Source organism: Barbus barbus, assembly GCF_936440315.1.
Source record: "Barbus barbus genome assembly, chromosome: 5".
Classification (NCBI taxonomy): domain Eukaryota; kingdom Metazoa; phylum Chordata; class Actinopteri; order Cypriniformes; family Cyprinidae; genus Barbus; species Barbus barbus.
The window spans coordinates 29,184,361-29,304,776 of NC_136733.1; the positions used below are offsets into that span (position 1 = coordinate 29,184,361).

At 37.8% G+C, this 120,416-nt stretch overlaps 2 protein-coding genes across 4 annotated transcripts; both read right to left on the reverse strand.

The window, feature by feature from the left end:
• Positions 1-240: 240 nt before the first annotated feature.
• Positions 241-67,337, reverse strand: LOC306869918 (sialate:O-sulfotransferase 2-like). Of its 3 annotated transcripts, XM_079416866.1 has the most exons (12): positions 66,706-67,166; positions 56,590-56,677; positions 52,200-52,285; positions 35,980-36,078; positions 31,061-31,946; positions 25,393-25,507; positions 11,431-11,615; positions 7,988-8,109; positions 7,731-7,905; positions 4,493-4,657; positions 4,203-4,403; positions 241-2,433 (listed from the first exon to the last, which is right to left on the reverse strand). In XM_079416866.1, exons 5-12 carry the CDS (start codon positions 31,485-31,487, stop codon positions 2,081-2,083), a joined length of 1,743 nt encoding a protein of 580 aa, XP_079272992.1. In that variant the 5' UTR covers positions 31,488-31,946; positions 35,980-36,078; positions 52,200-52,285; positions 56,590-56,677; positions 66,706-67,166; the 3' UTR covers positions 241-2,080. The 3 variants fall into 3 exon arrangements, with proteins under 3 accessions (XP_079272992.1, XP_079272990.1, XP_079272991.1); XM_079416864.1 differs by lacking the exon at positions 52,200-52,285 and having other exon boundaries at positions 66,706-67,337; XM_079416865.1 differs by lacking the exons at positions 35,980-36,078; positions 52,200-52,285 and having other exon boundaries at positions 66,706-67,236.
• A 22,069-nt stretch (positions 67,338-89,406) lies between these two features.
• LOC306869397 (sodium- and chloride-dependent GABA transporter ine-like) lies at positions 89,407-113,621 on the reverse strand. The gene is made up of 13 exons (XM_079416162.1): positions 113,008-113,621; positions 105,215-105,349; positions 98,593-98,803; positions 98,097-98,229; positions 97,635-97,769; positions 96,939-97,042; positions 96,614-96,738; positions 93,991-94,103; positions 93,066-93,206; positions 92,220-92,319; positions 91,982-92,082; positions 90,964-91,134; positions 89,407-90,870 (listed from the first exon to the last, which is right to left on the reverse strand). Exons 1-13 carry the CDS (start codon positions 113,240-113,242, stop codon positions 90,778-90,780), a joined length of 1,797 nt encoding a protein of 598 aa, XP_079272288.1. The 5' UTR covers positions 113,243-113,621; the 3' UTR covers positions 89,407-90,777.
• Between the last annotated feature and the right edge of the window lie 6,795 nt (positions 113,622-120,416).

The window sequence follows — 120,416 nt, forward strand, 5'->3', positions numbered from 1 at the left end:
GCCATTTCCTGAAACAGCGATAAAACCTATTAACTCTGACACTAGGAAGTAGCAACACAACCAGCATTTAAAATACAATGTAAATAGAGCTGTAAAGAGAGATTTAAAAGTAAAGTGCAATTTTTTGCTGCATTAGAAACCAACGAAATTGCATAAATAATGTTTGTTTGTTTCTTCAGCCTTTCACCAAATGCACACAGAAATCATAAATAAGCAAGCATGCAACTACATACATAAATTAATGTTGGGTCTCTGAGAAGTTGGGGCTTTGGAATTTATTGATCAGGACATCTGATGCACCATCCAAACAAGTTCAAATCCTTACCTCATATTCACACACTTCCCTCAGCTTACAATTATAATAAAAATCTTGTTGCAATCATTTAATTTCCTTTGCATTGCTGGCAATTGCTCTCGGATTTCCATAATTGTTTGGTAGAAATTCCTTACATTCACTCCATACAAAATACATTCAGAAAGACACTTCAGATCCTTTCTGAAATGAAAATCATGTAATGCTCAAATTTAAAAGCCTTTTCAAAAATATAGGTGACGCTTTGTCTTTTAGTCATTCTCCTTGTGAGCATTACAAAAATATATATGTGTATTTACATATATTGAATGTTATTTGTTAGGTCTTCAGCTGACAAGCAGAAATTTACCTGCGAGGTGCTTTTCGTCTCTTAAGAACATTGCTTCATACTTGCTTTCACCCCTTCAAGATTACTTTATAAAGCTGATTTGCTGTTTTAAATAAAAACAAACAAAACAAAAATCAGAATTCTGAAAATTTCTACATGGAATACGTTTATAATTGCATCCAAAACCTGACAACTAATGATATTTTGGGAGGAATTATTTGATTTTGTGGGGAGGTTATTCAATGCACCTCACACAGTACGAAGTGCAACTACTCTCACAGTCTAACCTGGGACATAAATTGAAGAAATGTTTTTTGCATAAAGGGGATAGTTCATCCAAAAATGAAAATTCTGTCATGATTTACTCATCTTCATCCGATTCCAAGTATTCACACAAGAGTAAGTTCTAATGTAAGACCCATGTTTATAGTGACCACGTCTGTCAAAAACATTAACTATGCATTTTCATTTTGGGGGAAACTACAGAAGATTAAAATAATAAAGGGGTAAAAGGTCAGTCAATGTCATTTTAAGCAATTTACAAGAAGCCCCCATTTCTTTAACTTTGTGAACACAAGATGAAATGTTTTTTTGACCGCCCACTGCAAATACATCTTAAAACCTCAGTGAGAAAAAAAGAAAGTTAAATCAATTAACTCAATGGAACAATCTCAACGTAGAAGTGTTCTAAACACAAAACAGAAGAACTTGGTTGTGTTCATCTAAATCGATAGCTCAATAAGGGTTGCAATTTGCCTGCAAATCACTGAAGGCAAGTACCAGACAACGTGTTTTCGAGTCGCCCATGCATTTATCTAATACACGTGGTATAGCTTGAGGATTTTTGTTGTCCATATTAGTTTTAACTATGATCAGTTTTAAGAAGCATCAAAACATCTGAAGGAAATTTCCAGATATTTGTGGTAACAGGAAGCTGGGGTTCAAATGTTAAAAATGAACTAGCTGTCCAGATATTCCCAATGAGACTGAAGTGCTTGAGGGATCATAGTGTAGTCCAGTAGTTGAAGGAAAAGCCAATTTAATGAAAGACAGATATCATGGGTTTATCTAAATAGCTGTCCCGGATGTCTATGTGGCAACAGACGCTTTTATAAAAAGTGTGAACAGTCATTTCCCATAATGACAGAACTGAATTTGTACACACTTGTAATGGCCTAAGGAAGATGGATCCATGGTGATTAAACTCAAAGCAAATTGTTGCACAAGCCCATGTCTTACTATGTAGTGTAGATTATTAATGAAAGGGCAAACAGTTTTTCAGCAGTTCATTTGTGCAATGCATACTGTAGCATTCTTAAAACTGAAAGCAATCAAACAGAACGATGATAAACAATTTCATATTCTAGGGGGAAAAATGGGTATAGCTGGGGGGAAAAAAGTGTTGTGAACAAAAAAAAGCACAAGTGAAGAGATGAGTATCATCTGGGCTTGTACTCCTCAGGTACACCAGATAGGTTTCTCTTTCTGAGAGCCGTGTCCACGGTCTTAATAAGCCCGTCAATAGTGGCACGCATCTCTGGCGTATAAGGGTCATATTCCAGCTTCCTCAGCCCGGAGCGTTTGAAGTTCCCATCCTTCTGTCCTTCCACACACAGCAGGCGGTCCTCTGACACTTCTAGGCTCAGAAAGATGACTATGCCTTTTAACTCAGAGAAAAGGTTCCGTTTTAAATCCTCAAAGTGTACCACTTGAACTTTCTTCCCATATTTCAGCCAGTCTAGTGTGTGGGATGCCCACCACGGAGCGTAGTTCTTCACAAACTCTGGCCACTCTGATTGAGAGAGAATGAGAGAGTTGAACTTCTTGAACAATGACATCTTGCAGTAACATGGCGCCTAAGATTTAGTGCGTTAGAAAAACTTTGTAGACGTGTGACAGCACTGAACAAATGTACCAGACATCACCAAACACAACTTGATTCAATAGCAGAACTGCTTAAGTATATTGTTAATCAATGATCAAAACACTTTTCTGAAAAAAACAACAACAAATTAAGCAGAAGTCAATCATACTCTGAATTGATGAACTTGTTAGTATTTAAGTAACAGAATATAATTTTTTGCTGAGAAATAAAATATAATCTTTTTTTCACAAACCAAATAAAATGATCAGATGATAGAGGATGTAAAAAGAATGGAATACAAAAGGAAGAAGCAAAAAATGCTGATTTGTTTAGATGCTTCTGCGTTTTGGTCAGTATGACACATCAGAAATAATTAATAAGCTTGTTGGCACAGCAACAAGAACAGTGAAACAATAACTGAGGAACATGCAGTGTTAAATATTCAAATGTGTTAAAAACACACACAGGCATCTTCATAAAACTGTTAAAAAATGTAACAAAAACAGAAAGATGCTCATTTGGAAAATCAAGACAAAAATGTCACAAGTATCTGCTTCTCCGTGGGAAAAAAAAATATTGTTAAGAAGCAGAACAAGAGAGAAAAATTGCTTAAAAAAGGACTTCATTGGGGTAAGGACAACTTTGCACAATAAACTGACCACTACCATAGTTCACACACTTTTTTTTAAATGCAACAAAACATTTTAGTAAAATTCCATTAACTGCAAGTTAAATGTGTTTTGGTTTAATGGTTATAACCATTCAAATTTAAACACCAGAAACATGTATTTGGTGCCCAATAATAGAATCCTGTACCTAAACATAAGCATCATTAGTCTTAAGCAAGTTGCTCTGAAGAAGCACCTTAAACACAGTCATGGCTTCTTGTGTCTGCTAAGCACACACTCTCGACCGCAGTATAGCAGCTTAGTTTAACCCTCAGACTAATGACAACGTAAAGAACAAAACAAGTTCTTTCAAACATTTAGCCTGATTATAAACATTGGTCTACCAAACTGGCCTAAGATACAGATAATGCCAGCAAATAATGTGATGAGCTCAGTGAAGACAAAAATGTGTCAAAAGACATCTGTATATGGAAAAGAAGCTGCACAAATTGTGATGGGAAAATTTTTGTAAATTATAGCAGCAGTATAAAGTTAAAGGAACAGTTCACCCAAAAATGAAAATTTGCCCTAACTCGTTTATCACATTTATTTAAATACGATAATCTTAAACAAATCCAGATTACATGTAATCAGTTACTATCCAGAACTGATCATTATTCTGCATTATCATGGATCGACTGGTATATTGGCTGGAAGCCATGATTTAAATCTAAAACACCTTAATGATAGATTTGTTTCCTACAAACTGACAGCTTTTCAGTAGACGTTAATTGACAGACTGGTGTCGTGTGGATTACTGTGGTGTTTTTATCGGATGTTTTATCGGATGCTTAGGATTCATTGGTGAGCAAGTGATATAACGCTACATTTCTCCACATCTGTTTCAATGAAGAAACAAATTCACCTGCATCTTGGATGGCCTGAGTACATTTCCAGCAAATTTTCCTTTTTAGGTGAACTATTTCTTTAACACAGATATTTAACATGCACGGTTTTTATATGCGTTATGCAAGTACTGCTGTTTGTATTGTGCATCGCTAGGCTTTAGAACAAGCTTTCATCTCTCACCTTTCCCCCTCCAATGAGCTTGAGAGGCAAATCCAATATGGCCGCCATACTTTCGGTTAAATTCTGCCATGAGGGCTTTGTAAGGGTTCCGGATCATAATAATGCTGGTATCAAAGGCCTCGATCTCCTTCTTGCCGCTCTCATGGGTCTTTATACATATGGTTCTACCACTGCGCCAGTGATCTCTCTCCCCTTTGAAACCTGCAGACAGAGAGAGAGCAAAGAGAGAGGAGACCATCAGCAAGCAAGAGGATGGCCTTCTCAAAAAGGAAACAAAATGTTAAGTTAACCTTTGTTGTACAGTGAGCCATCAAAATAATAGCTCCCGGTGTAGTAACCAGTGGCCAGCTCAATTAGGTGACGGGCCCACGTATTCCCTGCGCCTGGGAAACTAGCTAGTGCCACTAGGTGTTTGGAACGAGTGGGTAAAAAGCGCCGGTCCATACAACGATTATCTGTCGACATAAAGGAGAACACATATCAGGGCAAATGTAAAATATTGAAGTGAAAAAATCCTTAAAAAGTCTCAAAGTCTCCATGAAATTGCTTGAAAAGCAAGTATATTAGCACATATATTTATGACCTAGAGGTAACATACGTGTACTAAAAAAAATTGTAGTTTTGAAATCACAGAACCTTTGCACTCTGTAAACACCAACAGGAATGCACACACCACCATGAAAATATGCTGCTATTTTGATTAAATGAGAAAAGTTTATCTTAGAAACTCTCTCTTGAGAACAGTCTGATTCAGTCTTTTCAAATGTTAGATTGCTTGCAAATTTGGTTTGAAGCTGTACATGATGACCATCCAATTTTCACCACAGAGTGGATGACTATCAGACTGAAGAGGAAACGAGACAAAGCTTGTTAACATAGTTACAGTGTGATGAATTTGCTAACCTTATCTGTGTAAAGCTGAAACTAACCTTATCTTTGTTGTCCTTGTGCCTTAGTGGTCATAACTTTGCACAGATAACGTTAGTCAAAATAAATGACAGAATTCTAAGTCAAAATGTTGTCTTTTTAAAAAAATAATCATTAGGCTCCAAATGCTTAACCCAAAAACATTTATTCAAAAGGTCCTGAAACCATAAACTACAAATTATCTTCTGTCTCCGACAGGCAATCCATCCACACCATGAGTGTAACCGGTCTTTCCAGATGTAAGCAATCAAACAGCTTATATAAATGTCACAAAATAAACTACAAAAGTTATTTAAGATGCAACAGTGCACAAAATATTCTTATATATTTTCCATGCAGAGTGCAAGTGCAAACGGCTGTGCATTTATTTGTGCATTAAATTAAAGCTTTCACAGGATGTGTGAATTTGTGTAATGTAAGGTGAGCTAACAAAACCATGAGTAATATACAACCCCAATTCCAAAAAAGTTGACACATTTTATAAAATGCAGTGAAATTAAGAATCTGTGATTTACTAATTCCCCTTAATTGACAAAAGTACAAAGAATAGATTTGTTCACACTCCAAAAAAGTTGGAACAGAGGCAAAATAAAAGTTAAACTGTTTTGAAACAGACTTTTGAGCCCTCAGATAATGCATAAGAAACCACCATGCTGCAGTGTCAAATATAGCCACGTTCTCAGGATTACATCAGAAAACCACAGTTATTTACCACAGTATTCCGCTGCAACTTGAATCTGTTGCGCAAAGAGAAAGACCTACATCAATACTATGCAGTGATGCTGCCTGGGTTCTCTGGACCAGAGCTCATCTCAGACAGTCAGAAAGACAGTGGAAATGTCAGATGAGTCCAAGTTTCAGCTTGTTCTTGGGAAAAACGGACCTTCTCGGTCCCAAAGACCAAAGGGATCATCCAGACTTTCATGGTATGGGGGTGAAGCAGAGCAAATGACGTAAGTGTATGCTGATTGGCCAAACCAAGCACCGTCTACCCAGCATTTTTAAAAAGCCATGTAAACATATTCACGAACAAAGACGCTGTCAGCCGCTTTAGAGTTCATGCCGCCATTCACTTAAATGGCCCGAGGGGGAAATTGCTGCTCTAGGAACCACCATGCTAGCTAGTTTCTAGAACTATGTGGTGCAAAAGCCCCTAATTATACAGAGCTGCAGAGAGACATACACTGCGATCAAGATGCAGTCTATCATGGGAAGTCCATGGTTATTAGATCAAGACAATCCCAGCTCTCATTCTGCATGTGTTACAACAGCATGGTTTGACTGGCCAGTGGATCTGTCTTCTATTGAAAATGTATGGAGGAGAATCAGACAATAACGACTTCGGACTGATGAGCAGCTGAAGTCTTGTATCAAGCAAGTCCGGATAAAAATTTTTGCATGCAAAACTTTAACAGTTAGCATCCTCAATTCTCATACAATTTAACACTGTTAATTAATTAAAAGGAAAGATGATGTTACAGAGTGTTAAACATGCCTCTGTCCCAACTTTTTTGGAGCGTGTTGCAGCCATCAAAATCAAAATATGATATAAAATCTGTTTATATTTACAAAATACATTTAAGTTGGCCAGTGAAAACATTGGAAACCTTTTCTTTGTATTTCTGTCAATAAAATAAAGGTTAACGAGAATTAACAAACCACAGCTTCTTGATTTTTGTTGTTTTATGTAATAGCTAGCGTAGATTTGAGGGAAACTTTGATGCTTTTAACTCTTTGATGTGTCACCCCCAACCCTTCACTCCACAGCACACCACACACACTTGTGCAGCATATTTAAAAACTGCGGAGAGAACTAACCAGTGCTTATAAACAGGCAATTCTCTCACCCTCAAAGTCAACAAAGTGACTCTATGTGGTTTTGTGGCCAAGTGCATGTGCGTGTTTCGGAAAAAGGCTCTGCTTGCACAGCAGGACGTTTGCACCATTTAAGTTTTACAAGCATGCATTTAGAGTTAAAGCTCATTTAGAGTTCGTCACATGTTTGAAACACAGCCACAGCCATATCACCCTGCAGCCCAAGACCGGCTGCCCACTGAAGCGAAGCAGGGTTGAGCCTGGTCAGTACCTGGATGGGAGACCTCCGGTGAAAACTAGGTTGCTGTTGGAAGAGGTGTTAGTGAGGCCAGCAGGGTGTGCTCACCCTGTGGTCTGTGTGGGTCCTAATGCCCCAGTGTAGTGACGGGGACACTATACTGTCAAAAAGCACTGTCTTTCGGATGAGACGTTAAACCGAGGTCCTGACTCTCTGTGGTCATTAAAACCACCTCTGTGGCTGCCGTCGCATCATCCAAGTGGATGCTGCACACTGGTGGTGGTAGAGGAGAGACCCCCCCACATGATTGTAAAGCGCTTTGGTTGTACAGCAATACACAATAAAGCGCTATATAAATAAATCATTCATTCATTCATTCATTCAGTGAAGACTGAATGTGCTGAAGCAGCACAACCTGGGCTATATTTTGTGCTTCTATAGTGACCTGACATGTTTGTTCTTGTCCTAAATCAGGAAAATACTGTGCATGTGGGCTGCCTGTGCGCTCAGCTGAGCTCATTGTTTGGGTCCAAACAAACTAATGCTACCTTGTACTTGGGTCTGGTACACTACAAAGAAGTCATTGTTTCCACAGCTCTCAAAGTCTTCTCCGGCACAGTGCTGGAGACACATTTCCTCATCCTCACGCTCATGCAGGGTGAAGAGTGGAGTAGGAAATCCACAGTGACATTTTTCACCAGCCAAGGCTGCCAGAGAGAATTCCTATGACAGAAAAAGAAAGAGATTATATAGGACAGTCTATAAACACAGTACTGTAAGTATGAGAGAGACCCGACATACTCACTTTCTCTGTGCACATGTCAACACACTTGTCCACTGACATGTTTTTAATAACCGCACTAGCAGGAAGCGCCAGGATCACATTGTCTGGCCTCTTGAAACAGCCCTTGAATATGGCACTCCCATCTGAAAAGCAAAATAAAAATGAATTTTTAAAATGTAAAACCAACACAAACAACCTCATATATACCATTTTCTGAAGAAAATGTGAGTGTTGCTTGTCTGTGAAAACCTCACCAGCTACTGTCTTGTAAATGTTTTTAAATTGACTCGTTAAAACAAAAAGCAATACATTGAAGTTCAAATAGTATCTGACACTATTTGCACGGAGTGTAAATAGCATCTATCACTATTTGTACAAGTGGACATGGTCTTTTATCAATTCATTTAAGCATGGTTTCATCAAAGGCTAAGTTGTTCCTGCACAACTATTGTATTCACTTGCAGTGTTTATCAGATAACTTCTCATACGCAAACAGACATCCTGTCACATGAGAAAAGTGCTTATTCAGGACACACGGGGTAGAATGTCACAAGTTTCTGCCTGTGCTATGTTTTGATCAATAAAGGAAACATGAGGCATAAGGAAAAGGGTGAGGGACGTGCCTTAAAGGTCTGGAAATGGATATTAATTTTATTTTATTCATAGTTTATTGTAAAAATGGATGCTGTGAGAAGGATCTAAACAATACTGGCTACAATAAATAAACACAAAATGAATGAGATGGGAAAAACAAACATTCAGGCTTCCCACTCTTTTTCAGTGATCATTTTCCAAGACTTTAAGGACTTTTATGAGGGGAATAAAAGATAAGGATGACGCCCTAAAGTAATATATTCTTCTCTTGAAAAGTCTTTAAAAACATACAGTAGTTTATGGCCATGACTTAACTATAAAATCAGCTCTTTAATATGAGCTCTTAATAATACATAACAACAAATGAGTTTCGGAACCAATTTCAGTACCATAGCCAAAAAATCTAAGTATTAAATTTTTTATTTACCTATTTTGAAATACTAATAAATTAAATCAGTTCATTATTAATGCTAATAATAATAATAATAATATTAAAGAAAAAATCTTTTAAAATATTATTTTATAAGTATTGCTTTAAAAGGGTCAAGTAAAAAATAAGTGTATTCTGAGGCGCGTCAACGTGCTCTGGCATAGTAGACGCATGCGCGGAAGCGATCTAAACAATGGGTGATGTATATGCACAACAAATCGCTTCCGCGCATGTGTCTACTATGCCAGATCACATTGATTCATCGTGCCAGCTGTTGTGATTGTGATTCAGAGTAGTACTGATTCAATTGAAGTCTTGAGACACGAAACAGTCGGTCTGTGCAAGAAACTGAACAGCATTTATATAATTTTTTACCCCTGATCCACCACAATGTCCAACTGTATAAATACTGTTCAGTTTCTTGCACAGACCGATTGTTTCGTGTCTCAAGACTTCAATTGAATCTGTACTACTACCAGCGCTGCAGAAAGGCTATTGTTAGGTTTTTAAAATTTCAGTATTGAAATGGTACAGAAGTACTAATATCCTACTTTTGAATTACTGAAACACTTCTCTTAAAGTTGACCACTGGATAGAAGGCTGGGAAACACATCAATGTACAAACTGTCAAGAGTCAGTAGTGATGCACTGATCTTGATTTTTCATGGCCGATTCCAATTTCTTACAAGCAAATGGGCTGATTCTAATTGATTGATTGATTTTTATTTATTTTAAATAAGAGATAAGATATGAGTTGTAATATGAGTACAAAAATATGTTTTTTGCTCTTTTACAGGCCAAACTCTGTAGCCATTTAAATTTAGAGGCAATAACTGCATTTTAATCACAATCCAAAGAAGGATTCTACATGAACAGTTTATGATTTACATTAAATTAAATTAGATGTAATTTCAAACTCTGAAGCAAAGACAGAATGCTCTGTCCTAATCTTTGAATTTATGCTACATATAACATATCTGTATGACACAAAAACAGAAGACGGGCTGAATAAGAATGCAGATTCACTCTCTGACAGCAGCAATATAGCGTTTCTTTGTTTACTGATGTAAACAAAGCAGAGCTGCACCTACAAATACCACTTTAGTATGCATAATACACTGGCAACATGAAAAGAAAATGCCATCTAGACTTCTGAAGACAGTCAGTTCCCCTCAGAGATACATGAGAAGCCCCCCACCCCCAATTCATTCTAAAGGATTTTCTTCCAATATTTTGAGCGTCATGACAGTAAGCTTGCTCTGCCAGTATTTTCGGTAACACTTTTTTTTTACGGTGTCCATGTTACATAGTAATAGCAATAAATTATGCATAATTACATGCAACTAACCCTAATCCAAACCCTCATCCTAACCCTAACCATTTAGTAAGTGCATCTAGTTAATTAATATTACTCAGTACTTAAAGGTATAAATACACTGTAACAAGGGCACCTTAAAATAAAGCGTAACCTCTTTGATTCTCCTCTTTGTGTTCATCTACAGCATCTCTTGTCTGTTAAAGGCCCGTTTACAGACTTCGTAATATTTCCACACAAATTGTATTTTGAAAGATGGTTGTAATACAGTTTGTGTGCAAGTCTGGAACAGAGATCGGACAAAATAAAACAAACGAGGCGATTGCGATCGTGCGTTTGGATGAACAACTAGCCAGTTTCCGATTTATGGACAATTACTAAAATGAATTGTTTCAGGCCAGAGATGAACTGTTCGTTCTTGGCTAAAAGAAAACACAATTAAATTTTTTCTCTCATTTTCCATGTGTTTTTCATGATTGGAAAATTAGTCATCAATCTCCCAGGTTTTCCAGGATGTGTGGGAACCCTGAAACAAAGTGATATAATTTTTCTGCAATCACTAGAAAACAAAGAGTAGAAATCACTCCCCCATGGAGCTCGCTGGCGAGCCATTTGCCCTGTGCTACGCTCTTGCTATTATGCTTTGATTATCAAAATAGCGTAAATACAAACAAGCCAATTTCTGTTAGCAAAAAATATTAAGGTCTCATTGGGTTAACATTAGGACAATATATTTTTACAGCATTTCTTAACCTTTGTTAATTATATTACAATTACAACTAATACATTTTTGTTCATGTTAGTTCACACTGCATTAACCAAATGTAACCTTTTAAATTTTAAAAAGTATGAGTGCTGAAATTAACATGAAGATGAATAAATACTGTAGAAGCATAGTTTATTGTTAGTTGTCAACAAAAGTAGTTGATTTTAGCAAATTAAACCTTAGGTAAAGTCTTACCCAATTTGATGTAAGAAATAATTTGGTCTTATTTATAAAAGTCACACGCTCCTTTCTGCTTTTGAGATTGATATCAGTGATGAGTCACATCCGTGTCCATATACATGTGAGCATGAGCTTGCAGATGCGTGTGTGTAAGTGTATGTGTGTGTCAGGGTGCTCACATCTGCGGGCCGACTCCTGGCTCAGCTCCAGTCTATATATGGACAGTCGATTAGGTCCTCCACAGAGGTTACTCTTCTCCCCTTTACACTCCATATTACATTCGCTCTCTGACACGTTGGGGGCCTGGATCTTATGGCCACAGTAGCACTCGGCTCCAAACTCTAGACCCGCATAGAGATAACCCCTAATAACACAGGACAGAGAGAAAACATCATTATTCATTCAATTCATTGCAATGTCTGGGCCAGTTAGTGTTCCGACATGCTGAGCTATGAAGAAATGCGATATGAAGTCCTGCTCATTATCCTGTACCCAACGCTGATTCTTCTCTTCTCTAAAATGTTCAAAAATAAATACGTGAGTGAGTGAAGTGACATACTGCCAAGTATGGTGACCCATACTCGGAATTCGTGCTCTGCATTTAACCCATCCAACGTGCACACACACAGCAGTGAACACACACACACCGTGAACACACACCCGGAGCAGTGGGCAGCCATTTATGCTGCGGCGCCCGGGGAGCAGTTGGGGGTTCGGTGCCTTGCTCAAGGGCACCTCAGTCATGGTATTGAGAGCGCTGGACATTCACTCCCCCCACCTACAATCCCTGCCGGCCCGAGACTCGAACCCGCAACCTTTGGATTACGAGTCCGACTCTCTAACCATTAGGCCACGAACTCGAGCAGCGTTGAAAACGCTAGGGGAACGCCTCCAGCGTGACCGCGCTCTGAATTACATGTGTAATCTGTCCAATGGAAGGGCGAGACGTCACGGGCGGGTGACGTAATTGACCAGGAAGCATAAAAGCACATGCGGCGGAGCCGGCATCAGCTTTTTGTCATTCAGCAACCGCTACTCTGTATGTGTGTCTTATTTAGTGTTGTTTGTCCCTAAGCACAATCACTTGAAATAAGCTCCACAATGTGTGCAAGCACTTGGGCGAGAGCAGATCGCATTACAGGCTGTATGTTCCTCCCTGCAAACGTTATATCACTGCAGGGGTACACAGTCCGTGTGTGGTCTGCTTGAGAGCAGAGCACGCATAGTCAGCTCTCAAGTCAGCTGTCCGCTTTGTGAGCGTTTGCCACTGCGTCTGCCCTAGCGTTCCTCGCAGTGCCGGTCCCGCTTTTGCCGAAGAAAAAGAAAAAAAGGCGGAGCGGCGGCTGCTCTCGTGGGAATCGCACATGGATCAGGTGGAGGGAATGAAGACGGGCGAGCCCCTATCTTCTTCCTTTCCCATCAGATCCAGCGCCCGCTCTCTGTGTTCGGAAGCCCGCCCCGTGGTTTCTTCCCCCCCACAGAGAGGGCTTGACGCTCCACCTGTCTTCCTCTGAGGAGGTGGACGTGTAGGACGTCGATGACCTTTGTAAAGCTGCAGTGTTTGCACAAGCATATTATGAATGACGACATCATTATATTCGCGCTGTCAGCTCTAAAGATAAAGGGCTGATTGTGCTTCTCCCCGCCTTAAGATCTCGCGGTTCCAGTCCGCCACTGCTGAGGCATGGCTGCGAATGAGATCGCGGGGATCGCAACATGGATCTGGCGGACGGGTTGGAGACGGGTTCGCCCCATCTCCATCTGCATTCCCCAGATCTAGCACTCTGGCAAGTGCCCGCGGTGCGGTTCTTCCCCCTTTGAGTGAGAGCTCGCGGTTGCAGCGCGCGTTGCCGAGGCGACGTTGTCTGGTTGTCTTTCTGCATTTAATTTTGAGGAATTAAATTATGTATTTCATCTAACTATGAGAAGTTAGATGAAGTGAAGTGAAGTGAAGTGAAGTGACATTCAGCCAAGTATGGTGACCCATACTCGGAATTCGTGCTCTGCATTTAACCCATCCAACGTGCACACACACAGCAGTGAACACACACACACCGTGAACATACACCCGGAGCAGTGGGCAGCCATTTTATGCTGCAGCGCCCGGGGAGCAGTTGGGGGTTCGGTGTCTTGCTCAAGGGCACCTCAGTCGTGGTATTGAGGGTGGAGAGAGCGCTGTACATTCACTCCCCCCACCTACAATTCCTGCCGGCCGGAGACTCGAACCCGCAACCTTTGGATCACGAGTCCAAATCTCTAACCATTAGGCCACGACATATATATAGATGTGTATATATGTATACATATACATATACATATACATATATGTGTGCATAGGAGCCTCTTGGGACTTTTCTCGAGTGAGAGCACGATGCTTTACCTTTCTTCCTCTGAGGAGGTTGAGGTGATCAGCAGGGGCTGCTGGGCGGAGCAGCCCCAACCGTGTTCCAGCTCCTCATTAGGGAGCATCACTTCTCGTACTCCCCATAATATTTGTCAGAGTCAGAGTTGCGCTCCCGGCCCAAAGGCTTCTAGAAGAAAGCGGATCTGCGGACCGTCATTCTCGCTGGATAGTCTTTGGCTAAAACGTCCTGCTGCCTGTGACCCAGGACTTCTGAGGGCCAGCCCCTCTGGGGAAGAGCGGCGCACATCGCATTACACGGTGCCCGTCTCTCCTCAGTGCCCTCAGGAGATCGGTCTGCCAACCCTGCCAGTGTTCCAGGGTGCAGCGGTCTCCAGCGAGCACTTCTCTCAGTTACTTCTGCCCGGAAACGTAGCGGAACTGACAGGTTCGCCGCCCCTTTGGGGGTCCTTAGAGCAGCTAGAGCGGCCGTCCCCTGCCGGTCTTCCGCTTCAGGGCACCAAGCTAGCAGCTCTAAGCACACCAGAGGCCAGTCTAGAGAGACTGGTTCCCTCAGTAGGCACCTGGCGGTGAGGGAGCCCCTGCTAAGCGTGTCTCATTGGGTCCTGCCTGAGCAGGCTCTGGTTCTATCAGTCTAGTCTTCCTATAAATGATGCGGGTCTGAGGACCGTCATTTCAATAGCAGACTTCAGCTGAGGCAGTCCTGATGCTATGGTCCAGGACTCATGAGGGCAGGCCCCTCTGGGGAAGATCGGTGTACACCGCGGTACATGGTGCCCGTCTCTCCTCAGTGCCCTCGGGAGATCGGTCTGCCAACCCTGCCACATACGGTGTTCCAGGGCGCATCGATCTCCAGCGAGCACACATCTCAGTTTCTTCCGACCAGAAAGCAGAGCTGAGATGCTTGCCACCCCTTCGGGGGTCTCTAGAGCAGCTAGTTCGGCCGTCTCCTGCCGGTGTGCCATTCCAGGACACCGAGCTAGCCGCTCTGGGTACACCAGAGGCCAGTCTCAAGAGACTGGTTCCCTTAGTAGACTATTTGGCTGCGTGGAATCTACTGCCAAATGTGTTTCCATGGGTCCTGCATACTGTAGAGAGAGGCTACAGAATCCAGTTTGGTTCTCCTCCGCCTCAATTCAACGGGGTGAATCCCACTCTGGTGGGCCCTGAGCAGGCTCAGGTAATGGAACGAGAAGTAGAGTACTCTCTTGAGGAAGGAGGCCATCGAGGTGGTCCCTCCTCATGAAAGAGAGTCCGGGTTCTACAGCCAGTACCTCATAGTTCCCAAGAAGGATGGAGGGTTGCGTCCCATTTTAGACCTGCGTCAGCTGAACCACTCAGTCATGCGACTGAAGTTCAAGATGCTCACAATCAAACATGTCGTGTCTCAAATCAGGTCAGAGGACTGGTTTGTCACGATAGATCTAAAGGACGCGTACTTCCATGTCTCCATCCTTCCCAGTCACAGGAAGTTCCTGAGGTTTGCTTTCGGGGGCGAAGCTTACCAATATAGAGTTCTTCCCTTTGGCCTAGCACTCTCACCCCGTACAGTATGCGGATGCTTCAGGGCATCTGCATACTGAATTATATCGACAATTGGTTGATCCTAGCTCAATCAGAGCAAACGGCGGCTCTACATCGAGATGACATTCTCGCCCACATGAAAGACCTGGGGTTAAGACTAAACGCCAAGAAAAGTGTGCTTTCTCCATTACGGAGGACCACTTATCTGGGCGTGGTGTGGGATTCGACCACGATTCAAGCACGCCTGTCCCCTGCTCGTATTGAGTCGATCCTCACAGTCAAGAGAGTGAAAGAAGGCCTTTCAGAGACTGCTGGGTCTGAGGGCAGCTGCGTCCAACATGATACCTTTTGGCCTGCTGTACATGAGACCCCTACAGTGTTGGCTCAAGACCAAGGGGTTCTCCCCGAGGGGAAAACCACTCCGCACTTTCAAGGTCACGAGACGATGTATACGTGCCTTAGACATGTGGAGGAAACCTTGGTTCTTGTCCCAGGGCCCAGTGTTGGTTGCTCCTTGTCGCCATGTAACACAAGCGACGGACGCATCCCTCACCGGTTGGGGAGCGGTCATGAGTGGCCACCCTGCCCGTGGTCTGTGGAGTGGCCGCATTTGACATGGCATATCAATTGGTTGGAGAAGCTGGCCGTGTTTCGAGCACTCAAACACTTCCTCCCAGACCTAAGAGACCACCACGTGTTGGTGCGCACTGACAGCACATCGATGGTCTCGTACATAAACCACCAGGGAGGTCTGCGGTCACGACCCTTGTACAAGCTGGCGCACCAGATCCTTGTGTGGTCCCAGGGCAAACTCCTCTCATTAAGAGCAGTGCACATTCCTGGGCATCTCAATGTGGGAGCAGACGTTCTGTCGAGATAGGGGCCGAGGCCTGGGGAATGGATGCTTCACCCCGAGGTGGTGTATCAGATATGGAGAGTGTTTGACCAGGCACAGGTGGACCTGTTTGCGACTATAGAGTCAGTTCAATGTACCCTCTGGTTCTCTCTGACTTCTCCAGCTCCTCTGGGACTGGATGCTATGGTGCAGACTTGGCCGAGGCTTCGTCTGTACGCTTTTCCCCCTATCGTTCTGCTCCCGGGAGTTCTGGCGAGAGTGCTGTCTGGACGAGGTCAGTCTACTACTGGTAGCGCCGTTCTGGCCGGGCCGAGTATGGTTCTCGGATCTGATTTCTCTCCTCGACGGCACTTCAAGGGAGATTCCCGTCAGGAGAGATTTCCTCTCACAGGCGTGGGGCACTATCGTCCACCCTCACCCAGAGTTGTGGAAGCTGTGGGTGTGGCCTCTGAGGAGGCACAGCTCCTAGCTACCGGGCTCTCAACCGAGGTTGCTGAGAAACAAAGGTTGCTGAAAAAACAAACAAAAAAACAGTAGAACCCCTCCCAAAACACAATAGAAAATTTTATGGATTTAAGGGTTATAATGGGAATTGTATTGGTTTTAATGTAAACTATAATGGTGTCTACTGGTATTTGATGCATTCTATTGGTGGGATGTAATCTAGCAGATGGCAAACAATAGAAAAACAGTAATTACTATTGGAATAATGCCCAAAACAAAAAGGAATTTTGTAATGGTTTTTATGGAAACTGTAAGAATTTCTGTGATGGTTTCTATTGTTTTTTTTGTATACTCATACTGTGCTGCACATTATTGGCAATATTGAGCTGAAGCTTGACTTTGCGAGTTATCCCTCACGGTACGCAGTCCGACTCGCCCACTGTCACAGTTCACAGAAGCGTGGCAGGCACTGCCAGGGGTATCAGAGTGTTTTCTGAAATCAATAAAGAGTGGCTACACACTTCAGTTCTTCCGCAGATCGCCCCGTTTCAACGGTGTGTTAATGTCCACTGTACAGGATCAGAGTGCCTCAGCTCTGCGAGAGGAAATACACAATCTTCTCGCAAAGCGTGCTGTAGAGACAGTGCCCCTCACAGACCGCGAGAGCAGCTTATACAGTTGTTATTTTCTGGTGCCAAAGAAAGACGGCGGACTCTGCCCAATCTTGGACCTGAGACCCCTGAATTGCGCGCTTTCAAAGCGTTCGTTCAAAATGATTACGCGGAGACAAAACCTCTCACTTTCCAGACCGGGAGATTGGTTTATCTCCGTGGATTTAAAGGATGCTTATTTTTCACATTCAGCTAGCCCTCCGCCACAGGCGCTTCCTGATATTTGCATTCGAGGGGATAGCGTACCAATTCACGGTCCTGCCCTTTGGCTTATGTCTGGCCCCTCGCACGTTTACGAAATGCATGGCCGCTGCTCTCTCTCCTCTAAAGCAGAGCGGAATGCGCATCCTGAACTATCTCAATGACTGGCTAGTCTTAGCCCAATCAAAGAGCGCGCTGCTCAGCGACAAACTCAGGCTCCTCGCTCATATGCAGAGCTTAGTGCTGATTGTAAATATGCAAAAGAGCATGCTGGTACAGAGTCAGAACATCTCCTTTTTAGGAGTGGAACTGAACTCAATCAATATGCGAGCGCGTCTGTCGGAGGAGCGCTCATAAAAACTGATCAGCTCTCTTGCAGTCTTCAAGGTCGTTCTTCCCCGCTAAAATGCTTTCAGAGGACGCTCGGCCAGATGGCTGCTGCCTCGACAGTGTGCAGTCTAAGGCTCCTACATATGCGACCGCTTCAGCTCTGGCTAAAGAGCCGGGTGCCACAGAATGCATGGCGCACGGACACCTTGCGAGTGCTTCCATACGCTGATCCCTTGGCGCAATATGACTCTGTATCGCCGGGGTGTTCGTATTGGCCAAATGATCAGGAGAAAGAATGTTACGACAGATGCATCGAGCAGGGGCTGGGGAGCCATATGCGATGGCAGACCAGCCTTCGGGACATGGTCAGAAATGGAGAAATCATGGCACATAATCTGTCTGGAACTCCTAGCGCTCGAGTGCTTTCTCCCAGACATTCTTCAACGTCACGTTCTCATCAGGACGGACAGCATGACAGTGGTAGCGTTTATAAATCACCAAGGCGGTGTGAACTCGCGACCACTGCTGCAGCTGAGAGAGAGACCTCCTTCTGTGGGCAGATCGACACCTCCTCTCCATCCGGGCAGTAAATGTCCCTGGACGCCTGAACTATGGCATGGATTTACTGTCGAGGGGCGGGGTAATCCACAGGGAGTGGAGATTACAGTGAAACTCCAGTGAAACGTCTGCCTCGCGTGCTTTGCAAAATCAGAGAGGAAAAGTAATCTGTTCTGTTAGTGGCACCGAAATGGCCTAATCAGCCATGGTTCCCAGAACTGTCGGAGATGCTGGTAGCCCCCCCGTGGACTATCCCACTGAAAAGAGACCTCCTCTCTCAAGCACAAGGAACGATATGGCACCCAAATCCAGAGTCATGGAGCCTTCATGTCTGGCCGCTCGACAGAGCTTGCCAGTAACAGATGCACTTCCTCAGCGCATGTTGAACACTATCTCTGAGGCTAGGGATAGCGAATCGGAGACCTGCAGGCCGTGTATTTAATTTGGGCCAGGTGATTGCAGACTCACCTTGAAGCCTAGAAAAGGTTATGTGCCTAAAGTGCTTTCGACTCCATTTAAAGCGCAGGTCATAACAATATTTGATTTCCTCCCCGAAACACCGACCGGGATGGAGCCGCTTAATACACTCCTGCTTTGCCCTGTACGTGCGATGCACACTTATATCGAGCGCTCTAGACAGTTCAGACTCTCGGAGCAGCTATTTGTATGTTTTGGTGGACGCACAAAAGTACTGCCTGTGTCCAAGCAAAGGCTGTTACACTGGATCGTCGGGGTTCGGGCCCACTCAACCCGCGGACTCACGTCATCCTGGGCCTGGGCAAATGGCATGTCTATTCAGGACATTTGTATGGCGGCAGGCTGGTCGTCACCCAGCACTTTTGCAAGGTTTTATAGCCTAGATGTGTCGTCGCTTGTCTCGCATGTGCTGTCAGTGCGAGCAGTGCACGCGCCTACTCAGCCTCAGCTATGGCAATGGCAAATTTATTTATATAGCACTATTAATTACAACCCATGGTTGTCCAATGTGCTTTAAAGCAAAGGAAAAATATAAAACTAAAAAACATAATAAAAACACAAAAACATACACAACGTGCAATAACGTGATGTGGTCCCGTTTTCGAGTACCTGTGAGCAGTCTGGCTGCTGCATTTTGAACTAACTGTAATCGGGAAAGAGCTGACTGGCTAATCCCAACATATAGAGAATTACAGTAATCCAGGCTGGAAGATATAGGCATGGATTACTTTTTCAAAGTTTTTGAAGGAGAGAAATTACTTTACTTTTGATAGCATTCGCAACTGAAAAAAGCATGATTTCACGACCAAGTTTATATGCTTATCAAATTTCAAAGACTCAAAGACACCCACCAAGATTTGTTTTGGGATTATGAATTGAATCTGAAGAACCAAAAAATATTATTTCCGTTTTACTTTCATTAAAATTCAGGAAGTTTAGAGACAACCAGGACTTTACACCTGACAAGCAAGCCATGGGAGTGTCCAAATCATCTGAATTACGTTTTAAGGGCAAATAAACTTGGCTGTCATCCGCGTAGCAATGGAATGACAGCCCCATACTTCCTGAAAATAGAACCAAGTGGGAGCATGCATATTGAAAAAAAAAAATGGGAGCCAAAATGGATCCCTGCGGAACCGCACATGATAAAAATGCTTCACTAGAAAAGAAATCTCCACAATTTACTGAAAACCTTCGATTAGAAAAATAAGATTTAAACCAATTTAAAGCAGTACCCTTTATACCTGCGCATTGCTCCAACCGAGCAATAAGAACTTTGTGATCGACCGTATCAAATGCAGCGGTCAAGTCTAGGAGCACAAGCACAGCATAGTTACCACAATCAGAGGTTACTAAAATATAATTTAAGACTTTCAACAATGCAGTCTCAGTAGAGTGATGTTTTTTAAAACCAGATTGAAATATTTAAAAAATCATATTGTCATCTAGAAAACCCTGCAATTGCTGTAGGACAATTTTCTCCAAGAATTTAGCGATAACTGAAAAATTTGAGACAGGTCTAAAGTTGGCTAACACTGTGAGGTCTAAGTTCTGTTTTTTAAGCAGGGGGTGGACTGTTTCATGTTTTAACAAGTCAGGTACAATACCAGTTTCTAAGCAGCGATTAATCATAATCAAGATATAAGGCCCAGCTACATCAAAAACTTGTTTAAGAAAGTATGGAGGAATAATATCAATACAAGAGCCTGAAGGCTTAAGCTGATCCACTATTTCTTGAAGATGAGTGCCAGAAATGGGTTTAAAATGACTAAAAACAGCACTACAAACGGGGAAGAGAGGAATCGAAGGAAGAGGCGGTTATCCCCAGTCTAAGATCTCTTATCTTATTGACAAAAAAATTAAAAGCTTCACATATAGATGGAGACACTTCAGGAAACAAACACACAGAGGGGTTCATAGTAGAACTGATGATAGTGAAAAGTGTTTTCGGCCTGTGACAGTTTTTAGTAATGATTTCTAAAAAATATCTTGATTTTGCTGCTTTGACTGCTTTCTGGTATTGCAATAGCGAATCACTTAATATTTCAAAAGAGACCTGGAGTTTGTCTTTTTTCCATTTACACTCTGCTCTTCTACAACACTTCCTGAGCGAGCGTATGGTCTCATCTATCCAGGGCTCTGACCTAGGTTTTTGTTGTGAGGTTTTTAAAGGTGCCACAGAGTCTAAGACATTAGCAGAGATAGAATTAAACCTGGATAGGAGCTCCTCAGCACTCAAATCTGTTTGAGAATCATCCAGGGATGGAGTGGCTTCACAGAAAGCTAGGGAAAAAGCATTTTTGGACTGGCGAGCAGATGAAATACGATTAGAAACATTTAAAACACAAGGAATCATAAACATGACAGTCTTGTGGTCAGAGAAACCATTTTCACACACCTCAAGGTCACTGACAGAAAAGCCATGCGATAATACTAAGTCAAGTGTATGTCCATGCTGATGGGTAGGGACATAACCTCGGTTCCCCGAAATGAGGTAACGAGACATTGCTCTTAATGCCATGTCACCCAGCTCAAGATCTTAGAATGCAAGTTGCTTCAGTCAAAAATTCTGAATGGATGACGTACAAGCATTGCCTTATATAGAGTGGGATTCCCGCTCATATTTCGTGCACTTGAACACCATTGGCCAGTTTCACTAGCGTGATTCAATAAGGCTTCAGCAGTATTCGAGGAAAATGTATTTCCCATAGCAATGTCTCGTTCTCTCATTTCGGGGAACCGAGGTTACATAAGTAACTGAGAGCGTTTTTCTCCGTTCACAGCAGCGTTTCTAGACATTCTAATCTTACTGGTTAAGGATCGAATAATGAGCTTTGGCTGTCAACCAGGTAAATTATCTAAATTAACAAAATGCTTTCATTATACAATTCATGCTGCACAGAAACTCAGGGTAATTCAAAAACTTACATGAGCTGAGACGTGATGTGAGATTTAATAGTAGCTACCGCTCATGTCCATACTGATAAATTCCAAGTTTTGCGTAGAAACGACTGTACGCCACTTTATGTATGTCGTATGTGCGTTACGTAAATGAGACCCAACCAGTTTTATTCTTAATAGGATAACATTAACTATCATTTTCACGAAAAAAATCCTCTCCAGGTCAAAATGACTGGAAACAATATGGGGTGGGGGGCAAAAAAAGAAAGAAACAAACAAACATATGGCCAGATGAATTGTTCACATCAAGATTGATAACATACATTTTGCAAACAGATAAAGTGAATTTTCATACCACTTTAAACACACCAAGAGAAATGCACTTATTCCACAATACACCCTTTATACAATGACAAAGAACAAATAAGCCTTAAAACAATGGGTCAGGGATAAATTAGTATAGGCATTGTTTTTACAAAAATAATTATTTACTCAAACATATGGATTATTGCATATATGTTGTTCGCAGTTTCATGATGTAGCCTAGTAGTTAAGTATCTGGGGTGGTAACTGAAAGGTTCAACAAGGGATGTTTAATGAACTGTCACATTTGTGCTCTTGGGAAAGTTACTTAATAACCGGTTGTTCGAGGAGGAGTGTAATAATTGTACTACAGTTTCTTATGCTTGGTGCACATGGGCATGCATGTAGATAAAGATCTTGTAAGAACAGAAAACATGTGGTTAATGTTCTGACACTTGACCAGCAACGTTCCTTTCCTCAAATTCAGAACTGAGTGTAAGTAACACTGTTTTGCTTAAGAAATTAGTTTTGTTTCAGCTGATGCAGTAGGTGAAAAGTTTAGTTCCAAAGCACTCTTGGAAAAAAGGTTTTGCCTGGCCTTTAACATAGCACAGTTTCACAAAACAGCGTAAAATATGTCAGTGCATTTTGTTACGTGCAAATGTGAATTTCACCGTGCCTTGGAGGTTTTGCTGTTAAGTCTAAAATATCTGACTGGACTGTAGAGAGTTACTGCGCACTCCACTCCTCAATGCCCCCTTTCCTCCACAGTTGTTGTCAGATTGATAAAAAAATGGTTCCAAAGAACAATTGTCCATAATACAGAGCTATCCTTTTGAAACATGATGCATGAGGTCAATTTTACATGCATGATTTTTGATCAAAGGAGGACAGTAAAAGGATTCCTCCTTCAGCTTCTGGCTGATCCCTATGCAGGCTGCGTCTGCTCCTAAGGGCGGCAGGATTCTTGAACGTTGCAAGTGGGAGCACAGCACTGAGAACAAACAGATGTGTTGTTCTCTCTCTCTCTCTCAAATACGTAACTCACATAACTCCCTTTAAAGCAGTCCTGACGCCAGAATCCCACAACCTCTTTTCCTCCCTCTCTCTTTGTGGCTTTTCCAAAACACAGATTGATGTTAAGAATCAACATGAAGCACACAGAGATGAGGAACAAAAATTAAGAGGAAGTAAACAAGAATGCTAACAGGAATGAAAGTGAAATGCAACATTATTAGGACACTCAAACATGAAACCCTAATGGTGTCTTTTTTTTAACTGTGGAAAAACAAGTTGGTTGTCATTTTCATGAAATAATAATGAATGGTGATGCAACAACGATGTAAAAGCAGGATAAAATGAAACCATTAAAGTAAACCAGAGTTTCTGCAGGATTTTTTAAGACCTGCACAAATAAAATGAATACCATATGAGTGGGGTAGGGAAATGTCATACATTAAACTGTAAAATGAATGTAAAAAGCATGATTTACAGTTCAGTTACAGGTTTTCACAAAAACAAGAAGTTTTATCAAATGATTAACTTCACATTTCAAACAGTTTTTAAGAAAATGGATGAGTCAAAATTAACAATTATTATATTAATTTAAACAATTATTACCAATCAGTTATCTTAAATAACAAATTTATTTTACTGTTTTAATTGTTTAGATTTTTATAATAGCTAGCAAAGCTTTCAAATGCCTTAATAAAACTTTGAATCGAACTTGCTAGCTTTACTCTCATGTAGTTTATATTCTAATACACTCTTTTTCAACTGTGTTATCCCACAGAAACGTTCAAGTTCAAGTTTATTTGTATAGCGCTTTTTACGATACAAATCGTTGCAAAGCAGCTCTACAGGAAATTAAGTTTCCACAATATATTTATATATTGCAGAACCTTAATATATTTAACTTGTGGCAAAATTAGGTAATTCTGTATGTTGTCTGAGGATTGGCATCCTCTGAGGGGTTAGCATTATCTTTTCTCAGGTGTTCGGTCATCTCAGATCATTTAAGGGTTGCATCCAGACTGAAGCTTCTGTAATTAATTGGGATGTTAATCCCGTGACAGAAACAGAGAAACAAATAGAGACATAATTAGCGTAGCTGCTGTTAAATCTAAGCAAAAATGATTTGTTCAACCCAAGCTAAAGAATAATAATAATGTACATTTGATCAGATATAACTGCAGTACAAGATTATAAGATGCATTATGTGTATGCTTGGCTAAAGAGATGTGTCTTTAATCTAGATTTAAACAGAGAGAGTGTGTCTGAACCCCGAACGTTATCAGGAAGGCTATTCCAGAGTTTGGGAGCCAAATGTGAAAAAGCTCTACCTCCTTTAGTGGACTTTGCTATCCTAGGTACTACCAAAAGTCCAGAGTTTTGTGACCTTAGGGAGCGGGTTGGATTGTAGCGTGGTAGAAGACGAGTTAGGTGCGCAGGAGCTAAACCATTTAGGGCCTTATAGGCAAGTAATAATATTTTGTAAATGATACGGAACTTAATAGGTAGCCAGTGCAGAGACTGTAAAATTGGGGTAATATGATCATATTTTCTAGACCTGGTAAGAACTCTAGCCGCTGCATTTTGTAGCTTGTTTATTGAAGATGCAGGACAACCAGCAAGCAGTGCATTACAATAGTCCAGTCTAGAGGTCATGAATGCATGAACTAGCTTTTCTGCATCAGAAACAGGTAGCATGTTTCGAAGCTTGGCAATGGTTATAAGATGGAAGAATGCTGTTTTTGTAACATGGGAAATATGATTCTCAAAGGACAAGTTGCTGTCTAATATAACGCCCAGATTTTTGACTGTAGAGGACAATCAGGGTCTTCAGTTTCTCCCCTTGTGTATTCCACGGAAAACTACACTCATTACATACTTGGAAAGACATGTGGGTGAGTTAATGTTTTTAATTTATGGATGAACTATCCCTTTTAGTTGAAAACAAAAGTAAACTTTTTTTTTTTTTTACATTTGTGAACAACACACATCCTGAAAACGAAAGTTCATGTTAAAGCACAAATCTTTGTGACATGAAACATCAGAGGACTATCAGAGCAAACAGCATATCTGATAACCCTCCCCTCTCAGTTAATAAAGGGTCAAGGGAATTAGTTTAGTGTAAAGAGTGTTAAATTACTCATGTTTGTCAGTTAAGGGTCATTAACTCCAGGGTGAAAGCAATTACATGTTTATGATGACTGAATTATGTACGTGTATCTGTACATGATAACATGAGCGTTTGTGTGAATGTGTAAGTCAGGTTTTTACCAACATTGTGGGGATGAAATGTCATCTTAAAAGGATAGTAAAACTTTGGATTTGTGAGGAACAGTTATCTGCTAATCGCCACAAAGAAAGTTTTATTAAACTTGTGGTTTGTGGTTAGGGCACAGAAAACATTAGCAGAGCATATAAACAATACAAGTGAAAAGAAAGTCCTTATCGTGACACAAACGTGTGTGTTCTTGAACACAAGGATAAAAAGTTTCAACTGCTGTACCTCTCAGCGCAGTTGTCCTGGCAACGGAAGACAGTCATTTTCTTGTAGTCAAAAAAGGAAACCCCTCTAAGAGCCCGTCTCTGTGTTTCATCAACATAACAGCCGACGTACTTTGCTAAAAAGAGAAAGATGTTAAAAACATCACTGCTAATTCCAGTAACAACAATTTGAGCAAAATAAAAGTACTGATTTAATATCGCTTTTTGATTTGATATCTCTTGACAAATATTTCCATTTTTAAATATTGAAACTCAGCACCATCTAGTGGCCAAACTGTAAAATCACAACCAGATATATATGACTTTGCCATGGATGAGGAGTTTACATTTATTTGTTCAATTCAAATAATCACATTTTAAAGACGCAAAACATCAGATTAAGGTATTTTAAACATTCTGAAAGCATAATTCATTAATATAGGCTTAAATATTATACATCTTAAATATTGTGATGTGAATAAGTAGAAGTATAATACTTAAGAGAGTTTTTTTATATTTATATATAATATACACACACACACAGTATATAATACAGTATACACAGCAATCATTTTTGTGTATTTTAATATTTATTCAGGTGCAATGCTTTTCCCCATCGATTTCGGTTGTAACTGCATTATGCAAACACAATTTTGAGTTAATGAAATGTGATAATCAACATTCTTTTGTAAAGAGCTTAATTTGTATAGAACCTGGAACATTACAAGTGCTAACAGTCTGGCATCACATTGTGATTTCATATATATATATCATATATAAACAGCCTGTGACATAAGACATTCTAAAACATCTACTGTTTGGATACGGTCACATTGTTCTGGGCAGTTTGTTCTCGAAAATATTCACAGTCTGATGCACAAATGCATCATCTGCTTCATCAATCTCATCGTTTGTGACATACATACACAAATATGACCCAAAATGCCCTGTTGCATGACATCCGTTCTTCCTCTGTAATCTCATCGCACCCCATTAGGATTTCATGTATTTTCGAATAGCTGAGATGGACTGGTTCTGTCCCATATACACACTAACCAGTACAACATTACAGTAATTGCAATTGTATAAAAAGCAGCCAGCAGGATCACGAGCTGCAAGTTAATCGTATTCCAGGCACAGAAGGCAAGCTCGGTAATCTGCTTTATCTACAAGTCAAGCTCTATTCACTCATCACTGGATTGCCATTCTGTGAAGCAGCTAAGTGCACGGATGAAACTCTCACTAGCAGCACCACTACAGAGACAATGATGCTCTGCTGTACTGCTCACATGATGGGGTCTCTGCATGAACCGTTTGCTCTGGACATATGAAATATAATGAAGAGGGGAACAGAGATGAATTATAACAGCTTCACAAGGTATAAGGAAAACATAAAGCTGCTTGGTTTATATTTTTGTGCATGTAATTATAGGCCTATATAATACATATATGAAAATTGTATTCTATACCTGCTGCTGCCATAATAATTGCAAATTTCAAATGTTTACATGATTTTCTTCTCTTTCTTTTTTGTTCTTAACAGCTCCAACTCGCTGTGGTGGAGCAACTGTGAAATATTGTCCTTGCAAATACATTATAGCATTTCATAATTTTTTTTTATAATACATATGCATGCAAATTACAGCATGCATATTTACAGTGAACTGCAACAGTTCGGCAGTGGTCGAAAGAATTTAAACACGGAATTTCACATTGATTTCTTCTTATGAACTCAGAGGTGTGGATTCAGATGACAATTAAATTACCACACAACCTTGGTGTTTGCCAAAATGAGAAAAGCTGTGCCAGGGAGAAAAACACCAGGATTCTGGACTCAGACGGCAAACAAATCATAAATGTTCAAAACTACTTACATCCCCATGAGAAACAAGTACCGTCCAAATCTGTCTTATATTTTATTTTGTCTTTTTCTTTGCTTTTGTGTCTGATATTTGTCCATTATAATAATAATATTTAATAATTTTATTAGAGTGTCTATTATTTAAGTGTTTGGTAACACCAAAAGCCTTTATGTATAATGCATTATAAAGGGTTATTAAAGGGTATAATGCATTAGAATTACTCATAATGTGCACTGTAATACATTGTATCTTGTAGTAAATTATTATAACTGAATATAAAATGCATTGCGTAACAATGAATTGATAGGTCTTATAATGTATAATTATTCATGAGAGTGTATAATGCATTATAAGGTGCATTACAAGGCATAACTAATGCATTAAAACTACTTTTATAATGCATTATTCATAAAGGCTTTAGGTAAAGTGTTATCAAGTGTTCTATACATTTAAAATAATAATAATAATACAGATAAATAGCATAGGCAAAACCAGGGGTAGTTGTCACAAAATATTTTCTGGAATAAAATGGTTGTGAGCTCTAGCCCCAGCCTCCCCTAAAACAATAACAACAATAATAACTTATTATTGACATGAGAATTGTAGTGATAAAAGTGTCCTGAAGGAGGCAGATTGGAGACAGGGATGGCAAATGGGAGAGAAAAAGGAACATTGTATGCCAACATGACCTCAAAATTGATTCCCCTATGCTTTTATACATGTCCATGTTCTTCATGATTCAACAGTGCAGGTTGTTTTGAAAATCTACATATGATCTAATTACAAATAAATGTACTATAGAAATGTTAAACAAATAACTTTCTGTGCAATTATTATATCATCCGTTTTGGTAAATCAAGTTCCGCATTATTTCAACTCATTCTATATCCTGTTTCACCCAAAAATACATCAGATTACGAAATTAAAAAGGATTGAACGTCCACACATCTTACATATTTTAAAGACACTACTTTGTAAACTGATACTTTTTTCCTTTCTTTTCCTCGTGCTGTGGTAAAGTGTGTCTCTATGTACTTCTAAGCACTTTTCTATTGCTGAGTTTTTGTGTAAAATGATAATGAGTTTTGATGCAATCTTAGACGGTCACAAAGACCAAAAACATAAGAGAGAGCAACAGTCGTGCATTTCCACCTCTGTACAGTCAACCCCTCCGCTGCTGTTGATATGGCAGATACTGTAGAGTACAAAGAAGGATGTTGGGGGTCTGAGATCATGTTCCCGTCCTTGACTTCCTTGAAAATTAAATGTGCCTTAACAATCATGAAGATGCAATCTCCACAATTATTACTCCGCGGCTTCCTCTTTACCAGAGGTTGATTGCTAAACTCATACTACATATGACTGTCAAAAGAAAAGAGTGCAGTTTTTTACACTTTATTTCTGTTGAAATCTCTTAAAACTCACTATGGATAAAAGTAATGACCCGAGACTTGAACAATCCACTAACTGGCTTTCTTTTGCCTGTTTGTGGGTTACTGTGTGAATTATAGTGAGTTGGCATAGGGCACTGTGGTGAGAATTTTCCAGATGTAGTCCATCTTTCACAGAGAAAAATGCTTTAATTTTGCAGGGGCCCACATGGGCAATTCTATCAAGCTGTTTCTTGTGGTTTAAAGTTCACTGTGATTGAAGCAACTTGCACTGCTGCAAAATGCATCCTGTGAACCGAGTGAATAAAGTTCCAGGTTCTTTACTCAAGGAAGAAATGCAAAGTCTATGAATAAAGGCCAGTGCACACCAACAACAATAACTATAACTAAAGTTTTAAAAAATCTCTCTAATTTTAAGGGAACTGCTGCATCCACACCACAACAGAGGAACAATAATGTTGCGATCACTTTCAGAGTGATTCTTCCAGGTGATGAATGATAAAAAAAACAAAAATCACAATATTACAGTTTTTACTGTATTTTTGATCAAATAAATGCAGCCTCAGTGAGACTTCGTTCAAAGCGTTATTTTTTGTTAATTACTTAGTGTGAAAGGACCTTTAGGGATGACGATGATAATATTGATTTTTCATTCAAATGCGATACACAACATATGTGCTCAACTGTTTGACAAGCAGTCACAAAAATATATAACGATTATGAAAAATCTGAGACATCTGAGACCTTCAGCAAACACACTCAAACACACTTTCATATGATGCAGGTCACACCATGTATATTTAATGGCATCACCTCAAAGAAAAAGCTTTTATTTCAAAGATTAATAAACTGACTTTAGGTTTATGTACAGGAATATTGGGGATTTGAGAGTCACATTTTTCCAACTCGACAAGACTTATCCATAACTAACCCATTAATGCTCTCACTGTGATCATTCAAATGAGGTTTTATTAAATGGTATTTTTCCTATACTATTTACTCTGTCAATTAAAAAATATAGATGATAAAATATCATACATTACCTGATTTTAAGATTGGTGCCTGCTGCTCAGCAACAAGATATTTAGGAGCTATGAAACATCAACTGAAGGCTATGAACTAACAACAGCAAATGTGCTACTCTACAACCATAAGAAACACACACACATTCATTATTTACTTCCAACAGTCACCAAAAGGGCACTTCATTCCTAAAGCTTTAAAGACACAGGCGCTTCGCTATACTCCACTGAGCTTCAACCACAACCTTCATAACATGATGACTGTCTGTGACAACTGACCACTGACCTGCTGATTCACTCTCTTCTGATCTTAAAGGCTCAATCAGCTCATTCTGATCAACAGCCGCATTGTGCTTCACAGGACACACAGTGTTCACTACTCGCAACACACTGAGCACTTCATCTGACAAAAATGAGCTCATTTGCGATGCCCTGCAGCACTTGAGTCGCACAGATTATCTTTGAACATGATATCATGTAAGTATACAGAATTCTAAACCCAATATAGGATGTTAAAATCCACGCTTAATGCATACTGTACATATACAATGGCTATTGGGGTAAATTTTACTCTATATTAAAATTATGAGGTTGCAATCTCAAGAGCAGAACTGTGCTTTATGGTTTTATGTCCTGACAGAAGTGTAATATTAATCATTTCTTTTTTTTAACATAACCACATGTGCCATTTCTGTGTGAGACATGTAAGGTATTCTGTTATATAAGGAAATTCCTCTGTGCATACCATGATGAACAGCAGTGACAAGCAGTGTTTTAAATGCTTAGCCAGAAAGACCTCCTTGGTCAATCAGCTTAATCAGGGAGACTGCTCTTGTCAACTAGCCTCACCAGCAAAATGGCTATGAAAAACAAATCAGTATTTTTGTCATGATTTCATGTATCAATATCACAACATCGTTTAAACAAGATACCTTTAAGATATTTTTCCTGATTTTTTTATTTACAGACTGACATGATTTTAAGTGCTGTTTTATAGAAATTTAACAATTCTTTGAGGTTATTGTATAAAACAATAAAATGTAAATTTGTTTTACTGCTTTCGGCACAAACCTTAACCAATTTGGTAGATTTCTCTAGAAGAAGACTTTAAATGTAAGTTTCCTTTTCAAATGAATGCATCTTGTTTTTTAAGATATTGTGATTTTTTTTTTTTTTTTTTACTGAAAACAAGGCAAGAATAATGATCAATCATTTTTTGCAGTGTAGTAGTAGTCACTAGTCAGGTTGGCCTAAAATGGAAATTCATTCAATGCTACTGGTTTGGCCAATAGTCTTGCTATACACTCTTCAATTTTGGTTAATATCAGAGCATTTTCTATGACTGTAACTGGTCAGGATGATGTCTATGAACAAATGTTAAATCTTGGTGACATGATAATGACAACTGTTCCTACCTCTCCCATCTTCCATCTCTTTGGTGGTTCTTCCTTTGAGTCCATGGCTCCAGCTGCTGGTATGATCGAATCCTCTTCCGACCCACTCCGGTGCATCCTGTGCCCTATTTTCCTTCCTCCACTGTGGTCCAAATCTCCGGGGGGCTCTCCGTGTTTCCTTAAACACTCTTCCTAGGAGCCTGAGACCATCAGAGGTAGAGCTCCCAGCACCTGTGCCGCCCCCACCTTCAGATATAAGTGGGTCACGGCCGCTTCCAGAAGCTCCAGTGGTGGAAGTATCGCTGGAGAAGCCAGAGTGGAGGAAAACAAGACTGCCAGCGGTGAGGTAGAGGAGGATGAAAGAGAAAAAGCGCACCGGTTTACGCCAGAAATAGCGGTGGATCTTCAGCAGCGGTCTGGCCATGATGGGCTCTCGAGCCACACGCATTGGCCTTCGATGTTACACAGGAACATATAAAATCAGAGACAGCACCTTCCTAAAACGTTCATGGTACTATGAGTCCCTTTGAAACCCTAAAACGATTCCCAAACCAGGAAACAGTAGTCGTGACGGTACTGACGTTTAGCACAGTTTGTTTATCTATTAAGGACCTTAAAGTCTGAAGACACTTCCTCAGCTTTCCTCTGTGGCAGTATGCAGGAATGTGTCCATGTGTCCAATGTCTTTCTACGTCCCCAAAGAGGCAGCGACAGAGGAGAACGGTGCTACCGCAGAGGCCATGTTGTGAAAGACGAGTGGCAGTAAAGACTGAAAGATGATATTGCCGTTGCGATGCTTTCACTCCTGTTATCGGACTCTCACTCTCCCGAGGCCTTGTTTCCCACCGAGCTGTCCATCAATCAAAAGCAGCGCTGATTCACTCCTGACTCAGCCCTCGCTCACAGACTGAAAAACACAAAATGACACATACTGAACAAGAGGCAAATACTGATGAGGTCTCTGTGCAAAGAAAAACACTTTATCTGAAAGCGATTAAGGGTATAGAGTTAAAATTCAACAACAGACTGCAGAAGCATGATTCATGAACACCTAAACCATCAAACACAGAAGCAAGATACTTTTGAGTAACTGGTGCTGCAGAAAGCAGAAATATGCCAATATAGGCCTGTATGAATTAATGCACCGGCTACATTGAAGAAGACAGAGGCTGGTCACATCTTATTATGTCTGAAAGTCATTTAGCTTGAGGACTTTTGTCATTTCACAGATATTTCCAAGAGACAAAGCTCCTATTTATAATGAAAATGTCCTTAATGAACATCTTTCAGATATTAAGAGTAATTTAAAATGGATTTGTTCTTCTGTTGATCTCTTATTTTCTTGTACCACACATTACCTCACTCAGAGATACACAGTGCCAAAAACTAATTAATTTGCTTCAAAGAATAAAACGACCAAAAAAGTGTTTCACACAGAGTAAATGAAAATTAATCTGTGCCATCATGACATTGTCACAATGTTTCTTCTTAGCTTAGCAAAAAACAGTACTGTATTTTGACAATCAGAAAAGACTGGCTTCCCAGACACTGCTAAAATAATTTCAGTAACACTTTACTTAAAGCCTTTGTGTAACGCATTATAAAACTAGTTTTAATGCATTAATTATGCCTTGTAATGCACCTTGTAATGCATTGTACAATCTCATGAATAATTGTAACCACAGTTCCCTATCTGTCGGTCACTACGAGTTATGTCGTGACGACATTAGGGGATTTACCTGGGAGCCCTGATCACCTCTGATAAGAGAAAACGCCAATGACATTGGCTAGTGGATTTTGCATACCTGAGCCACTCCCCGTGCATACGGTATAAAAGGGCGACAGGTGCATCCACTCATCAGATTTTTGCTTCGGAGCCGAGTGGATGAGAAGTTTGCTGATCTCCACGAAGCCTTTGCACTGGCACACAGCTGGCCTCGGGCTCTGCGCAAGTATGCGTTTCCCCCAGTGAGCCTGCTCGCACAGACTCTGTGCAAGGTCAGGGAGAACAAGAAGCAAGTCTTATTGGTTGCGCCATATTGGCCCACCCGGACCTGGTTTCCGGAACTTATGCTCCTCGCGACAGCCCCTCCTTGGCGCATTCTTCTGAGGAAGGACCTCCTTTCTCAGGGGCTCGGCACCATATGGCACCCACGTCCAGATCTGTGGAACCTCCATGTGTGGCTCCTGGATGGCAGGCTTGAGTGGCCTGCCACAGGCTGTGGTGGACACCATCACTCAGGCTAGAGCTCCTTCAACTAGGCACTGAAGTGGAGTCTGTTCGCAAACTGGTGTTCTTCTCGTCGAGAAGACCCCCGAAGATGCATGATTGGAGTAGTGCTTTCTTTCCTGCAAGAGAGGTTAGAGCGCAGGCTGTCGCCCTCCACCTTGAAAGTGTATGTGGTTGCTATTGCGGCCCATCACGATGCAGTGGATGGCCGGTCCCTGGGAAAGCACGATCTCATCGTGAGGTTCCTGAGGGGTGCCAGGAGGTTAAATCCTCCTAGGTCACCCTTGGTGCCCTCCTGGGATCTATCTATCGTCCTGGCTGGACTTCAGAGGGGTCCCTTTGAGCCGCTGGATTCAGTTGAGCTGAAGTTCCTGTCTGCTAAGACAGCGCTCCTGACCGTGCTCACTTCCAGGGCCTAATGGTTAGAGATTCGGACTCGTAATCCAAAAGTTGCAGATTCGAGTCTCAGGCCGGCAGGGATTGTAGGTAGGGGGAGTGAATGTTCAGCGCTCTCTCCACCCTCAATACCACAACTGAGGTGCCCTCAGTGAGCAAGGCACCGAACCCACAACTGCTCCCCGGGCGCCGCAGCATAAATGGCTGCCCACTGCTCCGGGTGTGTGTTCAGGGTGTGTGTGTGTTCACTGCTGTGTGTGTGCACTTTTGCGCTCTGAGCAGCTCTTTGTCTACCATGGGGGTCAGCAAAAAGGGAAGGCTGTCTCCAAGCAGAGGTTGGCCCACTGGATAGTGGATACCATCGCATTGGTGTACCAATCCCAAGGCAAGCCGTGCCCCCTAGGGGTGAGGGCTCACTCCACACGGGGTGTTGCCTCCCCCTATGCGTTGGCGCACGGCGTCTCTTTGGCAGACATCTGCAGAGCTGCGGGCTGAGCGACACCGAACACCTTCGCGAGATTTTACAGTCTCCGCATGGAGCCAGTTTCTTCCCATGTGTTGGGTAACAGGTAAGTGGCGGGAAGAGTTGGCCGGTGTCACGCTTGCTGCGCCATTCCCCCTCACCTGGGGATACGAGCGCCTTTTTCCTCCTCCAGTTTAGTTCCACGGACGGCGAACCCTGGTGGAGTTCCTCCAGCACCCTCGGCAGTCAGGCTGGGCGGAGCAGTCTGACGCCAGGCCCAGTACTGGTGTTAGCTTGCCCGGGTCTCCGGTCAGCCCCTGGACTGGGCTAGGTGTCCATATGGCTTGATTCCCTTCGGGTAATCCCATATGTGTATTCTTCCACGGTAAGGTTTCCCTCTCGGTAAACCCGTGGCTTCCCTTTGACAGAGTACTCTGTCAGGCTCTGCTGACAGCCCTCCTCCCTACATCTAGGTAGGATCTGCCACAGAGTCCAGTCATATGTAGTATTGCCCCAGGCCTGGGTCAGTCCATATCAGTGTCTCCACATGTCACCTCCCTACGGGCAGGATGTGGCCTCCGTAGCGCCCTTCTCTGGAAGCCCCACTTCCCCGTCGTTACTGCCAAGCTGTAACAACAAATAGGAAAGACTTGAAGCTATCCTTCGTTGAAGGTCGAAATCCCTTCCGATTTCTGTGGGGAAAGGAACAGTGGCTTGGACATCTCCAGCAGTGATGTACTCACCTCTGGTCCCTGCGGGTACCAAGGTCAGCGAATTTGTGCTGGGGCGATGGGAAGGTTGTGACCTTTTGCATGGCATTTGTCTGACACGCACTAGCTTGTCAAAATCAACTAGCCAATTTCATTGACGTTTTCTCTTATCAGAGGTGATCGGAGCGCCCAGGTAAATCCCCTAATGTTGTCACGACATAACGTCTCCGTTCCCTCCATCAGGGAACAAGGGTTACGTACGTAACCGAGACGTTAATACTATGCAATTTAAATTTGGTTATGATTATTTACAGAAAGACATAATGTACTACAATGCACATTATGAATAATTACAATGCATTATACCCTTTAATAACCCTTTATAATGCATTATACATAAAGGCTTTAAGTAAAATGCTACCATATATTTCTTATTAGTATTTTTACATCACTTTACAGTAAACATATTTAAGCATTCTTAAAACAAGATCAATTTAGTTTAATATACTACATAAGACTCGTATTCCGAGAATATACCTTGAAGTCTATTTTTCAAACCCAATTAAAATCTTGAAAACAGCCCAACATCCTTCAAGAAATCTACTAAATGTAAACAAGAAATTTAGATTTAAAACAAGACTTAATGTGTACATTTGTGAAATTTGTAAAAGAATCTTGTTTTAAAAATTGAAAACTTGAAAATTTACCTTGAATATATCTTGAATACACTTATTTTTCAAATCCAATTTGAAACTTTTTTGCATCATAAATCTATTTGAAACAAAACGTAGAGAGGTAGCATAATATTGTCAGAAAACAAGTCTTGAGTAAATTATTTTGTTTTAGATATGTTTAGATATTTGTACTCGATAAAAATCCTCATTAAATCAGATTTTTGCAGTGAATAAATTGTAGCAATAGACAGGATGGAAGTCGTCCATTCCCGTTCTCTCAAAGACCCCAGTGTCCACAGTGGGCAAAAATATTCAGGCATGGTGTTTAAACAAGCAGTCATAATCAGCCTCCTTCCCGAGGCTAACGAATTTTCTGTAGCAAACATCTCGTTACAGACTTAGCGTGAGCGTGCATGTGAGTGTGTGCGTGTGTGTTTGGGTATACAACAACCCAATGTCACCTTTACCTGACCCCTGGGCTCCCACCTGCCGCAGTCAGAGCGGAGTCAGGCTGATGTTATCGTGACAACATTCTAAACCAGCAGCACACAGACTTCATTCAGTTCCTATAGCGAGAGGAGAAGAGAGGCAAAATTCATTTAAATTCATGTTGCACACCGCGGTGTCAAGGATTTCACTTAGTGTAGGCTCTTTATACTTAATTTTTTTATTTGCCTTAGGCAAATGTTATGTTTTTTAACTCTGTAGACCCAGGCCTTTAAAAGAGCTTGTAAATGTGTGTGTGTGTGCAAATGTGTTTTTTGTGGTAAAACTCATAGACTGCTTGGAGACATATGGGCGTATGCTGGTGTGACATAGTAAAGAAGCATTCAAGACTGCAGATCATTTTAAGTAAAGACACCAATAAAAAACTACTAGACCTACAATCAAAAGCTTTAAGAGCTGATATAAAGTACTGTGGCTCCAAAATGTCACAGTTAAAATGTAATGCATTAGGTAAGAACATATCAAAACAAGTTCCATTTATTTTATTTTAAAAGAAAGTCAAGCACATCTTTCACACTTCACAAAAAGTTAGGTTTTACTGTAAATATTGTAAAAATACTTGATTTTCTGTCTAACATTAATTAAACATATTCATTTTTAATCTTTTATATTAACTGAACTCTGCACACTTCTTAAATAATGTGGAGAATATTCTTGGCGAAGCAGGATATTAAAATGGAAAAAAGTGGCTTGACCTCTACTCTAATTTGACAGGACTGATGGATATTTTTCACATTCTCACCAAATAAGACTAAAAATGTTCAATCAGAGAGAATCTTGGGCAAACCATGTCAGAATTAATCTTGGTCGCTTGAGTTAAGGGCCATGACCTCAGGTTGCAGTCCACAGGCTTTTCCATATATCCACACTCCATTACTGCTAGAGGGAGCAAGCCAAGCCACTGCACATCAGCATACACAGAGCTACAGTGCATTACAGACCCTTCCTGCACATGCGCCATTGTAAATAAAAAATACCACCACTCCTGTGGGACCACCCACACTGTCACATACAGACTGTACACCTTCAACTTTAACACTGCTGTTCAGAAGTTTGGAGTTTTAAAACAATTAATCATCAGGGATGCATTAAATTGTGAACGTTACATTAAAGAATTTTACGTTGTTGTAAAAAAATGTCTTTTAAATAAATATTGTTTTGAAATTTCCATTTATGAAAGAATCCTTAAAAAATGTATCACATCTTCTATAAAAAATAAGAAGTGTTTTGTTTATTTTTTTCTAACAGAAAATCAGCATTTTAGAATGATTTCTAAGGGATCATGTGACACTGAAGACTGGATTTTTTGTTTGTTTTTACACAATATAAGCAATTTATATACAGTGCCCTCCATAAGTATTGGAACAGTAAAGACAAAATTGCTCTGTTGGCTGTGGAATCAAGATATTTGCAAATATGATTAAAATATGAATATGAGACAAAACTACAGAATGTCACATTTTATTATTAGCCGTTTCAACACATATATGTTTTACCAAATAAAAAGAACAGCACTTTTAGAGTTCATCCCACTCATTGATGTGAGCATAAGTATTGGGACAGTTGAACATAAGGCAGATATAAAAGATTAAAAGCTATTATTTAGTTGCAGATCCCTTGCGCACAATCACAGCAGTGAGTCTGTGACCCATAGACATCACCAGACTCTTGGTCTCATTCTTTGAAATGCTTTTCCCAGCCTTTAATGCAGCCAATTCCAATTGTTGCTTGTTTTGGGGAGTTTCTGCCTTTCCTCTCCAGCTGGTGAAATTCATGTTCAATCGGATTTAAATCTGGAGACTGACTTGGGCAATCCCATTTCTTTCCCACTTTCCATTTCTTTGCCCTAATAAATTCCTTGACTGAACTGGCAGGGTGTTTTGGGTCATTGTCCTGATGCAATATGAAGCATTTCCCAATGAATCTGGTGGCATTTTCTTGAATATTGCAAGATGGTTTTGTACCCTTGCAAATTCATTCTGCTACTGTCATCATACATTAAGTCATCAGTAAAGTTGAGAGGGCCTGTTCCACAGACAGCCATGCCACGACAACACCTCCACCATGCTTTACAGATGAGGCTGTATGCTTGGGATCATTGCAGTTCCCTTTTTTTTCCTCCACATTTTTGCTTTCCCATCGCTTAGATAAAGGTTCATCTTTGTCTCATCGGTCCATAAACACAGTTCCAAAACTCTTCTGGCTCACCTGTGCTTTTTTGCATACTCTATTCTTGCCTTTCTATTTTTGGTGCTGGTCATCTGCTGGTGTTGGTCCATTGTGTTTTCTGAGGTCCATTGTGGTTTCTGGTATTTTCAGTAATACCATTCAAAAAGTGAAACTTGTATATTAGATTCATTCTTTACACACAGACTGATATATTTCAAATGTTTATTTCCTTTAATTTTGATGATTATAACTGACAACAAATGAAAGTCCCAAATTCAGTATTCCAGAAAATTAGAATATTGTGAAAATGTTCAATATTTAAGACACCTGGTGCCACACTCTAATCAGCTAATTAACTCAAAACACCTGCAAAAGCCTTTAAATGGTCTCTCAGTCTAGTTCTGTAGGCTACACAATCAGGGTGAAGACTGCTGACTTGACAGTTGTACAAAAGACGGCCATTGACACCTTGCACAAGGAGGGCAAGACACAAAAGGTCATTGCTAAAGAGGCTGGCTGTTCACAGAGCTCTGTGTCCAAGCACATTAATAGAGAGGCGAAGGGAAGGACAAGATGTGGTAGAAAAAAAGTGTACAAGCAATAGGGATAACCGCACCCTGGAGAGGATTATGAAACAAAACCCATTCAAAAATGTGGGGGAGATTCACAAAGAGTGGACTGCAGCTGGAGTCAGTGCTTCAAGAACCACCACGCACAGACGTATGCAAGACATGGGTTTCAGCTGTCGCATTCCTTGTGTCAAGCCACTCTTGAAAAAGAGACCGCGTCAGAAGCGTCTTGCCTGGGCTAAAGACAAAAAGGACTGGACTGCTGCTGAGTGGTCCAAAGTTATGTTCTCTGATGAAAGTAAATTTTGCATTTCCTTTGGAAATCAAGGTCCCAGAGTCTGGAGGAAGAGAGGAGAGGCACATAATTCACGTTGCTTGAGGTCCAGTGTAAAGTTTCCACAGTCATTGATGGTTTGGGGTGCCATGTCATCTGCTGGTGTTGGTCCATTGTGTTTTCTGAGGTCCAAGTTTAATGCAGCCATCTACCAGGAAGTTTTAGAGCACTTCATGCTTCCTGCTGCTGACCAACTTTATGGAGATGCAGATTTCATTTTCCAACAGGACTTGGCACCTGCACACACTGCCAAAGCTACCAGTACCTGGTTTAAGGACCATGGTATCCCTGTTCTTGATTGGCCAGCAAACTCGCCTGACCTTAACCTATGGGGTTTTGTCAAGATAAACAATAAAATCAACTTTTTTATGATATTCTAATTTTATGACCAGCACATATACATATATATATATATATATAAAATTCAGTTTTCACTAACTGGAATAAAAACTGAAGAATCTGAATGAAGTTTGGAAGTTCTGAATGAACTATTTAATGAAAATGAATAAAAAATTCCAAGGTATAAGACAAAGTGGAGATTTTTTTAAGAGTATATTGCTGGATTTTTAATTCATTTCAGGCAACAAAAAAAACAAAAACATTTGCAACAATGTGATGCAAGACAGCAATGACAGAACTAGCAGCTTAATGCAGGAAAGTTTTGACAACGGCTGAACTAATGAAAAAAGTTTGTCATCATCTTTAGTTACTCTGATATTTCTGATTTTAAACATAAAGGAACGATTTCAGATTTCATTCCAGTGAGTTGTTTAAATTCCATCACATCTTGGATTCAAGCACTGGCAACAAAGAGTAGCATCAGAATTCCCTTGTTTCCCCATCTGACTGATTGAGCAATAGAAATAATAGAAGCTCTGAGGTCAGGTGGGGAAAGTCCATGGACAACTTCTCACACTCTCCACCCAAGCGGTTCACACGATGAGGACTTTTGTTTTGAGGTTTGTTTTCACATGCTGAACAGCTGAAATGTATCAGAAAAAACCTAAAACCCATGTTGTGTAGAAACCCACCCCAAATCACAAAGACAAACATTCACAGTAAATAAAAGAAACATTTTCTTGAGTGAAACAAAATTTTGATTCTAAAGCAACAACAATGTGTCTGTTTCAGGAAAGCAAATGTTTCCCATCATAAATTATGTAAGTGATTTTCTCCATATGTGATTGTGGTTTGGCCGCAAATATGATTCTGCAAAGCTTTATGATGGATTTCAACAAGATGCCAAGATATGTGGGTCTGTACTAGTTACAGTAAAGGGGCGGAGCTAATAAACAGACCCTTATTGTGATTTTTTTTTTTACTTTCCTTTATTATAATATTAAGTTTAATAGGCTATTACATTGACATGAATGGACACATGAGCTCTCGACAAGAAGAACTGCCCGATGGCCTGGGGCCAGAGTAAGACACTTGGGACAGTTGATCGGCCCACTGCTGCTTTGTTACAAGTTTAGCATTTGAATGTGTTTTTAAGCCTTGCTAGTTTTAACATTTAAATAATTTTAATACATTCAAACACATGAAGATGTGTGAGAACTCAATTCAGTACTCAAAAGTCAGAACAGAGAGCCCCGTATGGGCACGCACACTCTTTCGCGTGTCTTCTTGCTCTTAAATGGACAAATACATACAAAATGATGTCAAAATAACAGTCTTGGCAAGTATACTCAAAAATAGTTGGTTATGTCTAAAAGGTGCAGTACGTAAGATTAACAGCTAGCGGTTGAAATGGGTACTGCAAAAACAAAGGCATTCCTCCTTTGCACATTTCAGAGTAGAATTACCGGCTATAGCATTATTTTTCAGAGAAACAGCTATGTAAACATAACATGATTCATTGACAGCAATACGCTGTGTTTTCCGACAACTGGAAGTGGGCAGGATCATTCAGATTAAAGGTGCAGTATGTAATATTGTCAGCTAGCGGTTGAAATGGGTACTGCAATTCCGGCCCGTAATCTGCCCGAAACGCACATTTCAGAGTAGAATTACACTATTTTTCAGAGCACAGCTATGTAAACTTAACATGTTTCCTAAATATCTACAAACATATGTTATTTTTTGGCTTTAGAAGAGTCAAAACCTTACATACAGCACCTTTAAGTGAACATAAAAAATTGAGAAAGAAATCAGATGTGTATTATTATATTGGATCCATGCATTGTGTCTTAAAGTGACCACTGTCAGAGTCTTTAATGTAAATCAAAATAAATAGATAAATAAATAAACAAAATAACTAACCAGAGAAAACCCTTTACTGCTCTTGACTGAATAACTAAAGTATTTTAAAAGGCTTTAAAAAGGATTTAATCGACATCTACATTTGATCATTCTACTTCTGTTTCTGAACACATATAAACCTGAAAATGTTAAAGCACAGCTTAATTAGTATCTTTGTTCTATATTTATATGTGCAGTTGTTTGCCATTTGTTTGTTCTTATTTTATTACTGACTGTTCACCTGTCTTTAATAATGATTTAACTTAATATTTGTTAGCCTATTCGTTTTTGCTGCGGTATCTAAATTGTAATTGACTGTTTGCAAAGAGCTTGAGTGACAGGCAATCTGACCAATCGTAATTTTGCACCGACAAACAAATCAGACAGGTGAGTAGATTAACTTTGGTGGATTTAAACTTGAAAAATAGTGTATTGACATCTTTCTGCGGTTGAAATAAAATACATTATGATGTTCATTCATGTTTATTTCATGCTTTAAGTAAATATGAAAAAACACATGCCGCTTGAACGGAGGCACTACATCGATCTGTCACGACACATTAAAGAGCCACAAAATGGTATTTATTGTTTGAATTTCTTAATGACAAAATTTGAAAGCTGAGACCTTGTTTCATACCAGAAGTAACCTGCTCTGTCTTGTCTGTCGGCTTGTTGACAGTTTCCTCAGCTCCACGATGCATTTTTTAGAACATGAGGTGTAGTGTAAGAGCGGCATGGCTTGTCGTACACAGCAACAGTAACTAAGGAGGGCAGGTTTTTGTGAAGGGTCAATTGAAAACTGTAACTTGTCTCTAAAATGTTCGTGTCATATAAGCTTATTTATTAGAATACAGGATAGATAACATGGGTCAAAAACAATGAAAACTAACACCAAAAAAAAGTTATTGTTTTCATTGTTTTTGGCAGGGAAAATAAAAATTGAATTCACTGGCCACAAAATCTCAAATTGTTCATTTTTTCCCCCTAAATGACAGCATGATATTGAGATGAAAATAAACTAAAATAAAGGGATAAAATAAACAGCTAATCATCATAACACACAACAGAGGCTTTTCTGCCTGACCAAAATGGTAATTTTGTTTTTAGGTTTTTGTTGAAGTAGAGGTTAAAATTATTCACAGCACATGAAACTGACTTTAGCTGAGTAAAAAGCAGACATTCCTTAATAACCGTCCAAAGTTCAGACAGAACCTCATGTAGTGTGTTAAAAATGACAGCATCAGCATTTCCCCATTAAAGTGTCGTGACCCCAGAACCGCAGGGGCCCATCTCTCAGCCTTGCTCTCACTCTGCTTCCTTATGTTTTCTTTGTTTCTGCGCTCTGTTCAGCGGTTATGGCTTTTGCTTCAGGATTAAAGGCAGAATTCCACAGACACTGTAATGATGTTTACATTAGAATCTACAGGCCTGCAGGCATCGTGCCATAGATCAGCATGTCAAACTCTCACTAGCACTTACATTTGCTATGAATACCCAAGTGATCTACTTAACATCACCTTGTGTGTATTTAAACTCTGCTCTCCTGTCGTATTTCGACATATCAGACCATATTTTACTTACAATGTCATTTCACTTTATTATACACTAATGTACCACAGATGCACCTTGTCTTTGCCTACACAGGTGAAACTGTCAGGAAGAGTGTTTATATACAGTGGTGTGAAAAAGTGTTGGCGCCCTTCCTGATTTTTTATTTTATTGCATGTTTTTCACACTTTAATGTTTCAGATCATCAAACAAATGTAAATATTAATCAAAGATAACACAAGTAAACATAACATGCAGTTTTTAAATGAAGGGTTTTTTTATGAAGGGAAAACAAAATCCAAACCCACATGGCCCTGTGTGAAAAAGTGTTTGCCCCATTAGGTTTAGGGGGCAAGCACTTTTTCACACAGGGCCATGTGGGTTTGGATTTTGTTTTGATGATCTGAACCATTAAAGTGTGACAAACATGCAAAAAAATAAAAAATCAGGAAGGGGGCCAACACTTTTTCACACCACTGTAATTGTGCATTTGCCCACCACATTTTGTGCACAGAATAAAACTCAAATCAATAAAATGATTTAAAAAAATAAATCAAGCTTCTTGAACATCTTATTTTATACAGCATAAAAATAAATGGACTTTATTTCAGTGTCCGTTGTTACACATTACCTCTGCTTACTATAGTAAAAAAAAAAAAAGTAAATTATGTATGATTATCTCTAACTAACCCCAACCCAACTTAATCCTAAGTATGTTCATTAATATTAATAATAATATAATAATATTACTCTTTACATTGTAAGGACTCTGAAAAAATAAAGTGTAAAAAACTGCATCTAATGTGTATTAACATGTGAAGTTGTTTAACAAAGTGATTTAAAATGTAAATGGAAATTCAATTCGCATACCTTGATGTTCCAAAGTGTAAACTTGTGTTTGATCATGGTTTAGTCTAGATTTAGTTTAGGTGTTTTTGTCATTTTGTCCACTTCATGCATATGGGATTTGGCCAACTACAAGTCAGTAGTTAATAGTTAGCTTAGAAAATGAAAATGTTAACATTGCTTTCTCAGATATGGTTGCAATTGGTTATTATGAGACCAGTTTTTTTTTTCAACTCCGTTGCCCACCAGCCATCTGTATTGAGGAAGAGTTTTATTTCTTATTTGTAGTCAGACACTTGTCAAGATCAGCAGTGCAAAGGTAAAGTTTCAGATGTTAATTTCCCCACACTGTGACCTTTTGTTTCAGAAAAGTGCACAGAAAATAAGTATTACCACTTTTCAGTGTCTCTTGGTGCGAGCAGCATCTGCAAAATATGCCACAGAAATGTACTGGAAAGGACTATTAACTAGTCTGTTAGGAACAAATCCTTCCGCCCAGTCTACACCCATGCACTGAACCTGACATCATATCTCTTGACTGAATGACTTCTCTATGGCTATCGCCCATTTAAGACACACAAAGCCTGCATTACCCTGTAGTTTTTATGCCAGCCATTTTAATTAGAGGGATGTCTGATCTCTTAGCATGTGCCTGCTTACTGGCTCTTTGCCCAACTGTAATTAATTACTGGTGTGCCTGCTCAAACGATCTGGCAGCCAGATAACAATTTCTCAGCGAGAATCTGCAGGGATTTCCTCTCCTCCGTTTGATCCTGCTACTGGGGTTTACACGCCACTTAAGACCATTTTCCTGGGTGTAGCAGGTGAGAGGAGAAGCGGGTTATCAGAGCGCTGAGGACAACCTCTTTCAGATCTTGACAAGTGTGTATGACTGCAAATAACTGGATAAACATTACATTTTTCCACAATAAAGTATACAGAGTGGTGATGTGGACCTGAATTCAGAAAACTGTTTTCAAAACAACCAAATGCATGCTGGAAGACTTAAAAATCTAGTGTAAAAGTACTCTAAAAATATATCAACTCAATTCCACATCTGAGAAAACATGTTAACATTTTATTTTAAGCAATTAATTTTGTTGGATTAAAGTGCATTCTGAAAATACAAATAAATCTCAAGAAAAAAGAAAAAAAAAAGTCATGAAAACATGGCATTAAAAATGCACAACAGGAAATTAGATATAGCTAATTTTATCATAAAAATAGCCACCTAGGAGGAAATGATGCATACCGATTAGAACAAAGGTGACAAATCTATATTTAAAATGTAGTAGACCGCAAAGGTAAGAGAATATCTGCTGTACTGTATGTCTAATTGTTACTTTTCTCCATTGTGCTGCTGACACTGAGCAGCAATTTCAATCAATCAATGTCTAACATCAGCTAATAGTGACTGCACTGCTTCTATGCCCAGCACAATAAGAGCATTGGGTTTTTATAGTGAAGCTTAAACCGAGGGATTGGAGAGAAGTGCCTCATTGTAATCTTTATAATATTACATAGTCCATTACCCTCAATCCCCATGCTTTTATTCATCTGGGGGAAAAGGAGGAGGTAGGGATACGGAGAGAGGGAGCTAACAAAAATGGCTTAAAAATATAGTAATCCCTTGCATATATTTTGCACAATAGCTGTGATTCTCTGCATGAAATTCTGTATTTACATAGTAGCTGTGCATTTGCTTGTTTGTCCTCAATTCCCCTCATCAACCCTCAGTGCTGAAGCACTGCATCTTGCATTAAAATGTGTAAAGTTCATAGAACTGTTCAGAGGTTACAGACATGTTTGTTGACTTTTCTCATGTATTCACATGCCTATTTATAGCTTGAACACTAAATGATAACCCAAAGAGTTTAGCCATGTCTACAAACAAGACAAAACTGACCTACTCTTATTATAATCTGTAATCATTTTACAATTTCTGTTGTATTTTTGATCAAATACTCTGTAACTGCAGCCTTGGTGAGAGTGAAAGACTTTCAAAAATATTTTACAAAAAAATTATATTACAGTTTGTAGTAACGCATGTGTCATGCAAAGTGAATAAGCAAAAAAGGCCTAAAAAAAAAACATATTTGATAGCAGGTAGATCTTTTATCTTATTTATTAGTAGGCATCATCTTGCTGCTGACAGAAAAGTTAGTGAATAATTCTAGAAATATCTGATGCATAGCATGCAATCATGCACCCAAGTAATAGCTACATCTAAAAAATAACTGACCTGAAACTCTCTCATGCTCCTCCAATCAGGATAATGAGCAGCACTGTGGTTTGGGCCATTGAACTGATTAGATGTTTTGCTGTTGTTCTCATTAAACCACATATACTGTATCCAATGAAGCCTCACATAAGCATGAATTGGCCTTAAAGATTACCCTGAGGGCTGTTATTTTTTATCAGACTTACTGCTATTCATATCAGTCATAAATGCATTTAGCTCCTTGAACGAACATTGTTTTTTTATTATGGAGACTGATGGGAGCTCAAATCAAATTGGAGCTTCTGTCACTACAACAAATTCCTTGTATGTGTAAACATACTTGGCCAATAAAGCTCATTCTGATTCTGAAATCTATGTACTAAATATGTATATCAAGAGATAAGCTGAAGTCAGCTCAAGCATTATGGTCACGCACACATTCACAGTAGAGTTCGCTACTGTCACCTTTGGTCAACAGCGTCATTAATTAACTTAAGAGGAACAGTCTGTTTTTCCACACTATAGCCAAGCCGGAAAAACGCTTCACTGATCCTTCCTTTCCTGGACGCTGTCTCCCAACCCTGGTGACTTCCCTTTCTTTATAACTCACACAAATTACCGTATTCGTTTTTTCATTGTTAAAAGCTCACTTGGGTGCAATTACAAAATCTGGACTTCATATTCTAAGAATATTGAAATCGAAAACCCTTGGGACACAGCAGTATTCCAAAATCAAAGCACCACACACAAAACCCACAAGCATGCCCATCAACTTCAATCTGCCACACGCAGATCTATGCATATCTGAGTCAGAGAGGGAGAGGGGCAACAGGCTAGTGATTATTTTTATTTTTGAGCCTGGCCAGAGGAAGGATTTTGTTATCTGACTAATGTCAGTCAAACACCCACCCACACAGACCCCCAGATCACAGCCAAGAGCCTTCTGCCATGAAACAGATCAATCTACAGCCAGTGTAATACTGCACGTCTTCGGCTCAACAAAAACAAATCAATGCACAAATCTCAGGTTTAATTCAGTTCAATTCTAAGTCCTAAATTATTCCACACCAGTCCACTGGGGAGGGGAGGGAGTACTTATTTATAGTCTTTTTTTAAATATTTAATATGTCTCACCCATACGTGCTACACAGGGAATTTATCAATACAAAAAAAAAAAAATTTCTAGAAGAAATGCCATTTTCTTATAAATCATTATCGCAGGTATCATAAAAGCTGTCAACAAAGTAAAACGTACTATAAATCTATATAATAAAAATGTATAATAATTAAAAACTTAAAAGGTAATTCTTTAAAACTAAAATATTCTGATGAAAGAGAGACATTCTAAGTCTCTAATAACTAATAAGCATAATAACAATAAATTGTAATAAATTAATGTTTATTAGTCCAAAAATCCTATTGCTTTATTTCTGAATGGTATTGTATCTTAAATAAGCTTAAGTCGAATGTTACATCTAAACTTTACAGTAAACTGACTGCGAGACACTATAATCCAGTCTGTATTTTGCTCCTAAAGCCTCTTAGTAGACTGACTCCTCTCAACAGGTTGAGAGAAAACCAAATATGAAGATAGCTAAGAGGAGAGGAGAGGAGAGGAGAGGAGAGGAGAGGAGAGGAGAGGAGAGGAGAGGAGAGGAGAGGAGAGGAGAGGAGAGGAGAGGAGAGGAGAGGAGAGGAGAGTGTGAACAGCATTGTTCTGCTTGCTGAAGTATTCAAGCGTAATACCCTTTATTTCAGCTCAAGCTCTAGTTAGAGTTGGGTTAGTCTCATTAGAGCAGTGAGACAGCAGGAAGAACACACAGTTTGGCTCTTGATGTGTGTCAGGAGAGCACTGTGCCTCTCAAATCCTTCCTGAGCTGAGAGACTAGGAGCGAGAGACAGAACCAAGAAACAAATAAAGAAGCCTTTCAATGTTAGAGGGATAGCTCACTTTTAAATCCTGTCATCATCTTCATGTTTTTTAAAACCAGCATGACTTTTTCTTTCATGGAATAAAAAGCAGACATTCTGAAAAGAATACTTGTCTTTTTTTACATGCATTTACAATGAACAGAAATTAAAGCTATCAAGCGTCAAAAGGACACAAAGGCACCATGAAAGTATCACTAACGTGGTCCATATACAAGCTATATGATGAGCTTTATGCATCACCGTTCACTGAAAATCAGCTGACATTGCTCTCTTGACAGTTGAGAGAAGTAGCAATCTCCAATTTGTGAACAAATTATTATTTTTGATATGATTTTTTCAGTGAACCAATTGATCTGGTTCAGGAATAAACAAGGAGCCTTTTATCAGCACTGACACACAGGCCTCTCATCAAAACAAGCATCATCAAATTTTGATAATATTTATACTGTTGTGGATATATGGCTGAATAATATATTTTCACACAGTATAGTGAGTCGTTCACAAGCTGCACATGCAATAAGCTGCTTCATCGCTAACAAACAATACAAGTCATTTGCAAGTTCTGTTTCCTTTGTACAGTAAGGTAAATATCCACCTCCAGTGCTCTTTTTGTTTTCTGTTCTTATAAAGGATCCCATTATATGGTGTGAGAAACTGCTGCCAATGAATCAATGCATGAGTGAAGAAAAAACTAAAATAATTTTAGAACTTTTTGCAAACCCAATTAAATCAAAATTCAAATATTAACAGGAAAACTATTTTTGGTCAGTACACAGTAATCTTTGGGCGTCCCGAGGTCAGATCCCAGTTTGTTCCCGATCCCGCCCCCTCTTTCTTTCCCACTTGGCCTCCTGTCATTACACTAAACCTGAATAAAGGCAAAAACAAATCTTAAATAAATAAATATATACATTCAAATTACCCGGTCTTCGCAGTTAACAGCTCACTGGAGGGGAAGATTATCAATCAGCTACAATGTAAATTTTGGTCTGTTTCTCAAACAAAGCTATAAAATGACTTCAGAAGCATTTGTATAAGACACTTTTATGACACTTAACAGTGCTTTCGAAACCAATTTTAAAGCTTGAAGGCAGTAGATTAATTTCAGCCACATGAAAAGAGTCACTAGCACAGTCTTTTTTTGTGTTGCACAGAGAAAAGGCCATCACACAGGTTTAAAATGGCATGAGGTTGAGTAAATGATGATAAAAGTTTTAATTTTAAGCAAATCATCAAATTAATGCATCTTAGGAGGCAGAGGGGTAAAACCAGGCAGTGCTTGGAGGCTACATGTGGCTTGCGGGATTGCGTACATGCACACAAAAAGCCATCTGTCAGCATCAGTGAGGTATGTGGTGTAAATGTCCTTGCTGCTGAGCGCCTGCATGCAGCACTGAAGTGTCCGCTCTACCTTTCAGAAACCATTCTGAATATGAATAAAAAATGAGCTGAGAGCACAAGAGAAAAAGAGACCGTGAAAGAGGGCGAGAACAAGACAAAGAGCTGGTGAGTCTTGAGAGAGTGGGCGGAAGATAAATTGCAGAAGTAGAGAGAACTACGAGAAGACCGGAAGAACACACACTGTATGGGAGGGGGTGAGCACAGAGAAAGGTGCCTGCATGAGAAAGAAATGACTGTGGGTTCCTTTGAGAAATGTGGCAGGAAGACTTGTTGTTGCTGAGATGCTACATACACAAACAAAATTCTGTTGTGGAAATGTATTAATATATTAGCCGTGGGAGAGGCAGACCTCAGATGTCTAATGAAGTTCACACATCCCCTCCTTCAATATTATTAGCATGCTTCTCCCATGATGGTTCAAAATACATACACTGCAGCTCTAGCTGTTCACTAGAATATGGGTTCAAAGCATAAAACATTCAATAATCTTTTTTTTAATACAAAGCTAGAGCAAAATACTAGGTGTTTTCTTGATTATAATAATGATGATAATAAATAATGATAGTAATTATCTTTATGTATGTATATGTAATGCATACAAATATCTAATAGTAGGAGTAGGGTTGAGTATCATTTGAAGTTGATCAATTCCAATTCTGATTCCGATTCTGCTTATCGATTGATTGATTCTTATCGATTCCCAGTTTCGATTCCAATGTGGTTAAAAAATTAAGTCAAACATTTAGATACCAAACATATTTAAGCAAACCATATCAAGCAAAACATTTCATTGCTGCTGAATAGCACAAACAAAAATCAGCCGGCTACATAAAAACTGGACTCGATTAATAGCTGTTTGTGTTCAAAATAGAGCTGCATGATTCTGGATAAATTGAAACTTTTTTTAATGGAGGTTGTAGTTCTCACAATTCTGAAGAAAGAATATTAGACAACTAAACAAAATCTCATGAAATTTATGCAAAAAATTACTCACTCAAGATTTACTTGTTTCTTTACTGGATGAATCTGTGTTTTTGAATGAATCTCTTCAATGAATGATTCAAAGACAAATCAATTTTTAAAAGCCCCTTTTCGCCTGCTAAAAATAAAAGATGCGCACACAGGAATTGATAGGTGGAATTGAAATTGTAATTTTACAACAAGTATCCCATACCTGACCTTAAGTATCTGATTCTGGAACTGGAATTGATTTTTGATTCCCAACCCTAAGTAGGAGTGGGCTATTTATATATTATTTATTAATATAGTTATTTTTGCTTTAAATAAGGCCCTTATGATATCAAAATGTTTGATACCATTGAAATTTCAAAAAATTTGCAAGCAGTGTCAATATCACAAAAAACTAAAACTAGCCTTGTCACGACTCCGGTCTGATCAGCAGGTTATGTGTGTGTCTTTTTGTACGTGTTTGTTGTTGAGATCACATGAGTTTGTTTGACTGTTTGCCATGTGCTCGTTGTCTTCGTGGTTCCCCTCCCCTTCGTTATCTCATTAACTACTTTAGCTGCCATCACACCCGTGACTAGTTAATCCATCTATTTTCCTTAAGTTCCCCTCGTGTGTAGTCTGGTGTCTGACCGTTGTGGTGTGAACACGCTACGCTTTGCTCGTGACCTTTTTCTAGTTTAGTCGTGTTTTGTCCTGCCGTGTTTTCCTAGGCTCCAAGTTCAGTTTAGTGTTTTCAGTTTTATTTCTCTTCTGTCTCCTCTCTGCCTCTCGTGCTCCAGTTCTCTGTTCTCCAGTTCCTGTCCTGGCGTTCCCGGAGCTGTGTTTGGTTGCTTCTCCACTCCTGCACCCCTCTGCGTGCTCAACGGGGAACTCCCCACCCTGACGTTGCGTCAGCACTGACGCCGGGACTCTGTGCGCTGATCTCTCTACGCCATGCCCTCTCTGCCTCATGGAGTGACTGGAAGCTTGATTGGACTGATTTCCTCTTCCTGTCTCCATTCTTTGCCCTGATTTCCAGCCCCTGGTCTCCTGTTCTGGCTGAGTTTTGTGTTCCGAGACTTTAATAAATATTTGAGTTGAACCTGCAATTGCATCCGTGTTTTTCCCTGACAAGCCTAAATAAAAATGTAAAAACCTCAAGCTCACTGAAGACAAGTGAACAGTCAGCAATTAAATAAGAATACGAAACTAATTACAAGCAACAGCACAAAAAACGTCAGTAGCACAAATAAATAAGAAATGCTACATACATTGTATAAAGTAATCAAATGAATAAAAACACTGCATATCTTCACTGTGTAAATTAAATGTATATTTCTTCTTATTAAAGTTGCAAAAGTGATTTAATCAAGAGCAGTGAGAGATTATCTCTCTTTTGTTGTTTGATTAACATGAATGAAGGACAGCAGGAATATTAGACTGCTGTCACTTTAAGAGCTGCCAAATTACTGTGTTTACAAGGATACTTGCAAAGATGGGCATATTTGACATATAAGTGTGTGTATTTAACCATTCAAGGCCTATAAAGTGGCAAAAATAATTCCGTTCAATACTCCTGCGCTGTATGAGCACCGTCTTCATGTGTGTGACACCGCTCAGAAACTAATATAGCGAAATGTGTTCTCTTTCGTTGCTGATTGCATTTCAATGGCTTAAAATCACTTGGTTTTTAACCGTAATGCTTAAAAATGCATGCATTTCGTGATGGTTAATCGTGTGTACCGGCAGGGCCGTTGCTAGTGGTGTGAAAGGTGGTGACAATTATAGGGGCCCACGGCTGATGGGGGCCCCCTGGCGATCTCAACCTAAAAAGACACTCAGGACAGTTGACGGGCCACTGCTGCGCGTCATCACGAAAGCTTTATCATTTGCACGTGTTTTTAAGCCTTGCCAATTTAAACATTCAAAAGAGTTTAAAGCATTCAAACACAAGACATGGAAAAACTCAACTGAGTACTTGCGCGCCATGTTCGGTGCACACGCAGAAAAGAAAGACAGCAAGACCGAACCAAGCTCTACTTCGCGTCCTCCTGCGCCTGAACGAACAAATACAAAATCGCAGTTTAAACTTGCAAAAAGAAAAAGATGTGAAAGAGCCCAATTCAGCACCCGCGCGCAGTGTTCTGTGCGCACAGGGCGCATGCAGAGAGACGAGTCTCAAAGCACTGGAACTCTGAATTTGCCTCTTCTTGCACTTGTACTGACAAATACATACAAAATCATGTCAAAATACCCGTCTTGGAGAGTATTCTCGAAAAAACTGTTGGTTGTCTTAAGTGAAAGTAAACAGTTGAGAAAATAAATCCTATGTGCATCATTATATTGGATGCATTGTCTCTTAAATTGACTGCACCTAATTTACTAGCTGCTGTCGGTGTCCTTAATGTTAATCCAAGAAAATGAAAGAAAGAAAATCACTCACTGCTCTTGCCTTAATTACTTTGTAGTTTTAACAAGAATTAAACCAGTCAAACCAAAAATTATTCATATACCAAATATATTTATTTATTTTACTAGTGAGTGAAGAACACTATTAGTTCATTTATGTAAGTGAGTATAGCAAAATAAAGTAAACATATTATACTATATTATATTATACCCAAAACTTCAGTGGACTACCAGTAAAATTGATAATAAAAAATTTGGGACCAATTCAGATACTTTGACCTGACCATGTTTTGCTGAAGTGTTTTATCTTTAATTGCTAATGCGACCTTTTTACACCACAGACTGAACAAAATGAAGCATTGCTTGGTAATTGGTCAACAAAGTATTGATAGTTGTGTAAATATTGTCATACTAACAGTTGTCTGAATATTTGGTTGATTGTAATCCATTACACACCTTTCTATCAAAGTTATCTGATATTATCAAGATTAATTTTCTCTCAGAAGTTCTTGTCATATTGTATTGCCATTTCCTAAACTATAGCAAATAAACTGTGATAATGTGAGAAATGTTGAAGGTGTCTGAATACATTTTGGTTTGACTGTATATTTAATTTTTACAGTGAAGACTATGCAGTGCTATTTTACATTTGATTATTCGGTTTCTGTACCTGAACACCTACAAACTTGAAAAAACGTAAGCATAGCACAAATAAATAAATAGAACAAACATAAAAATTAAACAATTTCAAACAGGGCCCACTGGTACAATCTTCACTAGGGCCCCGCAAACATCAGCTACGGCCCTGTTTACCGGTATATCGGTATATCTAACTTGATCATAGCCATGAACTCAAGTTCTCAGATCAGACCTGCATGACGCAAAAGGATGCCATTTTGACCGATTACGTGGTCTCTATCCTGAGCTGTGTTTATTCAGCAGGTTTATTCAACAGTGGTGAAATGCTAAGATTCCTTTGTTGACAGAATAATTGTACATCCCAATTGTTTGTACCCATTACGTCACTAAAAGCCAGACTCCCCACCTGACATGCAGGAATAGCTGCTGGCATTCCTAATGTGCCTGACAGCATTGTTTAAACTCCTCTTTGGCAGGAGCAAAGTGCTTGATGATTTGTCCAAAGTAAATGCATTCTACAGCGATATGAGAAATACCTCATACAAGTGTAAGCTAAGACTGACTCATTAGACCACAGACACACTGTCATCACAGAGGTTTACATTTTTGTAGTCTCACTGGAGTAAATCTAGAATGCTGTTTATATAACACTGTGTTAATGCTGTTAAACAGAGAGCTACTGACTGGTATTTGTATATGGAGACTTGGGATGAAACAATTCCCAACTGCAGGATGAGCCGTGCAGGATGAGTTTATTCTTTACTTTCAATCTTAATGTAGCTTATATTTATGAAGGACTGTTGATTTCAAGCCCAAGGTTTGGGGGGTTAGCCCAGCTACTAGAACATGAGCTGTTCAAATGCCTGGGGTCAGTAAGATTTTTTTTAAGACATTAATTTTTCTTTAAAAAATCATCATTTAAATTTAAAGTATATTTTAAATATACTTATTTTAAATTGTAACAATATTTAACAGTAACAGTTTGTACTGTGTATTTGATTAAATAAATCCAGCCTTGGTGAGTACAATAGACTTCTTTTAAAAACATTAAAAACTCTTACCAACCCCAAACACACGAACAGTATATCTTGATTTAAATGTGAGAAGTTGCATGTTCAAATCTTGCACAACTTTTTAAAATAAACCAAATAAAAATACATGTATATACCAGTACATGTATATCATTAATGGCTGTGTTTGGTTCCCATTGTTGGGCAAAATAGAAGAAATGGTTCCCTTTCAATTACTTTTTGAATTTGAATTGAATTGGCCACAGAATTCGAATGACAGAGAGAAATTTACTAGATTTCAATTTGAAAGAAAGGTGTTCTTCCACAATGGTTCACAAAAGTTAATTAAAAGATGAAATGTCTATTCTATCCTCAATCCTTCAAACTTCAAGGATTTTCAAACTTTTTCAAAACCAAGCTTTGTCAAGCAAGCATTCAAACATCGCTTAAGGTTGAATATCAATTACAAATTTAATTTACATTCAATTTAAATTTATTTTAAAGGGGTCCTATTATGCTTTTTCACTTATTGAATTTTAGTCAGTGTGTAGTGCGTATGTTTGGGCTTAAAAATATCTACAAAGTTACAAATCTCAAAGTCCAGTCCAAAGGGAGATATTTCGTTTTAAAAAATCCCTTTTCAAAAACTGCAACGAGCAGCTCGTTTGGACTACAGCGTGGTTTTCCGGGTGTTGTGACATCAAAACGCAGCCCATTAGAATATCATTCAAATAAATCCCGCCTACGGAAATTCGAATGGTTGGGGGGTTGGGAGGGGAGAGGTCGTGGTTAGAATGCTTGGTTGAGTCCAAGCATCAGATGTATACGTTTGTTAATATGTATGTTACAATTATGAAAACGTTTTTATAAATTGCTGACAGTACAAATACTGGACAATGATGTAATCTGCAGAATTTACACTTCAATTATGAGACTACAGTGTTTCCCATACATTGGTTTTTTTTTCGTGGCACCCGCCACAAAACTGACTGCCACAAATAGATTTTCCAAAAAGGCTTTGACTTCGTTGAATAAACATGAGCACTGCACAACGTTCAAAATGAAAACCCCATGCTGGTGTTTTTATATCACTGGAAAACCGACTGTCTTCAGAAAATTTTGGATCTCATTTTCATTTCATCTTGCATGTAATGTCTGATAAAGCAGCGTTTGTGGTCCTGTCCCAGATGGCACCCTAAAGCCTCGCGGTCTTCCTCCGAGTCCGCACTTTCGTGACGTAATGCTGCATTGACTGTCGGGTAGAAGTCTGCCACGGAGCTCGCCCCAGTGCGGGCTCAGCAGATTTGCGGATCGAGGGCACATAACGGCCGCAAAGGGGGCGCTCTTCTGAACGCTAAATTGAGAAATGCACCCTACAGTCTCGTGGACTTAACGGACACGCGCACACGGTGGCCATTGTAAGTCTGTAAGACCGCAAGTGCACATGAAGTGTTCCATTTGGGACAGGGCTATTTTGTGTACAGTGTCGATCTCTACCACTCCAACAGCGCCTCCACTGGCAGAGAATGAATTTACATATATATGCCGCCACAGATAGAGTGTCTGTGGAAAACACTGGACTATGGTATAAATTAATTCAACTGTATAACAGTTTCACTGCAATTCATGTTATAATGTTAGAATTAAAGAACAATAAACAATGTATATTACCGTTGTACTTATCTGTACATAGTCAATGCAGTTATTTTTAAATTCAGTTATTTAACTAAATTGTGATTTAGCCAAAAAAAAAAAAAAACAACAATAACGTTACCACTCTAATATGTCTTGCAATATCAGTGCGAGCAAAGGTTCTGTGCAATCCTGTTCAATATTCTCGGGGTCTGAATCCGGCTTAAACTCATATGGCAATATTGACGCCACCCTACTTTGGCAAGGGGTGGGGCAGTATTGAAACTCCGTCTAAGCTGCTCGCCAATCACAACGCACTGGTACAGCTAACCAATCACAACACATTTCATTTTTTGGAAGGCGGGCCTTCGTCAAACCGGTAACTGAGGCATTTGTTCCAGACTGGGGAGAATTGGGAGGGGTATTGTAATAACGTAAATTATGTGAAAAATAATGCGTTTTTCGAACCACCAAGCATGAGAGCATTTTCTAGTACACCCCCAAAACAAAATCAAGACTTTGTAAAACAGCATAATAGGACCCCTTTAATTCTGCTTCCTTACATTCAAATGGCAAATCTGCAAACTTTTTACTACCTCACTTCAAATTCAGGAATTCAGGAACTGAATTGGAATTTTAAAGGTGTTCTCAATTCTAAACGGCACACAAACCTGTTGATTGCATTTTTGGACTTCACTGGAACAGAGATGCGGAGCGCTCGTCTGGGACAGCTATGTGCGGCTCAGCCTCCACCATTGACTAAAGGGAAAGAAAAAAAAAAGAGAGCATTGTCACAGACTTCAAAGTTTATCAATGACTTGTAAGGTGAGGACTCAGCAAAATAATCTTAGATATCTTACTACAGCCACCACCTTCAGCAAACATGAAAAGAGATCACATAAATCACAGATCTTGAGGGAAGCTGAGATAAAAGACAAACTTACAACCTCTTGTTGACAGTATTTCAAAACAAAAGTGAATCTGTAGTGTACAGAAGCAGAATTCCTTTTAGGTCTGCAAAACAAGTCAAATCGTTCTTGCTTATGTATGCAAATTACTGAAACATTTACGAAGCAAAAATGCACTGAATGGTTCACGTTTAACAACTCACTCATAAAGTGTTTTGTGCTGTCCACATTAAGAGCGACCCCCCAATAGCGCTCTTACCCTCAGTCTAAATTACATTCAGCTAACAGGGTTGATTATTTTCAGTGTTCCTGGTTGTTATGGTTTAGATTTGATCCTGCTCCATTAGCAGGTGATTACCAGGTGAGTGCATTAATAAAACAGACACAGCATATGGAAAAAAAGACAGAGGTAAAAACAGCAGCAGTCTGTTTATCTTTCCTGCTCAGTCCCACTGATCATCTCCCTCAGAGTGCATTAATTACTCCAGAATGGGAATTAATTTTAAGGAATTAAGCATAATACAGCTTAATTCCACTGATCGTGAGAGCTGTGTGTGCATTACAGCTAAAGCGGATCTTACCATCCTTCCTGTCTCAATTATTTCCTTCTATTCCCTCCATAGCGTTCTATTGTTACACATAATGTATACTATTTCATTCCATTATACAGAGTGCCATTCCTAGCCATTTACTTCCATTCATTTTCATTCTGTTCTATTCCATTCCATCGGTGAAAGCTGATATCTCATTGCTGCTGGTAACTGCATCCAACATCCTGATTTGATTGAAGGTGGGAGTGAACATTGGCAGGACCACAAAGTCTGGTGGCCCTGTGCTCGGCTACCCTCTCAGGTTCACACACATCCTCAAAGGCCGTCCTTTAAGATCGACGGAAGAGTTCACCGTCGAACAAGCACAGGTCGGCCATTCCCAGTGGGTAATTATTGCTTGCTGCAAGCCTACAGACATGTACTGAATGTTATCTCAAGACCACTTTTAAGTCGCTATTATTCGCTTTCTCTCTTCCTTTCAGGGGCATCTTTCTCATGGTCCTCTGTGTCTTTCGCACACAATCAGTTCTTCATTATCCCGGGTCAGACTCAGTAAATGGTCTACCTTCAATAAAGAAACTGAAAAAGAGGGTGAGACGGCTGCTTTACTGCTGTGAAGAATATCTAATGAAATGGGTTCTAACGGAATTAGTGAATGAATCAACAGATTTCATTTAATCAAATTCATAAATTCATAAAAAATCATGACTGGCTCTCGTGGTAGATAAGGATAGACTCTAGGGTCATGCATGCAGGAATTCAGTGAAAATTGTTAAAATTTACAAATTTAGTTACTAGTTTCTCAGACAAAACTGAATTTCTACAGCTTTTTGTGTTGCTGGCTGTCTTCTTAAGAGCTCTACCGCTTTCTGCAACAGTCCTCCAAACCCTCGATGGAAAAATGACACTTACTCCTCCATTTGCTAAACCACATGGAACATTGCAGATCATTACGAAGTGTTCAAGGCCCCTTGAGACATAATGTAAGAAGATTGTGGAAGCTGTCTGCATTAGTCAGGTCTCCATCATGAAGAGCAGACCAAAAGACTGACCTTGAATAATGGCCACGACACCATTAGTGCACCACTATAAATCTCTAAATGTCAGCAGCCAGCCTCTTTATCTTGGTTATGTGTGATAAAGTAAAAAAAATATATAATTAGCCTGGCCAAGGTCCCATTAATTCCACTTTAAACTTTAAGAACCAAAATACATAGGCTAGCTTGTTTTGTCGTCTGTGATTCACTATATTAGCTAAATAGTCATATATACCATTGCATTCAAATAAAAGTACTGAAAACAATGTTTTGATCACACTGCCCACACCTAGATCTTTACAGGGTCTCATTTATTCTGTGTTGGACTATATGAAGAATTAAGATCATGAACAGAAACACACGGAGTGCAAAATACATTACCAAGAGTCAAGTAGTCAACATTCATCAGTCATACACTCTTAAAAATAAAGGTACTTCATGATGCCATAGAAGAACCTTTTTTGTCTAAATGGTTCCACAAAGAACCTTTAACATCTGAAGAACCTTTCTGTTTCACAAAAGGTTCTTTGTGGTGAAAGAATGTTCTTCAGATCATAAAAAGCTAAGAAAGAGATGGTTCTTTAAAGAACCTTTGACTGAATGGTTCTTTGTGGAACCGAAAATGGTTCTTCTATGGCATTGCTGTGAAGAAACTTTTGAAGCACCTTTATTTTTAAGAATGTAAATACTGACCTTAACACACAAGGAAAATGTGTAACAGACATCTCACAGATGCAAACTGGGTAAATAATGTTTTGTATTTTGATTAAAATACAGTTAACAATGGCTGGCAGCATATCACATTGTTTATTATTAAGCAGAGCTGATGAAACCCCAAGATTTGCACTAAAAACCAAATAATCAACACATAAGATGAAATCATCAGATGAAAGGAGTATTCAATGAAGCCCGTCTGCATTAATGTTTACTCTAACTTCGAGTAAATTAACAAATATCCTGCTAATTTTTCCGACTTTGAAGCATACCCTACTGCCACATACAATCTCCTACATATGAGCTACTGATAATAAAAACTGCACAAACACAGTTTTATCCAGGCCCGGCACCAGAATTAAATACTGAGGGTGCTTCATAGTGTGCTCTAGCCGCAATTGATAGTTTTCAGTCACGTGACCGTCTCGAAGACTTGGAGGGCAAAATGCCCATAGAACTGCTGCACAAGCGTGTCAATTTTTCATCTGTTTCCCAGCCGCAAATATTTAGATCACCTCTCAAAAGAATAAACAAAGGTATTTCTGAATAAAATGCAAGTTTTGGCCATTTGCAATCCATATTAAGCACCCGCGACAATATTTCAATCATAAACAGTGCGACAAAACATTGTAAAAACACTTACAAGTCCCATAATATATTTAAAACTAATATTAAAAGATCAAATTCAGTAATCGCCACATTATCAATGCAGGATATAAAAACAGCTGACATACCTCTATTCATTTGACGGTAAATCAGCATCCCTCCACCATTCCCTTCTCCAATCTAAGTATCACTAGAGTTCTCACCACACTATGTGTACTAGGTTCGGGCCATTCTCGAGCTCAGAGCCCTTCCCCAGGACAGCACGCCAACTACGCATTACCATACTCGCCAAATACGCATTACCTTACTCGTGCTAAATATATGTAAGTGTGAACTCGTGAAGTTTTGTTATAATGAGAGGATTCGCAAGCTGCAAAATTCAGCAATGGACAAAAACTCGAGCGGTGAGTGGATTCTAACATAAATGCCTCTGATTGGCATTTAAGAAATCAGCAGATATGTCTGTGACTTGGTACATTGCTTAACTCTGCAAAAAACACGATGTAAAGAGAAACTTTTTGACGCTCTCCAGAGTGCAAACACAAATATGCACTGAATAGTTTGTCAGATCAGTTTCGCCAAAAGCATAGTAAATAGAGAATATCTTGAGTTTTTTCCCTGGGTGCTCAGCCATTCTGTATCATTAGTTTAATAAAAAATTACTACAAATATTTTGGTTATATTGGCCACCCCTAGATCTTCACCTCCACTGTGACAATCCATCCTCCATTATGATCTTAAAAGGCCAGATCCTCAGTCCCCCAAAGAGTGCATTAACATGGTCATTAATCAACTGACCTACGGTTCATCGTCCATGCTGTAAAAGTTTGTTATGGCTTAAAGCTGTGAAAAGTTGACAAAACTTAGATTCAGAAGCATCTGGAGGCCAGCTTTCAAACACTCTCTGTTCACACCTTCACAAGAAAACGTGGACACACATACACACACACACACACACACACACAAATCTCTACAGACTGCACCCTGTAGTTAATTCCAATGGGCACATAGAAGTTCTTATGTATGAATCACCTGGGATTGAAAACATCTGGCCAGGCTTTTTAAATGTTGTATTTTGAAACAGAGGCTAATTAAGATGCAAATAATTACAGTAACTGGCCAGATTGTCAAGTGATTGATTCATAAAACAGTTATGCATGCGGTAAATTTAAATTACGTAAAGTATAACAAAGGTTGATTTTTTATAGTAATGATGGGCTGACTATTTCGATCAGGACCTGATGCACTGACCAAATGCACTTTAAATGTTCATTTAAACTGAAATTATTTTAATATGTGACAAGAGACCATTGTGTAGTATGAGAGATATGAAACAAGCACAACTATACACAAAATTGGTAGGCAGGGACAACTGTCAATTATTTAATAATTTAATCAAGTTTAACCATTTTAAAAATCTGCATACATTTAGAAAACCAAAATCAACATTTTTTGAGGAAGCCAACACAAAAAAAGAAAGAAAAAGAAAGAAATATTGCTCTTACTCTCATATCCCACCACCTGTCCAAACAGCGATTACTTGAGTATTATTTACTGAAAAAACCCAGTGTTGCTCATAATCCGGGACTAAGCTGAAAATCTGGCTGAGATATATACGGCTGCTCTGCAGTCAACCCATTCTTCAGGCTTTCCTTGTAACAGATAAAAAAAAAGCTCAATAGATTATCCTTTCTCCATGGATGAAGAGAGATATAGAGGAAACATGATCATAAAGTCTTATGTTTGTTGATAGACTAGCTGAAATCGCGTTGGCTGCCCAATGCAGAGCACACATTTCACTGCTGGTTATACTCTGTATAATTGTGTATGTGACAAATAAAACAAATTATTTTTTTTTATTATTATTTATTTTTTAAGAGAGAAATTTTTACATTACTAGCATCAATTGCAAAAGAGTGATTGTTTTCAAACAGGTTTCCCAAACATTTCCCCATCCAACCATTGGTCGAGCAAACTGATAGCCCCGCCCCAAACTCACACCATTGGTTGAGCCGATGTTGCTTTGCTGGGTTGGTCAGGATGCGCAAACAAACAAAACAAGCAAAGTTTTTGATATTACCACAGTGTTTATGCTTCTTGAGGCATTCAACCTACAAATAGCTTGCTTATATTTGTCTCTGCATATTAAGCTGGTGTAGGATATATTTACATTGGAAAAAATAACAGACAGTTTCTGAATACCCAGGTAACTCAATCAGAGCTAAAAGTTCCAGCCTTTCATTGAGCGAAGGGTAAAGCTGCTGAATTTTTTAGCTAAAAAACATTTTCTGAGCCAAGCATTAGCAACCGATTTATGCTTATGCTGGCATGACTGCACATCCTCCAACAGCCCAGGCATCTTAAATGCAAACTCGAAGAGCTTAGTGTGATTTTCCTCAGAATGATTTCATCTCACACTGATGCTGAGAGTCAGCGACTGGTCAAGCAGAGGACGGGGCTGATCAAAGGAAGATGTAACGCAGAGAGTTTCATACAGACAAAACAGACAAAAAAAAAAAAAAGATTTAAAAGCTTGCACTGCCCTTCCCATGAAATGCAATATTTTAAGTTAATATCTATGTAGTCAAACACGCAGCCAACAATTCAAGCTTGGTTCCAAAAGCATCATGTGCACTAATTATTTATGATGCCTAAGAGACCTCATTTTTGGACAAATCCCAAAGCAGTGTCTTTCATGGATAAAGACTATTTTAAAATGCATTGTAACAAGCTTAATGAAATAGTAAATATATTTAATAAATTACAAAACTATATAATTCAATAGCAAAAATGCTGTGAGGGAAGTTTTGAAATAGACCATATGTTTCACTATCACAAGCAAGAAAATCTCACGAAACATCTTCAGGACATGCACATTTGTATGCAGGCCAAGACACAAATCTGAAGCAATGCAATCAACTTCAATTCTGCCAAGGTCAAGAAAAGAGTTCAGCAACAAACAGTAAGTCTTCAACTCATAAAGTACACTGATAACAGGAAAAGTGATGAACACAGTGCAATAAAAGCCATAAAAGATCAATCAAGGAAAAACGTGAAGCATCACAGAGCTCAAAGAAAACCGGATATATTCTCTTTTATTATCTAATTTTGTCTAAAGACTTTCTGTTGGAAAGCAAACTCTATTAGGAATTGAATGGGAGTGTAGCCTTGTTTATACTATACAGTACAGGACTATTAACATCAGTCTGGGCAACACAATTACAAGTGGCCAGTGCCAAATACAGGTGTAAACAGACTCAAAAAATTCATTAATTCAATTTCTTTTGAATGGATGACAACTTGAAATTTCTGTGTTTTAAGACAAAACATATTGAAAACTACACACAGAATACCATTATATATAATCTGTCCAACTGGCACTGTAAGCAATATGAAATTAGGGTAAATAACCACCCAATTTAAAAACAATAAAAAAGAAAAATGGGGCATGAATTCTGTTTGTCCCAGATCTTGCAGAGACACATTATGAAGTTGTAGCTCGGTCTGTTCCACATTTGGCTACAGACAAACATGGATAAAGTTCAATATGACACCCAATGTGCACTCAGCAATTACAACCCCCAGGAAAATGTAGATTGATTTTCTCTACCGGATTGTCGAACTCTGGTTTAGTTCCTTACTTAACTGTGCAACAGCAGAGATTTGACACTTTCAGGCCAGATTTGCCAGTTGATTTCTGAGTAGAACTGAATAATTCATTCATAGTGGTTCAGTGCTGAACAGGCAAAAATCTCCAAAAAGAGCAACAGCAGTTGATCACAAATCAAAGTAAAATGTTGCAGTGTCATATTTAACCCTCTCGGCCTCTTTGGTCACTTCTGACTGAAAAACTACATTTTGTTTTTTTTTCCCTTCATCAGAATGAGATGAGACTTGGTGACTTGTCAGATTAGCTATGTGAACACGCAAAAATAAATAAATAAATGAATACATAAAACATGGACCTGATTTGGACATGTTAAGGGCTGAAAAATAAAATGTAACACTTGGTACCATCATGGTGAAAAATACACAGAAATCCGAAAAAATATGAAAACAAAATTTATGGAAAAAAGAAAAAAGCTAATAAAATTGATATAAATATTGTGTGGTATCATAAAATCCCCCAAAATTCTAAATAATAATAATAATAATAATATTGAACAAAAATATATTAGATTGATTTTCCTGAGGAAAAAAGTGTTACACTTCAAGGCTTTGGTCACTTTTGATCATGAAGGTACCAAGTGTAACCCACAAATGAAGAGGCTCAGAGGGTTGATTAGTGATCAAAGTTTGAATTCTAAATGCATATTAGATTTTTATTGACTGTTTTAAATTAATTAAGTGGCCTTGATTAATTGAGTGTACCTGAGGCTGAGACAAAACCTGACAAGTATTTAAACATGACGTGAGACTGTATATCTATCTAAATTTCGTAAAAGTACGAAATGTAGATGACAGACAAATCTTTTTAAGATTAATTCTAATATGAACCACTGAAATCTGTGGGGTATTTTAATAGTACTTTAATAGTACTTTTTGACTGTTTTACATTCTTGTAAATATCCAGGTTTTAAATGGAAGCAATCTTAGATAAAAATGAAGTGTTCCTATTTGACAACAGAGCACATATGTTCATGAGAGAAAGTCTTAGAGTACATCACTGATAGTCATTGAAATGACGTGCAAACATCAAACATGTCAAGGCTCTGTAATTCTGGCGCTTTGTGTCCGATAACAAGTCACGTGGAACACAGCCTCTGATCAGAGGAGCTTCAGACCTCCCAGATACACAAACTAATTAATCTCACACCCCACGGATTAAATAAAAAATAACAGCCCGGGGTACTGAATCTATGACGAACACAACAGATTAACACGACACAGCCTTGCAGCTGGTCAGTTATGTAAAAAAATTATATACTAAATTGTAATCTACTAATCTATTATGGAAATTGTAATATTCCAGAACAATATTGAAATTCACAGGGAACAAGCTCATATAAGGCACTGACGTGTTTGACCTTTTATGCAAACTAAAATCGCCCCCAGCTGTTTGAAGGTTCATGTCGGCTTCATTACTTCTCTGCGTTTTATCTTTGCTGGTTTGGTTTGGCACTCCTTTAAAGCATGAAAAAGATCTCTTTAAACAAATTTCTGAATAGAAAATGTATTCCAGAAATGACACATAAGCAAAAGGAGTTTGATTAAATTACAGATGCACTTAAAGGGCACTAGGAAGAAGTGGAGGAAGAGTAGCCAGAGAGGCTAAACCATCTTACATTTCAGAAAAAATAAATGATATATCAATGTTCTCACAGAATCTGGGAATATGTGGGTGGTTGGAGGCAACTAAGAAGGCCACTTTCTATAGCACCTGCATCTCAGCGACAGAATGAAGAGAATCATAAACACTCACTGTGCTGCCAATTTGCAGAGACAGTAGCGACTTATTAAACCTTGTTAAGTCAAGCTCTACACAACCGCTCTCAAATTAGTAACAGACACACACAAGACATTCAGATGCTCGTAAATGTGAAAGGAGCCACTTGCTTTTGTAGTTGAGAACTCTCTCCATTTGGAAGTTCTTTTTGATGTGCAAAACTGGCTCTTGAGAATATTTAACACCAATATTAGGGTCATGAGACACAAAGAGTCCAACTCCTTCTTTATGATATTTCTTCAACATGAGTACTGGAGATCATGCAAAGCAGATCTGCTGTCAAAACACAAATCCTTTTACAGATTTATATTATGTCATTATGAATAAACGCATTTATATAACCACAACAGTGCATTTGAGTTGTGGGTAGAGTTTCAGACAGTTCAAAGGACACAGAACAAAGGACATGTAGTTTTGCTTTGAAACATAAGTTTACATAAAACAGAGAAATATTTCTAAGCTCTGATATATGCTGATAGTTGATGAACATAGTCATATAGTTAACCCAGACTATGCCATATTTTAATTAAATAAACTAATCTAGATTGGGGACCCTGTTTGGAACAACATTTTTACATTAAAAAAACATCATCTTCAAAATACTTCAAAAATTAATCAGTTGATTCACCAAGCTTGTGAGTTTAACTGACACTATTATCCCCCTTAATATGATGATGTCAAATGTTATAGATGCAAACACTGCACTACATGCAAATACTGGGGCTGTTAAGTGATTATATGCAAATGTTTTGAAAATGCCATTGTATACCAGTTCTTTCTAACTATCTACAAAAATGGTTTCATGGGTCAATATGCTAACATTAGTTAGGCTACCTAACATTGATAAAGACGAATAAATACTGTAACAAACGTAATGCTCATTGCTGGTTAATGCAACTTAATAGTACAGTACATTAAATAACGTTAACTAATCAGATCTTATTGTAAAGTATTACCAAAACTTCACTTAACTTACAGCAAAAAGGTTTATTTGTATGTAATGTATGTATCTGTTTATATATATATATATATATATATATATATATATATATATATATATATACACATACACACACACACTATGGAATTATTTTTATTCCATTTGCTTTGTTTAATTTTTTTTAAGTAATACAAATCAAACATGCTGGATATAACACGTGCGGGTATATAGTTGACAGAACTTGTCAGTTACAGCAGTGTCCTGCAGTGTGACTTGCGATACGCCATCTATAAAACAATCTTCTTTTCTGTATAAATATTATGCATACAGTTGTAATAACTCTAGTAAAGCAAAGGGAGGTAAAATGAATAACTTGTTACAATTTACAGTAGGCTATCTAAAATATGTACTCTCGCAATTTTTTTGGTTTTATGCTGAACTGCGATTTTCTCTGCAAATCAAAAACCAGACGCATAAATTAACGGTGCAACATAGCAGACACATAGCATCCGCAGAGACTGACTCCAATTCACTTTGCTCCTAAAACGTCTGGCGGCATGATAAACTTGTATATTGACGGCTTACCTGGCTCTAAGGTCTTCTCAGCAGCGCTGAAAGGAGCAGGGCAGAAACTACGGAATCACTTGCACCGCACGCAACCGTTCGCATTAAATGCTCTGTGTCTCTTCTGTGGTAATCGATCGAAGAACGGAGCGCCTGGGGGCGCACACAATGAACACGTCTGCGAATGACTGTCTGGTTGATTATTTGCTCAGTGATCAGCGTGCTTTTCCATGCCTCGCTGAGTTTTCCTATCCCAGTTATTCCCGATCACAGCTGCCGCAGAATCCGCACGCGCTGCCTTTTACATCGTCGCGCGCTCAGAGCCGCAAGCGCGCACGCACAGCGCGGCCGCATAGTACTGCTACTCGCCTCCTCTTCTTCACAGGCGGTGAATCGGGTCAGAGAGGAGGCGTCCTGTTTTTTATACCGTTGTCAAGAGACCTGTCTGTCTCTTCTCTCCTCGCGTATCCGGCGCGTGTCTCACATCCCCGCGGTTCACAGCAACAGCAGCAGCCGCCCGTCAGATCGCGCTCCGCACAGCCCAACAGCACTGTCTAGGGTTCTACACAGACACAGCACGACACAAATTATTAAATAAATAAAGCGAGATGATATGAATAAACGCGAGTGCTCGAACAGTACATTCTGCTCTCTTTTGTAAGAACACTGCGGCACGAAATTAAAAATACTTTTTTGCCAAAAATCAGTAGCCTAGGATGAGGAGTCAGGAAGGCAATCTGTTTTGGTCTGATATAAAAAAATCCATCACATTAATTTGTTTAATAATAATTGTTAGACAAAGTTATGGCGCAGTGTTGCATTTTAGTAGATCTAGAAGGATGTACTGTTCCTCTAAAGTCAAAAATTTGGGTGTGACAGCAACTTGTCTTTTAAAAATCATATTTCCCATGTTACGAAAACAGCATTCTTCCATCTAAACACTGCCAAGCTACAAAACATGTTACCTGTTTCTGATGCATGTATTCGTGACCTCTATACCTGACTATAATGCACTGCTAGGTGGTGGTCCTGCATCTTCAATAAACAAGCTACAGATAGTCCAAAATGCAGCTGCTAGAGTCCTTACCAGGTCAAGAAAATATGATCACTTTACCCCAATCTTACAGTCTCTACTACACTGGCTATACCTATTAAGTTTCGTATCAGTTACAAAATATTACTACTTACTCTTAAGGCCCTTAATGGTTTAGCTCTTGCGTATCGAACTAGTCTTCTCTCACACTACAATCCATCCCGCTCCCCAAGGTCACAAAACTCTGGACTTCTGATAGTACCTAGGATAGCAAAGTCCACTAAAGGAGGTCAAGTTTTTTCGCATTTGGCTCCCAAACTCTGGAATAGCCTTCCTGATAATGTTCAGGTTTCAGACACACTCTCTCTATTTAAATCTAGAATAAAGACAAATCTCTTTAGCCAAGCATTCACATAATGTGTAGTGCTTCACGATGCCATAGAAGAACCCTTTTGTCTAAATGTTTCCATAAAGAACCTTTACCACCTGAAGAACCTTTCTGTTCCACAAAAGGTTCTTTGTGGCGAAAGGTTCTTCAGATTAAAAAAAAATAAGAAAGAGATGTCCTTTAAAGAACGTTTGACTGAATGGTTCTTTGTGGAAACACAAATAGTTCTTCTATGGCATCGCACTTTATTTTTAAGAGTGTATCTCATGAACTTGTACTTCAGTTTTATCTGATTAAACGCACATTATCATTCTTTTGCTTAGGTTGAACACATCATCTTTGTTTGGTTGGAACAGCTACATTAATTTTTTTTCTCTATTTGCTTCTCTGTTTCTGCCATGGGATTGGTAACTAGGATTTACACAAGATTCAGTCTGGATCCAATACTTACAAAGATCTGAGATGACTGAGCACCTGAGAAGAGATGATACCGACCCCTCAGAGGACCTCAGATGATGCCAACCTTGAAGCAACATACAAAACTACCAAATTTTGCTGTAAGTTTGATCACAACATATAATCATTTATGTTAATAGTGTTCATCATCTGTTTGATTACATGTCATTAACTAACTGCATGATTTTTACTGTACATTTCTGCCATATGGTCATCAACTTCAGATAGTCACCACTGATGAGCTAATAATAAATATAACGTAGAAGCTTTCATTTTCTGTAAAGCTGCTTGCAACAATTTGTATCGTAAAAAGCGCTATACAAATAAACGTGACTGGAATTTAGTTTTTATGTCTAGGCGCTATATTGCGAATTTTATAAAGTCATACAATAGTTCTAGGTCATTAATTTAATTGCACAGTTGCTACTTTGGTGCGTTACAATTGTATGGTTAATGTATTCTATACACAGAGTTGGGTATAACTGATTACATGCAATATGGATTATGTAATCAGGTTCCAAAAATTAAGTACTTGTAATTAGATTAAATTACATTTTAAAATACTCATAATCAGACTAGTTACTTTTTTAATTGATTATATGATTACATATTATTCACATAATAGCAGTAAATTATTCATAATTTATTGATTCTCCCTAATTCCTCTTTTTGATCTTTTAAATTTTCCTTTCTAATATAGCCTACCACTTCTATACACTCAGAAAGTCTTCCAGTTTTGTAGAGATTCACACAAAGACCAGTCATTAGTCAGGTTGCTACACAGCATTTAGTAATAGATCCTCTTCTGAATATTATTAACTGATCATTGTCATTAGGATATGTCCCAAAAACCTTCAAACTGGCTATTATTAAGCCTCTCATTAAAAAAACTTGACCCCAAAGAATTAATTACAGACCGATCTCGAAACTCCCTTTTCTGTCAAAGGTATTAGAAAAGGTAGTATCATCACAACTATGTTCCTTCTTAGAGAAAAATGATATACAGTGTATGTGAGGATTTCCAGTCAGGTTTTAGACCATATCATAGAACTGAGACTGCTCTAATTAGAGTTACAAACGACCTGCTTTTATCATCTGATCGTCGTTGTATCTCTCTATTAGTGCTACTGGATCTTAGCGCCACGTTTGACCACAACATTCTTTTAAATAGAATAGAAAATTATGTTGGCATTAGAGGAAGTGCACTAGCATGGTTCAAGTCGTACTTATCTGACCGCCATCAATTTATGGCAGTAAATGAAGAGGTATCATACCAATCACAAGTACAGTATGGAGTACCTCAAGGCTCAGTAATTGGCCCCTTACTTTTCCCGCTTTACATGTTACCCTTGGGAGATATCATTAGGAAACATGGTGTTAGCTTTCACTGTTATGCTGATGATACCCAGCTCTATATTTCTTCACGACCTGATGAAACTTACCAATTTGCAAAACTAACGGAACGTATAGTTGATATCAAAAACTGGACGACTAGCAATTTCTTACTGCTAAATTCTGAAAAAACAGAGGTGTTAATTATTGGACCAAAAACTTTTGCATGTAATAACCTAGATCACTGTCTAATACTTGATGGCTGCTCAGTAAATTCTTCATCATCGGTTAGGAACCTAGGCGTACCTTTTGATAGCAATCTTTCCTTCTAAAAACATGTTTCTAGCATTTGTAAAACTGTATTTTTCCATCTTAAAAACATATCTAAATTACGACCTATGCTCTCAATGTCAAATGCAGAAAAAATTAATTCATGCATTCATGACCTCGAGGCTAGATTATTGTAATGCTTTATTGGGTGGTTGCTCTGCACGTTTAATAAACAAACTCCAGCTGGTTCAAAATGCAGCAGCTAGAGTTCTTACTAGAACCAGGAAGTATGACCACATTAGCCCGGTTCTGTCAACACTGCACTGGCTCCCTATTAAACATCGTATACATTTTAAGATCTTGCTAATTACCTATAAAGCCCTGAATAGTTTGGCACCTCAGTATTTGAGTGAGCTCTTATCGCATTATAGTCCTTCACATCCGCTGCGATCTCAAAACTCTGGCCATTTGATAATACCTAGAATATCAAAATCAACTGCGGGCGGGAGATCGTTTTCCTATTTAGCGCCCAAACTCTGGAACAATCTACCTAACACTGTTCGGGAAGCAGACACACTCTTGTCAGTTTAAATCTAGATTAAAGACCCATCTATTTAACCTGGCTTACACATAATACACTATCGTATTTCTATAATTAAAATCCTATTAAGGATTAAGGATTGTTAGGCTGCATTAATTAAGTCAATCGGAACCGGGAACACTTCCCAAAACACCTGACGTACATGTTACATTGTTAGAAGAATGGCATCTACACTAATATTAGTCTGTTTCTTTCTTATTCCGAGGCCACCATAGCCACCCAGATCCCGACTGTATCCAGATCAGATGATGGGTCAGCACCTAGCGATGACCTCTACAGCCAGGACACCTAGATGAGCCCCAGAGACTGATCCCCAGTGAAGACCCTGTCTCCAAGACGGCCATCGGGACAAGACCTCAGGAACCAGAGGAGTCCTTTGCACAATCTGATTCTGCTTTAGCCTAGATTTAAACTGCTGATTTTGTCTGGCCAAAGGAGATGGGGAGGAGCCGAAGTCTGCTGCCGTTTGAAATTTAAAGGGGAAGAATCGCAAGATTTTTAGGGGGGCTGAGCAGAAATTTAGGGGTGCTAAAGCCCCCCTAAAAATGACCTAGCAACGCCCATGACGATGACAAGCCGGTGTTATGGATCAACTGGGGATCGTGTTAACTGGGGGTGTGCGCGTGCACGCTAAAATGTTTACCTGGATTTCCAGCAGATGTTAGACGGCGACAGATTCGTCACTGAGATATTCTACGGATCATAGACTAAAAAACGTTTTTCACCAGTTGTATACATTGGCATCAAGCATAATAAAGCGTTTTGATTCCGCGATGTCCGTACCTGTGTATGTCCCGCGGTTTTTGGGAAGTTTAGCATGCTCCGGAGTCACGCTCACAACCACGCCCACTTTAACATGGGACATTAGTTTCAATGGATGATCAAACTCTACTACGAACTGAAATACAAATGGAAGTATTTTCTTTTCAATATTACTGGATCACATTGTGTCTGTAGTGTGTTGTCATGTGTTATAATGAACAGATATGGGCCTAGATTAAGTTAAAATTAGCAGTAGACCTAAAACAAACATGAATTGCAAAGTCAATATTTTTTTTTTATTGACAAGCCTGTTCATTGAGTTTACGATTGTTCTTAATCAAATTATTTCTTTTCTGAGTGATTATATAGAGAGGGGGGAGGGGTGTGAAGAAAAAAACAGAGATAAGCTACTTTGGCTTGAGTTTGTGTGATTTTGCTCTGCTGATTTTATTATCTGAGATCTCTTGTACAGTCAGCTCTGGTGCCTCTGTATACTCTTCCCTGGACATAAAGTTTCATCATGGATTTGTGACTGATCTGAAATCAACATTTTGCATTGGCTTAGAACTCTTTTCAGAACAATGCTGTATTCAGTTTCTTATAGTAATATAATCAATTAAATTAACTTCATTTTATATACGTTTGTCTGTACTGTATATTATGCTCAGTTAGGTGTTTGAATATAAATGTTGTGACTCTGTTTCATTGAACATGTAGAGAACACTTTGTCTAAAGTTATTCTAAGTTCACGACTCCTGCTTTTCATTTTACATATAGGCCTGGTCTCTTGCCAGACTATGCTTGTGTTTCCGACCGTAGAGAAAACATGTTATGAGCAGAGCAGGATTCAAGCCAAACTCTTTAATACTGTATGTGTGATGAACACAGGAAGGCATTTTTCCACAATATGTGTGAGCGATATGTCACATGTATGGAATGTTTACATTTTTAAGGTGACAAAGTGATTGACAGGCGTCTAATAAAAGTGAGCCATGCTGTAGGATCTTTCTTACTGCCTCATATCTTATTTTTCTATTTTCCATACTGTCTTTTTTATGAAAGTCCTGTGACAATCACTCAACAGCCACAACTTTTTCATGACTGACAGGCAGAGCATGATACTCTGATGATGAATAATTACATATATGGCTAATATTGCAAAAGACAGTATACATCACTAACCTCATAATCATTTGGCATCGTACACAAATATGATACCTCTCTCCCAAACATTATTTAGAATAGGAAAACCAATATTTACTTTATTGCAGACTTCTTGAACTAAAAATATGACAAAGAAGTCTGTCAGTTTCATAAATAATGAGTGTGGGCCTCTTTATATATATATATATATACATAATTTTGAATTATGCCAGTTATCTTCATTTCAGTGGTAAGAACCTCACTAACATTTGGATTCAGCCTTTCTGAAGATTTTAGATGACACTAACACCTGTGAAGAGATAACAACCCCTGCAAAAAAACTTATGATCCCAACTCCGAATCAACATGCAAAACTGCTAAATTATCCTTATATTGCAATCATTATGATCACAATCATTGCCTAAACATGTTTGTGCTTAACTGAATGATGTTCACTACCCAGATCCAGCCCGTTTCCAGTCCAGATGGTGGATCAGCTCCTAGAGAAGACCACGACATCTCTGAATGTCAGTGGAGACCATGTCAACTAGATGTGCCCTACAGACAGATCCCCTGCGAAGACCTCTTCACCTCGGTAGCCATCAGCACAACTAAACTGAGCACTGAATCAACGATGAACTGACTTTAACTGAGAAACTGACTGTTTACTATTGTCCTCATATTAGAGCTGCTTTAGCTGAATTGAACTTTCTTTGCATTGACACACTATTTCAGTATTTAACACTGTTAAGCTCCTTTGACACGATATGTATTGTATAAAGTGCTATATAAATAAAGGTGACCTCACTTGACTTGACAGACCTCTATTATAAAACTGTACATTTCTGCAATATGGACATTACATCAACAGTCATTTCTGACAGCAGATTTCTCTTCATAGTAAAAAAAAAAGAAAAAGCATTTTATGTAAAGATGCTTTAAGCTATGTATTATTAAAAGTGGGGTGGTGATGGCGCAGTGGATAAGACACATGCCTTTGGTGTGAGAGACCCGGGTTCGAATCCACTGTGAGACACCAATGTGTCCCTGAGCAAGACACTTAACCCCTAGTTGCTCCAGAGGCGTGCGACCTCTGACATATATAGCAATTGTAAGTCGCTTTGGATAAAAGCGCCAGCTAAATGAATAAATGTAAAAGTGTGTGTGTGTTTGCCTCAACACCTAACTATGTATATACGTTTGTTGAACATTCCCTATTCAGCATAATTCACTGCATTTTTATCTGTCACTAATTCGAAATTATATGCATAATGCAAAACTATAGCTTGTTTATCGCTCATTCTTTAGCAATATAAAAAGAAAGAAAATGAAATGCTTGACATTCCTTTGACCACAGCAATATTGATGCTCGAATTCATTTACACAAATTAAGTAATATTTTTGAACAACTGCCTACACACGCGTTGCAAAGAAACAAAGTAACACCTTATTTAATGAATGTACAATTGTCATTAGAATATATATATATATATACACTGTATATATATATATTGAAACGAATTTAAGATAGCCTAAACAAATTAATCTGGGCGTGGTCTGAGACGTGACCTGAAAACGCATTAAGACTTCCCTTAAACCGCGTCAGATACATTTGAACATGGACAGGGGAACATAATACAATAATACAAAACATTCACAAATAATGTGGAAAGCTTTGAAATCTGTTCCGTTGAAAATTCCCTGTGACGAATCTGTGGAGGTCCAACGTCTGCTGGAAACTCAGGTAAAACTATTAGCGTGCACGCGCATGTCCCCAGTTAACACGATCCCCAGTTGATCCATAACACCGGAATGAAAATGAGCCGAAATGAAATAGGAGTAACGAGGCTATTTTTAAAATGTAAGGAGTAGAAAGTACAGATAACTGCGTGAAAATGTAAGGAGTACGTTAGAAGTAAAAAGTCGGCTGAAAAATAATTACTCCAGTAAAGTATAGATACCCAAAATTTGTACTTAAGTAAGGTAACGAAGTATTTGTACTTCATTACTTGACACCTCTGCATTTTTCTCACCTTTTTCTTTTTTCTCGACCGCAGACATCCAACAGCTGCTGCCAGTTTATTGAAAACTAGCTGGTGAGTGGTGATTTCGCTTCGCCACAAGTCGATAACTGAATATAGCCATTCTCGGCTTAGTCACGTGATGTCAGATTCGTAAACAAATCGTTGGAGTTGAATCTTTTGAGTGAATCACTTGAACCAGTTCACAAAAAACCTAAGAGCGGTTCTTCGGTCATACTAAACCCTATCTCATTTGCGTTTGTTCGTTTAGAAGCTGAATAATACATAATCTATAAAATGAGGCAACTCACAGTGATCCAGGTTAACAACTTCTTCTTGTAGATTTTAATGGCGGTTCAGGTTAACAACTCACCGAATCATCGAACTTAGGCCCCGTTTACACTAGTGCGTTTTCATTTTAAAACGCATAACTTTTGCTACGGTTACGCCTATTCTTTATACAACTCCGGCGTTTTCAAGGTCGAAAACGGAGACTTTTGAAAACGCTGCAGACCCCGTTTTAGTTTGAAAACTCCAGGGTTGCGTTTCAGTGTAAACGGACCAAAACGGAGACTTTTGAAAACGATGGCGTGGCTGCCCACATTCGCTCTGAGTATCCTTGACGACCGTATAAACAACAACATCATGTGCATTATCGTACCCATAGATATGCCCATTCGATCGCTCCAAGCACGCAGATGTGTCCGCCATCTAAATAATATGGATTCTACCTATACATATCTATGGTTGTACCTGCATGAATGGTCATGTGACATGCGTTTTCGGTTGTGTAGTGTAAACGGAGATCGTTTCTGAAACGCAGCGGAAACGCCAGTGTAAACGTTGATCGTTTTCATTCTAAAACTCCGTTTTAAAACGAAAACGCACTAGTGTAAACGGGACCTTAATATGTGTGTTCGACTTGAAGCAGCGCTGCGCAGAATGATCAGTGTATGTCATCAAAGTACCGCAAGAGCGATAAGAGAGCAGATGGATCCTTATGCTTTCGAATCGCTCTCGCGGTTCTTTGATGTCATACACTATGGCGTTCCGATCGGCTCTTTAATATGACTTTGCTACATGCACTCGTCTCAATGAACGTGACGTCTGCGTCTGCCGAACGTCTCGTCTGCGTCTGCCACATCACTCGTTCGTGTGCCGAACGTGACGTCTGCGTCTGCCGAACGTGACGTCTGCGTCTGCCATAGTCTGCTGCGGGCGGTTTCCAGCACATTCCACTCACTCATTCTTTATTATTTTTTCCCACTGATCTTCAGTTGTATTTAATTAAGTGATTTATATTGATAATCCGCATGAACGGTGCATTTCTATCTAAAGGCGCATCTGCTTTACAGCAGAGATGGAGATATGTTTGCAGCCGACACTGATTTAGAAAATACTAGTTTATTAATAAAAACAATTAAAATGCCTCGTTATTTTTTCAGACACATTTATTATCATTAGCCTATAAACCACCTATAAATCAGCTCTCTGTATGGTTCCAGAGATGGCTCTTCTCATTCAGCACTGCGGGAAAATAATTTGGCCTTAGAAATCCAGTAAAATCCAAAAAAAAAAAATCCATATTAATTTGTGAATATTTTAAATGTTTAATAAAGGGGCAAAACGTCATAAACAAAAGTCAAATAATAGTTTACAAACTATTTTTAAAAAAGTTTACAGTCGTTTTTTTTTTTCACCACAGGTGACTTATATATAAAAAATAGTAGCCTATTTTTCAATTCTATTCTTCTATTTAAATTATCTACAGAAAACGCGATCGAGTTGTCTGTTTTCTAGTCTACCAAAGTGCTGTAGCCTAGGCCTTTTAAAACTATATAAAAAAACACAATAACAACCCCAACAACAAGCTATAAAAATGCAATAGCCTATATCAAGTTTGTTTCTTCATATTTCTATCTTTGTGGGGGCATTTGGCCCTCAAAATGTGGGTTAAACAACACACACACAATATCCTATATATAAATCACAGACGCAAGTGTTCATTGAGACGAGTGCATGTTGCAAAGTCATATTAAAGAACCGATCGCAACTGCTGGCACACTGCACTGAGCCATGTTGAGTAGAGTGTTAAATACGTGTTAGAGAAAAAAAATAATTAATAACTTCACTGCCACACGTGAATGACGCGTGACGTCTGACTCGACACTTCACTGCCACGCGTGATTTACGTGACGTCTGCGTGACGTCTCCGTCTTAAAATGAATGGAATAAATAGCAGAAAGAAAAAAAAATAAGACGTTGAGTGAGACGTTCATTGAGACGAGTGCATGTAGCAAAGTCATATTAAAGAGCCGATCGGAACGCCATAATACACTGATCATTCTGCGCAGCGCTGCTTCAAATCGAACACGCCTATTGACATGAAGGAAGTGAATGCGTAAATGATTTATATATAAGACTGTATTATTTTAAGTTGTTGTTTATTTAGACGCAAATTTATGTATTTAGTAAAGTGGAATTCTTTATTTTTTATAGCACAGAACCAAGAACCATGCAGTGTGTTTGTTTGTTTGTTTCTATACACATTTATTTATATATTTATTAGTGTGTGATTTTGTGGAATTATTTAATTATTATTTTTCAGGTTTGATCTTCCAGAACAAATAACAGTCTATTTCAAAGCATGTTGATTTAATAGCAGAAATGTTATATAAAACATACACACACATTGGTAGTATGTTTATTTGATTCTTATATTCTGTCAAGATGTATAAGGAGTTTAGGTTGGCATGAAACCAAAAGTTTGTCAAATAAAAAAAAATATTTATTTTGTCTGTTCGCCCTCCATGTACCTTCTACTTAATCCATCCATTCAGTCTAATATATCAGCGATTGAGGATGCTATAGCTCTATGAAAACTGTTTCCCCTGCCAGCTCATTGGAATGAATGAAACTTTATCCCTTCTGATCCGAGGCTGATCTCATCCTTCTGAAGACATTTCTCGCCCACAGACCCCCGACTCAAGAGGGAATACAGAGAGTTCATGCAGCACTTCATCTAAGCTCTATTCATGCCCTGCGCTGAATAAAGCTTCTGTCTGGTTGATCCATTTGTGTCTTGAACTGTATGTCTTGTTCTGTCTACTGCAAACCAGCAATGCATTTCATATGACAACAACCACGACTGTCATTTTTTTACTTGAAATTAAATGTAAAACATGTTGAATTGCAAAGAACTGAACTAATAATATTTATCTTCTGTACCGTTCTGTTTTATGATGCATCACCCAATGACTGCTGAGCAGCCATTTCTTGTTCTAATGTGATGATTCATGCTGATCGAGCATTTTTGCTAAAAGCATCTTACTGCCAGCTGACCCTCTCTACAGCTTCAGGCCAGGAAAGTGCAGTAGGATACAGGGCTATTGGAGCATAAATTATTGCACTGATAGAGCAAAGCACATTCTACGTGACGTCACTGTTTGAGAGGGAGGAAGGGTTAAAGGTTTCTTGTGGCTGTTGGGCCCCAAGTTACTGTCAAGTCTGATCAGTCTCCTCCACTTTAACTGGTTTAAAAAAAAAAGTGAACCCAACCTGGAGGCTTGAGATGGGGCCTCTATTCTTTATTTGAAACATTCATGCTGGACAGACAGACATTTTGCTCCCTCAAATCATGCTGAATGCAGTGTTACTGTGGAGTCACCGGCTTGCCGATCAAACATGTTCTGAATTACCTGGAAAACATTTCTTATCAATGTTCTTAAAAGGTTTAATATGAGTATATCATTTTAATCAGGCATTTTAGTGAAAGTCATTTGATGAGGATACATTTTGCACAACAAACTCACAAATGTGAAAAATTAAACAGTTGATTTTTTTTTGCATTGTTTTATTGGATGATTTAAGGTAAACTTTTATTTATAAAAAACCTCCCCCTCAGCCAAATATTAAGTATTCTAAAAACATTCATAAACCAAAAGTACAGGCTCTAGTTAAAGTATGGAAGTCATGCAGACATCACATGAACAGACAGAATAAAAGCCCTATTATGCTGAATAAATATTATCTGTATCATAGAGTTTCAACAGGTCCACAGATACTTATCAAATTAAAGGGAACACAAGGAAACCATTTTGGACATTATGGTGATAGCAACCAACATTGATTACAGTCAGAAAAGTCTGTTGGGATAAATTATTCATCTTGACACTCGCAGGAAACGGTGGAAAAAAATTGACTGTGAATTATTGAAGGCACATACAGAATTAATTAGCAGTCAGATGAATGAATAACTAGATTATTTTAAACTTTCGCCTTTAATCCACAAAGCCCTCAACAGAAACAGAAGGTGATTTCTATCAGGCAGGAGCACTGAGGAGTTAGAGCTCTGGAATGTAGGTCTCATTATTGTTTGGCTCATATATGGGATCAGATTTTATTAGGCAAATTATTCAGTGATGGACATGGATTTATTCCATAAGGGATTGAAACCCAGAGTGACAAGATTCCAGTCAGCACTTTCCTCTTTTAAGATGTCGCTAAACTCCTTTGGGATTAAAGACCTCAGTGAATATGGCGATGACCTAAATGGTTTAGAAAAGTGAGGGTGTTACAATCACACCTTAAATTAGTTTACATGCCAGACAACATTTCTATTTCTTCTAGGTTCAGAAACACACTGAGCCTTGTTCACGCACATGAGCAGAATGAATGTCTGTGTAACACGTAAACCATTCTAACAATGCGCTACATTCAATTTATTGCAAAAACTTCCATAATATTTGGTTTGCAAATGCTTTCTAGCTCAGAAATATGTTCTGCATGAATAAGGTCCATTGACACTCTGCCACATTTTTCTATGCCTCTTTATTTCAGCACATATGAGTGTCTTTACTTGTCATGCTTCAAGTTCAAGTTCCCACTGTGCACATCATTTATAAAAATGGTCTCTGCAATTATTATTGACTGACTACGAGGTATTAGGGATGACTTAATAACTGCAGTAATTTCAGGCCATGACCCTCAAGGGCACCAGTCATTTAAAATGAGGGCTATTATAGAAGAACAAACGCCATTAGATTGGCTCAAGAACCCAAAGAGGATTATATTAATAAAAGACATCATACACCACTAAACCGATTTTAGCCTTTAATTTGTGAATAACCAATAGTACTGTATTCACAGTGAGAGAGAGAGAGAGATCATATGCGTAAATATAGGTAATATTTGGAATAAAACATTACATTGATCAAGTGACAATAAAGACTTACAATATTACAAAAGATTTATATTTGAAATAAATGGTGTTCTTTTGAACTTTCTATTAATCAAAGAATCCTGAAAAATAAGAAATGTTACTTGAGCACCAAATCAGCATATTAAAATGATTTCTGAAGGATCATGTGACACTGAAGTTTGAAGTAATGATGCTGAGAATTCAGCTTTGCATCACAGGAATAAATTATATTTCTATATATCTAAATAGAACATAGGTACTTTAAATTATATTAATATTTCACAATATTGCAAAATAAAAAAAATTCTCCTTTCATTTTCTTAATGAAAAAAAACAACATATAAGTTTTAGTGCAAGTGAATATGATTGACGGTTTTGTGAACTGTTCCTTCTAGATTTTATCTAGTCTAACAATGAGATGTTTCCGGTAAATGTTTCAGGCTCAATTACAGTGAGAGAGCTGAAGCCTTTCTGAATTTACTGCAGGGAATCATGGGAACGTTGATGAGGTCCAGTGACAGCTCATATATTCACTGCACATACGCTCCATATCACAGCTCATTCTAAGGAATATAAAACATGATGAATTGACCCAACAGTACAACATCTCACATTTAAATCAAGGCTGACAAATGCTAATCGATGCACTGATTTGTAGACATGCAGTCATGTGTGAAATGGGTCTGACATTTTCATGTTAGCTCAGCCTTTGACTCATCAACGTCTCATTTGTTGTTTAACGCTGTTCTGAGTAAAACCCACATGAGCATAGCATTAGAAATTCCCTGTGAAGACTCAGACTTTCTCTGTCTCTTCAAAACGTCACCTGACCTTCAGCTGATGAGAATACGATGAACTAAGTAGCTTAGACTTTGAAACCACAAATTAAAGTCTGCAGCAGTTTCATATGACTATTTACATGTGATATATAATGTACATAAATAGTTGATCCAAAGGGGGAAGTCGGGGGAAGTCGTGGCCTAATGGTTAGAGAGTTGGACTTGTAATCCGAAGGTTGCGGGTTCGAGTCTCCGGCTGGCAGGGATTGTAGGTGGGGGGAGTGAATGTACAGCACTCTCTCCACCCTCAATACCACGACTGAGGTGCCCTTGAGCAAGGCACCGAACCCCCAACTGCTCCCCGGGCGCTGCAGCATAAAATGGCTGCCCACTGCTCCGGGTGTGTGTTCACGGTGTGTGTGTGTTCACTGCTGTGTGTGTGCACTTTGGATGGGTTAAATGCAGAGCACGAATTCCGAGTATGGGTCACCATACTTGGCTGAATGTCACTTCACTTTTAAAAAAAAAAGTCTAAGAGCACAATTTGTTTTTTGTATTTTAACCTGGAGAGTTTGGTGGGAAGAAAACAAGGTTTTACATAAAATTAAATATCTGCATGATTTCTAGGTCAATAATACAATGTAAAATTTGACATTTACTTTGTTTAACTTCTTTGTATGAACAGTCGATGTTCCTGCTTCCATTAAAACACAAGATCATTCTCAAATCATGCTGGAGAATGTGATCACAAACACTTGTGGAGTTCATGTCCTCTTACTTTTAAAATCCTCCACCTCAGCAGACGGTCAAATGCGTGTCTTGTTTAATAGGGGGTGGAAATGAGTGATCTCATTTCCTTCCAACACATCTTGATATACGGCTTCTTAAATGACATGTATTACAAGTACATCACATTTCACTTGGGCCCTGTGACAAATCAGATCGAGACATTTAATCTCAGGCCAGTCCATTAAGAGGAACTCCTGGAGCTTTATATTACACATGGAAGTATGAGATATCGCACAAATATTTACATTTACATTTAGTCATTTAGCAGAACGCTTTTATCCAAAGTGACTTACAAATGAGGACAATGGAAGCAATCAAAATCAACAAAAGAGCAATGATGTGCAAGTGCTATAACAAGTCTCAGTTAGCTTACATGTAGTACACATAGTACACGTAGCAAGTTTTTTTTTTATTATTATATGATAAACAAAAATAAAACAGATAGAGGCCTTTTTTTGCATTTGTTAATTGCTTAATAAATAAAAATAAAATATAGATAGAATACAAAAGGATTAGAAAAGATAGTGTTAGGTTTTTTAAAGAAATAAACAAATAGAATACAAAAAGATTAGAAAAGATAGTGTTAGGTTTTTTAAAGAAATAAACAAATAGAATACAAAAAGATTAGAAAAGCTAGTGTTAGGTTTTTTAAAGAAATAAACAAATAGAATACAAAAAGATTAGAAAAGATAGTGTTAGGTTTTTTAAAGAAATAAACAAATAGAATACAAAAAGATTAGAAAAGCTAGTGTTAGGTTTTTTAAAGAAATAAACAAATAGAATACAAAAAGATTAGAAAAGCTAGTGTTAGGTTTTTTAAAGAAATAAACAAATAGAATACAAAAAGATTAGAAAAGCTAGTGTTAGGTTTTTAAAGAAAACAAGCAGTTAGTAAATGAATAGAGTTTTTTTCAGTGTAAATGAGTTTTTCAGAGTAAATGAGTAAAGTTTTTTGTTTTAAGAATAGAATTAGAATAGAGAGTGCTAAAATTAGAGGGTGAAATAAATGGAAGAGATGTGTTTTTAGCCGATTCTTGAAGATGGCTAAGGACTCAGCTGCTCGGATTGAGTTGGGCAGGTCATTCCACCAGGAGGGAACATTTCATTTAAAAGTCTGTGAAAGTGATTTTGTGCCTCTTTGGGATGGCACAATAAAGCGACGTTCACTTGCAGAATGCAAGCTTCTACAGGGCACATAGGTCTGAAGTAATGAATTTAGGCAAAGGGGTGCAGAGCCAGTGGTGGTTTTGTAGGCAAACATTAATGCCTTGAATTTAATGCGAGCAGCTATTGGTATCCAGTGCAAATTGATAAACAGAGGTGTGACGTGCATTCTTTTTGGCTCATTAAAAATGAACCTTGCTGCTGCTTTCTGGATTAATTGTAAAGGTTTGATAGAACTGACTGGAAGACCTGCCAGAACAGCATTGCAATAGTCCAGCCTGGAAAGAACAAGAGCTTGAACAAGGAGTTGTGAAGCATGTTCTGAAAAAAGGGCCTGATCTTGAATAAATGATGTTGAATAAAGCAAATCTGCAGCACCGGGCAGTCCTATGTTTGATATGTTTGACTTGAAAGAGAAAATTAAGCACCATTATCCAACATACTATAATAGCTTTAAATAGTCCAAATATTAAAGCTGAAAATGGTTACATTTCCCATACTCCAGTATAGTGACAGAGATGATTTACTATTTATATTCAAACTTGCAGTGCTGTAAAATACAGTTGCTTCATGCATGACTGACCAATTTATTCACTTAATGTATTCACTCTCATATTTTAACGGACTAAACTATGTTGACAAAAGCCTTTTTAGGGACCTTTTTGCTAGAAATCAAGACACATTTGTGTGTGTGTGTGTGTGTTTTGGATAGGGAGAAATGAACCATGCACTGTTTATGACTTACCCTTACATTAATTTCTTTACAAGATGCTTCTTTCCAAAGCAGCTTCCAAATCATACATTTAGTACGGTCATGGTTGTGATGCACCTCTGCAATCAACAGGGAACCCAATTTGAAAACCCAGACAAATAAATGTTTGTTTAAATGTATTATTCACAGTTAATTTCATTAAAAAAGCATCATAGCAACCAAATAGTAACTCTAAAATTCATCCGCCCCTGCAATCACCCACCAACAGCCTTGCAAAATAGGTTTCAGACAGGCAAGTAAACTCACATTTTCTTCAGAGAAATTCAACTCTACTTTCAAATGTTAAAATTCAAATTAAAGATCTGATTCTGTAATCTTTTGAAATCAAAGTTCATAGGTGCATGTTTATTTAATGCCTCCAAACAGAAAACATACGTCATACATGAGCCCCTGCCAAACCTTTTCTCACTTTTGAAGATTTTATTAATATAAACTTGTGAATTTTACAGTTTTATTCCATTATGGTGGGCAACAATTATTTTCGAGATGTGAAGCAGCTCACAGTGCCTATGCTGGGATGTGTGATTGGCTCATGGCTCATAGGGATGATGAGGTCAGTCCACTATCTGCACTGAAATCTTAAATCTCATTCGGCAAGCTATATGGGATGCCCATGGAGAGAAGCAGAAGCCAAGAGGAAAAAGACCCTCACAGGAAATGAAAATAGCTTGAGAAAACTGTTTGGGCTATTGAATAAATGCAAAACACCTAGCACTTCCGTAGTTTCAGGCTCCTGTGTTTTTATTCTAACAAGTAATCTGACATAGATGAGAAAAATAATTGTTTACATTAGATGTACATTTTTTGCACATACTGTACTTTCAGGTTTGCTTCATTGTCCAAAAGATAATCAGTGAAAATGGTAGGCCCTCAAGCACACCAAAAAGGTTTGCATCAAAAGCACTAGTAAAGAGAACGATGTTTTCCCGTGAACAGTAGAGTCACACAAATATGCATACTTTAGGCAAGCTCTATTTTAGGAGACCAGAGCCTGGTTTATAGTCTGTACACACACACACAAAACCCAACACAAATGTTCTTAGCAGATTCATCACCACAGTAAGCAGAGACATCATAGTGTAAGAGAACTGTTGTGTGTGTGTCATGTGTTCCTGCCTCTTGTGCCCATATTTGGTTTGTTTCCTGTTCTCGTTTCATGTAATTAGTAGTTTATTCGTGTCCAGCCGTGTTCGTTAATTTACTTGTGTATTTATAGTCCTGTCTGTGTAGTGCCATTTTGTCTGGTCTACTCGTTACTCCCTGGTGTTCCTGTCAGTGTTTGCCTTGCCTTGTCCTGCCCTGATGTCCTAGTAAAGTATGTTTTTGAGTTACATCCTCGTTTCCTGTGTCCTCCCTGCTGTGTGCACCGTGACACATAGCACTCTTTCATCCAAAGGTCACATCTGCATGCTTACTGCTCACCAACTCACCAACATCTCAACTGCCAACGAATGTAAATATTTTTTCCCCCAAATGCACTTGTGCACTGGGTTGTGCAATGCAGCAGATGTGGGGAAAAAACAAGGTAACATTAAGCTAAATAAATACACTAAATTAACTGATGATGGTTCTGAGATCCTATTTAGTCAATCCACGATTTAGTCCATCCAGCGATGGTTGTGGTATCAAATTAAGCCCTTAACCTGTAATCCACCTCCAGTCACAAATAGTATCATGAAGGGACTGTTTTATTTTTTTTTTATTTAAACTTTTTTTTATTTTTGATAAGGGTCACATTATGACTTGAAATCTTCTACCATCATTATACAAATATGCGTCATTATACCATCATTATATATATTATAATGATATATGTATATTATAATGATATAAAACTTTTTTTAATTTAATTAAATTTTTAGTAATTGTGTTTTGTGTTTGTATTTTATTAAATTTTTAAGAATATTTATAAAAAAATAAAATAAAATAAATTTTTCATTTTCAGTTTTAGATTTAGTTATCTTAGTACATCAAGTGAAACTAAATGAAAATCAGAAATGTTGATCGTGGGAAAATCATCATCTGTGTAAAAAAATAGCATTAATCATTTTCACCAGGACATCATTTTTAGTTACCTAAAAATAAAATCGGAAAACATTTTTGTTATTTGAATTAATATACTGTAACTATAAGTTTTTTTTTTTTTTTACATTTCAGTTAACATTTATTTTAAGTCACAAAAATGCTTTTATGGTTTTAGTTTTAGTATAGGAGATATTATATTAACTAAAAATATTTTTATCATAATAAATGTTAACTGAAAAAAATTAAATACGTTTTTAAAAAATATTTTATTTTAACTCAGCATTTATTTTAAGTAACATATTTTTATTTTTATTTTATTTTTTATGGAGATAAAACATAAGACGTGTGAAGAAAAAGTATTTCAATCATGAACAACATCAACCTATAATTTTGTGAAATTATACTAATATTATTAAAGTATTGATTGTGTGTATATAACTACTATACAGTTAGCCCTAGCTAGACAAAGGAGTCAACCGTTGTATTCCAAAGATGTTAAAATATCATTTTTGCAGCAAAATGACACTAACACAATTCATACACAATACAGTTTTAGATGTATTTCAAAAGACACTGCAGTCAGTGATGTTGCATTTATATAGATTGTTGCATATTGTTAATAGACACATTAAGGAAACTAGTGAGAGAAGCTTGTTGTGAGTGAGATTAAAATACGCCACACCACTGACATCAACAGTCTGTCAGAGAGATTGAAGAAAGAGAAGAGAAGACAACCACAAACACACAAACGCTCTGGCAATAGACGGTAAGGTAAGACTAAAGGTGACTGAGTGAGTGTGTATTTTCAGCCATGCTTTATATCTCTGTCTGTGGCCTTTGAGCTGCTCTTATTCGTCCTTCTCATCATTTTCAGACGCAGCTTCTCTACACAAACATACAGGACTCCCCCTTCAGCGAATTCTAAGACAGGCACAAACACACAGATTGGCAGACCGCGTATACTCAGCTGTCAACACTAACACAGCTGCCCCTTCACTGCCTGATGGGAATACACAGTAGTGAGAGTCTCGTTTATTTAAACACTCATTCATTCATTCATTCATTCTATCATTTACTTGTAGTTTTATGTAGCTGGTCTTAGCTGTTGCTGTCTTTCTTGATTAGCATCACAGAGGAAATATTTATACCTCAGAGGCTTCTGTTTCATAACTCAAGAGGCCTCATGTTTCATTTGAATATCACCTTTCTCATTTCCAAAAATCCCAAAATTAAAATACACACTATACAAATGAGAGAATTGCTGAGCTATAGAATACATGAAAATGCTGTAAAAGTACATTAAAACCTGTTAATTAGTTAACTGTAAGTTATTTTACCATGTACGGTAAATAATTGTAAGAGGTTGAACATCATAATATATGTAATATTACTGTAAAATACTTTCAGATGTATGTTTTTTGCAAATAAAAATATAAATAACCATAAAATTTACAAAGACCTTGCCAAAAGTTCTTGCATGACACATCACATACTGTTTTCTTTAATTAGTTTGGTTTTTGCTTATTTTTGTTATCAATAATGAACAATAGAATGTTTTGTGTTACATTTGTATGACCTTGTGCACTGTCTATTTTGATCAATAGACAGGCCACTCAAAATTAAGTTGAAATAAATTCATCATGTGGTTTTCCGTTTTACCATCTTTATTAAGGTGGTTATCAGCACATTTTAAGGTTTAAAAATGAGATGATAGTAAAAGTAGATATCATTTGTATATTAATATCTAATCACTTAATGAAATATTAGTTTATAAGTTGAAATGTACTGGCACCAATATGCCATATGGCCTACATAATACCTCAAACATTGTCACTGAATTTTTACTATGATTTTCTGGCATCCACAACCTGTTATTTATATACTGTTATATTTTTTACTGTTAAGTTAACACAATAGTTTTAACGATAGTAGGAATTTGACGAAAAGTGTCAAATATCTCTTGAAATGAGAATCTTGGCACATATAGAGGAAAAGACTTAATGAATCCTGTAGGTTTTCTGTTGTTAAAACACCTTATGAATCTGTGAATTTGGGACGTTTGTCCAACTAATAGAAGAAAAATCATTATTTTTAGTGCTGTCAAATGATTAAATGCCATTAATCGCATCCAAAATAAAAGTTTTTGTTTACATTATATATGTACTGTATGTGTACTGTGTATATTTATTATGTATATATAAATACACACACATACATTTTGAAAATGTTTATACATTTATATATTCATATTCTTATATTTCATATTATATATATATATTTAATATATAAACAAAATTTTTCTTAAATATACACATACATAGTAAATATACACAGTATACACTATGTAAACAAAAACCTTTATTTTGGATGCGATTAATCGCGATTAATCGTTTGAGAACACTATTTTTACATGGCAGCATAGCATAGACTGCTGTCTAAATGTGTGCTCACATTTACTGTTGTTCATTGAATTTTTGCGGGCTTTGCGAAACTCAGTCCATCTTATTTGTTCCCGTAAGTGCAGTCATTCATCATGTTATTTCCCTGCAGCGGCTAATGAACCGGAAGTCTCACACATTCACAGACAACGCCTTACTTCCACGTTTAAAAATACATTTCGAGTAAAGATGCTGATCTCACTCCAGGTTTATTTGGTCACATGAATGCACTGCTTTGACCAACTGAAATTCTTCTAATGTGACCGCAAAAGAGAAAAAGTTGAGATATTACTACAGTATGATAGAAGATCAGCACTCGAGCTAAAACTGGACCACTGTGAAAGTAGCTACAGTTGCTATTTCACTGGAAGCCAATATTTACAATTATGTAAAGTCAATGCAAAGGCTCAAATGCCTGTTTTAAATCTGAACTGCATGTGTGTGCGTGTGTGTGTGTGTGTGTGTGTGTGTATGTATGTGGAGGGAAAAAGAGGGACATGTGTCTTCATTTCCCTTTACGCCCGAATTCCTCTTTGACTGGATGTGAACCCTCCCCAGCAGTGACAGTGAGTGTGATCTAGCGAACCATGCCAGGCAAGAGAAAGAGAAGGCCGATTTGGCTGGGCTTCATTTGCAAAGGTATCCCACAGGTCAGCTAGGGGTCAGCCAGAGGTGACCGAAAGGTCAGCCAAGCCCTTGGGTATCTCTCTAAAGACCTGCACTTCTCCTCTCTCATTGCATTCGGTCCTGTCAGGTCACAAAGATATCAACTCCCAACACCACACAGATCCAAAGCCCCACATACTCCTTTCCAGTCCCTAAAACACTAACATACACATCCTCTCTGTTGTAGACTCACACACACAAATTTCCCTGTCCTCTGCTTGCACACACTGTGCCATTTCAGTGGCGCTAACAGCAGTGTAGCACATCTCTCCCACTGAGGCACTGCTCTGTCACAGGCTGCCGTGTATTGATCTGCTGCTGGCTATAAATGAGCCGCTGTGGTGGCATCCAGCCTGCTTTCGCACTGAGGGAAGGTATTGATCTGCCATCTGAACTGCAGTCTCGACTGACTTCTATTAGTGCTTCCTCTTTCCAGTCAGACAGTGCACAGAGACAGGAAATGCAATTGATCTAGAGGAAGAAATCACTAGAAGTCATACTTAACTTACACAACCCCTATCAAGCTTTGCAATGTGATGACATATGCACTTTTAAATCTGTTGCATTTATCTTTATTTCTAAGGCTGCTGTTGAAAATGGTTCTGATGTATTATAATTTGTTTCTATTTTAATTTAATAAGAAAAAATAGAAGTTAAAAACATTTTACTTCATAAATATAAAGGGTTTTATATATATATTTTTTCCAATAATAATATCCAATTATCTTAAATAACTAATTACAATATTATACAACTAGAATTTATACAAAGTTACTGCATGTTTGTGACAAATGAATGGCTTTGACTTCATTAGTTAATTGTGCTGCGATGACATCTAGTGGTGAAACAGCAGAACTACACAATACACAAGAAAAACTCATGTGAAATTGACAAACAAAAAAAACTTTTATTTTGGTAAGACACTTGCACTTAAAACGGCCAGTCATGACAAAAAAAAAAAAAAAAAACACATTTTTAATATATAAAAACGTTTAATCTCCATAGACAGTTTATAATGAAAAACAACTTTTTGCTTGATTATCCTGCTGTAGTATCATTAAAAACAAAACAAATAAGTATTTATTCTGAGATAACACACAAAGATGACAAACTGTATGACAATGATATGCATATGGTAAAAAATAACAGTAAAATTTAAATATTTATACAATATAATCAGTCCTTCAGTGGATACTACTATTTATTATTTATCTGATATTTGTTACAATAGTGTGTATAGTAAACCATTTTATTTCTTAATATGCATTTTGATATGAAGGCCAATTTTTAAAAAAACAATATTTTTTCCTTTTTACTCTAAATTGGAAGTAAAATAGTAAATACTAAAAGACCAATATAAAAAAAATAGTAAACATGAATTTTAGTACAATCTCGGTCAATGAATAAACCTTACATGAGATGTCAGAAAGTGCTTACTAATAAGGACACACATTTTTACTTACAACCTTTAGCTTTTTCCTAATTTTTCTGGTACACTTAGGCAAAGTGTTTATAGTTTATAAACTAGAGGGCATAACATGCATGAGTCATAAGCAGCTGTATCTGAGGACTTCAATTCATGTAACCTTGCTCCTCTCTGGATTTCTATGATCTATTCTATAGAATCTGACTGTGCTAAAGCCTGTGAGAGTGAATGTTGTTGTACCCATAACAAACTGATGCTGACATCTGAAAACTGTGTGTAATGCTGACATGTTGTGCAGGCATTTGTCAGTGCAGCGGCAGCGGCTTTTAAATTCTGAAATGATGTTTTGTAAAATCAAGTATGCGGTTTCTAAAATTCTAAACATTTAAATGTTTCATCAGTCTTTCAGGTCAGTGTATCAAAATATATATTCCATCAAAGTTCAAGCGCAATGCTTAATTATTTTAAAGTTTAAATAACGGAAAAAAACAGAGCGTTGTCATTTCACTCTCATTATCATATATTTTACATTTCTTTCCATAAAGAAAAATATGAATAAAATCTCTCATTTCTGACATTAAGTTACATAAAAAAAATAAAAATAAACCTGTCACATAATCAAAAACAATACATGTAAAAAAGTAATTCAATGAGAAAAAGAACTAAAGAGATTTTCATCAATATTAATGCCATATTGTAATTCTGGGCCCTTTTTGATGTTTGTACTTTTCGTTATTAATCTCAAATATAATAAACAGAATATAAATACTAATAAAAACATAAAATACTTCTAATAAGTAAACATGCCGAGAACTCTCACACAAGTGTCTAAGCAGCAGCAAACAGCACAATGGACTCGCCAGATGGTTCCTGCGAAACAGACTCCAGATCTATAGTTGGGGTAATGGACTTTTTCAACCTCTGTGACAGAGATAAAGAGAGGCACTGGGTTCATTTTGACAGGGAGAAACAAAACCAATATTGATATAGAGAGTGTTTGTGCACCGTACATACCTGCAGCAGAGACCCTTCTGTGGTCCAAAGCTCATGTAGAGCCCCCAGTGGAATCCAGATGATGGAGAAGAGAGAGATGAACCAACCCACCCCCTCGGCCCACATCGGGTAGGTGTAAGACTTACCGTATCGAGCTGGAGTATACTGAACAATACTGGAGATCAGAATACCCTGCAGAGAGAGACAGGAAACAGGACATTATTATTAATTCAGAGCAAAGCATTATATCCCATCTGACCTTTCAGATCTGCACTTGCAGACACACACCAGACTCTACTTTATAAACATCTATTACTAAACAGTAAATGTGTTTTCAATGTAATGTTTTTAATGTCCTTCAATTGAGAAAAATGATTTTAAAGGGATAGTTCACCCAAAAATGAAAATTCTGTCATTAATTTCTCATCCTTATGTCGTTCCACACCCATAAGACCTTCGTTTATCTTTGGAACACAAATTAAGATATTTTTGATGAAATCTGAGAGTTTTCTGACCCTCCATAGATAGCAACGCAACTGACACATTCAAGGTCAAGAAAGGTAGTAAGGACATCGTTAAAATAGTCCACGTGACATCATTGGTTAATTTTATGAAACTACTAGAATATTTTTTGTGTGCAAAAATAAAAATAAAAAAAGAGACTTCATTCAATAATTTCTTCTCTTTGGTGTCAGAATTTGACGCACATTCACAAGAGTTCCACATCGTATTTGGAACAACACGAGGGTGAGTATTTAATGACAGAATTTTCATTTTGGGGTGAACTATCCCTTTAAGGTCGGATGGCTGGATCCCGTGGACACACAACAAAATCTGACAAAAAGTGGGTTCTGTCATTGATTTTGTTTCAGTTCACTGCTACTTAATGGGAAAAGGGGTAAACGTGTCTTGTTGGGAAAAAGTGATTATTTAAGAACATCTGAGCTTTGAAGCAATTTCTTCCGGAACACAGATCTATATAGTTGTCAATGTTATGAGATATAGAGGATCCCAAAATGTCCGGTTTTCTTTTCCTCACCAGCACAAGCATGGGTGACAGGTACTGCCAGCAGACACGGAAGAAGAGGTTTGGTTTCTTTCCCAGCATCTTCTCCACCATTACACTGAGCCGTCTCACTCCTGCAAGAGAGCAAGATGTGGAAGAGAGCAAGAAAGAGGTGAGATAAAACCTTCATATCTCAATAGGAGCGATGCTTCAATGGCTGCATCTGATTTTCTGTGATCTTGAAGTGAAGACTGAAGGAAGTGAAATTCACCAAATATGAGCGTGATGGCGAGCACCTCGAAGAAGGCCAGGAACATAAGAGACACCACAGCTGTGTAGTGATCCATCAGCTGAAACACATATATCCCACCCTGCACACACACGCACACACACTATTATTTCACTACCATCAAAATGAGGATTAGGTTTTGTGTCACTCAAAACAACTATACAGCAGATAAATATGTAATGGAAAAAAATATGTAATTTTTTTAATTGGCCTTTAAGGTTTCCAAAAAATAATATTAGATAATTTTTTATCTATGAAAGTAATAGAGCTGAAGTCAAACTAAAAATATACTGAAGCATATTTGATTCTGCTAAAATGAAAATATTTCAAGTATACTTTAACTATCTTGCATTTAAAGACCGATATTATTCAAAGATCATACAATCCTCATCAATAGTGACATTAAAACACATTTTAGGCATAATATTAAGAAATGTGCATTGTGCACAAGTAATACTCCAAATACAGTTTAATTATAATATTTATATCAGTAAGTCTCGAGCGATATGTCAGTAAATAATTTAATAGATATGAACTATACTTAGTATGAAATAAATGTATTTTAAATATATTACTGTTTTACTAGGGTTTTTACTCATTGAATCATCAATTTATTTATAAGCTCTAAAATTGTTTAATTATTGCTGAATATAGTTTTTTTTAAACCCTGAGAAATACTGGAATATAATATCCTTCATTTGTTTTCAAATTATGTTCCAAGTGTTAACAGTTCCAGGAACAGTCATATACAATCCAAGTAGCCTATAACAAAATCTCAACTATAAGTACACAATACTTGTTTATAAAGTGAAACTAGATCATATGTACCCTGGTAATGTGAGGGATCCCCAGCAGAAATCCAACACTGCACACAGCCAGAACAATCAGCTCCTTCCTCTTAAAAACTTGCAGAACTTTCTTGCCAAACCCATCCATGATGAAAGTTACAGCCACTTCCACCATGGCAAACTGCACAGTGTACATGTAAACATATTATAGGTCAAACTGCACAATCACATGTTTGTAACTCTGTTGAAAAACCTGGTGAGTTGGGCATTTCCCTTATTCTGATCACCTTTCCACACACAAGAATGAGACATTTTCACATATTATACTGCTCCATCTAAACACATGTGGCATGGATTTTCCAGCTGCACTCTTATCTCTCATCTTGCTAGCAAGATTGTGTTGACCCTGACTCCTTTACTGTTGTGTCTTCTCTATGTGTGCAACAGCTTTTAGGACAAGTGATCTTGGTCCTTAAAACTCTGAATTATGATTTTTGGCAGCACAGAAACATAGCAATAAAAGTTGTGATGCAATCGTAAATTGAATCCTTTTTTAGCTCAAGAGATTCATAAAATTTCCTGAATGTCTGCTTGTCAACAAACCTAGAGAACACACAAGGACATGGGAGGACTGGGCCTACAGCTGCAGAAATGAACGATACAGATGAAAGGAAATAAAATGAACAAATATACCATCTGTGGCCTATCAAACTTTACCAAGGCAGCATTATGTTTATACTTTTTACAGAAGACAATTGCAGAATGCACTGTGACAAAACTGATCCAATAAGGTGGACAGAATGCAAAGAATTGTTGATTATAAAGGTTAAAGACATCAGTTTAGCACTTTTTAGCACACTTTTCTGTATGAATGGCTTCTTAGATGGTAGCTACCTGTTTTATGTAGGTATTAGACAGAAAGGAAGCTTACTAGGGATTAAAAAGGTTTTTGAAGCCTATTCTACCTGACTGTCCAATCCAAGGCAGAGTAACATGATGAAAAACAAAGGAGCCCAGAGCTGAGAGATTGGCATAGTGGAGAACACTTCAGGATACACCACAAACACCAGACCAGGCCCTGCAAGAAAACACACCCACAACATCACTGTCACTGACACAGAGAAAGATGACACCAGTAGTTATGCCAACATGATCAACTAATTACTAATATCTTGTCCAACAAGGAGAACCAGATCTTTCACTGTTTTGGAGAAGATTAGATTATTATTCTCAGCTCTGCTTGACAAATTTGGTCATGTTTAATTCAATTTAAATTCTGCACTTTTTTCCCCCAAAATCAGTGCAGAAATGAGAGAGTGAAAAAGACACCAAAAATGACACAGGAGAAGGAGACTAAAGAGAATGGGAAAAGAAGCTGGAGAAAACTTTACATTTTTAATGGGCTCTCTTAAGGAGAGAGAAAAGAGAGTGAAGGAACAAAAGTTACAAAAACATTAAACTATTTGTTATGATGAGAAATACTCAGCTAAGCCACTGAACAACACAACTGTAATAGCATTTATCAGAAGAAAACATCCGTCTGCTGTTCTGAGAGATGAAGGAGAACTGGGTGAAATCTTGCTGATAAGTAGGGGTATAAATCGGATGGTTTGTCACGATACGATACGATATCGATTCTCATACCCAGCGACAAGATATTTTATTATTCAAATAATACAAGATATTATTCAAAAAACATTCATTGAAAAACTGCATGTTGTGTTTACTTGTGTTATCTTTGATTAAAATTTAAATTTGTTTGATGATCTGAAACATTAAAGTGTGACAAACATGCAAAAAAATTAAAAATCAGGAAGGGGGCCAACACTTTTTCACACCACTGTGTGTGTGTGTGTATATATATATATATATATATATATATATATAAATTGGGACATTCACAACAAAAAAAATAGGCCTATACACTTTTTTTTTTTTTCTTTTTTTTTTTTTTTAATAATAAAGAAAATAAACAATTGGAAAAATAAATTCTGGCTGCTACTATGCTAAAAAAAAAACTTTTCTACAGATAACCAAATTACAAGCAATAGCAGAAAATAAAGACACAAGTTAATAAACAGTGCTTTTCAAGTTTTTCAGCTGAGTCTAAAAGATATTTTCAGGTACGCTACAGAAATGTAATAATCAAATGTAATATAACTGTATAGTCTTCACTGTATAACTTAAATATAGATGAATAATTTTTGATGTTACAAAGGTTATTTACTCAAGAACAGTGAGCACTTGTATTTTTCTTTGACAGCATTAGATTTATTATTAGTTTGCTTTCACTTTAAGAACGAAAGCATGGATTTAAGATAGGCTACTGATACACATGCGTTTTCTTTCTCAACTGTTTACGTTAATACATACATTATGCCTAACCGACTGTGTTTACTCGGATATTCGCCAAAACGCGCATTTTGATGTAATTTTGTCTGTATTTATTCATCCATGCACAAAAAAGCAAAAGAGAGCAGTTTAGTATTCGCGCGGTGTAGACACAGCTGCCTGTGTGCGTGTGCTTCAGATGTGTGCGCAGAAAACTTCTCACACAGCGCTCGACTGTTCCGCCAACAACCCCGAGCATCTTTTATGCTCACCTTGTACCTTCAGGCAGTCCTTGATAAGATGAAAATAGTTGAGGCAGGAAGAAGGTGCATCCTCAAAATAAATAAATAAATCATACAAAATATGATATTGAACAGCTTGCGAACTCATCATTTTTGTTAGGTATAACATTTTCCAACAGCAGTCCAGGTTTCAGGGGGACGCCAGCATCTCTGTGCACTCCTTCAGGACTTAATGGGTTAAACTGGTGGAAATTGATGGACTCAAATGATAACATGTTTTACTAAACAGTGCTGTATATAAACACAAAAAATATTATGATATTGTATAAACTGCTGTGAAGTTCTCTTGAGGGCAGCTCAACTCAAGGACATGCTTTTATCATTGTTTTTTTGTTTTCACATTGTTCTACTCAGCCTACCTACATTTCTTCCATCAATAGTCCCTTTATTATTTCTCTCTGGCCAAATCCTATCCACCCTTCACCTCCTCTCACACTTATCCTCTCTCTGGCAGTACAGAACAAAAACATTTCTGAAAAAAGCTGGAATTATCCCACACCATTCTCATTTCATTGGCTTGCATGGCGTTGACATTGACTTCCTTAAGCCTGTTTTGTGCATGAAAGTACTGATTATTTATATCAGTGCCAATATTCATAGGTCACAGCAGTTTTTACATTGCCAGTGCCTTGTTCTGTGTAGATTAATTAGGATTTGGAAGTAAATGTGATTGCCCTACTCGGAGCATTAGATTTCCCACCGATCACAAGAGCACAACAGCAAAGAGCACATAAAGATGATAACAGAGGTCCTTTGCGATCCTCTGGTCCTTAAAACTAAATTGTGATTCTTGGCCGTACAGAGACACAGCAATAAAACCAGACAGTAAAAGTGGTTCAACCAGACCAAGCAATTCAGCTGCTTGTGAACAAACCTTGAAACACACAAGGACAGAGGAGGCCTAGATTCACAGCTGCAGAGACTGATATTACAGAGAAAAGGAAAACAAACTTACCATCAGTGGCAATGTCATCTACAGGTAGGTTGTGAATGTGGGCCATGTACCCAATGGCAGAGAAAATAACAAACCCAGCCACGATACTAGTGGCTGAATTAGCCAGAGAGACGATATAGGTGTCCCTGTAAAATAAAAGACGAAGTAAATAGACCCTTTTAGCTCTGATCAGTGTAATAAACTTACAGGCAAATTAAAAGGAAGGTTACAATTTGAAAGCTACATAAGTAAATTTTATGCATTTTAATTCAGTTTTAGATTTACTTAGATACATTTAATTAAATACACTTTTAAAATGTCAAATGTTAACTTGTTATTACTAAACCTGAGGATGTTGTTGTTGAACTTGTTGTAACTGGCCATAGATATCATAGAACCGAAGGAGATGCCGATGGAGTTAAAGATCTGAGCAGCAGCATTGACCCACACCTACAACACAAGTTTAACAAAGACATACAAGCACAGGGTTTTATTTTGGTCCTTTGTCCATATATTGTTAACATACATCTAAAATTTGATATTTTAATAAAACAGGAATCATATTTCACGTTTGTTTTACTATATGGAATTACTAGGACTCTCAATTGATCTAAATATTTATTAGCAATTAAATCACAACTTTTGTACAGTTAACCTTTTTATGAGAAGAAAACAAAGTAATGTGCGATTATTGGGTTTGGCTAACAACTGTATAAGCATTTATACAAGCAACACAAATAGAAACAGGGGAAATATGTGTCATGAAAAATAAAACCTGCCATTCATTCAATGCCCCGGTTTTTACATAAAGCATGGGTGTTTTCAAAGATTTTCCAGTGTTAAAGTTATTATTTTAAACCTACTCCAGACCTGTTGATTATCTTCACCAAGTGCTAATTACCTGTCAAGTGGTAAACCACCACAATTCCCGCAGCATTGCTGTTGTTTATCAGTGCTCCTACAGTAATGATGTGGTAGCATGTAAACAGCTTCTAGTTTGTTTTTAACATGCGACTTGAATGGTTTTCACATGTGATCTCACCTGGACTTCCAAGAGTTTACTCCATTTTGGCATGAGAAAGAAGAGAATACCATCTTTTGCTCCAGGCAACTGGACATTATTGATCAGCAATGCAAACAGTATGAAATAAGGGAACGTGGCAGTAAAGTACACAACCTGTAGACAGAGGGATTTATAATTGTGATAACAAGGTAAATACATGCACACCCACCCACACACACACACACATATATATTATTTTACATGATTATATATATATATATATATATATATATATATATATATTTTTTTTTTTTTTTATAAATAATTTTATTTCCATAATTTTCTTGTATTCACCTAAACAAATATGAGCCTTATTTTCTACACACCTACATATTGTTTATATTTTTAACTGTCCATTTGTAGTTTAAACATACGATTGTGTCCCATATTAAAGGCTTAATTTATAAATGTTTAGTTTATAAATTAGTTTTGAACTCGGACCTTTCCAGTGGATTTGACTCCTTTAAAGATACAGAAATAAACAATGGCCCAGGCCAGGACTAGAAGGCCAAAGAGTTCCCAACGAATCCCTCCAGCATGCTCAATTCCTGAGGTAATTTCTAAAACCTTATGACTGGGGGAATAAAAAAAAAAAACATTTACAAAGCACAATCACACAACAGAGCAAATCTATATCAGTCTCAGGAGTCTGACATTACATTGACTTAATTAAATAAATAAACCTTAAATATATATTGTTAAAGGTTCTTTAAAGCTTTATTAATGCCCATAATTTCATAGGACATTTGTTATTACTACACACAATGAGACAGCACTCTTTAACTTTTCCAAATGTTCCATTTACATTGATTACAGGAAATTCAATAATACAGAATGATGCACAACTATAATCCATGACAAAAAGTCAAGCATGGAATAAACAAGCAAATATGACATAAACAATAAAGACAGTAAACAAATTAACTTTGTTACTCACTCAAAGAACTGTTGACTGGCTGATTTCAGATGTGTGGCATTGCCAGGAAATCCAGTGGAACAGTTGCCAACTGCATTCCATGTGTTGTTGCAGGATTGCCATGGCAATGAGGGGCTGAACGAGTGAAGCAGGTAGTAGAGAGCCCAGGTCATGAGCACATTGTAGTAGGTGCAGAGCACGTAAGAAATCACCACTGTGGCAAGCCCCACACCTGAGGACAGACAAAGAAAGCATGAGACACCAGGAGATGCCACCGTTTCCTGTCACCTGGTCCAAGCCTTTCACTGACTCGGGATTCAACAGACTCACATTGGAACAGCACCTAGGGCTTTTCAGAGGCTCTGAAATGTTTAGTTTTTGTTTTAGAAGAAAAAGAATAAAACCGCTGACCTCCAAAAGTATATTTTTAGGTTAATATACAAGTTCCAAAAGAACAACGCAAATCTTCAAGACAGATGTTTTAGGTCAAGTTATATTAAGAGGGCTCTATCTGAAAACATTTCTAAACCTATGCTAAGAAAGAAAAACTTTTCAGATTCTCACGATTCTTGTTTTTGGTGGCTGGCCAAAACAATCGAGGCTAATGCAAGATGTTCCAGCAGATTTGAATCAGAAAGCCTTTTTTTTATTGAGGATTGCATGAATGAATCCATTAAGGCAGTTCAATGTTATGCTAAACTTTAGATGTAAAATTTTAAAGTTGCACAACACTTAATTTCAAAAGATCTTAGGCACACACAATATTTAAGAGCTAAAAAATTGTTTTACCCAATTTATATGTGATTATTATTGGATTGATAATGTGGAGTATTAAATGTGTTGTTGGAACATGTAATCTCATAATCCTGACATTTTAAAAACTTGCGGTTCAAACTGCTTTGCACCACTTATCTGTAGCTTATACCAGTGGTTCTTAACTGGTGTTGCTTCATAGTTTACAGTGGATATAATTGGTGACCTAAAACAGTACCAAATAGGAGACAAAGTAAAAGAAAAAATAAAATCCTAAAAATTATAAATCAATATTATACTGATATATATATATATATATATATATGCACTATATGGACAAAAGTATTGGGACACCCTCTTATAATAAACAGGTTTGACTACTTTAGTAATTTCCATGAGTACAAATCTTAATATTTAAGCATATAATGATATTCTAGGGAATTGTGTGCTTCTAATTTTATAGCGACAGATTGGACAGGACACTGTTCACTCTATTCTAAAATGACAATGCCACTTTGTGTAAGGCAAGGTTAAAAAGACATGATTGATTCAGTCAGTGTGGAAGAACTTGACTGGTCTGTAGAAACCCAAGTCCTAATCAGCTGAACACCTCTGTTATGACTTTAAATGCAGACTTTGAGCCAAAAACTCATCACCAAACAGCAATGACTAGTACATATGGGTACAGTCATTTTAGACACTTTCAAAACTGTTGCAACAGAGATGGAAATGCCTTTTTCTGTTCTAAAGAAGGAAGTGTCCCAATACATTTGTCCATGTATGTACAAGTCATTTGTTTTTGGCTCTACATTAACATTAGGTCAAAGAGAAACAACCAAGTCCCTTTCAAGTCCCTTTCAAGGAAAGTCTGTTCACTCGTCGGCCATATTTGCAACGCCTCCGGGCAGCTCATTCAAGACCAATTCCTACCTAAATGAATGGAGGAATCCTGAAATCTCAAAAATTGTTCACTGAACTTGCAATTAAATTACATATTTTAAATCAGCAACGAAATCTGAAATGAACTGCCCCTTGAATGTTGTTTCTTATGCTGAAATAGCATTTAAAAAGCTCATTTTTATGACTGCGTATGCACATTGGCTGGTCTAGCCTCAGGTTTCTGGGAACCGGAGCTTCTAACAGCCGCTGCAGTGACGCAATGACTTTACCAATCAGCGATTGGCTCTTTCATTCAGAAGGTGGGACTATTCCGCCATATTGCGCGTTGCAGTTTCTCCCATTCATAAGTACAGGAGTGAACAGTCTTTGTATTTCTGTAGTCTTTAGAAACAACCAACAGCACTGCTGTCTAGCTTCATGGTTTCTACAAGTTAAATTAATTCTAATGGTTTCATTCTGTTGGCAGACAGAATTATTGTACAAATCTGTTGCCAAGTTGTATGAGAGGATGTCACGCAACATGTTGATATCTGTCGTTGGATAGCTTTCACAAAGTGACTGATACAACAAAATATCAGTTTATTTGGATGCGCTTTAACATCAACAACTAAAGCTGAGAACCACTTGCTTACACAATAGTAGTTCTGTTTCTCTGTGATTTCAAGTATTAATTACATCTCGAAAAATAAGAAACAGGACTCTTAGCAACCCGCAGAATATACTTTCTGCATAATGGGATTCAATGGTCAGGGTTAAAATTAATACATTTCTTTCTGTGTTGGCACATCTTGACATCCTGATATAATCACAGCAGCATTGCTTCCAGTGATTTGATTCTGCCAAATAGTAATCAGGGTTGAAATCTCTCAGAAGCCTGGAGTGAAACAGAATTCGATTTAGAAACTAAATACGAACATCCGAAAGATGTTTAAAAATGAACAGTCGCATAGTAAGAAACAAAAAAACAATCCTCAAAGACCCACCCAGTCTTAAAATAAGACTGTTCTTAAAATAAGATTTGGAGAAAGAAAATGTTAGCTATTCTTAGCGATTTATTTATGATTTACTTGCCAAATCAAACAGTTCTGAATCCAATATAGATGTGTGTGTGTGAATATTCAGTGTGACCAAGTTACCTTGTAACCCAGATAAACATTGTAGGAGGATGACAATGCAAAGATAACTGATTTGATTTTCTTCCATGTTTTAATGCTCGCTTTAAATCCATGGATTAGCAATCGTCACTCTCTGTGGATCTTGGCATTATTTTGTATTCCTTTCCCACCGTCTAAAATGGAATGTTCACTAGTTGTTTCAGGCCTGCTCAGAGAAAGCTCTAAAAACAGGAATGTTGTTGTTGGCACATTCCGTGGTGCCCTCTAAGGTCACCCAGATTCCCTCAGTGCCTTTTGGTCTCCTGAACTTAAGCCTAAATGAGTCCACTGCTTCAGCAAAACTATAGACCAGAGGCATTATGGGATCACTGGATGCTCTGCTGGAAATCCAGAATCACCAGTCAATCTAAACGGTTTTGTTTTTGCATGACCATGGTTACTATCCACTGCAAGTAACAAAAGTTATTAAAATGTTTGTGTGCTTTTCTAATTGAGAACAAGTTTGCACCTAAAATTGCATCACATACTGTATCATTAAAAGAGGAAACACTATTTGGCTAGTAAATATTTATTACATTTCAAAGAGTAAATAAAACCCCAAAATCTGTATTATAATTATTTTCTTATGGAGAGCAGCTGGGCCACAAACATTTAATTGGGTCTATAAATGTTGGCTTCATATGAGCCACAGTAATATCAGCCATCAGCAAATGTATAGTATGTATGTGTGAACAGATCTGCATTGAGAGATATTTAGTTGCATTAAAAATATATGCAGAAATTTAAGAGTTTTTGTGCATTTTGGCCAGCTGCCACACAAGTTTATCAGTACAGTTAGAAAACGATTTTTCTGAAAACAGATTAAATATTTTTTTCAGAACCCATAGAATTCATCTGCTCTAATGTACCACATGCACTTCTACCACCCGTTCCACATTCTGATAATCACATTAGTGTTGTATGACTAACCATAAATGCATGCACACTCTCTCTCTCTTTCCTGTTAAGTGCACAAATAAGTCACTCTAATGTCTTATTCTGTCTTATTCTGAGCTGAACGGTGCCATTTTAAACCATGTCACCTAGGGGTGTGCGATATGACGATTTTTGATCGTGGACGATAAAAATGTCTCCACGATCTGCTTTTGAAGAAATATCGTAGTATCGCGCTACCGCGCACATTGTCAAATACAGTTCTGGCGCCGCCGTCTCTATATACTGTACAACACGACATACAGCAGTAGAGTTACTCAGACAGGACACTGCACTTATTCGCGATCGCAAAAGTACATTATTTGCATACAAGCCTTGCTGGTTAAATGTTTAATTCGCGCGCTGGTCTGACGTGCGCTTGTTCTGAGCACATACACCTGAAGCACGCGCACTAAAACGCCTGTCTAACAGCGCCTGATTACTCAACTAAGTTATATTTTGCGCTAATACTGTCAAAACACACAAGGTTTACATACAGACTGAGTTGGTTATCTCTAAAATGAAAGTAAATAGTTAAGAGAGAAACGGATGCGTGCCTGTACTGTATATTAGATGCGTGCAGCTCTTAAAGGGACAGGACACTAAACATGCTGTCGACTGTCATTAAAGGGATAGTTCACCCTAAAATTGAATTTCTGTCATTATTTACTCAGTGGAAAACCAAACAGTTGCTGGTCTACATTGACTTTGATAGTAGGAAAGAAAAATCCTATGGAAGTCACTGAGGACCAGCAACTGTTTGGTTTTCCACCTTCTTCAAAATAGCATTTATAAATGTTCAGCAGAAGAAAGAAACTCATTCCGGTTTAAAACAACTTTTGAGTAAATGATGATATAAAAATACAACATTATGACAGAATTGACAGACAGATGACAGAATATTAATTTGTGGGGGAACTATTCATTTAACGTTAACAAAACAACAAAACACAAAGAGAAAAATCACTCACTATTCTTGACTGAAAAACTTTAATACAGTTGCTTTAGGAATCAGTCTATCTAGAGTTTTATTTTTATATTTGTTCATTCAATTTCATTGAATGCTCTGCTAAATACACCTATTGTACCTGGAAATAAAGCACTGTTTGTTTTATTTGTATATTATGTGTATTTGTAATGTGTATCTTTGTTCTTATTTTTTAATAAGAAAAATAAAATAATGACAAAGATTTTTTATCTTCACCCACTTTGGCCTAAATATCTGCCATGCATCTTTGTCTTTCTAGTTTGGCTGTAATGCTCAGACAACTTGTAAAACCAAAATAGTAAAACTAACAAAGAATCGGGATAAAAATCGTGAATCGTGATATTTCTATAAAAAATCGTGATATGATATTTTTCCCATATCGCCCACCCCTAATGTCACCTTTTAAAGTCACGCAACCCTGATGTCATTGTCAACACCTGGTGAAAGACTAACCCATGAAGAAATGATTACCCCAGATACAGAAAGGTTACTTAGGTGTGAGATTACTTTAGATGCATAATGCAGAAGCAAAAGGAGGAGCTTTATAACAAAGGAGAGCCACTGAATAGCCCATTACTCACTTTTTTCGGTGGATTGTCAGAACATCAAGATTGTGACATAAGGGTACATTTTAGTCAAAAGAATATACAGAAAGAACTACCTGCTTCAGTCCCTCTGCTAGCAAGGAGCCATAATCGGCTGAAATGAGGGCTATATCAAAGGACGGACCCAAAAGATTTGACCGGGTAGACTATCTCTGTCTTTGAGGAAAGAAGTCCTTCGTTAGCAGGTGAAAGAATGTCAAATTAAAAATAAGGAAAGAAACCCAAATGACAAACAGTGATGGCTGAACATCTTAATGTTGACACTCCCTTTGGTCACAAATAAGTTGCCCTCAATTTACTTAATGGCAAATATTTCAAAACAATCATTTTATTTAATTGTTTTTTTTTTTTTTTTTAATTGTTTTAATTGCAACATATAATAATGTAGATAATAGCATTTTGTTTTGAATATTTTATGGCATCACAATTAAATATAACCTATGAATAAATAACCTAAAATATAATTATTTGCAAATATTCCAAATGAAATTGTCTCTAGGCTCAGGTTTGATCTGACTCAATGATTTAAAAATAGTTCTTCCAGTTTATTATCAATAATAAAGATTTTTTGCTTAAACGTGATGAGGATTCTAGAAGAAATATTGTTGTTTGCACATTAACAATGCATGATTTCATAAACATAGGAATTCAAATATGAAGAGGTTGATTCAGATACAGAAAACTGAGTAGAAATAAGGTAAACAATAGAGATCAGCCATCACTAGATCATCAGAGATCAAGCGTAATATAATTGCAGGTCCACACATTTTATAAAGAAAATCCAACATAAAGGGAAATAGACAAGCTTTGTAGTCAGTATCCATGCTTGAACTGCCACATCAAAGCAAAGAGACGTGATCATTCACTAAACATAGTCCAGCAAAATGATAAGAGTTGCAATGCTTAAAATAAATACCTTTTTAGCAATTTCAGAAAATAAGTGTTACTGTAACACTGTTCACTAACTCTGTATGGCTTCAGTGACATATGATGAGCATTCAACTTTGTTGACACAGTAGCCAACAGCAAAAAGCAGGACATAAATAATCACAGGGAAACAAAAACAAGGTGCACCATCCAGAGGTTTTACAAGAATTTATATAAAAATATATCTTTATATGATGTATTCCTTGAACTCATTTGATGTCATTGAACAGATCTGAACAGTGGTAAGAGTTGAGCAGGAGGCTATTTGTGTGATTGAAATAAAAAGTATAAAATAAAAAGACCCGGCCATTTTCTTGGACTATGTTTGGACGGCAAAATTGAACACAGGAGATGTGAGCGATTAGGGAACAAGGACCACTCACCTTTGAAGAGGGGACATATTTTAGCCAGAGAGTGGACCGGCCCCAGGCGGGTGTACTGCCCAACAGTGAACTCCATGAACAGCAGTGGGATACCACAGAGAAACAACATGATCAAGTAGGGAATCAAGAAAGCACCTGGAACATGTGAAAGATTGGAAAATTAACACAAGACAAGATAAAAATAATTGATTAAATGTTTTAATATTCTTTAAATAAAACTGACTTTATTTTGAATGAAAATATTGTTTTGCTTTAGCAGTCACAAATGTATTTTTGTCTTCATAAAATATTAACAGAATATTAACGATAGACAAAAGTCTTGTAATTCCATTTTCTGTGAGGTCATTTTGTGAGGTTAAAACTATTTTCTTTCAACTCATATTGAAGAATGGCCTTCATAATAATATTAATTATAATATTTCTTGAATAATTATTAATCAAAGTTACATTTATGCATGTTAGAGAATAAGTTGAATATGGCTTTAGTCTGCCTTTTTACTCTCTAAAAGGCTGCTCTCATTGTGTGTGTGTGTAACCATGCCCGATAAGGTTTAGGGCTGAGGCAACATTGAAGTAAAATAAGTGTTTCTCTGCGTATGTGTTAGTATCTGTCTGTACAGGGAGAAGCTCAGACAGTCCAGGACAAACGTTCCACTGCCGATGTCCAGCGTATCAGATATACGTCTTTGGAGAGACGTATTGCGTCGGACCTCTGATCACTTGTCACTAAAATAGTCATCAGAAGATATGCTTCAAGCTTGCGTCCATATGTGGAAATTGTCTAAGTTTATCTAGGTTTTAGAACCAATCAGAATTTTGATGACTTATGCATTGACGCAATTGGCAACCTCTGTTAGTGTATAATTGTTGGTGTTTTTGAATTGTAAAGCAGGTCGGCCTACGAACTCCGTGCGAGTGTTGAAGCTGACTTCTGCGGATGAAACTGCAAACTTCTTCAATAAATTTCTTTAATTATTCGCAATCTGACTCCTGGTCTTTGTTCATCATACCTGGTCCATGGGGTTTAACTGTTATTCCGCAACAATATTAATGCAAATTTTCAATTTTATTAATGCAAAAAGTATCTTTCAGGAGAGCAAGATGATTTATTCACACGCTCTATATAAATAAAAAGGTCTTGCCACATATCTCTTCCCTCTGACTTCTAAAAATTTTTTTTTAAGAATTAAAAAAAAAAAAAAAGAATTTTGGGTCATGAATGGTTTTGAAAACACAGGTGCAGAAAGAAAACATTCATTTGGACAATATGTATATGCACTGAACAAACTAAAACCATATGGAGCGATACAAATATGAAGCAATGGGAGGCAGGATTATCTGCTCTGAACTTTGTGACAACTGTCCTATAAAACATGTTTACCCTAAATATCACAGATCACTGCTTACAGTTTAATACTCTATAGGAACAGTAGCCTATATATCGCATCTCTTCAAACATTTTAAACAATTTCAATCATTTTGGTATGCATCTGGTACATCTTTTCATGATTTTTATTTTTAACCATTGAAAACATTGTATATGGGATTTGCCAACCCAATAAGGAAATTTTATGGTTGATAACGATGAAAACAACTACCCCTTATGTTCTAACTCCTATGTTTTAAGTCAATAATTAACAATGTAAAAATGGTCAAAAGAGCAACATAAAAAATAGGCAGAACCAACGATGAAACAAAGTCTTGCGTGAGAAAACAAGAGGCATATCTATGAGGCGCCACGTAGGATTTAAATCAAACTTCGCTTATCAATACACACATAAAACACGTGTATATACACCTATAATTATTCACATATACATGTATACTATTGGATGTTCAGAATATATATATGAAATACACATGCACACTAATATGAAATCCAAACCAATACATATTAAGTTAGTAATGAATGCATATATGAATGCACTTGTGAATAACTTGCTTATACATATAAACTCGCTGCATGCAGACACACCTATACATACTCGCATATACATATAAACTTGATCCTTGCATATACACCAATTAACACTCGCACATACATATAAACTCGATGCGCGCATACACACACACACACACAAAACATTCAAAATAACATAGCATACAAAATAAAATTCACAAACGTATACAATTCTGATAAGAAAGACGCATGCTTTAGTTGTGTATATGTGTATATGCAAGTGATTTCATATGTGGATGTGCGTGAACTTTTCAGTGCAAACGGAAGGCCTTTCAGCAGCGGCACTTCCGGCGGGATCTCCAGATGACGGGACATTTGAAAATGCTTAGCGTGCCTTAATGCATTAAAACAGTGTTTTTAAAAGACCAAAAGCATATGATGTATAGACAAGCAGATGAGTCCAGAATAAGAACATAACACGTTTAATTACGCGTAAGCGTTTTCCTCCCATTAACCTGGCTTAATGCGTCAGTTTATGGGCGTCGGAAGCAAAATAAATGTGGGTGGGTCCTCCCCCAGAAAAAAAATGGCAACCGCTATTTGCACCAAGTGTAAATAGCAGCAGATGCTAAATTAGCTATATTTTACTATACAGTATATTATTATACTACTTATTGTAAATAGTGGCAATTATCTGCACCTCAGTATTGTAGTACATTATAAAACAGTACACATTACAATAATATTGTATTAAGTGTAAATTATAGTTTTAATTCAAATTATTAAATGGATGCCATCTTAAGATAAGATAAGTAATTACTGGGACAATAAAGCCCTCCCTACACCTACCCTTACTCTACCTGATACTTTTATTTTCAACTTTTTGCTTATTTCCTTCATTTTTATTGTAAATAAATGCCTTTCCGATGCGATATATGAGATTTGAAAAGGAAGAAAAAAAGTTCGGCAAAAGGGGGTTTCGAACTCGGGTCGATCGCGTCAAAAAGCACACGCCTTATCATCTCCACCATTGAAACGGATTTAAAATTAGCGTCTGTTTTTAGTCTAGACTAACCCAATCACACGTTGGTGGGTGGAGTTAGTGTAAATAGCCTTTGCCAACAAGGCGGCCTATTTGCACTTTATGTAAATAGACACTCCGGAAAAAAAAATACTGGAGTATATGTCATTTTCTGCAGTCTGGTGCCTTTTAATTTTCAGTGTCTATTTACACAAAGTGCAAATATGCCGCCTTGTTGTTAGGGGTCATTTACCTTTGCCCACTAACTGTCACAACATTACAAAAGATGCACATTATTGATAAATCATACTATACTGTACATAGTTTGTTTTTATTAATAATGTGTTTGCTGAGTTTGGCATTTTAAACACACAGTTTTAATGCATTAAGGCATGCTAAGCATTTTCAAATGTTTCATGTAAATTCTTGTGTACTGTAAGGGAAATATTGTCTAAGGTGAGATATTGGCAAAATATATTCCAATATATTCAGTCAGTTTGCCCGCTAGGCAAATCTCCAGATGCCGGGACATTTTAAAACGCTTAATGTGGCTCAATGCGTTAAAACAGTGTTTTTAAAATACCAAACACAATAAACATTATTAATAAATCATGCTATCCTGCAGTTTGATTTTATTAATAATGTGTTTATGGGAGTCGGAACCATTGTATGTGGGTGGGACAGGACCCACTTTTGAAGACCAATGATATTGGACCCACCCACTTTTACCATCTCTAATTCAGCGAATATGTGGGAAGTCGTGGCCTAATGGTTAGAGATTCGGACTCGTAATCGAAAGGTTGCGGGTTCGAGTCCCCGGCCGGCAGGGATTGTAGGTGGGGGGAGTGAATGTACAGCGCTCTCTCCACCCTCAATACCACGACTGAGGTGCCCTTGAGCAAGTCACCGAACCCCCAATTGCTCCCCGGGCGCCGCAGCATGGCTGCCCACTGCTCCGGGTGTGTGTTCACGGTGTGTGTGTGTGTGTGTGTGTGTGCATTTGTTCACTACTCACTGCTGTGTGTGTGCACTTGGATGGGTTAAACGCAGAGCACCAATTTCGAGTATGGGTCACCATACTTGACAATACGTCACGACTTTACTTTACTTTACTTATGTCTGTGCACTCTTCAGAGCGTCGTCAGTCAAATCCATTCCACATGACGAATGCCCTAATAAACTAAACTTCATTTAGCTACAGCCTTGAATTCCTCAAATCTATTGCACTTGGCTCATTCAGAGTCTATATAAATGGAACTCCATTCTGTGTTTTCACTAGTTACTGGCTCCTGCTGCACTACCGAGGCACAGCAAAGTAAACAAAGAATCTGAGCGTACCTGCTGCTCAGATACACCTAATCCTACCCGATACTTTATTTAAACTTTTCGATTATTTCCTTCATTTTTATTTTTATTGAAAACGAATGCCTTTCCGATGTAATAAGAGATGTGAAAAGGGAGAGGAACGATTTCAGTAAAAGGCGGATGCTAACTCGGGTCTCTCGCGTCAAAAACTGAGCATTACTACTTACACCATTGGAATTTCATAGAAATATCCGTCTTTTGTAATGTTGTGACAGTTAGTAGGCAGAGGTAAATAACCCCTAGCAACAAAGCGCCCTATTTGCACTTTGTGTAAATAGACACTCTGAAAATTAAAAGGCACCAGACTACAGAAAATGGAATATACTCCAGTAATTTTTTTTCTGGAGTGTCTATTTACACTAAGTGCAAATAGCCCACCTTGTTGGCAAAGGTGGAAAAAGAGGAGGTAGAAAGGTCCGTTTCAATGGTGGAGATGATAAGGCGTGTGCTTTTTGACGCGATCGACCCGAGTTCGAGACCCCCTTTTGCCGAACTTTTTTTCTTCCTTTTCAAATCTCATACATCGCATCGGAAAGCATTTATTTACAATAAAAATGAAGGAAATAAGCAAAAAGTTGAAAATAAAAGTATCAGGTAGGGAGGGCTTTATTGTCCCAATAAGATGGCATCCATTTAATAATTTGAGTTAAAACTATAATTTACACTCAATATGATATTATTGTGTACTGTTTTATAATGTACTACAATACTGAGGTGCAGATAATTGCCACCATTTGCAATAAGTAGTATAAATAGCAGAAAATATAGCTATTTTAGCATCTGCTGCTATTTACACTTGGGGCAAATAGCGGTTGCCATTTTTTTTCTGGGGGAGGACCCACCCACATTTATTTTGCTTCCGACGCCCATAAACTGACGCATTAAGCCAGGTTAATGGGAGGAAAATGCTTACGCGTAATTAAACGTGTTATGTTCTTATTCTGGACTCATCTGCTTGTCTATACATCGTATGCTTTTGGTCTTTTAAAAACACTGTTTTAATGCATTAAGGCACGCTAAGCATTTTCAAATGTCCCGTCATCTGGAGATCTATGGAATTATTTTTGTGTCTTTATTAATCAAACAAAAATTCTGTATTTGAGAGCAAAACTAATTATTTTGTAATTAAAAAATAAAAGTTTGCAAAAAAAGTCTTCTTAAGGTTCAAAATTAAAGTAATTGAAAACAAAATAATTTGCAGTGCGTGTAAATGTTTAAAAATATATCTATTTTTCTTTGTGCACTTCAAAACATTTTCATCACTAATCCACAAATGTTGCTCTCTTTCTTGCCTTCTTTTTTTGCGGGTCTAAAACTTTTGTTTGCGATTTGAAAAGTTTTGCTTGCGAGTGAAGCTGTGTGTCAGTGGGCGGGCTCTACGCACCAGGATGAAAGGCCCTTTTCTATTGGCCATGACCAACTACAGACAGGTAACGTTATGTATTTAGGTGGGGGAGCATGAGAAGAGAGAATAATTCAGTTCACTAGTCACTGAATTTAAGATGTTAAATTAGTTAACTTACCCAGTAAAGGAGCGGTTGCTGGCCATTGCTGCTAGAAGCTCGCTCTTCTGTCAGACTGGCGTCAGTGGCGGGAAAGCGTAGTGGGCGTGGTCAACCTGTCACTTCAATCGAGAGTGGCCAATAGAAAAGGGCCTTTCATCCTGGTGCGTAGAGACCGCCCACTGACACACAGCTTCACTCACAAGCAAAACTTTTCAACTCGCAAACAAACGTTTTAGACCCGCAAAAAAAGAAGGCAGGAAAGAGAGCAACATTTGTGGAATAGTGATGAAAAGTTTTTGAAGTGCACAAAGAAAAATATATATTTTTTAAAGATTTAAATGCACTGCAAATTATTTTGTTTTCAATTACTTTAATTTTGAACCTTAAGAAGACTTTTTTTGCAAACTTTTATTTTTTAATTACAAAATAATTAGTTTTGCTCTCCAAATTTTTGTTTGAATAATAAAGACACAAAAATAATTCCATAGAGATCCCGCCGGAAGTGCCGCTGCTGAAATGCCTTCCGTTTGCACTGAAAAGTTCACGCACATCCACATATGAAATCACACTAGCATATACATATATACACAACTAAAGCATGCATCTTTCTTATCAGAATTGTATACGTTTGTGAATTTTATTTTGTATGTTTGCGCAAGTGTTTTATGTGTGTGTATGTGTAACCGGTTCTACTCACCCGCTCCGAGCGGGATTCGAACCGCGATCTCCGGCGCTGGAGGCGGGCGCTCTAACGAGGAGGCTAAAGGCCACAGCCTCTAGCGTCACTCGCCAGAGCGCCTCTTTTTGAGATCAGGGGAGGTTTACACGCACCAGCACTTACTTGCCTACGTCTGTTACATATGCGCGCATCGAGTTTATATGTATGTGCGAGTGTTAATTGGTGTATATGTATATGCGAGTGTCTATAGTGTATGTGTATGCATGCGTGAAGTTTATGTATACGCAAGTTATTCACAAGTGTATATCCATTCATTACTAACATAATATGTATAGGTATGGATTTCATATTAGTGTGCATGTGTATTTCATATATATATTTTGAACATCCAATAGTATACATGTATATGTGAGTAATTTATAGGTGTATATGCACGTGTTTTATGTGTGTATTGGTAAGCGAAGTTTGATTTGAATCCAAACTCCTGGAGTTACATCTTATAGTTACACAACTGCTGCAAACTTAGCTTCAACTACATTATATAAATAGATACAAAATAAACAAAATAAAAGGTCATACATTTAAAAAAATGTAGCTCATGAAAATAACTTATACAATTTTGTACAAGTATTTACATTATTACACTCTAAAAAGGTGGTAAACCCTTAAGTAAAACAAGCATGTACAACAGGGCTGTCCAAACTCGGTCCTGGAGGGCCGGTGTCCTGCAGAGTTTAGCTCCAACCCTAATTAAACACCCCTGAAGCAGCTAATCAAGCTCTTATAGGCATTCTAGAAACTTCCATGCAGGTGTGTTGAGGCAAGTTGGAGCTAAACTATGCAGGACACCGGCCCTCCAGGACCAAGTTTGGACAGCCCTGATGTACACAATCATTATGTTAAAAAAATATTTAAAAAAAAATCGAATATCATTTGTGGCTCGTGCCTAGCAAGAAAGTGACTTTCCATAAAAAGCCCCATGGTATGTGACAAACTTTTTTTTTCTTTTTTTTTATTAAAGACTGTTATGGTTTGTATGTCACATGACAATAAAATGGTTCCTGCATGTTGGCCACACGGACTTATTTGCCAGATAAAAGTTTTTTGTTGTTGTTTTTTTAAAATAGATATCCTATATAAAAATTGCCACAATCTATTTTTCTATTAGATATTTTAATCTCATAATATTATGATGAAAGCTATTATGGTTACCATGTCACTTTTTTTGTAAGGGCTAGTACATAATAATAATAATATCAGCATGGCACCAGAGCGGCTCTGCGGTGATCAGGAGAGAGGAGCAGCAGGAGTCCAGTCACTTACCTCCTCCGCTCCTGTAGCACAGGTACGGGAAGCGCCACACGTTTCCCAGACCCACAGCATAACCGACGGAGGCGAGCACGAACTCCAGACGCCGACCCCACGTTTCTCTGCCATTCTCTGACAGCCTCGTGGCTCCATCGTTGCCGAGCTCTACCTCCACTTTTTCCTCAAGCTGCTGCAATGTTAACTTACTAGATGTGCTCTCGGTTTTATTTTCAGCTCCGACTCCCATCATTACATACGTTTACAGCTGAATAAAACGAACGATGTCTCAACAATAAAAGATCAGCGCTATAATCGAATAAAACATATGCATAAATTTTTTTAAATACTAAAAATTTAATTCCTTTTAATTTAAACTAATCAGCTTGAGACTGTTGCAATCTACCGGTATTGCATTGCCAAACGTTATAACCTCTGTATTTAAAGAGAGGAATGGTGCCGAATACATAACCAGACATATCCTTACAAAACAACGAGACACCGCATTGTCTTTAACTCTTCCAAATACATAATAGGCACAAGTTGTAGCAGCTTTTATAGCTCAGTTACACAATTTTTGAGACCAGCCCCCTAAACTACAGTTTCCAATGTTACATAGCTGTCACGACACTGGCCCCGCCCTTTTAGTGACGTAAGTCGGCTGTGAAAGCATGCCGCTCTGTGATGCTCATATCCTCAAATGCGAATTTAAAATCGAATCAAATAACGCGCGTGCACGTGTAGAGGTTGGTGGCTTCATGTAGAATGAATGTCGCCTGTATTACCGACTTGAATCATTATATACTGATGATGATAAAGTTTTTAATCGCGATATTAAACGGGATGTTTGACTACTGGACTCCCAATTTGAGGATTTTAGATTGACCATAATATTGTAGACCAGTAGCCCAGGCGATGTAATTTAATACAAATTCAGCTAGTTAGAGGTTTAAGTTTACATGTAACACCCTCTTCTTTCATGTATGGAGTAAATGCACTTAGCCTATAGGATTGTATTGCCGATTCAATATGGAGCGAATTTTGTGCCAATATTTATCAAACAAATCCAGTGTTTTGCAAATAAACACAATCTGCTTTGCAAAGAAAAAATCGACTTTCAAGAAAACACAAAGTGATTTGCAAATACAAAACTCTATTTGAGAGAGAATGCAGAGGTATGGATAAATATTATATGTATTGTGTGTTAAAACGGTGAGACTCCATTTGCCTTTTTATGAGGATTTTCTCACAAATGCATGCAGGCTAATTTCCTCACAAATGCGTGCAGGCTGATTTTCTCACAACTGCGTGCAGCCTGATTTTCTCACAAATGCGTGCAGGCTGATTTTCTCACACGTGCAATTGAGCAACTTTCATTTCCAAAAACAGCAGATGGCGCTGTTGGTCAATTTACGCTAGTCTCCCGAGACCCAAAACACCTCTTTACCTTTTCAGAGCAATATGAGTGGGGAACAGGTGAGTTTCTGTCTTACTGTCTCTATAATTAACCATTTAGATGTTTTCACAAAGCGACCCTACTACAATGTCAGTGAAATTCACAACAAGTGCTGTAAAGTTGTTAACATGATTGATTAGTTCAAAAATCAGGAGTGACATGGCTAAACATTTAACTAGGCAGGCTTTCCCTATAAAAACTGATCCATCCGTACCTCTTATCCTCTGTTGTATCGCGGGATATAGAATATACATATATATTGATACAATTGTGCAACATTCAAAACATGAATATTGGCACAAAATTCACTCCATAGATTCATCATGACTTTGCAGAAATGAGAGGAAGGAAGGGCATTAGGCAAAAGATAAGGGAAGGGCGGGATTTTAAAAAAGTAAACCCATTCACAACTGCATCTGTTCATTCATTCTTTCACTAAAGACGACCTGTGTTTAACTTTAGATTATATAGGTAGTGTGGGGAATAAAGCCCCCCTTAAGGACAGTATTTTTTTTCTGTGAAAAAATTACGTGTCCAGAATAGTTATCATAGTGACAGTGACATAAATTATAAACCAAGTATGACAATTTTCCAGAATTTTCATGTACCAAGGGGGCTTAAAAAGCTATTTGCTTTATAAAATACAGCAAAATCAGAGTACAGACAGTTTTATCTTTTAACCCAAGGGGACGTTATGTTGCACTCAGTATTTCCTCATCTTGTTCGTTCAACCCCAACCCCAACCCCAAAATATGCCTCTGCTGGCTGTGACAGATACCAGTGCAATTAGTAGTACAACGTTACATGGCAGTTTCCACACATTGTTTTTTGCTTGAAAGCATGCAGACTCAAAAAGAAAAGTGACAAAAATATGACCCCTGGCCTCAGTTTCAAAATTAGCTATAGAAAAAAAGTTTATTGTTCACTTTTTTCAAAACCAATACTTTGTTTGTTCACTTGGACATTGCTGTCCTCATTTTAATGCATTGTTTTTCATTTTCCCTTTCTCTTTTTCTGTTCTGCATCCCAGGACGTCTACCTAGCAATTTCATTTTGGCCATGGGACTACTGTATTTGTGTGATAATAATGTCGATTGCCGAAGGAATACTCACTTTAAAATGAAATATATTTTTTAACTCATTTAAAATGCTAAACAAAAGTTATATAAAATGTTAAATTATTTTTAACAAATAAGCTTGATTATTTGCAACGTTTCATTAAAGAAGATTTTCACAGAATGATTTCAGCAAAATGGCGCCCCCTATCCACTGCATACACTGCACACCCTTAAAGGATTTGTTCATCCAAAAATGAAAATTCTGTCATTAATTACTCACCCTCATGTCGTTTCAAACCCGTGAGACCTCCGTTCATCTTCAGAACACAAATTAAGATATTTTTGATGGAATCTGAGAGCTTACACGATCAAGGTCCAGAAACATACCAAGGAAATCTGTAAAATAATCCAGGTGACATCATGGGTTCAACCGTAATTTTACGAAGCTACGAGAATACTTTTTGTATGCAAAGAAAACAAAAATAATGACTTTATTCAACAGTTCGTCTCCTCTACATCAGCGTTGCGCCATTTTGGATCATATCCACTGGACTGAAACTGCGTATAGCTACTCTTCTTTGTCAGCTGCATTGCCCGGATACGTCTTTTATGTATATTTACGCTTTGATTTTAATGGCAACAGCGCATCCGGTATGCGGCTGACATAGAAGAGCGTACATAGTTTCTGTCCAGACATTCTTCAAAATGGCGCTAGGGTGATGCGGAGGAGACGAATTTGAATAAAGTCGGGTTTTTTTTTTCTTTTGCAAGCAAATATTATTCTCGTACCTTCGTAAAATTACGGATGAACCCCTGATGTCACATGGATTATTTTACTGATCTCCTTGCTACATTTCTGGACCTTGCTCGTGTAAGGACCCTTGCTATATGGAGGCTCTGAGAGCTCTCAGATTCCATCAAAAATATCTTAATTTGTGTTAAGAAGATGAATGGAGGTCTAACGGGTTTCAAAAACAAAACAAAAGCATAAATGCAATACAGCAGGCTCACCATGGGACTTAATTTCTGTTCTTTGACAGAGCTGTAGCTTTTTATACTGCAAATAAGTAGTTTCTAGGCTATTGCTTTAAGTGTTTCGTTTCATAACAGCCATTATAAGTCAACCATGTTGAGTTGGTTAAGCGTTCAGATCATGGCAAAGAATAGGATCAGTTCTGAAACACTATTGGACCTATGCTTCTGGTGTGCTTCTATGCAGCCCCGCTCTGTCTACACATGCAGACGAGAGAGACCATAGGCGACTATATGTCAAAATTTGATTGGTGAGGTGGTCATAAAAATTCCACCACCCCCCTCCCACCCATAACCCATACAAACAGGTGTCCAACCTGTTTGGACACCCCCACCCATCTAACTGGCCATCTGCAATCGCAAGGAATTTATGACTGAATGTGTTTTTTTAGCATGGGCCATTGTTATGTGCTTTAAACTTTAAATTGTGAAATGTGTTAAACGGATAAAGGGCCGTTTTTATTAAAGTTTTTTTTCACACACACACATCAAGAAAACATCAGACATTATGGCAAGCCGTTTTGACTTTTATTCCTTCACATGATATGAATTCTTGATATCAACAATTCCATTTTTACTAGTTCAAATGCTAATTCTTGATATCAGGAATTATATTTCTACTATGGATTTCATATTAGTGTGCATGTGTATTTCATATAGCCTATATATATATTCTACATCCAATAGTATACATGTACTGTATATGTGAGTAATTTATAGGTGTATATGCACGTGTTTTATGTATGTATTAATAAGCGAAGTTTGCTTTAAATCCTACGTCATATGGTTTGACTGGGACCAGATGTTACCATTCTGAGTTTTGACAGTGCAAAGTGTGCACGTATCTGCTGGATCAGCGCGAGATGCTCGGTTCTTTTTATTTTGTTTAACTTTTCTAACTTGTGACAAACGCTAGCTAACTTTCCTAAATTGTAATGATATACTATAACGTAGATTTTGACTACTGTTGTATGCTGTTGTTTTAACGATCGCCCCTGATATTGATTTATTTATTTTTATTCTTTTTTTTTAGATTGCGTCTAGATGCACGGTTCTTTTTTCCCTTCTTTTCTTTTCTAACTTGTTTTTATGACCACGTCATCAATCAAATTTTGACATATAGTCGCCTATGGTCTCTCTTAGGTGGCAAAATGAATATATAAAGCTTACACATGTGTAAATGTGAAAACACACGTGTGCAGCAACAGCATGTCTGAAGGACTTGGGGGTTCTATGTGTCTATACACGTTTATCTTGTGACATGAACAATACTTTTGTCAGTTCCGTTGTGATGGTCTGTTTTCACACTTTCATCTATGGACAATAGACAATCTATGGGAAATGTACATCATCATCATCATAATTTCAGCAATCTCATTCTGACATTCAATTTGTGAGCGAAGAGTGGCAAACCAGGAAAGCCTTTTGACCTTTCAGACACATTGTTTGGATTTGCTATTTTTACATTTAGTCAAATACACTGGGAGGGGTTCAGTGTGCTCCATGAGACGAGTGAAATAAGATGCTCAGATTCTTACTTTAACAATGTAGACAGGTACAGTAGAGGACATTGTCAGGAGTGCGACCCACCCAATGACTTGAGAAAACTGAATTGAGTTTATCATAATTCAACCACTATCCATTTACATTTATTCATTTGGCAGGCGTTTTTCTCCAAAGCCACTTACAATTGATGGATACAACAACAAGCGATATACCATAAGATGACAATAAACATAAGAAGTGCTCTTTATACAAGGTTTCAGTCATCGATCAAAATAGTTAAAGCTATGGATAATAAGAGAAGAGGAAAAAGTGAAGCTATCCAGTTCTGGATCATTACATGAGCTCCCTCTACTGCCCAACTGTCTAGAATAGTTTCCAGATAAATAAATAAAAATACAAGAACTTAAATGAGTTATATGAGAAAAGATTGCTGCAGATATTGTACATAACATTAGCAGATCTTACATTTATGTAATTTTTTAGATTCTGTCACTAAAATGTAAATTACTACAGAGTGACTGAGTAATGGAATGCAAGAACTTGTAGTTTCATCAGAAAAGAAATTAAAACATCATGTTTGAAGACTGTTGGTCGGTTTTAAGAAATGGATGTTTAGTATGGAAGTAGAGCGCAGTCAAAAAGATAAACATATGTAAATATGAATTTGCATAACTTTGAATATTTATAACCAGTGGTTTGAGAATTTGAATAGTCTACACTTTAACAATGAAAAAATACTCAAGGCATCACTGGACGATTCTCAAACTGCCACACTGGCCGAACCCTTTTCTATTCTATTGAGTACTTAAGGGACCACAATATGTATTTTTAAGTGTCCCAAATCCACCCTCAAAACAAGTTTTCTTTTTGACTGAGAAAAGATACTCCAAAGGTTTCCCTGATTGTTGCAATCTGAGAAACCACAAATGGTGCTATAGGAGTTTTAATACACAATATGGCAAACGTATGTTGACACCCCTTTCTAGCAGGTTTGGGTATTACAGTATTTTCCAATGAAAATAAATCTTAATACTACACCATACAATAACATGGAGTGGAAAAAATTGCACAGGGCCTGCACAAGTCCACACCAGTTCCAGTAAAGCATTTCTATAAGGACTTTGGTTACTTTGCTTAATATATATTTAATATATCTTTCTTTCTTTTTTATTTATATATATATATATATATGTATAAATACAAATAAGTTGTCCAAAGTGCTTTACAAGATGAACACACGTATGTCACATAATATATCTTTTTTGATATATACATAGATATATATTAAAATTATATTTTGAAGAATGTTGATAAGCAAACACTTTTGGCTTTGACTCTTGACTTCCCCTGACCATCGAATTCCTTTGAATTTTTTGTCCATACAGTGAAAATCAATGAGAACAGAAGTGGTATTGTTACAGACTCAAAATATCTTTATATACCTTTTTCAACAGTAAAGATGTCCTAACAGCTACTATTGTTTAGTATCAAGATTAAAGAATCATAAAAGATCTTTAAGTCAGTGGAAACCAGCCAATTGGTACAGCTGACATGCATTTTGCTGTGATTTTTCAAGTAACTAGTAAAGTAACATATTACTTTTTTTCCCATTTATTGACTGACAGTGCGCTGTGTGAACATGCTGTTACTGTAGTTCTAGACTAAATGTGAATGTGCATTAATTCATCCCACTCGCAAAAAACAGATTTAGTATTCATCAAAATGAATTAAAACAGTGAAATGCAAACTCAGAATATGATGCAAACCTGCAATAATTAAATATGTTAAACAACACAAATGTGTCTAATCCCATTTTATTAACCAATGTCTTTGCTGCTGACCTTTGATGATCCAGTTCAACCATACTAATAAGCAACAATGACTTTAGATAAACTAACAATTGTGCTTCATTGTGTTTTATTGCTGAAGAGTGTTGAACCTTCTTCTCCTGTGTTCTACTTTACAGACGTGAATTTACTTTTCCTTCAGCCTGAGGTTTATTCATTACACATTTTGGTGTGAAAGGACTTTTACATTTGCTATAATTAGAACTTATTATATTAAAAACAATCAATCAAGCCCTGCTCATATTTAAAAAGTAACGCATTACTTTCCCTAAAAAGTCGCTAAGTAACGTAATTAGTTACTTTTTTAGGGAGTAACGCAATATTGTAATGCATTACTTTTAAAAGCAACTTTCCCCAACACTGGAGATGACTGATCCAAACCAACATATAAAGAGTTACAGTAGTCTAGTCTTGACGATATAAAATCATGAATTACACTTTCAAACTCCTTACGCGGCAGGTAGGGCTTGACTTTAGCCAGCAGTCTCAGTTGAAAAAAAAACTGGCTTTTACAACAGAACTAATCTG

What these genes read in the sequence shown, in the direction of transcription:
- LOC306869918 (XM_079416864.1), bottom strand. Translation starts at nt 31,487, where the DNA reads ATGCGTGTGGCTCGAGAGCCCATCATGGCCAGACCGCTGCTGAAGATC. An exon ending in AGAGATGGAAGATGGGAGAG is followed by an intron (nt 25,508 to 31,060) that starts GTAGGAACAGTT and finishes TTCTCTTTTTAG; the next exon opens with CAAAGTACGTCGGCTGTTAT. An exon ending in GTACCAGACCCAAGTACAAG is followed by an intron (nt 4,658 to 7,730) that starts GTAGCATTAGTT and finishes TTATGTCGACAG; the next exon opens with ATAATCGTTGTATGGACCGG.
- LOC306869397 (XM_079416162.1), bottom strand. Translation starts at nt 113,242, where the DNA reads ATGATGGGAGTCGGAGCTGAAAATAAAACCGAGAGCACATCTAGTAAG. An exon ending in AATATGTCCCCTCTTCAAAG is followed by an intron (nt 98,804 to 105,214) that starts GTGAGTGGTCCT and finishes GTCTGTCCTCAG; the next exon opens with GTGTGGGGCTTGCCACAGTG. An exon ending in GCCTTGGATTGGACAGTCAG is followed by an intron (nt 93,207 to 93,990) that starts GTAGAATAGGCT and finishes TACACTGTGCAG; the next exon opens with TTTGCCATGGTGGAAGTGGC.